The sequence below is a fragment of the Blennius ocellaris genome (genome assembly GCF_963422515.1).
Source record: "Blennius ocellaris genome assembly, chromosome: 16".
NCBI lineage: Eukaryota > Metazoa > Chordata > Actinopteri > Blenniiformes > Blenniidae > Blennius > Blennius ocellaris.
In genome coordinates, this window is record NC_137665.1 from 12,351,610 (window position 1) to 12,483,654 (window position 132,045).

The window sequence follows — 132,045 nt, forward strand, 5'->3', positions numbered from 1 at the left end:
CGTCTACGGGAGGAGGTGAGGAATCTGTCCTTGGTGCTCATGGCTATCCAAGAGGAGATGGGGGCCTACGATTACGAGGAGCTGCGCCAGAGAGTTCTGCTACTGGAGACCAGGCTCCACTCCTGCATGCAAAAACTAGGTATACACAATATATGCTAATTCATTTGGGCGGTTGGATGTGTGGTTATCCATTTATTTATATCTCAAATGTATCTCATCATGTTTAAACAACTGGAAGTTTTGGCATCCGCACTGCAGAAAGGACTTAATGAGTACCTTAAGATCACCAATGTTCAAAGTTGCATCTCATGACTTTAATCATCTGCATGAATTAGGAAACAATAGCTCAAGAATTCTAAATTAATAATTTATTTAATTTCTTTTATTCAATATGTTAAAATTGATGATTTTACAAACATGTAAGCTGGTGACCGAAGAGGAAAAACAGCACTTCGCTCATTACTTGCTCAACTTACCAGGATTAAAACAAGTCTTCAGAAACGTTTATGCATTTCTGAGCACCACGTGTATTTTAAAGAATTATTTCAATTTCTATCAGAAAACATAAAGCCAAGTCTGGTACAAAATCCATACGTGTGTGTGTGTGTGTGTGTGTGTGTGTGTGTGTGTGTGTGTGTGTGTGTGTGTGTGTGTGTGTGTGTGTGTGTGTGTGTGTGTGTGTCCTCTTGAGTAAATAGGTAAACATTTCTTTTTACCTCTTTGACTTTGCCCTCCAGGATGTGGGAAGCTCACCGGCGTCAGTAATCCCATCACTGTGCGTGCGTCAGGCTCGAGGTTTGGCTCCTGGATGACAGACACAATGATACCCAGCTCAGACAACAGAGTGAGTTTCTCAAGCTCTCGTCAACATGTTGTTTTGCAACAAATGGGATATTTTGTTACCAACTAATACTGAAGTCTATCAGCTACTCATTAAAAAAGGCAACACCCCCCCACAGCAGAGTTATCACAGTGTTCCAGTGACGGATCGACTGTTTTGCCTGAGCAGGACTTGTCATGAGCCCTCGAGAAGCAGAGACTGGGAGAGAAAGAGGAATGCAAAGCTGAGTCACTGATGAATAGCATCTTTTCACTCCACCCTGTCGTCCTCTGTCACTACAACTGCTGCTGATTGATCACTTTATCATCACTGGAGGAATGAATGACCTGTTTGGGCTAAACTTTTCTAAATCACCTGGGTAATTACAAAGAGGCTGCCGAAATGCTTTGGACCCGGCTGACGTAGTAATGGCTGAAACTGATTAGGCTTGACGTGCAGTTTCATATGGGCAGCCACAGTGGAAGTGGGCAAAGAAAATCCACACAAGAGGGGAATGAAGTGATGAAAATGTGTGATGTATAGTGAATGGGAACATGGTGTTGTTGGAGAGGTTGAAGAATGGATGATTAGTCATCTGGAGGGAAGAAATGAAACGGGTGAAGATGAAGAGGAGAGATGAGGTTGGTCTTTGGCCTCTTCGCAATGACTCATAACAGGCTAAATAGGTATTGCTGACAGGAAAGGTCAGCTTCTGTGATTGAATGGCCTGATCTTTGTCTTTAATCACTTGACATGCTGCAATCATGTTAGACTGCGTGGCTCAATCTCTCATCGCATTAATAGAGAGATACATCAGCCGCGTCACATCACCATCCACAGCAATCATTATAATCATATTTGGGAAATGCCAATGTCGCTCATGAGCCAAACAGATGAGAGAAGAAACTTGGTCTGGAGCTTCAGCTTGGCTCGGTTCCCACTCAGCTCCAGGGACTTATTTAGCAAGCGCAGGAGAAACAATGCCTAATGCTCCATAATCTCCCCTCGTCCATAATTCAACTGCTGTACCTCTCAACACCCTCAACTCCTCCCATACCCTTCCCCTCGCCTCTCTGCAATCGGAAAATGCTTATTCCACACCTTAGAGGGAGGCGGGAGTGGGACAAGAGGGAAAACGGGAGAAAAATGATGAGAAGAGATCCAGAAAGAGAGCTGCATCTTAGCAAAGCACTCCTTGATATGTTAAGGGCATAATAAATATCTAAGCCAACTGTGGCTTAATTGAATGAATTAAAAGCTGAACTGGGCCTCAGCGGAAGTACTGAGGGAATGAGAAGGAGACACAGCCAGTGAGGGGCCATGTCAGTGGAGAGATCCGCTGAGAGTGCTTGAGGAAAAAGATAGAGTTGCTAAATGGATTGATTTTCTGTAAATGTGGACTGGAAAGGGCAGGGAGCACAAGCAGTGGTTGACTGCAAAGCGCAGGCAACATCTTCACCCCCACATACAGGAGAGATCAATAGTCCTACACACACGTACGCGCGCGATCGAGCATGCACAATTTCATGAGGGCGTACATGCACGAACACACAAACAAGTACAGATTTACCACAGCGGCGTGGACACGTGCACGCGCACATCTTTAGCTTGCCCTGGTCCTTACCAGTCGCAATAATGAAGCATCACTTAAAGTGTTTTTGAAGAAAGACATGCTAGATGGGACACAACAACTTCCCCTATGACCTTCAGATCATCTCATTATATCCTTCAGTTTGACCTTTCTTCCGAGTGGGATTTATTTTTCTTCTTTTTTTTTTTCTCCCCCACAGGTGTGGTCCATGGATGGTTACTTCAAGGGGCGGCGTGTCCTGGAATACCGCACAATGAATGATTTCATGAAGGGCCAGAACTTTGTGCAGCACCTGCTGCCACACCCCTGGGCTGGTACCGGTCACGTCGTCTTCAACGGCTCATTGTACTACAACAAGTACCAGAGCAACATTATCATCAAGTACCACTTCCGTTCTCGAAGTGTGCTGGTGCAGCGCAGCCTGAGTGGGGCTGGCTATAATAACACCTTTCCGTACTCCTGGGGAGGCTCCTCTGACATCGATCTGATGGCAGATGAGAACGGCCTCTGGGCTGTTTACACCACCATCCCCAATGCTGGGAACATTGTCATCAGTCGCCTGGAGCCCCAGAGTCTGGAGGTGCTGCAGACTTGGGACACAGGCTTTCCCAAGCGCAGTGCAGGAGAATCTTTTATGATCTGTGGCACACTATATGTCACCAACTCCCACCTGGCTGGTGCCAAGATCTATTTTGCCTACTACACCAACACATCAAGCTACGAGTACACAGACATCCCATTCCACAATCAATATTCTCACATCTCCATGATGGACTACAACCCCAGGGAGAGGGTCCTGTACACCTGGAATAATGGACACCAGGTGTTGTACAATGTCACACTGTTCCAGGTCATCAAGACTTCTGGGGACTGAGGCTGAACCTTCAGACTGATCCACTGAAAAAAATGCTGTGATTATTGTTGGGGGGGGGGGGGCATAAAGAGCTGGGTGGAGGTGGGTACATATTGTGGGAGGTGTGGGCTGGGAACTTCGGTGTTTGGGGCATAGGATTCGATTTTTTAAGACAATTTCAATCTTCATAGAGTGCTATTCACATTCTCGAAAAACACTGACAGTCGAGTCAGTTAAGATACAAAGACTGAGAGCTTCTCTTTTTTTTTCCTTCTGTAATGAGTAAGCATGGTTCTTTTTATTTGTGATGAAAAATAAATATCCTCTTTACCATTTATCACCTCGTATGGCATCACTTTGAAAACCAAGCTTTTCTGTATGAAAACCTATGTAAAGTCATGGCTTCGAACTCTGAAAGCATCAACAGATAAAGCCTTTCTTTTGGAGGTGGAATTATGTCACATCACAGCAGAAGATTTCCTGGTTCAAACGTGCTGGAATGCTCGACCGGAGTGGGTTTCATCCTGGTGCTCAAACTCAATCGCTCAATCCAAAATCCTGCTGGTTGAGTTATTTAATCACTCAGAATTATCCAAAGGTGTGAAAATGTGTGTGAGTGATTCTCGCCTCGTGATGGACGGGCAACCTGTCAAGCGTGCCTTGACGGTACTTTGTCTTTCACTCAATGTCAGCTGGGATAGGCTCTAACTCAACAACCTGAGACTGAATGAATTATAGAAGCTGATGTGTGGAGAAGAAATGACAATACAGAAATAAAGTCTCATTTTACTGAAATCTCACTGAGCTAAGATGAAATTAATGTTGTCACCAATCTACAACAATTCATATACTAGAATAACTATTTCCAGTAGTTAGTAGCTATTAGTTCTACAACCAAAGGCTTGACATGATGTCGTGACAACATACGTAAACTGAAAAGGCAATTTCGAGGTCTAAAATAAACCTTAAAGTTTAAAGCTTTCTATTCATTTCTTCCCCATCTTGAAAAGCCAGGCATATGGTTCTGAGCATTCCGGGTTATGCTGTCATATACCGAGACAGTGCTGTATTTAACTGCAACAGGCCTCACTTACATTTGATTTGGCCAAGGTAAATCTAAAGTGAAAGCAAAATATCAGGTGTAAAGAAGAGGTGGTGGCACCAGGAGTCGGAAACAGCATGGCGGTAATGCGAGACACAATGTAAAAGGTGTTTACATCTGAGCAAAGACATGACGCTTTGCAGTTATTGTTGCTTGTCAAGCTCCAATTTGCTTTAATTGTGTTAGTCACACAGTTTCTCTCAAGTGCTTCTGCAGAGGACTCAAACAAAAAGCACACAGCAGGGACACCGCTCACGAGCAATTCTTAAACTGCAAACTTTTTATTGCATCTTTTTTGCATCTTTTTTCTTTTCAATATTTACTATTGAAAATATTTATGTGGCCATATTGGCATTTTCTGTTTTATAGAGGATTTTTTTTTTTTTTTTTCTGGCCAGGGAGACAACAACATTGTTCCTGCTGTGCTGTTATTTCAGTTCTTTTGCAGAGAAAAGATTTGTAAGGTCCGGTGCATTCATTCTTTGCAGAGGGACACAGCAGAAAAATAAAATAGGAGGCTCCTCTTTACTTGTCCTTCGTAACCATGGTGATCCTATTCATCCTGGATAACCTTTCTATCAATAAGTATTGTGCTGAAGAGAACCCTGATGAGTTCATACACAGGAGTGGCTGGCATTTAGTTCACAATACAGTGCATAGCGTGGGACAACATCAAACAGGGACTAACTGTCTAAAAAATTCAAAGTGTACAAGAAAGATTATAATTATGTTTTAGAATTTTACGTAAGATCCGGATATTGGTGTAATTTGTTGCCAAAGAAACAGATAAACAGGTAATATGACTCAATGTGTTCTTAAAATCGAGTCATTCACTTTTTGCTCATATACTGCCTACACGTAGAATAATAAATGATGATTTACTGCCCTGTTACCTGCAGAGAGAGAGAAAAATACAAACAAACATCCAACACATCCTAATATCAGCTGCTAATCTGTAGACTTCAAAACAGGCTTAAATGATTCACTTTCTAAAAACACATATTTCACAGTTTCTTGTCCAGTAAAGTTCGGAGCTTCTGCTTTCCACCAAAGGTATTTACTAATAGGCTGATTGGTTACAGCCACGACTGCGTAAGCTTATACTTTCCAGCCAACAAACTGTTTTCCTTAAGAGAGACCAGGAAAGGAAATAATTGCACAGAGATACCCGTATCTCTGCAATGAGACAAACCCACTACAACCCAAACCCAATACATTCCTCAAAAAACATGTAAACCAAATCATCAAACATGTAAACCGCAATCATCTTTCAAAATGGCTTTAGTTGTGATTTTAGAAAAATAAAATACTGTGTATGATCAGCATAAAGATCAGGGAGTTGATCAACAACACCACAACAAATTGAGAATTGCTTCAGGACAGATTTACTCAAATACATTTTGTCTTCAAAGTGTGAGCAAGGTACAGTTTGTTACAGTACATGCATTTCATTTGGAGGGTGGCTTCGTGTGACGCAGAACTTCAGTGTTCAGAAATCATTGTGAGGGTCAGAAATGACTTTGCCAGAATGTATTCTTAATAGAACGACGGCACAAGTCTCCCGTCAAACCAAAAGAAGCAACTTTAAAATTAAGTCAGCCTTAATAACAAGCAAGCGATACAGACGTCTTATTTGCACTAAAGTGCAGGAACCTGCATTATTCCAGAGTGGAAACCCAAGAGGAACAATAGACCACATACTGACTTTCCATCTCGATTTACCTCAAAGTGACTATGAATGTGCTTTGTCAGGTGAGGTGAATGAGTGCAGGTGGCAGCAATGCCACTGGATTGATACAGACTCTTACACAGGATGAGTGAGTCAAGAATTAAGAATCAAAGCCAGTTCATGCAGCCAATCACAATGAAAGGAGATTATTTTCAGGGGAACACAATCGTTGTGGTGAAAGGTCCTGAGATACGCACCTTCGATTAAACTGTCGCAAACAAACAGTTGATTCACTCTCCATCCTGTCTGTTCATTGAGTATCGACAGCAACTTTTGCCCTGTGAACTATAGAGACTCACTAATAGATGCTTGTTTCAGAAGTCTGCTAATTTCACTCTTTACTTTGTTGTTCCCGTTTGCATCACCTTCCTCATTACCCACGCCCTCTCCCACCCAGGAGGAAGAGCACCACCTCTCCCTCAGATCCACAATAAACAAACTTTCCCTCAACTCTGTGCCCCTCGAGGTGGCAGAGAAGTACCAGCAACAGAGCTTTGAACGTTTGTTTCCTCATGATTAAACATAACTCTGTTACCTCGTTTTCCCCCAAATTTCATATCCACATTTAAACTCCAAGGGGATGCAGAAGTGTCACGGTGTGCAGATGTAATCCCGGTTTAGCATGCGAGAAGCTAAATTCACGTCCGTTACCTCCTAAGAGATCAACCCTCATTAATTGGCTCTTTAATTGTGTTTTGAACTTTTATCGATTCGGCATCCGTGTCCCTAATCTCATTAGGAGGTGTTTTGTGAAGGACAGTAGAATGATTCTGGGCTGAATCCACGGGTGATTCAGTTTTATAACTTTAATGTGCGGAGAGTGCACACCTCGCTGAGGCAGTTAAGGTTTACCGTCAAGCACTAAAATGAATGCTCTCGTGGATCCCTCTTCTGTCTGTAATTACTTCCACATGCAGTCATTGAGAAAAGACACAAAGGTTTTGCTTGGGTGGGCCAAAAAAGAGAAGAAAAACGGAATGAATAAAAAAAACAAAAATTAGGACCAAGTGCAATATTTTAGGAAAAAAAATGGTTTTATCAAAAAAAAAAAAGTGATACTGGATTAAAAAAAAATATATTTTTGTCTTGGGATTGACATCACAGCTATAAGATAGAAAACAGATGTTCTCATATAAACACTGTTTATTGTTGCAGCTGTGTGGCTAAATGCAAGGTGAATCGCCATTAACCGTTCTATTACGTGCCCAATTTTTGTGAGTTATTTCTCCTTCTTGATCGAGGTAAAATCGTAAACGTAATGACTTTCCATCAGTCATCATAGTCACATCAATGTGGTGAACATGCTGCTGCATAATAAACCATCTGTCCCTCTGTTTAGGAACACACTAGCGTTTCATCCGGCCATGTTTGACATCAATGATAATGCTGTATTGTTTTGTTAAGACAAATGACTTGTGCCATTTGCCATGTGGAGACATGGGAGTTTTAGTCAGAGATGCTTTTTGACTCTGAATGCAAACACGAAAATGAGTTTGAAATGTGCAACAATGATGAAAACATGCGGGGTAACAAAACAGACTAATTAATACTAGCAAAGCAACATGCAGTAGAAACTTGCTTCCAACTGGTGCATAGAATTTTTAGTAAATAGTCTTTGGAAAGCGGAGTCTGTGAGCTGTGAAACATTTTTGTTCTGTTTCTAAGACAGGTAAAGTCCGTCACAGATTCAAGATGTATAGAGTTTGAAGGTAGGTCACAAAATCAGTCAGGGAAAGTTTCACACATACACACACACATACATATATATATATATATACACCCCGTTTCAACAGATTTGCATTCCTCTCTGCAAAGTTTCCGTCATTGCAGCGATACAAACTAACACAATGAAACTAACCTTGAAACTCTGAAAGGAAGGTATACAGTATATAATGATGGACATACAGATGTAGAGAGTAACTTGTAGTTCACTCTGTGGGTGGTGACACATTTGGCCTCCAGAGTTTCTCAAGTTTTGTCACCAAACAACCTCCTGATACAGTGTTTGATGAGACTCGGAGCAGAACTGTTGCACTTCCAGGTTATTAATAGGTGAATGCAGAGAAAATACAGGGTATATATTTGACATCTTGGCTCGAGCTGTTCTCAAGCGCCACACTCTTGAGGAGTGATTTTGATGTCAACATAACAGAAGTAAACTCCCAAGAGCTCCGTGGTGATACTGATAAGGAGGGATGGTTCGCTAAAGTAAATCTGCTCCATACTCGATACAAACATGGCGGCGACATGTTTCTGAAAACGTTGGCGTGCCTGCCGTGGTCAATAAAGCTGTAGAATGAGCTGCTCTGCACCCAGATTAACAAAAGAAGCATCATATTAGGACACCAGGAGGAAGCAAGGGTTTTTATAGATGACTCAGTATTGCGAACAAATGAATCACTTGATATTTTCTCCCTTTTCAACACAGGTTAAGCAGTGCTTAACCTACTTAAATCGAGAAGCCTCTCTGAATGGCTTAGCACTTCAAAGTAAGATAATGATTTAAATAAGTACTTTTCGGCGCCGAGGTAGTCTTCGTAATTACATTCCTGTAAAAGTACACTTCATTGTTTGCCAGAAGAGAGCGGACATAACTCTATGATGTCAGTCCATGTCCTGCTTCATTTGTACATATTGCTCAGTTATTAGAGGCTGAAACTTTGCAGAAAACGTTAATAAAAGGAGCTTGTTTTCAGGGCATGCTGTGGGCATATCAACAGTCTCGTTGCTACAAATGTATGGCATATCATGAGCAGCAATCAGACAGGAATGACTTCAATTGCAGCACTCAAGATATGAAAGTTAAAGGCAAGTGGAGTGACAGACAAAGTGAAATCCAGGTTAGGTGAGGAGACTGTCAGATCACAGGCCCTCTATACTGTATGTCATTGAGACAGGATGCCGTTCTTCCCCCGAGCAGATCAAAAGCGATGGTTGGAGCACTCGGATGAGACAGAACCTTTCCCTCTTCCTCTGTGACAAATGAGAAAGTTTTCAGAAGAAGAAAAAAAAAAACCTCTCTATCAGAAAACACCAGGTGGTAGTGGCCAAGTAATAGAGGAGAAGCTATTTTACAACCTGTAGTGTATGGGCCGAAAACAAAGAAGACTATTGAGAATAAAATTCAAGTTCAAATTCAAAGCACCGAACTTCATATTTCCTGAGTCTCGATCCAGACGACGGATCTTCAGGTTTATTACTGGTGCATCAGAAGCATATGCATGTATAAAAACATAAATGGTACATAAACTATACATGCATAAATAAATGCACAAAAATCATGGGATGGGATGTGGGATCTCTCACTTCATAGGTGAAATGTCCCTCGTTCAACTATGAATTGCTAATAGATGTGAATGCAAGTGTGTGTCTGTCTCTCTGTCTTTATGGGCCATTATTTAGTTGGTAAAAAAAAAAAATGGTTTTGCTTACTTTGCTCTGTTATTTTTCTTTGGTTGTTTGTATTTATTTTTTTTTTTTTCCTGTTTTGGTGAGTTGTTCCCACATGTCTAAAATAAACTTTCAAATTTAGATTCAAATTAGCAGGATGGACAAAATAAATGCCTTTTAAAACACAAATAAACATGACCTGTTGATGGTAAAGTCACCCAAATTAACTCTAATTTCACATGCCACACATACTTTGCTTCAAGTTAAGTAGTGGAAGTCATTTTTGGCATCATGTATTTTTCCAACAGGCTACTGGCTTCTATAAATCATAAACATGATGGCACAAGCTACTAAAATTTTCAAAGGTCTCGTTACTCATTTTACTTCAGGAGCCACATACAGCGTAATTTGAGATAAAATGGGCTGGACCAGTAAACAATAGTGTTATAATACATACAAATAACAGATTGCAGTGAATTTTTAGTTAAACATCTTCAAAGGCATAAAGCATCTGGTCACATTTAGCTGGATATTTAAAATACAGTAGACTAGTTCTTATTATGATCTGAATTATTATCAATGTAGACACATTTCTACATCTGTGTAGTAACCCTGGTCACCTCGAGTGACTCACCAAACAATATTGACTAAAGTGCGCCCCTGGTGGTCAAATACATTTCTCACAGCGGGCAAATTTTATCTCATAAACCAGATTGGACCCTGGCGAGCTGGTTGTGGCCCACGGGCTGTACGTTTGATATTTCCGCTTTATGTTTATATAAAGCTCCGCTACTGTTGGAACTGCTATGTATCTACACTTCTACACTTAATGTCTTATGCTTGAGTTTGATAAGTATTTATAATTTGTCTTCATTACATTAGCATTACATTCAATTGAAAATGTTTCTTTTTAAATAAAACGTATACTATCAAAATCTACATTTTCCCTGTTTAATATCATGATCTCTTCACTCACAACAAAACTGCACCATACACACACACTTCTACACTGTAATGGTTTTATCACTAATATCACACTGCATACAAAGATGCATACAAATGTTATCTCAGCATATACATTATATATCATAAGTCTTGTTGGAGACTGAATTTACTCTTCATAGAGAATACATTCTGTGCAGCCATACCAACTTACAACTGAACCTGTTGTTTCTCATTCACACCAACCTCACCAAATGATTAAAGATGACTTCAGCTTAGAGAAGCCGTCCTTCTTCAACATCACACCACAAGTTCGCACAGAACAGCTACTGTATATAGTATAACACCAATATTTAATCACAGCCTGGTTTTTGTATCCAGGAGTCAGGAGATGTGTGTATATATACAGTATACTGCACACGCACAGCTTCAATGTCTTAAAATAATCCATGTATTAGTAACACTGTACTGTAAACAACTGATGGAATAAATAGAAAAATAGGCGACACACCCTGCCTATGAAAGTGAGTGCTTGCATTGTCACCTTGGCCCCTCCCTCTCGTTTCCAGTCTGTTCACGTTTCAGGAATATACCAAAAAACTACTGATGATCCCTATGTCCCAAAATGTTATCAATTTAAATAAAAACATTTAAAAATTACAATAAAATGTTTTCAATTGGCAAATCAGTTCCTTCATATATTTGATCATTGTTCACTCGCAATCGGGAAGCTCATGGTATTTTGATGTTGTAAAGATCTGAAGGATATGTGATCTTTTCATGTGGTTCAATTTGTGCACTTATCATTCATGAAATCTTTATTTTACATTCACTTTTGTTGCCTTTTTATCTATGAACACATTGAATTGTTAGTAGCCTGTATTGTCAGAATCTTTACTTCACAGCTTTTTTTTTTGTAAATCACAGTTTAATTTTCTGTTGAAACGGATACAAGAGGAAAGAATATGCCATGCATACTCCACAATTACATCTCGGTAAGTTGAATAGCAGTTATACCATTATCTGTACAGTCCATGTAGGTACCTCAGACGGATATTTGGATGACAACATAATTACTATGTAGCTACTTCTGTAATTACTACCAAATAAGTATAGTGTATGTCTTCTGTATCCTGGAACATCAACTCCTTATGTCCTTCCCAAAATAAGTCTGAGTATATATTTTTTTTAATTGTAATTAAAAACACATTCCGTTTAAAATTGTAACTTTTTATAATATTCTCAATTTGAATAAGAATTTGAATAAGAATTATTAAAATGAGATAGAAAGAGTATTTAGTTTGGTTTTATTCAGATAGTGGTCATTACAACCCTATCATTGCACAGTATATAGAATGGGAAAGTTACAGTAGTAGTATAGTTTGTGGCTCCCAAGTAAATTTCCAAAAATCAATAAATTAATGGCTGTTTGGGTAATGATATGATGACAGTGATTTCACGCACATTAGAACCAGGTAGCAGTTAACATTGCACCAAATGAATATATAACAATGTATTATTTAGTTAATATCAAGGTGGGTATATGTCAAATGCATGCAACCTGATTAACCTATAGTCATACATATAGTCCTTTTCATCAAATTAGCTGCCATAATTGTCAGAAATACTTGTCATCTGCACAGTATGACATTCTGGTGGTTAGAATGACATTTTTCAAGTCTTGCAATGTAAGAAGTTGTTAATGTCAGTCATGTAGTAAAATCACCAAAGAATGCACAAAGAATTTTCTGTTTCAAGTTAATTATTGTCATGGCGGCAATAGGCAGACAATTTTAATTCTGAAATGTACACTATAATCTAAAAAAATGATGTCATCAGCACTTAAACTCAGATGTTCTTTGATGCAAATTCCTAAAGCAGTCTTTATGAAGCCTTCTTTGGTTTTTCTATGCCTTTCTTTCTCTTCTTTCAGTGTGTGTGCTGAATTTTGCTCTGCGTAAAGACAGGTGAGTTCACACTGCTTCCATAAAACTGTTGTATAATTCATGTCCATAGAATATAAATTCCATTTTAAACAATGCATAAATCTTCATCATGCCAACACATTCATAAGATGATTTCACTATATCGCACACATATTTAATGAGGCTTTAGGTATTCATTTATGGAGGAAAGCACAGGGGTCTGAGAGTGAAATCATTGAAGAATGAAATACAAGCGTGTGGATTTATACAAGTTCGATTATATTCCTTCTACCTGTATTCCAAAGAAATACCACCAATATACCTTTTTTTCAATAAATATGCAGAAGCAGTCGGAAGTTTCCACCAGGGAAATGCTGCCTTCTGCATCCTCTACTGCGACGCGATAGGACTCCACCCTTGACACCTCCAGAGCAGCACAAAGTAAAGGTAATTAAAAAACAGTTGCCTCAGCCCCACCCGTCCATAAACATTGCAGACAGCACACACTGTGCTGCATTAATATGTAAATTGGGGCGAGGGCTGTGATCAGGGTGTTTTTACTGATCCAGTTATTAAATTAATTTCCCCAAAACAAGCGTCTGAGCTGCTGAGGTAGTCAATGGGTTTTCCCCTCTATCTGCGCATATTAATGACCCTTTATCTGTTTTACATTCATCACAACGGGGAAGATGGGAGGGGAGGTGTGCGATGGCGCCATCTCCCTTATGGCAGGCCACCCTGTTCTGCAGTCATTCACAGGGTCGTCCATCACAGAGGCAAACCCCGGACACACAGGGGTCCAGGCTCTTAATATCATTTTGCTGGCCTCCCCAGAGCAGTCTGTCAGGAGATGCTTGCACAGCTACATGCACATATCGAGTTTTGCAGTGACATCAACAGGTGATGTCAGGCAGCAGCCAAAATGCTGCAGTCTCTGAGGAGTAGTTCTGTCAAACTACTACATTCACTGGTGATTGTAGCAGACTGCAGGCCAGCGTGAATTACTCACAAACGCACTGCGTGCAGTTTCACACAGGATGTGATTGGACAACAACAAGCACAAGAAGAAAAGAGGTCCCATTGGTAGGGCAGTGACACTTTGCAAAAGGAGAATGAAAACGACAGGTGCTCATTGTAGCTTGTTGTTTCTTTGTGAGAGAATGTACACAATGAGGCACACACAAAATCGAACCAGTCAAACTGGCTTTCCGCAGTATGAAAGCAACTTACATCCAATCTATCAAATCAGTGATGAGGAGAATGAAGCACTCCTCCTGGGTGATATGTGGGGACAATGGATTGTTTGTTTCACTTGCCCTCTTTCATTTGGATCCGGAATGACCTTGAGCAAAGACGTTAGGAGGGACATTAGCAAATCAGAAACATTGCAATAGCAATTACTACAAAATAACAGGGCCACAGGGAGCAATTATGTACTTTCTGTTTACAATCCCTCCATAAGAGAATGATGGGAGGGTAAAATAAAGATGAGCGAGCATTGAAAAAATTGAGCTGAAGGCAAGCGGGAGACAGTGGAACGATGAGGAGGGGAGACAATGAAAGGGCAGTGTGGAATATCAGCAAGAGGCAAAAGCTGAAGAGGCAGGGTGAGGATGAGAGGAGAAAGAGGAGGAATCTGAATGAGGGAGTGGACTCACAAGTCTAATCAAGTGAACAATAGGAAAAGAAAAAGTGAAGGGGAGAAAAAAAAATCAGTCGCTCGTCTCAAGTCTCTAAAACAAGTGATGACTTGGATTTTTAAGACAGCAACTTTGCCCTCGAAGGCATACAGTACGTTTCAAATGTCTCTCTCTCCCCACGGTTGCTGCCAACACTGCCAGATGTGAGCGGTGAGGAGCTGGCCCGGTGACACGGCCGGGCTGAGTCTGGGGCTCAGCAGATAAGAATGAGGTGAGAGGAGGTCAGTAAGCTCACTGTATTGAGACGTAACCGCCGGTCAATTCAATTTCCTTAAGGACGCAGGAGTCCGAAGCACCATGAGAACATTTCATATCAGGGCCGGGCTCCTCTTGCCCTTTTCTCAATCTCAGTGGAGGAAAAACAGACGGAGGTGGCGGAACGGGGGAAAGACGGAATGGAAAAACAGCGAACGTGTCAGGAGATAGTTGTCAGGAGAGGTGGGAACTTTAGAGGTTACTGCACTGGCCCAGAAAATCTTAATTTCCTCGCAGTGTTTTTGTAACCAGTGATTAAGCTGTAGCAGATCTCATGAGGGAACAAGGCGAAGAACATCAGAGAACACATCCACAAACAGATTCAGTAAGGCTTTAGAGCTCAGACAAACAGGCTAACACTGTCGGGATGTCGGGGCCTGTAAAAGAGAAGATTCAGCTTCTCCCTCACGCTTCAATTATTCATATGAGTGTGTGCTTGACTTTCCGAGGAGAGGAGGAGCCGTATACATGCAGGCCACCCAGTGGATCAAACACCATGCCGACTGCAACAGAGGATCCAGCAACAAAGACGCCAAGACACTCTCTGATGCAGAAAAAGAAAGAGTGGAGGATGAATGGGAAGAGAAAAGAAAATAGAAATCTAAATTTGTCTTGAAGCTTTTGGATGCATATGGACACCCACAGACCTGGAGCTCAATAAAAGATTTAAAGTTTGCCTCCTCCAGCGAAACACAGCCAAGATCTTGTAGTGTTTTTGTGAGTCTTGATTTCAGATCAAATCCTTTAAATTATGAATGGTGTCAATTGCTCAGCACAAGTTCCCACACTTTGCATCCAGTAATGGTACTTTTCATGAGACGGCTGCCATTATGACTCCATTAAGCCAACACTTGAGCAGCAGTGGAACAATGAGATGGTGACATGATTACTCTGAAGAAAACATAAGATGTTCATTCTCTGGTTTCACACAGGTGCTGAATGAAAACGCAACGGAAGTCCAGGTTTCTCCAATTGACGCAAGCGTCGCTCCCCAGGAAACAATCATTTACCGCATTTAAGGATTTAGAGTCAACAGAGCGAGAGTTAGTAGCAAAGAAATCGGTTCAGCTTTCAGACGTTTCCTCCGGGTGACACTGACATAATGTTAGAGTCACCTAGACAAAAACACATCATTATGGACAAGGCGATTTCTTTTCACTGCGTCAAACCGTATATAAATATGATATGGAGGTGCGTATATGCAGACATAGCCTGCTGAGCCTGTGAGTTTTTGTGTAACATACAATAAAAGCAGCTTGGCTTCAGTTGGAGCACAATTTATCCACTTTGTTGCTGTACTCCACACATTTACATAAAAAAAAGTTATCCACCTGGTAAACAGTCCAACAGCAGCCGTCAACTTTAAAGCTCACAGCGGAGGGATTTCATTTTAAATGCAACATTGGCTGAGTCATAAATCATGCGGCAATGGCTAATTCTGTGGTTTGAAAATCAATAGTTTGTGGGACTTATTCAGACAGCACTGAGACGAGGTTCACACACAAGTGGGTGGATGAAATTAAAGTTGCAATAAAGAAACCAGATGCTGTTAGAGGTGCAAACAAGTCTTTTGTTACAGCCGTGAATTCATCAGCACTACAAATGCAGAGCCAAAGACGAGAGGGGATGAAAAGGTTGTGATGAGCAGCTGACAAACAGAAGAGCCGCTGATGAAATGATTCAAGTGTTTAGGATCAGGAAAAAGCAAGATAAGGACTCATTATCCAGGGCCATGGAGCCAACAGCAATCATACTGCATGTCTGTTTTTCCCCAAACCACCTCCAGTGTTGGAAACCTGCAAAAGTATTAGTTAAAGAAGTTTTCCGTGAGAGGTTTTTAATAGTATGGGTCCATTTAACGCAAACAAAGTATTACAGGAGACAAGCAGAGGGAAATTGTTAGGCAGACAGTTACTATAGAAAGACATTTCAAGGGTACAGAAAATGTGTCAAAGAGGACAAAGAGGTTAAAACTCCTGTTTGCATTCTCTTTGAACTACTTCACAGTTTGTAAAATAGTAAATGATTACGATTGAGTTGTGTGGCATGATATTCTCATTTACTGGATGAAAATAAAAAAATAAAATAAAAAAAAGACAAGAAAGATGTTGCAAAGTCAGCAAACTCCTGATAGTGTTACTGATCAAAGCATCTCTGGAGCTTTGTTACCACACCTCAATAACAACATCTCAGCTGTGTGGAAGCAAACCTGTTATGCAGTTTTTTTTCTCATCTGTCTTCTCTTCATCCCGTACTTCATCCCGCCTGCTCCCTCTGTCATTTTGTTCTTCCCCATAAATGTGACTCCCAATATACCTTTTCATGCACGCTCAGAAAACCCTCTGACCGACTGCCTTATTTGTTCTTTAATGTTGTTGGGAATGCAGCAACCCTTTCTTTGGGTCATTGCGTTGAGGTTGAACTTGTATCTCCCTGGCTGACAGGGGAAAAGAGCAGGCCAGAGAGGAGGGTAGAAAAAGAAACGGGTCTCGTTTCATGCTCAACAGGAGGGACAGATAGAGACAGAAGGAACAAGTGCAGACTTGGGGAAGAGAATTCTCCCAGTAGACCTGCCATTCTGAGGTCTTTACAAAAAGAAAAGAGAGACAGCCAGTCAAAGAATTCTCACACACCACCACAGCAGGTTCCCCACTCCCTTACAACCTTCCATCACACTTAAATGCAGCTGCTGACAGCAGCTGACAGGTCCTACAGCGGGAGGCTATGCACCCAGCACATGTTCTCTATGCACATGCATGACACGTGCACATCCATGCATGAAATGAAGTGTAGAGCTGCTGACGTGAATAACGCAGTCAGCAAGCGTGGTGTATAATTAAAATACCTCCGCCATTAGGGCTTAGCCTAATTTGATTGAAGTTTGTCTTTGTGTAATTTCAAACAGGCACCCCATGACAGCTGGTTTTAAAAGTTGTCTGTTTGAATGTCTGGGAAACTTCAGAATATGCCTTCACAGTACTGTACAACAGCAAAAAGGTTTATACCATTTACAAATTCAGTATTTTTTGTTAAAGCGCAAATATGCTCAATGTTAAATACGTATTACATTATGCACACGATTCAGTACATATGCGGGGAGTTAACGCAGGCATATCAAATAACAGTACCACTGATTGCCTATGGGGGCAGTGTCATGCAGTCTAGCCAGTATGCATGTAGCGAATGCGTGCCTGGACATAGTCATATCTAAGTGCAAGTTGGAAACTCCATGAATCTAACTTTCTAGTGCATCCTACAAATATTTGATTGAAATTGAATCTAGTGAAGTTCAGTTAAGTTGTTACACGAGCTTAACAATTTAAAGTTATGGTAATGGTTTCGACCATCCAGCTGTCCAATCTATATATAGTGATTATATCATGTCACCAAATGTGATTACATCATAAAATGCATGATGATCTATCACAGAAAAATGATGAGCGTATATCTGTGTGATGTGGATAATGAGTGAGAGATTGAGGTCATCCTACATCCATCCCCACTTCGATCTTTGTTATAGACGACAGAGGTTTGTCCAAGAGCTGCCACTTCAAAAAACTGAACCTGGCTATTTCATCTCTCCATCCCCTGCACATATTTAAAAGATTGGGACATTATTGGGACAGACATGACAGAGACAAGAGGTGAGAAAATAATAATCCTCTTTTATTCAGTTCTGAACATCATTCATGATTGACTGAGGAGGCTCACTAATACGATAGGTTGCTTGTGTAAGTTAAGTTCCTTTTCTTAATTCCATATATGTTAGTGGCAAACTACATGTAGTGTTAAGGTACTTAAGCAGATTGTTGAGGTATTTTTACTTTAATTGATTCTGACAACTTTCTTCTTAACGCTCTTACTTGTTTCAACTTCTTTAAGGACCATTTTTTTTTTTTTTTTTTTTTGTTTAATTATTTTTAAATACTTTACAGTCATTCCAATTTGCTGTTATAGAGAAAATAGAAAAGCCCAACATATCCACATGAGCAAGCAGGTGTGTTTGCGACTGTGGAAAGGAAAAACTCCCTCAACAAGGAGAAACCTTTGCAGAAACCAGACTCAGAGGTGGCGGCATTCTGCGGACCGGTTGGGGTGAGAGGATAGAGGAGAAGAGAGGAGAGGAGAGACAGAGAAAGGCTTGGTGAAACAAAATAAATACAAAAAATACAAAATACAAAATACATACAATACCCTTGTTAGTGCTACATACTATTTTTTTTTTGTTTTTTTTTGATAATACATTAACCACAGTGATCTAAATATTTTCCAACTGCCATGAGATTAAGACCAGCCTGAGCAACAACAGAGCAAAAGACCTAAATAATGACAGCAATTATAACAAAAGCAAAAACAAAAAGGACATAGAACAAAAGTAAATAAATAAAACAAACAAACAAACACAACAACAACAAAAGCAAACAACAACTTGGTTTTGATAATTAACAGAACAATCTCGTCAATGAGGAGTGGAAGTGTGTGTGTGTGTGTGTGTGTGTGTGTGTGTGTGTGTGTGTGTGTGTGTGTGTGTGTGTGTGTGTGTGTGTGTGTGTGTGTGTGTGTGTGTGTGTGTGTGGTTGTCCTCTGGATGTGAATGGAACTGTTGTGGGGGGGGGGGCCGCAGCACCACCCCGGAGCCCAAGGCCACCAGGGCCGGACGCCACCACTCCGGCACCCAGCGACCCGCCGGATCCAGGGAGGCCCCGACAAACCCCCCCGGAGAGCCACGCCCCAACCCGGAAGGCACCAGATGGAGCGCGCAGAGAGGACCCCCCCCAGGCCAGAGGGGCCCACAGGAGAAGGATAAAGGGTGCAGAGCCCCGGGCCCCGACCGAGCCGCCAAGCCGGGACCGGCCAGTGCAGCGCCCCCAGGCCACGCGGGCAGGGAGCCCCCCCGGTCCTTTAAGGACCATTTAAGTTACAGTGAAAGAATGCAAGTCGATGATGGTGTGTGTGTGTGTGTGTGTGTGTGTGTGTGTGTGTGTGTGTGTGTGTGTGTGTGTGTGTGTGTGTGTGTGTGTGTGTGTGTGTGTGTGTGTATTTGACCTAGTTTTGAACATTTACATTGAACAGTTCAGAATCTGTTCTTATTCTCTTTAAAAAAAAAAAAAAAAACTTTTAATGAGGTAAAGAAGTTCAGTCCATACTTTTACCAAAATACGTATCTGTACTTTCAAGTGAAGAATGTGAGTATTTCTCTAGTTACAATCCCCAAACTGTCAGAGTCCTTTAATGTTTAATTGTTTGATAATTTATTCATTTTTACAAAACAACAGCGACATGATTTATTCAGTCCAGTTTTCCTTTGCATTTTGTGGAGGAATCTATTTAGATTATGATTTCCAAGCAGTAATGGAAGCTGCACTCCACCAATCACAACATAACTTACCATAAATACCATTCCGGAGAAACTTGGTGAGTACAGCACCATAATCTTGGATTGCTAATTATAGACTGTGCTTTTGATTAACATGGTATCTTTAAATAGGTTTTGGCCTAGTTTCTGTCCATATAATGCTGCATCTTATGTAAGCGTGCCGCAACACGCACTTTCAGACAAAGCAAGGTACCACCAAACACAGAATTACATCATTGGCACTCCTACTAATATGATCTGTGCCTTAACGGACTCCATAGATTTAATTAATCTCACAGCTGTCCTGCAGTCCAATGGATGCATGGATACATGTCACTGAACACATTGTTTCAGGAGTAATCAAGTGGCTTGTGAGGGTTATAATCGTTTATAATGATTATCAGATATTTAGAAAGTAGTTTTTTTTATTTTTATCCAAAAGGTATCACACAATAAAAGAACAAATAATAATAGATCAAAAAACACTGAAGAAAAAAGAACGGTCAGTAACTGCAAACAATATCACACTTTCAAAATCTAGAAGAGAAACTTCTAAATGGTGTTTCATGAAGCACTTGATGAAGATGAAGTGAAGACAAATGGAGAAATTTGAGAGAAGGTCCTTCCCTCCTGACAACACTGAACTCGGTGTATTTCATGCAATATTGGCAAATAAACCCAGACCAGTAGGATAAAACAGACATAAAAGTGTCTTGTCTAGGCGAATGTACAAGAGCTACAGAGAATATACTCGCCAATGAACCACAGCAAAGACCACTTACCAAGTTTCAAGCTATATTGTTAAGAAAATAAATCCAGACATCTACAGTGTATCTATAATTGGTCCGTGTCCGTTCCTCTCTCGGCTCCACAGAACTGCACTGCCAGATTCTCACTGAGGCAATTTGTGCCGGCATCAGCTGGGAAGTCAGGGACAAAGAATGATAATGAAGGAATAAATTTCATCTAACTGTTCAACCAGGAACCTTCAGCAACTAATATAGATACAGTGGGTGTTAAATTTTCATTGATCTCACCTTTTGCTTTTAGAATGTTTGCATTGAACCCGCCTACAACATGATTTGGCAAAAAAAAAAAAAAAATGTTTGCTGCAGAGTCACCAAGGCTCATTTGAATTTCAATTTGGCGTGCAGGAAAGCAATAAGAAGAACGGAGAGAGGGAGAAATGTGAGGTTGCACAGGGCACGGCAGCAACAAGTCCAATCACTCATAGATTAGAGTCATTTGTCTCAGTCTGAGGGATATTCGCTCTCTTGTTCTTTAACGGTTTGCTTTAGAGCAGAGCAAGTATCGATTCATTTCTATTCACTCCGCATCAGGAAAACAGACTGGGGAAATAAATAAAAGGTTTTCTCTGAAGCCTCAGCACAAATTAACAACAAAATATTATATATTGTACCAATCTCTCAATTTTTTTTCAGCAGTTTATATACTTTGTCACAATGGATGAACTCTCTTGCAGAAAGGTTTTATTGGGGGGGTGAAAGGCAGCCAAGAAAGACACTGAGCTGTGATCTTTATCAAAGCCCGGAACGCTTCAGCGCTGTTGAGAAGACCCAAATTGCATCACTGACCCCGTCATACTGAAATGACAGCATGTGACAAACTGTCCCGTCAAAAATACCAACCACTTGGATTTCATGTTGGAACTGTCAAAGGTATCTAACGTCCAGAACGAACCAGCCTTCATCCTTTCACTCTGCGGTGAACATAATGCGAACAAATAACAGGTAAACACTGGATGGAAAAAGCAACAAAAAGGATTTGAGCTGCTCTGAGCTGGCAAAGCTCTGCTGCTACAAGGTTTGTCTTACAGGATGTGGAGGAAAAAGGAGGGTTCATTTATTTATTTCTCTACACAAGTGAGTCATGCCATTATAGATGCTGACTGCTGGAGGAACAGTATAAATGTGCAGCTTCCAAGAGGATCTCTTTATAACTGTGTAATCAAGTGTACACTGAGCTCATGTGTGTGTGTGTGCACGGCAAACATGCATGTGTCAGTGGTTGCAATTAGGATGTGGATATATACGAGGAGAGTGAGCAGCTGGAGTGGAGGGGGGGGGTGAAGAAGACTGAGAGCCAGCGGAGAAGAATGGCTGTAAATTGTTAGTGCCAAGAGCCAGCTAAAGTGCTGACTCATGTGTGGTGCCCAATTACACCCAAGGAATACCTGGCAGCCCCATTATGATGGAGCAGGAGTTTGGGGTTTTCATTAAAATCTGTTTTCATGAAGATTCTATATTTGATATTCATGGAACAAATGGCTGCCAATGAGTTTGATATATCGCATCTGCTTTGTTCCAAACATAGTTGTCCTTAATGGCGTGTAATATCTCTCCTCGATATATTCTTGGATGTTTGCCCACACAAAGTGTTTCTGCCAGTTTCTATCCATTAAAAAATAAAACAATAGAGGAAAAACTTTCTTGGCCCGGATTTAAAGCAATCAATTTATAGATCAACATTTTAATGGTAAAATATTTAATTTGTTGCCAGAAAGAAAAAGTCTGACATGTTTCCCAAAAAAATTAAACCGTTCTAAAAGCACTTATTTAGACCTGGAGGATATTCAAGCATTTTGGGTTTCCAATAACAAATCCTAAAACTGCAGAGGGAACAATACTGTGCATGTATTTATGAATATATAAATTGCCGGTTTGTTAGAAATAGCACTTAAAAACCTCAATTAGCCGCAGCTCCAAGCAACACATAACTAGCTTCCGGAATAGACCACAGAGAGAAAATAGGAGGATTAAGTTGATCAAAAATAATAGATTGTCCTGAGGCACAGCAATGCCATTTTAAAGTTTCAGGTTGAGTGGATAAGAATGTTGGTATAATATGAAGCCACTTTGGCCCAGGCAACACAATAACCCCAAGTGAAAACTCAAAGTTTTAGCAAATTGCCACTGTAACAACTCTGCATTATAAGGCAGGCTGTAAAATTGAACAACAGTCTCCTCATATTGTCGTCGCAGCGAGATAACCGGGCGGGGTTCAGTCACCGAAGATGGAGAGGAACGTCATCTGTTGAATGAAACAAAGCTTTAAAATAAAACTCATTTCTTTCTCCCTTGGCATTTTGCTTTGTTGGCAAAAATGAGGATTTGCAGTGACTTCTCAGACATTCAGGGCCACTGGTGAATGAAAAGAGTTATTATTCACATTACAGTATAGTACACATGCACATGCGCACGTGTGCTCGTGTGCACGCGTACACACACACACACACACACACACACACACACACACACTTGGAGATTTCCCCTTGCTGTAGCTGCTCATCTATCGCCAAGCCTCTGCCTGGTCCTTTATGACTCCCAGTAGCTCTCAGACGGAGGTTACAAGCAGTACAACTCTGCTCAACAGCTCTCACATATTCAGGACGCCTCTAATAAAAAAGGGAAAAAAGAGGAGGGGAGCAGCGACACACTGAGAGGGCCAACCTGATAGCACATGTGTGAGCTGAACTCCAGGCGTACGAGAAGAGGGGGGCAATTCTAACACAAAATGTCTTAATTAGGTCCATTCAGGATGGTAGAATTCACTGTCCAGAAAATTACTATGTCTATGTCTAAATTATGCTGCTGTCTATGTGAGAATATGTAAAAAAAAAAAAAAAAGAAAAGAAAAGAAAAATCCTAATACACGATACTGAACAGAACTGTCAGCCAGTTTTTAAGGCAAATGAGGTTTTCAGATTTATTTTTTTACTTTTGTATGCATAATTAGGCTTCGAGGCAACCACTGCGTTACAGGTATTTATATTTTTCCCACTTATTCTCTAACTAGTAAACCAAAGATAAAAGCCAAAGATAAAAAGATAATAAAAAGATAAAATGCTCTGTTTGAAATGTTTATACAAACAGTAATCCCAGCGGACCCCGTTTGAAAAGGGAGAAGAAAGAAGTAAACACTTTTCTTAATTCTTCTTTTTTTAACTCAAGCTACAACTACAGCTGATTTTTAAACTGAAATTCCATCACAATTATATATTGTTATATATACATTTTGTACACACACACACACGCACGCACGCACGCACGCACACGCACACACACACACACACACACACACACACACACACACACACACTTCAATTTCAACTCTGTTCTCTTACATTGTTGATTGTCCATTTTGTCTGTGCTTTTTTTTTATATATTTCTCCTGACTTCCACACTTGTAGGAATTGTGAGCAGAATAGAGTGTGTAATGGTTCTAAAATCAATATACATCTCTAAAATTACAGCCGGTTTTACCAGTTTTGCTCTAATGCCTCATATGTGTGCCGCCTATTGAATCTCTCCAAAAATGTTATTTTCATAAACAAATTTGATGTGTCTAATGTTTATCATAAATATTTATGCTGTGGTTTCCAAAATGATCTTGTTTTGTTTGTTGTATATTTAGAGATAATTTGCTTTTGTCAAACCACATTTTAATTCTTTTAATTTCTGCAGTGATTGTATCCTAAATCTGATGCAGATTGTCCCAAGAACAAACAATATTTGCATAATCTAAAAACAAGTCAAATGTATACTTTTTTTTTTTTATATATATAAGTTGCAAAGAATGTCAACAATTAGAGCCCTCATACTGGCCCTTCTTTCAACCCACAACTAATATCTACATAATTTGATCGAAGCACGTATGTGTACAAAGTGTTTCCCATTTAAGTTCTCAGCGAGTTCGAGCCAATTCCCTTCATCAGGTCATTTTCTCACTTGTCTTACATTATGTGGTCAATGTTTGTTTGTTTTTTATCAATAAATATTCCATTAGCCTCGTGGTGACTTCTTCTCTTAATGCCATAAGTGTAAAATAAACTGGGCAATCTGCTCTGAATCAGTATTGACTGTTGGCAAGATGTGTTTCTTGATTTAAAAAAAAAAAGAAGAAGAAATCCAGCTTATTTTTAAGACAATTTCAAGTATGTTTAAGGCAAGAACAAAGTAGAAGAACAGGGATTTATATTATGAAATGGTGTCTATCTCCTCTTCCAGAATGGAATCACTTTTGCAATTTTACCAAATGCACTATGCAGATGTGGGTTAGCAGATTAGCAATTTCTTCAATAACGGTTTTGTCATTCCAGCCACTGCGGAAGCTTTATTTTCTACCATTTCTTATTGCCCCTGTGATTTAGTGTTCATTATCTGCCGCAGGAAAGTCTGTGCTTGGATTTTTTTCTACGGGCTCATCTAATGTTGTCTCTGGTGCCATTTCTGGTCCCATGCTTACATTACATTTAAAGCCGTTTCAAACCTTCAGATTATCTATGCTTTTGTCTTTCTCAACTGAATATTGAAGAGAATTAGTATTTTTTTTTTGTCTTTTCTTATAATACCATTATTATTCTGTGATGTTCTATAGTCTATATTTGTAGAAATTTAATATAGTTAACATATTTCTCTAGTCCTTTTTCTCTGGCTCCATATTTTTTGTTTTGGTTCATTATTGTTATTTTTTGCATGTGTTTCTTAGTCATTTAATGATGTAAATAGTTTGCATTTATGCAAATTACTCAAAATTAATGTACTAAATTATTGTGTTGAATTTTTGTCATGATCAATTCAGATTTTGAAAATCATTGTGTTTCATCAACATCTTTTTCCTTATATGTTTGCATCCAGTTATGTGCTTTTCGTGATTCCCATTTTAACAGAAGCAATTGGTTTTTCTGTTTTCACTCTTTTACATCTATATTTTTAATACATTTCCACCGGGCAGTCGATGACTGATGTCCATCACTCGCTCTGTGTTGATTTCAATAGTGTTTGTGAAAATGTAATTAATTATTACAGTGATAAGTCTCTCTTCTTGATCTGTTGAAGGTGCAAACTTAGCCGATACGGTATAGTGAACTGGTAAAACTTTGTCATTTTGTGTTTCTGATGGTATACTGTAATCATCACTGAGTCCTGAACAGCTGCTGTTGATGTTATAAAATAAATTGTTTTCCAGGTCAATGTTATTTTCTATATTTTCTGTGTGCATAAAAGTTTATAGTTTTGGTTTTTTTTCTCCCAAAATCATCTGTCCATTATGTTTGTTGTTGTTGTTGTTCACCATCTCCAGATGGCGAGGAATGAAAAAATACTGTCAGGTGCTGTCACAATTGACTTGTGTGTTCATTACCTTTCTTCATTTGTATTTGTCCAGTTCATTGGTTTCTTGAACGACATCCTTGCCTCATTTGGGATTTATTTAAAGTTCACGAATATTTGGCAGTTTTGAGTCTGCATACGTCGGATTTTCTTTGCTGTAATCAAGCAGTTTTGCTGAAATGCTGACAGTTTTGCAATGTCAGCATTTCTTTAGTTCTATGTGCATTCAGATAGACGTCTGACCTTGGTTTGGTCTCCAGGCCGGTAAATGTACTGCTTCAGATCAGCCACTCTGTTTTCCACCATTCTCTCATGTTCTACAGCCTCAACCATTTAACCTCCTCAAGCAGCGACAGGATGTTTTTCTGCCACAACTATACAGTCGAAACTTTCTCCACCCAGAAGTATGGGGATTTATTGGAATATGTCCTCCACCTCCTTGTCTTTCTTCATGCCACTGATGATTCCAGCAACACTGGCTGATAACTAGAGGGTCAATGGCAGGACAGTTCTAAAACTATAACAATGACATTTCAAAAAATTTTACTTTTAGATTTTGATATAGATGATCAGCATTCCTATAGTGTGTCAATGTTTTGTTTTAAAATCAAGATTAGTGCATAATAACACATTTTAGGATCCATTCCTGTGGTAACTTTTCTGATGCTTCTTTTTGGGGTTTTCTTTTTTTTTGGCGGGGGGGGGGGGGGTTTGAGGATAGAACATTCATCAGAAACAGAACTATAGACAAATACAAAGATAACCTTACTAATATTTTCCATCAAGCTAAACAGGAATCCGACAGTATTGACTTTACAGGATTATAAGTTATTTTGGCATTTGGAGAATTTTCAACGATTGAATTAGAGGAAGTACCAGACGAATTAATCAATTAAATCAATTAAACTACTCAAATAAAAAGTGTAGACATGAGCAAATTCAAACAAATGTTTTGTAAACATTGAGATAAAACTGGCAGAAAATAATAGTTTAGATAGGAGATCAGCAGTTGCTGATTCAACAGAGCCAATCAGCATTTTAAAACAAATACGGTTACACTTTGGGTCAATCAATGATGGTGTGATGAGTTTTCTACAATTACCAAAACATTACTCTTGCCATTTCTTGCGGAGCCTCTCAGGGATCATCAGTATTGAGGCCGAAACCGTTCATTTTATACATATGTGGCTTATGGAAAGTTTTGAAGATACGTTCAGGTGAGAACCTAACGCGACACTTGGATTTGTGTGGTTTGGAAATTGTAATGCAAATACTGATGTCCAGTTAAAATAAATGGTGTCGATGTTTGACAGAGGGAATTCAATTATATTACTGGATGTGATGACAGACCAGAGGATCTGCTGACAATGTCAAATAAAACATGCACAAACTAAACCTCACAGAAGGATTTCAGTCCTCAGTAAAGTTATACATTGTCTGACTCATGAAGGATGACATATCCTGTAATGTTCTATGAGTTTACTGTGTATAACCTCGTGTGTGATAGACTATTTGTTTTGACTAGAGTGTTTCCTGCCTCTCTTCTTCGTTAGGTGGGTAGCAGAAGTAAAAACGAGTTGTGCTTCTCCCTTTTCTTTTCCAGACATAAGCTTTTTCGATGATAGCTGGAGGTATATGTGTATATTTATACATGCATCCATCTTGATAATGATCATTAACATCATACATTTTGATACAATTTTGAAAAGATACACGTGTGGATGTGAACTGAACTTAATGTAAATGTGACAAAAATAAATTGAAATCATAAAATAGCCAGAAGTACCACAATATATACTCTATATATATAAAGACCAATGTTCCTGACTTCCACTTTCGAAGGTAAAGTCTATAATATGCATGCCTTTGTTGCTGGGGGATCAACAACCAGTAAAAACTAAATCTTTCGTTAATTTTTGTCAACAATAAAATGTCAACGTGAAAATACTTAAGAAGTCCAACAGCAACCAAAATCTGGCACTCAGTGTTCAGCCGTCAGCGTCTCAGACTTTAATAGCGCAATTTTTCGCCACTCAATAAGTGACAGTTGGCAGCTCTGCTTTCCTTTGGATTTTAAAATGCAATTATTTGATGTCTTTTGTCCAGTCTGTTGGTGAAGTAGCTTTAATCATTGTGAGAAGCAGATCAATTTCATCTTCTCTGCCACAAAAATAATTCAGTGTAAAAGGGGATGCGTTGACCATTCCTCATTTAGATGAAGGTCAGGTCAGCAATAAAATTCACTGGCAGCAGACAGGAATTTTGAACGTACATTTTCACAGTCCTCGCAAGTAATCTAAATGATCTACAGCTATATTTTTTTTAATATATAGATATATTTCAGGTCAATAAGTTTGCTATAATACCCTGAACTCCCTCTTGGGGGACCTCTATGGTTTCTATGTTTGAACTATGAGGTTTTCTGGAGTCTGTGCTGAATTCAATACCAGAGCATGTCCTACAGAAACTAGACAGACCTATAAACACATTTGTGGTATATAATCTATCTTAAGGACAACGGGTGTGTGTATATGTGTGCATGTGTGGGTCGGTGAGTGAATGTGTCAATTTCTTTAAGGAAAGGGGCATGAAAATAGGAATTTTGATAACCAAATGATATGCATTATGAATGATGTTGAGGAGGATGGCTGGCTCTTCAAACCATCTATAAACGTAGCTTCAGCTAAGAAATTGAAGATATAAGAGCATATAAGATATATGAATTTGCGTTTGGGTTTATGGATTAATTTATTGTATAAACTAGAGTTACTTTCAGTGGAGGGTTGTTTAATTAATGTCAAGAGGTTTTTACGATGTGCTACAATAATTCACATAATTTCAAGCTGGACCATTTAGACAGCAGTTCCAACCCCCAGGGCTTCATTCCTGCCCCACCCCCCCCCCCCCCAAAAAAAAACTCAATACTATCATGTATATTTCTGAGGAAGCACAGGCCAGAACAGCATCACCACGGAAACCACAGTCAGCTTTAAGAAAAAAATATTGTCTTGGGAGTAGAAAAGTAAGTAATTATGCAAAACTGCAGTAGATTGAATATACAGGAATTTGCAAGAAGTAAAGTGTCATTCTGATGCAAATCACTGGCGTGCATTAAGGTATTAGGTTGTTTTGATTTTTCTTTCATCTTCCTATACTAACATTAGTGTTTTCCCTTGCTGACCTGCACAAACACCAGAATTGTCTATGAAAAAATGATGCATGTGGTAACAAACAGCAGAGAGAGAGAGAGAGAGAGAGAGAGAGAGAGAGAGAGAGAGAGAGAGAGAGAGAGAGAGAGAGAGAGAGAGAGAGAGAGAGAGAGACAGAGACAGAGACAGAGACAGAGACAGAGACAGAGACAGAGACAGAGAGAGAGAGAGAGAGAGAGAGAGAGAGAGAGAGAGAGAGAGAGAGAGAGAGAGAGGAAACTGTTCCACTTGGTTTGTCATAGCATGATGGACCTCATTGGAAACACAAACTGACGGGCGTGTTTAATTTCCTCGCAATAACTGAGAATTGAACATCGTAGATAAACACTGACAAGGCTTTTCATCAAGTGTAAGTGCTTATGATTAACCATTAAATACAGCAAAACCTGCACGTGGCACAGAAAGAAAAAGCAACATTTTGAAAATATATTCTGGATAAAATGTGCAAACTCAAATTTACCGAGTCATTGTAAGACATTGGTTTGTTTACATTCATGAACTTCTCATTATATAGAATATATATGAATATATTAATCATTATATTGTGAATCTGGAAAGATTCGGTAGCGAAACTGATAAAAAAAATACTTGAATAATTTGGTACCTTTTTTTTATTGTCGTTGGTATAAACAGCGCTTTGCATTCAAAATAACCTGTTTACATTTATTATAATCATGGTCTTATTGTCACGCTCAATCCTGTGAGACTTTAAAATATCCCCCCACGATTCACAACACAGTGTACTTTAAATTCAAATGTTATCATTTTTATTGAAGTGAGAGGCTGCATATTCACTGATAAAATGTAAGCGATGGACGACCATAAAGATTAGTCAATGAGAGCTAAATGAGACTAAAGCTTATTCATATCTTTTTGAAATCATAAAGCAACACAAATCTACAATAAAAGTCAAACAATGTTCATTAATTCTGTATAACTCCCTGGATTGTCCTCCATTTAACAGCTGTGTGTGTTCAACACTGGAAATAATGATCACTTCAGAGCAGGTCCTAACAAAGTTAATCCGCCTGTTAATGCTGAGCTGACGTTCACAACCCGAGAGTGATCTATTTTCTGAAACTGCAAATGTGGATAGATGAAAGTGTATCAGCTGTTGATGCAGAAGACTCAGGGAGATGAATATTTATACAGAGGTACACATGGGAACACTTGAGTATTGCAGCTGAAAGCCAAAAATGCAACCGAGCCATCCTCCTCCCTTTCTCTGCCAGCCCAAACAGCTCGTATAAAAAGAACCCAAACACACACACACGTTTTTTTTCGTCTTCTGTGAGTATGCTGCGTGTCCAACTCGTGCATCAGAAGTAAAGAATCCCCTCGTATTCACTCTGCCTCAAAAACAATCTTTTCAAGAGGCCAAAAAGCCCAATCCAATGAGTGTGTGTGTGAGGAACCCATGTGATCAGAGGAAATTCACAGCTTGCCGTTTATCCTCAGACAAAAGCGGAGGGCAGAATGAAAGCGAAATTGGAGTGCTTACTGAAGCTGCTGAGAGGGCCCCTAGCCGAGCCACAAATTGCTTTCCTTCTCTCCATACAGCTCTGACATGGCTGAAGCCATACATCAATTACCAGCCACCTCAATGGAACATCTCTGCCACCACCGTACCTTTTTCTGGTTTAATGCCAGCTGAGTGCTGCGAGTGCTTAACATCGTGGGAGTCAAACAGGTTGTACCGAGAAAGCGGGTGTATTATAAATCCGCTGCCCATCCAAAGGAACTAAGTAGCCCTTGACAGGCGCGGGTTGCATCTCCAGAGAAAGCCGACAAAGGTCTATGAACTGAAGTGTAAGGTAGCTTTCCGCCTTCACATGCTCCCTTTCTAACAGTAACGATAGGGTTTTGAGGCATTTCTCGCATCCTGCTTTGCCAAGCACTTTATGTTTTTGATTGCTTCTGTGTTCATTAGAATGAAGAAATATCCTTGCACAAGCTTTTACTTTGCACAAACGTCTTTACTCCAAACTCCCTATTCCCAGTAACAACTTAGTTCTGGGCAGTCTTCCATCAGAGTCCAAACACGGATAGAGAAAGGGGGTCGGTGGAAGGAAGAGGGGAGCTCAACAACAGTCACTCGAGCAGTAGTGTGCCACATCCCAGCCACTCATCTCTGGCCTGGTCGCCTGCCAGGCAAACCAGCGATTCCAAGACATGTGCTGGTCAATCCTCTACAGCTATTTAATGAGTCAGGTACGTGTTCCCTGTTTCAAGTGGAAGGTGTGTCTGCGCTGAGAGATTTTAGCACCATCACAACCTTGGATTAAGTCTAATCTGTGCAAAAAAAAAAGCATAGGCTAAACATTAAAATCTGTAATGTATGGGGCATTTGGAGCCATGTCGGGAGGTAAATGATTGATGGCTCGCTCCACACAGTTTTACGCTAAGTTGGTTTCAGTGTTTCTCTCTCTCTCTCTCTCTTTTGAAAGAGCAGTAATGGGCCTTTGAGCCCCCGAGCAACTACACATCTTGCGCTTGTATACATCATGCATCCCTGCATGGCCATGCAAGAGCATGATAATGGAACAGCAGCATGTCTGGAGGTTTGACCAGAGGTGGAGAAGCGTAGTATATGCTAACACAGGAGCCAATTAGCAATTTCAGTGGCTGCTCATTGAACCTGCACGGTTCAGAGGTCTCTGTTATATTAAAATATGAATGCAAAGCTGCCAAAAGGGGGAATGAGTACTTATAAATCAGATCACAGCCACTTCGAGCACAAAGCCAGAAGACAAGGCACAAAGCAACAGTTTTTAAAAAGTTTTGAGAGAGGAAAGCGAAGACCAAATCGTTCTCAAGAGACACCTACAGTGGCTGCCTAAGGTTATAAAAACACAGCACAATTTAGGTTCTTGCGTTGCGTGGTTTGATCCGATTCCTACACCAGAGACATTTCTTTAATTGCTGTTCGCATGGGAAATCACTCAGCCCTTGGGCGAATGAGCAGCGCTCTCAAAATTCTGCACACACATGCAGGCACACACAAAATCCCATCCTTACACTCGTACTACTGAGCTATCCAGTTCTCCTTCAGCGTACTGATTTGGCTGAAGCAGAGCTCGAGAGGAAACAAATTGTTGTCATCCAAGCACCGTGATATAATTGCACTTTATTTTCTGAATAGGACTATGACACATCCATTCAGTGTGTGGACATGATTAGGAAATAAGACTGGATTGGATCAAACGATTTAAGCTTCAGCATCAGCATATAAAGTGGAAAACTTGACCCAGGTTAAGGGGAAACAAGCGGTAGACAACTGCAGTTTAAAGTAGTTTTATAATGATGTGCTCGTATTGAGATTGTTACATGAAGTTAACTGCATTATCATCTCTCTTTATGCTGTAAGATTACATTTTCCAGTTGGAGCTGTGATGGCAGGCATCATAGGTTTTGTAACATTTCAAAGACTGTGGGCTTTGACTTGAAGCGCCTCTGTGTGTCTTCTATTCTGTTAAACTGTAAAACTATGCACATTATGCTATGTTGAGGATGAAGCCTGCACTAATTTGTCTGACCTGTTTTCATATGAAGACATTACCTGTTGCTCCACTGAGGGTGCAGTGTTGACATTTAATCCATGCCAATTTATCACTACTGCAGCCCACCACAGCAGATACTACTTGGTGGTATATTGCTGCAGAGTGATCCGCTGGCACAGATAGCACAAATGACAGGTGTTTTTCTTTTTATTCCATTCTGTGCCTATGTGCACAGCGGCTGAATGCATTGCACAGAGGCATGTGAGGTGTGCTTGATGCATACATGAATAAAAGGATATAAGGTGATCATAAATTAAACCATTGTTTGCACCTGTTTATGGCTGCATGGAAGCTGGCCAAGTTTACTGTCGTGAAGAGATACAATAATGAATCTTCTCAATAGCCAAGGGAGTAAAAGAGCATTAGAAAGTTTCTTGGAGAAAAAAAATGCTCTATTACAATATTTGCTGCATTGAAGGAACAGTTGATGATCACGTGCTTAACAGCAATGTAGTATTCACTGCTGGTTTATGAAAGAAGATCGCATCTCAAGAAGTCAAGCTTAACGGAGGCGGTATGTGTTCACGGGGCTCAACCTGTCAGATAGTATTCTTTCCTGAAAATCATTACGAGCATTAAGGAACATCTTCTGCATCTCCTGTGATAACAAAAACACAGATTATATTATTTCTTGTCAGTTTCTCGAGGCTCACTGTGCATCACAGTGATTGATTCTCAGTTAATTCACTCTGGTGGGTTGATCAAATATGTGTGTCCCACAAAGGTGGCGCACCAGCAGATTATAGGAGCAGCAGTCTGTCTTCCATACAAAACCTTATTTAGTTTGATGCTTCCGTTCAAGCTGTTGCAAATTGACAGAGGACACAGCATTCAAAACACTGTGTGCACAAAACGAGATATATTTGTAATATAAATTTGCATGTACGAAAATTGAAACTTCATTTTCTGTTATTCATGTATTTGACTTGAAATTGAGCCTAAACTCAATATTTCCTCCTCTCAGGCTACTGCATCCCCAGATCTCCAACCAATCAGGATTGTAAATGATTACAGCTGAATCTTTGGGTTATGTTGAGCTAATCCTCACATGAGGGGAAGATCTGTGTGTAGATTTGTGACTGGGTTCAGAAAAATTACTTTAACCACGCATAAAAAGCTGCATTATTCTTCGACGCTGCAACTGTATGTGGGGCAAAGCAAACACCTGATGGATTGTCAGTGAATCTCACAGCGAATATTAAGGTTGGGGAGGGATGTTTATATTGCTGTATTTGCAGAACAACAATACATACTGTACGATTTGTCAAGCATTTTTTGCTGTTTTCTCCTACTCCCACCTTTGTCTCTCCACCCCGATCTGTCTTACACTCCCACTCGCAGTGCTGGGCTTCCTGAGGCCCATGACCCATCAGTTCTGCTCAGACCTCCAAGGGGCCATCCATCACAAGAGCAGTGTTGTAACCTGGGGATAGATTTCCTCTCTCCTTGCCCACTCATCAATCACCAGGGGCTACTGTGCATACCCAAGCAGGCTGCAAAAGGTGGGAAAGGCCAAGCAATGTCATTCACTAGGCCAAGAAGCCACTTGGAGATTGGAAAAAGTAACAACTTTAAACCACTCAGTAAAATGACTGTACAACCATTTGGGTTTGTTCTTCAACTCCGAATTTCAGATGGAGAAAGAAAAAATTCTATTACATCAACTTCAAAGTTATTGTTTTTTCTTTTTATGAGGCCAACAACACATCATCGTCCACAAACACCCACAAAAGATAACTTAATTAAAATTGCATGATTGATATTGCTCTATTCAATTCAATAAGAACCCGAAGCAGCTGGAACAAGGCGAACAGAAGGGCTCGGTGTTGGAAAGAGTATGCTGGCAAAGGTGGTGATGTGCAGCTTAGTGTTGCCTGCGAGCCTTGGCTGAAACCACCAGTGCCCTCACAGACGCAAATTGTCTTCACTTACAGTTCACTAGAAGGTCGAACAAATATACAAGCAAGTTGCACGTGTTATATCAGCAACTTGAAGCTATTATGACATAGTAAACAATAAATCATTGATACATTTCATGACTGGGGGTACTGCTAGGAGGATCCATGGTGATGCAAAACAACGAGGGAACAATGAAAGAGACCCAAGAGAGGTGAGAATTCAGGGGGGGCGCTAATCATTCACACTACAGAGGAAAGGGGACGTGATGCAACCGAGCCGAAAGAGCAAAGGAGAGAAAATAACAGACGGTGGAAAAGCTAGTGTTTCACTCAGTCACCGAGAGGAAACCATGCTCCCCGTCGGTGACACCGACACAGAAAGGATGCAGCAGTGGTTAAGGCTCTTGTCGAGTCGATATCGCCGAAGCTGAGCACACTGGCTGATGGTGTAGACTCAGACAGTGCCAGGTGTCCCTTTGACAAGGGGCACCACTCTCTTAAATAGCTGAGAGAGCGAGAGAGCGAGAGAGAGCGAGGGAGAGAGGGAGGGAGAGAGAGAGAGAGAGAGAGAGAGAGAGAGAGCCACCAACACCCTTCCAATTAAAACCTCTCATTAATCAGAGCTATTTAAAGAAGCCTATTCATGCCCGATGGCGGGAAGCACGCTGACGAGAGAAAAGATATTAACCAAGCATCTTTGCTCTGGTTTACCTTTACTTTAAATTGGCCTTTGGCATTACTGCTCTCTTTCCACAGCTATGGTATGCAGCTGTCACATTAGAAAGACAATTATAACATAAAGAATAATGTCACTTAGCTAGCAAAAAATATGAATTCTACTTGACATACACATATACATATTTTGTTTTGTACATCTTATCAGAGCAATAATTATATATTTTATGACTCAAGTAGATGTGAAATACTGCAAGCAGTAAAGCATACAGAAAAGCTCATCCACCCTTGCTCTAATATCATGTTTTGAAATTCATCCAAGTTGCTTTTTCCAGTATGCCGTCCATTTTCTATACCAAGGAGTGTCAAGCATAAGGCCCGCGGGCAAAAACCAGCCCACAAGAGGTTACAATCTGGCCCGCCAAACCAGCAAGCAAATTGTAAGACTTTCAAAGGAAACACAGAATTTTTAACAAAAGAGGAGCGGGCACAACACAACACTGAGACCCGGGCTGAGATATCAGTGATGCTGCTATGAATGCTCACAATGAAAATGCAAACTAGCATTAATCTCAAAGCCACATCATGAGGGGGAGTTTGCAAAAACCTGCAAAACGCAGAAGCTTGAGGAGGTTTTGTTTGCATGTCACTGTAATTTGCAGCAGAATGTTTCATTTAAATTGGTTTCATGTTGAGATTGTTCTAATTTTAGCCACTATTTAATGTTGTTGCACTGGTGACAATGACAATAAAGTTTTCTGTTCTATTTTATTCTATGAAAAGCCCCATGGTGCTACTTTCTTGTTAGACAAATGCCATCTGCCGTGTGTCTGGTCCGTGATTTGAGTGAGTCTTAATTAGTTGACTGAATGAAAAATGAGAGGTCAGAGAAGAAACCACTATTCTAGAGGCCATAGACAAATGCAGTCTTTTGTTCCCAAATTTGGCGCTTCAAGCAAACTACACAAGAGGAAACACAGGTGAAACAACCTGTGCCAGAGTAAATCTTCAATGACAAAGACATCACAGGATGTTAAAGCCCGCTCTGTACAGAACTGGCTGGTGTCTCCGGTTGTTTGGTTGTTTTTTTCCCCCCCACCTTTCCCAGAATTTCCTCGAGCACCCAGCACTTCATCACAGTCCAAACTTTCTGAAATATAGAGGAGGGAACACATTTTGGCAGCCTGCTTTTTCTCATTGGGAAAAAAAAAAAAAGAGCTCATTAGCTTCGTTTGCCCTCAGTTGGGCTTTGCAGACAGAACCCCCTCCCATGCTGAATACAAATCCCTCTTCCTCCTTTCATATTGAGACACCAAAACCCCAACCATTGCCGTGGCCATGACAGTTTTTCAAACGTTGTTCTAGAAAACATCAACACTTAATTAAAAGAAACTCTCAGTGCACGTGCATAGTCGGGACATGCGACACCGGAGAGGATCAAATGAGGACAAATGAATTGACTTGGGCTAAAAATGTTGGTTTTTTTTGGTCTTCTATACTTTTTTATTGATCGATTCATTCCAGAAATAAAATATGAATCCCCTTCAAACCTTTATTCAAACGTCCCAGCAGCCAAATTGCTTCCCTGAGGTAATCGTCGGCATTTGCATATGAAATCTGAACTCTGTACATACTTATCCATTAACCACCTGGCAATTTGACTGAGGACCTTTTAACCTAAATCCTTCCCATTACACAAATACGACCTCTTTTGTATGTTCTGTAATTCAATTAAAACCTGTAATTATTTCAAAATGTCTTCAATCTGAATAAAGCCACATTTTTGCAGGCCAAAGCTGCACTGAGGGATTGAATGTACAACTACTGACGCCTGCTATAAGATTGGCTCATATGTTTAATAAAGCATTTTGATAAATGTAAAATGGGACGTTGGCTTGTATTTCACATCGCTCATTGAAAACGGACATCATTTGAAATGCAATGAATACAGCAAACGGACCGCTTCCGACAAGCTAGTTAAGGTTTTGGCTGCACAGGGGTGCTCTTCCCGTCTTACAGCAAGAATATTGCCGGTTCAATGCCAGCTGGGGGCCTCGCTGTGAGGAGTTTGTATCGTTTGTCTGGGTGCATTCCAAAAAATGTGTCTGTCTGAAGGTGTGGATATGGAGTCGTCTGCCTCTCTGTGTTTAACCTGCGGTGGACTGGTGACCTGTCCAGTGTGTACCTTGCTTTCACCCGCAGTAAGCTGGTTTCTACTTCAGCACCCAGAGCTGAATGAAGCTGGAGAAAAAGATGGAGGGATAGGTATAATATAATGAATGTCACCGCAGTGTGCAAGTCTTTGGAAATAGATATTAACTTTAGTACTTTGGTCTTTTCTGAAGCTAAATGTGAAGTTAAAACTTAAAACAATTCGAATTAAAAAAAAAAAAAAAAAAAAAAAAAGAGGAAGAATGAAAATTAGGGTTCAACTATTTATCATTTTGTTAAAGCCCAAATTTCTACAGGTAAATTTAATGGAAGTGGATAACGGATGGATCTTAATTACTGCAAAACTCAAAGTGTAACAGTACAGATCATTGCATACTGTATCTCAACAGATATTTTAACATTTAAACCATCTTGGTAGTACAAAAAGAGTTGCTTTTTATTGCCTTTATATCTCAACCACCATTAACAATAATGTCTTCTGATGTGTGGCCTTCAATAAAAGAATATTATACTTATACAAATCGCTGATTAAATCATCTGTGAATACTTATTCTAAATTCTATCAACATGACAATTACAGGTGGTAGCCTGCCAGATTTTAAACTTAAAATTTATTGCATAACTTTATTGCGAACTAAGTTATTGAAATGTATAAACTTAGAAACTGCAACTCCTGATGTACAGGCCAGCTAAGCATTTATTTAAATGGAATGCATGAACAAAAAGGATAACAATCGGATAACATTCTGTTTATATGTGACAATATAGGAATAGTCTTGATTAAATTTCTCTCAGAGAATTAAATGGTTCAATATATTGCTGGTTATTATTTACTGGTTCTAATGGATTCACTCTTGCATTAATAATTCATGTCTTAGCAATGAAGCTGACAGTTGAGTGGTGGCAGTTTTGTGTTACCCCTGGCTCCGTCTGATCTGAATACAGGCCTGATGGAAGTATGAAGATACTTTTGATTAGCTGAGCTCAAGGCTCTTTGGATCCACGTCGGCAGAGTGCCACCACTGAATGTGGCAGCAGAACGCTTCAGCAGAATGACTGCGGGAGGACAGAAGTTGTAAACAGACCAAGAACTGGCCTCCAGCAGCACTGCAGGACTGAACATGAGGCTGTGATTAATCGAGGAGACGTTTTCTCATGTAGCGACTGGAGAGCAACAATTAAAGACTCAAGCAAATCCTGATTATCTATTCCACATTTCACTGAAGAACTGAAGTAGTTCAAAACTCTGAACTTCAAACATTATTGCGAGATTTCATTAGTAATCTTCTGAAGTGCCTTTTCTTAAGAGTCCATTCATACAAGTATTGGACCACATGAAGCTGCTGAAACCCTTAAAGGTTTCCTTCAATCTTTGCCTTTTTCTTTCTGGAGCCACTCGTGGAAGATTGATTTCGTAAATCTTTAATCACCTGTGGTGCTGCAGGGTGGGAAATAATTGCTTATTTTGTAACAGCAAGGGCCATATAAAAGGGGAAAGGAATGTCGCTTACAGTTAGATGGAGACTGACACAGAGTACAGTTATAAAAATCCTGTCAGAAAACAATCACTCACAATCCAGATTTTGTATCAATACCATTCAGCCTACCTTATACAACAGCTAATGGCAATCGAGATGTTGTGGATGATGTCTGGGGTGGAAGGTGATCCAGATGACTTTTCTGCAAAAATAAAAAGATAAATAAAAGAGAGAGTTATTTCATCCTCAGCTTAACATCCTAAATTCCTCCAACTGTGCTCTGGTGAGTGATGCCACCTTCCTATAGGGCTTGGATTTGATTTTCTATGATAGAAATGATCTGACCACATATTAAACATAGCTTTTGTGAGTTAATTGAATAATTCCTCATCACATTTCTGAAAATGTGTGGGTTTTTTTTTTGCCAAATAGCACAGAAAATATGCAGTCGAAATGACTGGAGCTTGCTGAATATAATGCTGAGTGATCATAGTAAAGAAGTAACAATCTATTTGGAATTTTGTGACTATGCTGCAAAGTCTTACAACTTCTAGCTAAAACACCGGCAATGATTTTTTGTTTTGTTTCGCATCAAGGATGTTTAAAAACACTGGAAGAATGTGTAAATGAGACCAGGTTTAGCATTGTGTGAAAGGATGTGGATTAGATTTACAGATTCAAATAGAAAAAATTCCCCATTTCGTTTCATGAAAAGCAGATCACTCAGGGATCGTAAAGTGATATGAAAAGAATCGGCCATCCCACCTGCGAAAGAGAAACCTAATAAGCACTTTGTCTGGACAAATTGAAAATGTGTGCACTCACTTGTCTTGGTGGCTGCCACACATCTTCATTTGATAGGCTTCCCTAAATGATTCTATCATTGAGGAAACTGAATGTGCATCAAATACATTTATCATGTCGATGTGTCATAGTGACAGTTTTATGATGGAGAAATGTTTTTCTAATGAAACCAACTTGACACTCTTTTAAATTCAGTCCCATGGTGCCATGTGCGGGCCAAATGATCAGTTTAAGTACTCCTGGAACAAACCATTGTAAATTAGTAGGGGTAGCTGAGTCAGGCACACGGCTGCTATATCAAATAGTTTAAGATTTAAAAGTGTCTTGGGGTGGGGGGGGGGGGGGGGGGGTTGATGTTGTTTAAAATAATTTACTGTGTTTAAATGGTTTATAGTGTTGTTTTAAGTAAATATTTCTATCTTTATTTGGTTTGGATCTTCCCTGTCTTCCCTGCAGCTGATGCAGTTACTAATTAGGATCCCTGCTCCTGTTTGTGTTTCCTCTGCTGTGCTGTTATCAAAATGCAAGTCTTTGTGCCCTCATTGTGTTTATGTAACTGGTCTGTCTGTGAAAAACTTTAAAGCCACTGACTGTCAAACTGACACCCTCCAGTCATTGGGTGTGAGATGGAGTAAAAAGCTTGTTGAAACAGGGAAATGGGGTCATCGCTGTTATCAGTATTTAAAGGTAAGACTTTAATTATATTTAAAGGGCACAATGAGCCACTGGATCATGCTCCAAGTCTGCTTGGGTTTGTTTTTTCTTTAGTATGGCTATATATAGTGTTTTGTTGTTCTGAAAACAAAAACAATTGAGCCCACAACGTACAATACAGGATCTGTGTAATCCCCACTGTGTATTTCTTATAAAATGTCCCCAAAAGGGTGAGCTGAAGTGTTCACTGCCAGCTGATGGCTGGGTCCACTGGTCTTATTGAAAAACTGACCTTTAACGCATCTTGAGAATAGAGGCTTTGCATACAAATGACGATCTGATTCCACTGTCATCTCACCAGTCAGTCAATGCCACGGTATGCTGCTGCTCCCTTTGCTTCGCAGAGCTCATCGCACTTTAACAGCTCTTCTCCTCACTTGCCTGCTGTTGTGAAAAAGGTGACGTGAAAGTGGAGCGCATGCCAGTTTCAGGTTATTTAATTAGCCATTATAAACAGAAGTGTCTTCGAAGCCAGTGCAATTTAATCAGGTATGCAAATGTATGTCCTATATTGAAAACATTATTATGCCGCGCAGAGAGTTGATGGCAAATATGTTGCACTCTCCTGAAGTGATTCAACGATGCCACCTACTGGAATTAACATGTATGTGCTATTTTAAGTACAATTATGCATAATTATGAATCCATGAAAACAATATCTGTGTGTGTGTGTGTGTGTGTGTGTGTGTGTGTGTGTGTGTGTGTGTGTGTGTGTGTGTGTGTGTGTGTCCTTGCTTGCTGCATTGTAGTTGGGATTTTTTGTTCTTCCTTTAAGTATTATTGTTGCCTCTCAGATAAAGGGAAAAAAAGAGGTTGCAGCGTTGTAAACAAATCCATATGTGAAGTGTCTCAGGAGATTGCAGGAAGTATAGATTGAATTTCATGCTTCATTTGAAAATCTGAAATCGGTCTTGTGGCTTCCTGTTTACTTTATTTATGGTGCATGACAACACATGCAAATCCCCTACCTTTAATCAAAAGTAATGCATGTCTATAAGTACCAACATGCTGTAGAGCAAAAACTTATATAGCTTAACTTAGGCACTCATGTAGAATGACTTTATAGATCTCCAAGTAATAAAAACATCAAGGAAACTCAACCAACCATTTGCTCAAGTTATTTATTTAGCCAGGTCTAAACATAACTGAACCACTTTGAAAAGTGCTTGACATTTATTAAGTAATGGGGGAAAAAAAGAATATCTTGAATGCAAAAATGGTATATATATACACAATGCTTTTAACCAGAAAGGCACCAAAGACACACAAGCACTTACTTTAAAAGTAATGCTTTTTGCTGGCTCCATAACAATGTAAAAAAATAAAAATAAAAAAAAATAAAATACATGAATGAGCTTCAGAACATGTGAAGTAAAACCCAATAAAATATTATTAGTGACTAAATTAGGTACTTCACACAGCATGACAATCTTTATTCAAATGGTTAAAAGGCTAATAAGACAATAGTGGTGTTGTGGTAGCTAAAATATATATTATTTCTTACATAAATACAACTGCCCTAACGGAGCACATTTATGGTGCATTAACTCCCTTTTGTGGGCTACAAACTGTCCTATGTTTACAAGGACATAAGAGAAACACGATAACCTTAAAACAAGGTACAACTTGTGTCCAACCAGGAAAATGTTTATAAACATTTATAATAAATTATTTTAGTACAATTTTCAGGTTGTAACTGTTAGAAAACAACAGCCACCGCATAGCCTTGCTTCTGCTAAATGTCTGAAATTACCTTAAATGGTGATATGGCAGCAACTGTCTAAAGAATAGAATGTTTTCAATCATCTTACTTGTGTGAATGTGATTTCTCTCTGGCCACACCTTTGGCTTCACAAATGGCTGAAAACCAAAAGCAAAGTGTTTTTCGTGTAACGTGCCCATCCCCCAGGGAAAGAAGTGGCACAGTTGAGTGAAATGAAAACTAAAACAGGTCATATATTCTGGTTTCACCGATGGTTGGGGCTGCGATGGGTCGCAGCAGGTCAGTTTTTAACTGAAAGGGTAAACAAGTGAGGCAACTTCCTCCTCGATATTACTGGTGGTTTTACTCATTGTACAGATTGCAGCAGCACTCATCACACTCCTCCTCGCCCTCCCCTGCTTATTACTCTCACATCGAGAAGCAAATGTCTCAGTAGGCTGTGAAACACGCCAAGCACTTGTACCTTAATAGTGCCTCACATGTGAGCAGGATTGCTTCATAAAAACAAAAAGTAAAAAAAAAAAAGAGAGAACATGATATCAGAAAGTAAATATGATACACCTCACTCCAGACATCAGAGCACCTTAATAGGATTTTCCTGGGTGCACACGTGGTCCTGCCAATGTTTGTGCCTCTTTGTGATTGGTCCGATGGGGGAGAATTGTCCACAACTGATCCGTTTTCCTCTTGTTCAGCGTCTCATTTATTCAGATTGATGGTGACATAGGATGTGGGGATGTAGCCTTCGTCCCCATTGCTCCTACGGACGCGGGTCCAGCCGTCGCCTTTGTCTTCCTCCACCACAGCCAGCACCTCCCCTTCCTGCATTGAAATGGTCCCTTCACTGGCACCTGAAGAGGAGCGGCGGATTAGATGACACCGTGCCGTTCTGCTTGTTTACGAGCACAAACCTAAACGAGCCTCGTGCAGTCAGTTTCAGCTGTAAACCTCGTAACTTGTGATTTACTGCCTGTAATTGGCTGCCATTTCTGCTTCTCTGTAGGTTTGATAAATGTTTTCCTTCCTACCAAAATCAGATTAAATACTGCTTACACTCATGGTAACTCAATGTAGTATTTACTCATTACATAGCAAGCTATAATGGTTTGCATATAAACTTCGCTTTTGTTACCACCAAACAGCTCAACTTAAATCTCCAAATGTCCAGCTGTGCAGTCTGAATATATTTTAGCCACACAACACAACCAACAGAATGAGAGTGGCTGTGGGGAATAGCACTTCACAAGTCTACTTAGAAAGAAAGTGACCGGGAAAGCTAAATTTTTTTAGCACAGTCGTCGTCTCTTATTGCCAAGAGTATCGTACACTTCCAATGTTGCTCATCTTGCAAGCACACGCCTCAACAAAAGTGAGAGAGGCAAAGCAAGCTGCGACATACCCGGGAAATTGTACATGGCTGTGCAATTCCCAATCGGAGCAGTGAGTTCTTCGTCCTCAAAGTCATCGTCAAACTCGGCATAGATGGCCTGCGAGGGATCGGGAGTGCTTTCGTCCGAGTGAGCGCCGTCAGGGCTGGAAAGACAAGACACGTTTCCTATACAGACGTGTTGGACGCCACGTTTGTCTCTGATCAGGTCATGCAATTACCTGTGTACATCATGAGCGCCATTGTTGTTAAATGTGTGTGGTTTATAACGTAAAGTCTCTCCACGACCTCCCGCTTCAGCCAGCCAAGTCTGCATGATGGAGGAGAATCAGAATGAAAAGAACTGGGGGCAGAACATATTACTGCACCCATAGCTATACAGAGACATATGTTTGGTCTGTACTGATAAAGAGGAAAACAAGGCAGTATTTAGCAAATCTGTCCAAGAACAAACATCAGCTTTAAAACAGGATTTTAATTTTTTTAAGCATTCCTCCAGTTCAAACTGGCCTTCAAAAGATCCTGTCAGGCCAAAATTACCTCATATTTGTTCAGCTCGCCTCTGAGCCGCTCTATATTCTGGGATGTCTGGTTGATTTGGGATGCCAGACTCGCTGGGTCTCCCATTTGAGGATTTTTCTCATAAACATCTTTCATTTTTCCTAGAGCTTCACTGGAAAGACAAAGATAGAGGGGAGAAGACAGAAAAAGAGTGAAATAAAATATATTTTTTTTAAAGTGACTTTCAGTACATTTTAGTTGACTGTAAAGCTCAGGGGAAGGCAAACAGTTAAAACAGACACCACGGTGGTAAGGCAGACATGTCTAACCGAGGTGGTTATTAATACACACACACACATACATACACACCTCTGATCCACTTCCTTCTGCAAATCTTTGTAAATTTCCTCTAATTTTTGTTGCAACCTCTTCCTGCGCTGCTCTGGAGGGAGATGGGCGAAATCTTCAGTCACCGTGGGCTGAAAGAGGTCACAGGAAGGGTGGGTAAGCAGTGCATGGAGACTCAACATTTTACCAATTTCACAATCACCGTGGCAAATGAGACACGCAAGTCTGGAGGAACAGCAAACCTGCGGTCTGTGTTCAGCTCAGGGGACAATGTTTGACTAAAATATAGTGGTTTAAAATTTCCCCTATGTCACATTTTGTCAGGTTCCAAATGAATGTATAGCCAGTGATGGAAACAGCAAATCCATGAGCTGAGCACAAAACCACCACCCATGAACCAAAACACAGCACGGTCCCATTTATCAACAGAAACCTTCAAGAAATGTGACTGGAAGAAAATTGGAAACTCAAAACAGTTGACAAATCAAGTTTCAGATTGTTTATTGGCGCTCCCAAGCGTCCTGCCCTTCCTTCACCACCAGGGGGCCACCTCTTCAATCCAAACCCAACTAATAACGCTGTCTGCATGACAGTGAGGTGTTTGGTGCATGTTAAGTCCACCACACAGCAGAAGCTCCAGTTGAGAAAATCTCCAGGAGATGAGTTTTTGTAAAGAAAAGGTGGCCATCTTTCAGTTTCACACAATGGAGACCCCCACACCAGCTGTGTTGAGCTTATTACCATGTTCTTCTCTGGAGTAAATTTCTGAGGGGGGGAAGAAAAAATTGTGTGTGTACAGAAAAATCTCAATATATCTTGCTTCTCATCTTCTGATGATTTTTTGTTTGTTTTAAACGCTCAGAAACAGTGTCTGAAAGTGTAAAGCGATCACAGATGAAGTGCTGGCCCGTGTGAATGGAGGTCTCATAGCACCTGATCCAAGTTGTCTGGTCACTCACCGATCTCCTGAGCGTCCGGAAGGAAGAGATTCTGGGTTTGACTGTCTTATTGATCTCCTTCAAACAGTACGACAGGGGGTCCCGGCCAAACTTGGGGGAAGGGGGTCCATTAGCGGGTGAAGGGGTGGGGGGTGAGGAGGAAGGAGTGAGTGTGGAGGAAGAGAGCTTGGGTTGGGCCAGAGCAAAGTAACCAGCACCCAAAAAAAATTAGGTATGCAGGCATAGATAAAGTGGTGTATAGGGGAGAAGGGGGGGGGGGGGGGGGGGGGTAAAGAAATTGGGAGGACAGGGAAAGACAAAAACAAAACAACACAGGAAAGAAAAAGACAATGTCAACACCTTAGAGCACACCACAAAGCCAGGAAGACAACACTGGAGCAAACCCGGCACATGAGGCCAAAGAGCATGAAAGCACAAATGCACATCTGTGACTTTGGCCCTAATTAACATGAAAAAATTTAATAAAGTCCAGGCGACGAAAACTACACAGCAAGCAACCAACTACAGTTTCACACTGGTGCACATCTGCAGCAGAAATAGAGCAGAAATGAATCCCAGTGAGGACCAGCCAGAATAAAGCACCCACAGTTATAGAATTGGAAATGACACTCATAAGACATGACTTCCCAACTAAAAACCAATTATGTTTTCATATATATATTTAGTTTATAATAGTTTTTTGGAAGGTTACATAAAATTATCTGATTTCGCATTAGTAATTAGAAAAGAAATACAAGTCCCAGAACTGTAAATAACTGTGAATAAGACCAATGTTGTTAAGAAATAAATTCCAACTGATACTGGCAGACTATATTTTGAAGATGGAGTTTTATAAATTACTTTGCACCGTTATGATCCCAAGTCTGATCCAGATAAACCATCAGCTCATATAGCAGTGGATTCGTTTAAAAATACCCTGCATAATTACAACAGCGAAGCTGCGCCTATAGATTTTTTTAGGCTTGATGAATGCCCAGAGTGACCCATTAGAAAGAAGTTATTCTGAAAACATGCCTACAGTTAACTATGTGAACGTCTCCCAGTGTGAGCAGCACTTCTAAGGGTGGGGGTGGGATCTATTAGCTAAATTACACAGGAGGCTGATGGCTTCTAGTCTTCAATACTGAATGTCTGAAATAGTCCTATGACAAGGTCCCTTGTGTAAATGCTAAGCTCTCGGAGTACAACACGGTTATTATGTGAACATCTACCCAGTAGGTGTTACTTTTCTTGAGAGTTATAGGGCTCTAAGTACAGGAGAGCAGCTGAGGATGGTAATGTTTAGGGGCCAGACATAAACCAAGAGCTCACTCAAGCCAGTATAGCCAGCCTCCTATCCAAACGGCTCAGGCCTAATTGGGAGAGCATGACTGATGACACAGAGCACTGTGCCACACACATACACAGAACAGAAAGAGTGCACAGCAGAGCCCAGCCAGTAAGACATGCAGCAAGAAGAGAGGTGCTGAACAAGCAAACACCACGGGGAGGGAAGAAGGGATCATTTAGAGCTGGGACTGGAGGAGGGGACCATTAGCTGGTTAGTGGTCTGCCACTCATATCGCTGCTTTAATTCTGAGCCTCAGCAGAAGTGCCCCGGTTGAGGGAGGAGTAGTGATTTGCAACGTAATGCAGCGGTAATGCCCTGAATCGCACTGAAGTACACGTACAAAAATGTCAATGTTCAACAATGATCCAGTTTTTCTGACCTGGCAAACCTGGTCTCATTCTGATGTTGATACAAAGATTTTATTGTGATGCGACACATAATGCCAGGTTCTGGGCAGTATAATGAAAGCAGTGTGTTTGTGAATGCCTGTAGAGGAAAATCCAATGTTGTTTGGGTCCCGTGCTGATGAAAGCACAAGCACAGCAGAATGCTGGCTGCCAGTTGACCTATTGGAAACCATACTGCAGAGATAGGGTATGGAGGGAGGGGGGCAAGGTTTATTCACTTACAGCCAGGGACAGACTCATGCAAAAGGTCTTTTCTAGAAGTTTCGGTAGGTGTGAGAGTTCGTGTGTAATACAATGAAAGAGGTCCATGCATTCTCATGCCAAGATGAGAAGTGTGTGTGTGCATGCGTTGCGTGTGTGCAAACGCAACTGCAGGTTATTCATAACTGCTCTGTGTTGGGGATTTCCTGCCTCTGCCATGCAAGAAGTTGAGCACTAATCTAACCGACTGCCTACCGGGATCTTTCAGATTATTAATGCAAAGTCATACACAGCCCCATTTCCAAAACATAAAACAACACATTTGTTCCTGTGAGGCTCTGTCAGAATGCTAACCTAAAGAACTGTGATATGTCAGAGTGAAATGTCATACCTTACTTCTCTTGCTGAAAAGCCAAAAGTTCTTGCCCTTGTTCTTCCCCAGAAGGTCCATGGGACCTTTCGGCGTCCCGAGGCTACTGTCAGAGGAGGCTCGGTTGATGCCTTGACTGTAGTCCTCAAACTCCACATCTCCCGGACGCTCAAAGCCTGACTTATTCTGCTCTATTATAACCATGGAGTCCTGTGTTCGAATGCAGTTATGAATGAGATCGGTCAGGGGTGCTTCACAAGCAGACATACATGGCGCGAAGCCATGTTCCAGATTAAAATCAATTTAGTAATTTTTTATTTTCCGAAGCAACTCACATTCTTCTCATTAACGTTAGTGCCGGCTTTAGTGATGCCCTCCAGGCACTTGCCGATGATGGGCATCACATGCTTCTCTGTGTCTGAGAACAAAATGTAGCCATGCGCCAACTTCCGTACTCGCCTCTCATCCAGATCCTGCAATTTCTGGTAAATATAAAACAAGAGGAAAATATTATATCATCAGAATATTTTCATGATGGAAAATACAATTTGCCGTTCAGTATTTCACAAGACCCAGGAGACTTCCCCAAAGACAAAACCCATCAGCATATTTTATTCAATAACATGTATGTTTATTCATGACACAATTTTGGTTTTCAGCAACACAAAGCATTATCAGAAGACTTTGCTTCTGGCTTTAGATCAATGTGATTCTTACTGGGAAGAAAGCCTGAGTGCCAGATATGAAAGAAATTTAGAAATGGTTGACCTTTATTGTCCTTGCATGTCCATATTCAAGCACAACACAATGAAATGCTTTGAGCATCCAGCCAGAGTGCCGCCTAGTAAACCGAACAAAATGGCGCCAGTTACCACAACATGATAACTCTCGTGAATCGCTCTGGACTTACATTGAAAATGAGAGGCATCTCATTGAAGTAGAACTGGTTCTGTTCTTTGTTGTACTTCTGGAGCTGAGCAGCGTAGTCGTTCTTACACTCGTCTGCTACATGTGCTCTCATATGAGCTTGTTGTTTGGCCTAGAAAGCACATGGAAGGAAAAGGTTACCACAGCGCATTTGCTTTTTTTAAAAAATATATATGTTGGTTGTTTATAACCCCCCCCCCGTCTTTTTTTAAGTACTTTTTCAACATCAGCTTTTGTGGCATTGATGTCTTGATCCGTCTTCTCGGCATACTGTGCAGCACGCTCTGCTTCTCTCCATTCCCTCTCAAAACGCTTTTTACTCTAATGGAGAGGGAGGGAAGGGAGAGTCAGAAAAAGAGATAAACTCACTGCTAAATGAGGCAAGTGCTTGAATGAAATATGAAGGGGTTCTACTATTTTAGGCGAAGAGCATTAGTCATTGTCTGAGAGGAGGGATCGGGGAGATTTCTGGCTTTGGGAGCATGACATCTCCACTCATCACTAAATTGGCTATCGTCCGATGATCCAAGAGGAGTTTAAAATGAGACTGTGTTCCACTCTTTTCATGTGTTTTGACTATAGACAAATGAGCCTGACCACACTCGGTGTGCCCTCATTCATTTACAGAGCACTTCATGTCCTTTCATTGAGGTGAATACAGACAAGAACACCAAACTATTACATTTGAGCTGATGCTTAAATAACATACTGTTGTCGTGTGGCAAGCATTTTGGTGGTTAAAATATATTTTGGAACATGTTTTGATTGATTTTTTTAAACAACAAATGTAGACTCACACTGTCGAGCTGTTTGTAGGTGCTCTCCAAATTCTGCTGGGCCCTCTTAGCCTCCATCAGATACTGCAGGCATTCATAAAAATAGACGGAGTGAGAGGAGGGTCAGATGACAGCATGAGGGAGAGAAAGCCATGTGCAGGGGCAGACAGAATAAACAATGACCTCCAAAAGCCACACAACACAGCAGACATGAAAACAAACGCCAGTGTGTCTTGTGTGAGGCACCATGTCTTGAGTGGAGCTTGTACGCGACTGTGCTGCAATCCAACTGCCAAAGCATTCCTCGCACAGAAATGGCGCACCGCAAACTCAGGCCATGCTTCTCCGAGGACAAACCCAGCGAGGATTCTTTTTATTCACAAATAAAAAATTCATTTGGAATATTGTCAGCCTGCTGTTAGATATTGTGCTTGTGGGCAAACGTCATAACACTAGTGAACACACAATCCCCGGTGTTTGCATTTATGTCACTCAGCGCGCCATCGGGCATGATTTGAATCACAAAGTAAGAAGAAAAGAAATTGTGTAATCCAGACAACCACTTCATCTTTCGAGCGACGAGATTTGTTTTGATCTTATAGCTGTAAAATTGTCAAAAAATTGGCAGTGAGTAAGTGCTTTCGCCCCCAATTTCTAACATAATTTCATCGCTCAATCTGGCAGTTTTTCAATATAACCATTTTTCTGGTAATGGATTGGAGAGTCGCAGTGAGGAAGTCCCGGGGGTCACTGTAAGGACCAATATCGCCATGCTAGTTATATTTCTATACTCTCTGGTAGTCTTTGATTTAACTGGATATCATGAACGTTCTCGGAGGAATGTGCACGCTTAATCCTCTCAGCAGTGACGGGATAGGAGTGACAGGCTTAATGACATTTGTGGTGGGGAGGAATAAAGCAAAAGCATCTGTGGAGAACACAAAAAAAAAAGAACTGGATCCTTGGTGCACTGGTTGTGGAAAAGATGAACCTCTCGGGTTACAGCTTCATTCTCACCGCCTTGCGTTCCTGCTTGAGCTCCTGGAGGTACTTTGTGAGGTCAATGCAAATATTCATCATCAAGTTCTCCGCAATCAGCTCTCTCTGGCCCGCGTAGTCGTTCATCTCATTCAGGATGTCCAAAAATGACTGGTAGCTGGACAGCCTATCATGTACCAGAAGGAGAGAGGAAAGGGTGGAGACATGAGGACACACTGATTGGGCCGCCGATATGATGATAAACACACAGGCTTAAAGAGATGGGAACAGTGAGCCAACTCATGATAAGTTCATGACTTCCTTAGTCCTACTTCCTTTTAGGGCATTTACATCAAGCAAACAAAAGGCCTGTACTTCTACATGGACAACACTGATAACAGGGAAGGTTAATCAAAGACTGAAGTTTGAGATTTGCAGCTCAGTTATTTTATTTATTTATTTATTTATTTTAGAGGCAGGGGCCTTCATGGAACTCACTCAAGAAGAAGTGATTTGCAAAAAAAAAAATGTAAAGAGACTTTACAGCAAACTACACAATAACTCACCTGCATTCTGGCTCATCTTTGCTGCTCCGTTTTTGGTTATATTTTTTTGAAAGGTTCCTGTTGACAAAGAACAGTAAGACAACAATGTAATAAACTGTCAGAGGTGAGAGGCTTAAGATGACAAAGGTATCTAATGTGAGCTCACTCAGCCTATTTTTATGTTACGAGGTTTCTTTGCACAAGAAGATTAAAGCCAGCAGTCCACAATGAACATATTTGAATGGCTGTTCTTCCTCCTTTCAGTCTCCCTCTGACCACATCCTGTCTATCATGTGCCAGTCTGCTCCCACTTCCTTTCCTCTCCAGCAAAGCTCAGCACTACAACAGATGTGGCCCTGAAGCCAGGGGACAGCGGCAGGAGAAAGGAGAGAAATGAAGGGAAAACACACGGAACACGCTGGAGAATCAGGCCAGTGTTTCAGGGACAAGTTGGATTCTGTTCCCAAAGTAGTCATAAGACCGAGCAACATTTCATAAACAAGCCTTCAAACATGCACGTGAATGCAAACGCCGGCACAAAAGCAGGCACTTATGCAAGCTGCATTTCGCATCACACACACACACGCGCGCGCACGCACGCACGCACGCGCGCACACACACATACACACACACACACACGACGGTTATCATATATGGATGAACGAGGCTCACCTCAACTGTTTGGCATAGTTCTGCTCAATCTCCGTCCTCTCCTTCACAAATTTGACGTATTTCTCCACCAGCTCCAGGCCGGACTGTGTGTGCTTCTCAATGCTGTCGTACTGGTCCTGGTGGTAGGAGCACGAGAGACAATTAAGAAAAAGCAAAGACGACACTGAACGTGTGTCATCCGATCGGTAATGAACAAGATGTTTCTCCAATTCAGTTCAAGGTCATCTCGGATTACAGGAAATTAAATAAACGCATCAGGGTTTGTTTCCTTTGCGTTCGATTCCTGGAGTGCTCTCGCCATAAGCGCAAATACGGAGGTGTGCAAGCATCCAGCTAGTTTTAAAATTCTTTATTATCCCAAATTATGTGAAATGAATAATGGTGAGTGATGCAGCATGACACTTATTATGTTTCAATGAAAAGTCCCTTTTAACCCAGTTATCCAAAAATCCTTTGTATTGTTCGTGTAGTATTTCTGATATTGGAACTGGAGGTTTGTGATCTGTGCCTCCTGCAGTCTCTCCATTAAGACTGCAGCGAAAGTATTTCAACTTGTTTGTGAGTTGCTCTTGGCTTGCTCATGTGAAATTATCTGGTTCTTATCTGTAAAAGTGCAAAACAATGTCTATGTTGTAATTGGCAATATAAGAAAATTGTGTAAAACACATTTGAATTGAATTTTACAAACAACAGGACAATAGGCAATATACCAGATATGGGAATGAGACACTCCGTCTCCAGGTAAAAGAGAGATATTATTAAAAATAAATGGCTTGGATCAAATAATAGCATTGGCGGAATCCATTTCACATGGAATAATTATACCATATTTGAAGTTGCTTGAAGTAGCATAAACCAAATATGTAGTTAAAACACCAATGAGTATGCTTATCACACATCAGGGCCCACAAGAGTGCCGATATCTTTGACCATATAAAGTTACATTTAGTTTTAAACCATGAGCCTCACACCTATGTCGTTGATTTCCCCTTTTTCACATAATACAGCATAAAGGAATGATTGTCGAGAAACATCTTGACACCTTCAAGCTCAGACAAGTTTGTTAAGAGTGAGAGATGAAACCGAAGCCAATTCTTCTCTCACTCTTCTCCACAAAGCACTTCTCTCTGTGGCCAACTTTAACACAGAGGTGGGGGGGTATTTTAAAAAAAGGAGGGGGGATTCCTGACGTGTTGGGCCCTGTTCTTCTGCTCCCATCCTGCCCTTCAGGTAAAACAAAAGAGATAAAGCCCGCAATGAAAGAGACGGCGTTTAACCCAATTACAGAAGGCAAGTTAAAGCAGAGACGGGGCCTGCAATCCATCACCACAAAACGCCCGAACCAATAGGCACTGCTGGGGTTTTAATTTAGGGCCATGAATTGTGGAACCGTTGATGCAGCCAACTCTTCAGTTTCCCAGGGTGCATGTGTTCACACCACACTTTCTTTGAAGAGCTGAAACAAACAAGCAGCAACGTTTTAATGCATCATTTAAAATATTGTTCACTTAAAGTAAAATAGAATTGACAGCTTCTTAATTAATCATTTAAAATTGAACACCCGTCTGCATCCAGCACACCCTCTCCACATCAAGAAAAACACTAAAGCAGCTATTTTCTCTGGAAGTGACTAAAAAAAACCAGCGAATCTCAGATTGGATTTTAAACTTTATGTTGCCACGAACCCAAATCCTACTTAGTCTTACCCAGTAACTCCAAACACACAAAAACAATAACCACAAACAAATATGAGGAGCAATCGAAACACCAAAGCAACACAATTAAATACCATGGAATGAGTGAGACTGTAAAAAATAAAAAGGAGCACCACTAGTCACTCACAGTTTCTGTTAGCGCTGTGCTAATGGAGCCGTCACAGTCTCAGATAAGTTTCCACAAGCCTCTCACATCTTGGCACGTGGTGATGGATGAGATACGTCAGTGGGAAGGCGAGACGTAATAAAATAGGGACCAGGGCTGCCTTACGTGTAATAAGGAAGTGCAGTGTCATCAACTTGTAGCTATAATTGCACTCTGTTATTAGAGGTAAAGATGCATGGGTTAGCTTTATTTAGGGTACTGAAATAGAATACTTTTATACATTTTTAGACTTTAATTATACTCTTCATTTCAATCGTGCGTGTTGCACATCAACCGTGAACAGAAGAATAAAAATGCATATAGTGTGCCTTTGGTTTTTGTTACAGGGATTTTGAAGATATACTGTATATATATAAATATATACATATATATATATATATATATATATATCCATCCTTTTTTGATATATAATTTGTGGGATCACAATCATTCTATGGCTTTGGGTGCAAAAAAGGTGAATTAGGAAAATGTGCCAAGAGTAGCATTGGTGTTCAGATGGTTTCTCCTCCAGATCAGCATGTTGCCCCCCCCCCTTTCAGACTTATGGGGACCAAAGTCCCTTCCCAATGTTTACACACTTGTGTATACAAAATATGACCAGTGAGAATGTGTTCATATTGCCAATGTTTATCACACCGGAGAATGTAAGATAAATATTCTTTGCATTAGCAGCTGTGGCTGAACTGGCAGGGAGCCATCTTTCTTATCAATAGTAATATCCAGTAACTGCCATAAAAAGAGGTTGGTTTTTTTTTTAGGTAACATTCTAATAGTAACTGGTTTTAAAAACAACTTTAAATCGCTAGACAGATGTGCTGTCTGAGCATTTATGTTATGTCAACGTGTTTAAAACACACACACACACACTTTGACTTTGCAACCTTTCAGATTCCCACAACAAGATTGAATCTTTAAACACTTATTGGACTATAAATTAACATAATTTAAGATGCTTACTTTATGCCTCGCAGTAAGAGAAATAGTTTAGTCTGTCGCTGAAAGTGAGAGTACACACACTACTACATCTATTACTCCTTATCTTACCAAAACAGTCAGCATCAGTTCACCAAACAAAAACCAAGAAACAGGTCTGTACTACATGATTTCTCCAAATAAAAACATGTTAGATTAAAGAAGTTAAAAGACATTCCCCCTAATTTAGTGAGCCAGATTTTTAGTTTGTTTAATCTTTTTTTCATTATAACGACCTGTTGATCACGTCTTATCTTTCCATGGTGTGTAGCATCGGAGGCAGAAATGGAGCCTTATGTAAGCTTCATTTATTTATTTTTGTTAAAAATGCTTGAAAAACAACTTTTTTTTTAAATTTTATAATTTAATAATAAATACCTAACTCAAAAAGAAGTAAAAAAAAAAAACAACCTCATTCACAGTCTTCTCAAACCCTCATTGGCTGTGAGGCGACTGAAATGAATCCACCCAGAGCCACAGTCAGCTTGTCGTTTCAGTATCTGTAAACTGTTTTTTTTTTTAATGGATTTTCAAACAATATAAACCAAAATGCTACTTTTCAATCTTCATGTTTTGGTTTGAAAAACATGTTTAAAAAAAGGAGCCTGTCATTTCATTACAGTTCATTAGGACATCCTCCTTGTTTACCTACCATCACAACCATATTTACATAGATCATTTCAATTCAACATACTCATCAATCCTTATCAACACTTTGAGGCATGTGAATAGCATATTTTTCTCCTCGTTTCACAAGTTCTAATAGACTAAATATCTTAGCTCTGCTCTGGTAATTATAGAACTTCCAAATAAGGAAAGCCCTAACCTATTTTCTATTGCACAGATTGAGGCAAGAGGTTGGCAACAAATTAATGATGGTCTCCACTGTGCTTCACAACACACAGCTCCCATCTTCATACACAACAACCATGGGAAGCCTTCAGCACCTCGACCTTCAACGCTTCCAGCAGCCGACTGACAGGAAATAGCAGAGCTTTTACTTTAGTCACTCTGAAAGTCACCCAGACTGGCTTTAGATAAATGTTTTAACCCTGAGTCAGCCTTTCTTCTGAAAAAAAAAATAAGGACAGCTTCTGTGCAGTTCTCAGGAGTGGCCTGGGAGCACTCACGATCACGGCTAATGCCAAAACACTGATCTTTTACACTGTGCAAACGGGTGCCTTAAAATAGCCGATGGATTAACGACAATCAGGAGACAGATGCCACAGAGCTGACTTGGCTCCGGGGATGACTCTCCAGTCAAACACTGTCAGGACTAGTTATCCCTGAAGGGCTTTGTCTTACCGGACAGGTAACAACAAACAAAAACACACAAATGGAACATTACAATTACTTTTACTCTGACTGAACACGTGGTAAAATGTCCTCTAAAGCTTGTGATCCAACTTCATGTGAAGGAGCAGGAGAGACTGAGGGGTGGGCACAGAGCTTCTGATTAACACTGGGGTACTGACGCTTCTGTGAATCAAAGTAGGGCAAAACTAATTAGGCAGTTGCACCAGCACACAGAATGGAAAAGGACAGGGGAAGAGGCCTAGGGGGAGATTTTCTAATGAGGTCACAACCTCACAATCCTCATCTATGCAATGCTCCATTTTACATATTCAGGTTCGGAGAACGTGAGCGTGTGACACTGAGGGTTGTTTTGTCCTGGATACTCTCACCGTTACACGGTGCAGACGGAGTTACTTTTAAATACCATATAAGTCCACAGACTCTACCTCGCGGCGAAATCAATGCGAAAATCATAGAAGGTTGCCTTGTACGTGTGCCACTCAGGTGGACACACATCCAGCTGGTGATGGTGAAGCTTGTTGTCAAAGCAAATCACAGCATCTGATCTTCATCGCTATGGGAGCAAGGTGTGCCAGACTGTAAACACAGCAGCATCCCGCAGGGTGCAACCCACCGCAGCACACGGAAACCTCAACTTTGTGTTTCGAGTACAATTGTAACTTTTTTTGTTTTACATGCAAGGCCCCGTGTGAACTAAGACTTGTTGGCCAAGCTGAGCTCGACGCATCAGACCCCACTTTACATTTGATTTCGTGAAAATGCAACAATGTAACAATGAAACTGTGCGCGGGGAGAGAAGAAGAAGAAAAAAAGAAAAGAGGCTGCAAAAACAAAACGTGCAAACAAAAGCCAAGCAACACGTTTCAAACGTGGGTCTGGAATTAACTCTTGACAGAAGATCCACTTCCCAGCAGAGCAACCTGTTGTTCGTGGAGTTTCTGCAACTTCGCTCTTCGTTTCTCGGGTTTAAAAAAATGAGATGTGGTGTGAAGGGTCGTGCAGACTGTGTGGAGTTCTGCTGCTGCTGCTGGTGGTGGTGGCCGAGCCGCCGCTCCTTCATCTAATCCCGAAGCTTCTCCTCTTCCTTAACCCCACACTGTCAGCAAACTGCTTGATTCTCCATGCTGACGGCAATAATGCAACACGGCATGCAGATGATATACTCACCCAAAGCTCCGTGCCCCAATCCATGTTCAGCCTGGCGGCCAAAGCCGTCTGGGACAATCCCGAATACAAAGAACTTCTCCAAAGTTTATCCCGACAGGACGCAGGACGGCAGGCGGCCTCCCTCCACAAGTATAATCCCGGCGGGTCAAAACAAGCCGCCGACACGGTCCGCTCCGCTCTCAGTGGCTCCGACAAATCACGTAATTCTGCTCCATTATTGGCTAATTAATATAGGCTGAGGGTCGTCAGATCCAGTTTGTCCAAATATTTTTACATTGCGGAGGAAACAGGGACAAACTGGGCTGCGTATCCGCGTCACTCCCAAATCTTAAATCTTAAAGGGGCAGTACACTGCAGGACGCACGACCCTGGACACACACACAGACCCTGGACACGCAGACAGACCCTGGACAGAAAGACAGACAAACAGGCCATTAAAGTCACTGCCCACCGGTGGCAAGCACACTTCAGTTCGGGGGGCCACATCCAGCACAATGTCATCTTGAAATGTTCCCCTCATAACCTTTCTTCGTTATGGTGCAGAGTATGTGGTGTACATGTCTATCACAAAAACAAACAATTACTACAGAAAACTACTACAATCTACAACAAAGCCAATTTTAATGATACATTCTGGTGCAAAATACAGTAAAATGCCCCTCAAAAGACGTATAGCTATTGCTACTTATAAACCTAGAACTGTTCGATTATAGATGTTTTCAGAAATTCGTTTTGACAACATTGCTTTGAGGTGAGTTTTATAGCAACGAGGTAACTATCTTTCATTGTGTTGTGTCCGTTTCTCTTAAGAAATTAATTTTGAAAGTCAATTCTAGCTTTAAAATTTGTACCATTTACTTGGTTGACAGTCAGATGAGAGCCTCTTGCAGGTTTTGGCCCTCAGGCCTTATGTTTAATACTCCTGGTTTAATGTTTGGTTCAGAGATAGGCAAGTCCTTTTAACAAGGAGCCACATGAAAAGGCAGCACTACTACAGAGGGTTGAGACATTAGTGAACTTTAGTTTTACTTCCATATTTACCAGTCTTTGTCTTTTAATTGCAATTTATCTAAATTGTTCAGCAAACAAGTTAAAAAAAAGACATTCTTTCATTATAAATTACCAAATGTGCGAGGAAACAGTTATTTGTTCTGCAGACCATGTTGTTAAGCGCCATGTAGAAACTAATAATGCATCATAGCCAATAATGTGAAACATAAATTGACCATTTAAAAAGTATTATATGCATCATGGAAACAAACTTTCATTAGATACACAATTTCTCAGTAACACACTGAGGGCTGGTCAAACACATCCAATGGGCCACGTATGGCCCCCCAGGCCTTAAGTCTCGTCGAGTTTGTTGCTTTATTGGCCAAATGTGTGTGGAAAAATGTAATCTGTTAAGATGCCCCAAATATTTGTGGCTGCCCATTCATAAATCCGAGGCTCCAATAGTTATACTATTTACTTTAGAGAACTTTGATAATTGGGACCAAATGTGGAGGCTGCTGCAACATCCATCCCTGTTCTATATCACCATTTTCAGCACCGTTTTTCAAAAGTGTCACACAAAGAAAAAAAATTGGCAGCCACATTGTATCATACACTGCTCTCACGCTCTACTAAAACACAACAACTGTTGGGTTTTACCCTTGATTCAAGTCATGTCAATGAATACAACAAAACTTCACGCTCAAAACCACCCATATTATTTCACTTCTTCGCATTTTTATTGAGGTGGCGCTTCAGTAAACCTTTTGTTATGTTATTTAAATGTAAATATAATACTTATGGAGCTGGCGTTTCTCTAGTTGAAAAATATCTTTTTTTTCCCCACAGGGTGTGAGTCGTCATTCAAATTTAGGAAATAATCAGTGGTAACATGTGATCTTAAAAGTAGTGGGGGGAAAATAATATTCAGAAAAACAAAGACAATACATATACAACACAGTGTATTTGCCGTATTTCTCAAAGAATATGACTTGTCATTTAAAGCCAAGGCTGGTTTTAAACATCCCTGAGCCTCAGAAGATGAACAAAGATGACAACAACAAAAATGTGAACCACTGGGGCAACATATTACATTAATTCAAAAACAAAATGCAATTGATACTGGTTATTTATTTCACTTCAATGGATCAGTAGAAAGTTCAGTGTCTGAAACACAACATTTCTAATTCAAAGAGCTCATGTAAATGAGAAGCCACGGCTGTACACAAGCAGGACAAATGATATGTCAGATGAAGTAATTTGGGGTTCCAGGTAATAAAAGATACCCTAAAGATTTCCTCCTGTAGATCTAGCAGACAGAGGGATGTTCGAAGGAATAAAACTATATTGTCCATGTTTTTTCTGTCGCTTGAGGAAATACACCACAAGCATGATGAAGACTAGGATGATCAATATAATCAGAAACACCCAAATGAATACATAGGAGATTCCTCTGGATTTACCTGAAAGACAAGTAACAGCAAAAAAAAAAGTGTTAAAAGAGTTGTTTTTTGTTTTGTTTTGGCCCGTGTATACATTTGCATGGTGTCAATAACCATACCTTGAATCACCAGCGAGACCGTTCTTGTCACTTTTCCAACTCTATTCGTGGCAATGCAGCTGTAAACACCAGCACTGGTAGACGTGGCTGCTGTGACAGTGATGGTGTTCTGGCGCCACTCGGCGTTCTCATCGGGAGTCACAGTCGACGTGAAGAGCCAGGACACCGCAGGGGGAGGGTTTCCCTCCGCCTCGCAATGAAGGGTCACGTTTTGTCCCTCGATCACTTCCTTTGTCTCGTTTGCCTCATTGATCTCTGGGGCATCTGTTCAACAAAAAGCAATGGGAAGCAATGTAATGCAACGCCAACCTCTAATGTCATATTATTTACTCGTATGCAGAATGTTTAAAAAAAAAAAAAAAAAAAAAAAAAAAACACTAAAAGGAAATATACATCTACTAAAATAAACTTATAATATGCACATTTTCAATCCCATTTGATTGCATTTGTTTTGGAGAAAAAAAACATTAAAGCAGGGGCTTTCTTGTGTAAATTAATAAAATCATTAGCTACAAAAATGCAGGTCAAAGGGTTTGAATTTTAATTGAAGCTATGAGCTCTTATTTCAAGGATCAAGCTAGATCACATGGTATAAATTGACGCTCTGGGACAAATTGTCACTCAGAAAATTGTGAACGTATACGATAATGTAAAGAGATAATGAAATATCCTTCAATCAAAATCAAAATGCATTCATTTGATCACTCCCAGCTTGAAATGCATACACTTTAACAGTTTTTCCAGGGATCATTTTCAAATAGGAATCTTTAACCTTCTTCTTTGCGTAGTTATTTTAGTAAATTGTACTTTAATACACATAAAAGACCAAAAAAGACTATCCGAAAACCTCTTCAATTATAGAAAGTTGAGGCCTGGAAATCAACAGATTACATATGACTTTAGGAAACTATCATTTTAAACGATGTAAGTAAAAATGATATATTATTGTAAAGCTGAAAGAGGATAAAAATCAGGTCGCCAGGACTTTCTTGACGCGATCCAACAATGACATGGATTCTCCGCTGTCGGATTTCATTCATTACCTCCAGAACTACTAACTGAGACCACCCATCTCTTTTTAAAAAATGATAAACTTACACAAAATATCCAGATAAAGAGTGTGGTTCGCTGTTCCATGTGTGTTGGTTGCATTAAGTACGTATTCTCCGCTGTCATTTTTGGTCCATCGATCCCTTTCCTTTCCATCTTTGAACCAGGTGAGTGTGGGAGAGGGTAAACCCTTTGGTTCACATGGAGTCTGGATATGAGTACTCATTTCAATCTCATAGTGGTCATCACAGTCGATAGAAGGACCATCTGAAAAGATTAAATCAAAATGTACTACAGGGTTCTCACAAATGGATTATACGAACTTTTAAAGTTTGGTATAATGCTTTCGCCAAAGGTCTTGCACTCACATTCAACTGTGATATCAACAGAGGTGTTGCTGCTGCCATGTTCGTTTGCGATTCGCATGACATAGTTTCCTGTGTCACTCCTCCTCAGTGTTTTAGATGAATCAGACACTTCACCTTCATAGAACCACTGAACTTTAGGTGGTGGGTTTCCATCGAATTTACACGGGAACTTGTCCAAACTGAACTCATTTTCCAAAATATTGTGACGGCGTGGACAAGATTTAAAGAGAGGCTTATCTGCAAATGAATGCCATAATAGAATCATAAACATTTTTAACAGTTAAAATATATTGAGAAAAGTGTGCAATGAAAACTTACATTGCACCACGGCGGTGTAATTTGCAGACATAGTCTCTGGCCCATTTGGACCCAGATGTAGAACAGCCTCACATCTGAATATTGATCCATCATCATCTCTTGTAGCATTGATGATCAAGGTAGATGACACAGAGACTGGGGTCAGACTGGTCTCAGAGAAATTTGCGATGCGAATCTCTTGATCATCTTTGTACCATGAGACTTTGAGCTTGTTTGCAGGAGCCACATTGTCGATGTCACATGTCAGCTCAAATTCCTTGCCCTCCAGGCCATAATCTGGCCCAGAGACTGACACTTTGTCTGGGGTCTCTGTGGATTAAAAAAAAAAAAAAAAACATACACACAAATATAATAATGACCATTACAACAATGTTCTTTTATCCACAGCTCAGTTGGCTTCCACATAGAAATCATAGTATTCAAATCTTTGCCATTTCAGAATATTGTGCATTGCTGTGTTTTCCTGAGCCCCTAAAATGAGCAATGAAGAGTTCTCCTGAGCGATGGCCATCTTAGGTTGTATTTTATCAAACGTGAAAAACTAAGATACTGCATTGACACAATTATAATGTTTAATACAACCTGAGGATTTGTACCTACTGTAAAGTGTGATGGGCAGTGTTACGTTGCATTGGTAACCATCCTCCAAAGTAATGTAGCAGAAAGGTTGTATCAACCAATAGTCCAATTTTATTGCGCTCCAATGGACGTGAGGAGGAAGTTCTAAACCTGTCCCTTGGACTGGAGACTCCCAGCCCATTCCTAAAGCATCTGTGGCTGATGTGTTGCAGTCGGCCGAAACTGGATCTCCAAATCTTGCCACAATTTCAGGAGGCGTCAACGTCAGGGGGCAAGCTGCAACTCACAATCAAAAACACTCAATAAGCTCAATTTGGTTCACAGTGAGAAGTATCCACAGATAACCAGGGGAGAAGTTACGGGTGAAGTAAATAAAGACATATACCTCTTGGTGTTTGAGGTTTAGGGGTGGTTATGGTTGGAGACTCTGCTCTTCTGATCGTTACTATCTGGTGTTGCTCTGTTCTGTTTCCCAGATGATTGGCAGCCATGCAGGTGCAGGTTGTATCAAGATTTACTGGCACAAAAGTAAGATTGTCTGTCCTCTCCAACATATCCACCCCGTCACAGCTCCAACTGTAGACAGGAGGAGGGTTCCCCTCAGCGTCACAGTGCAGGGTGACATTTTCACCCTCTGACACAATTTTCAAATTCAAATGATTCTTTGGCTTCATCTCAGGTGCATCTGTGAAAGAGCATCAATGATTTTTGTCCATTCGGGTAAAAATTCTGCTTAAGGGGGCAAGCTGCAACTCACAATCAACTGCATTTATGAAGAATTAAAAGTAAAAGTCTGAAAATGTTGTCTGGATCTGGAAACCACAGGTTGCTCACTCACACAGGGCGGATATCGTGTGTGTTGACTCTGTGAACAACGATCTCATTAACTGGTGTCTTGGTTGGGCTGTCGAACCCTTTTGACATTATGGTCTCGTTCTGTCATAATGGTGAGGCCGCCCGTGTGAGGCTGTTTTAAAACCAGTATTGTCACAATATCTGCATAATTTATCTAGAATTGTCTGTTTAGTTTTCCAACCGATAACTTTGTTTCTTGCCAAACTTAGTTTTTCGAAGAACACGTTACAGCGCTGCTAAGCAAAGTCAGTTGTGTTTGTGAAGTGGTTAGAGCATTTTCCTTGCATTTTCATGCATTCTTTTGTTTCTGGTGTAGACATGAATGTACACTAACCCGCTATTGCTCACCCAAGGTGCTAAAACCACCCTGTTAACTTGAGAGGTTACAGTTAGAGCAATTAGCATAGGCTATAGGAGTGTAAGTCACAGGTTCAGCTCTCACCTGTGCATCAGCAGCAACCTATAGAGTTACAGGTGTAACCATCACCCGGGCCTTAACAACATTTTGGCACTTTTCAAAACACACCTTCCGTGTGACTCCGACCATGAGCAGTCAGAGACACTGCGTGCTCAGAGCAGAGACTCCTCTGGAGCCACATGACCCAGCCCTGCAGACTGTGGTCGCTGGTCTCCTATGCCTCTCCACACAGGAGAGAAGAAACCTCAACAGCTACATCTTAGAGACCTGTGAAGCAAAGATCAGGCAGCTGTTAAGCTATATGAGGAACCCGGGTTGGTCAGGTAGAGCTCACCATTCCGGATGTGTTGGGCCACATTGCACTGGTCTACCAGCGCAAGACCGAGCTGCAAGCTCTAGAAGTTCAAGTGCAGCTCTCCCAGCTGCAGCTTTACAGTTCACAGCTGAGGATTAACAATGCCCAGCTAAAGCTGGAGAACTCCCGCCTGCGACAGAAGATCCAGGCCAGGGACGATCAGGCTCCTTATACGGAACCTATTGGGTTACAAACCCGATCTTCTGAGAAAGAAGTTAAAACTGACACGTCATCTGATGATTCATCAGAAGATGAGTCCGGTTTTAGCTCTCAGAGCAATGAGCAAAACCACACTGGGGTGGCAGCACATCGCCGCAGTCTGGAAAATGTCCAATAAGATGGACAAATTACCCCAGATATGTGCATTCTTGAAGCTGTCCAGTCAGGTGGACAGCCTCCTCCAGGTCTCTACAGTCCTGAGGTGGTCCAGTTAGGTGGACCGCCCACCACAGGTGAGTATAGACTTGAAGCTGTCCCGTCAGGGGGACAGATAGCATCAAGCTTCCCCGCAGCCATGGCGAGGGGGGGGGGCTTGACACACAGCTAGGGGGGCGTGGCACAAGACACTTGCCCAGTGTTGTGGGAGTTGACTGCATCCCACTGAACCGACACCCAGTCCCCTCAGCTTTTCACTTTGAGGACCGCAGGGTTCCGGTGTGCTATGACACACATCCATTGGTGCACAGTCGCACCACAATGTGCTCTCACAGCTCTTTCACTCCTTTTCAGGAGAAGGAAAAGAGTTATTTTATAGCACCTCACAGTGCTATCAGCTTTGGTCCTCCACTCAGTGGAGACAGTCTTGGTCATCATGACCCTCACTCTCTCCGCCGGAGAGAACCAGGGGGGTCCAGCTCAGATGACTCAGACCATTCCGGTCCTCCAATGGAACGCGGTCTTCGGACGCGCCAATTTGAGTCCCTTGCAGAGGACATAGAGCAGTTCGACTCGAACAACCCAGAGGGTAGTATAGAGGACTACCTCCAGGAGGTTGAACGCTGCCCTCTCGACCTGCCTCATCCCTCGTCACGAGAGAAGCTGAAGCTTCTCTAGAAGACGACGTCCAGGAGCGTCCATGTTTACATGGAATCCCTCCGACCTGCCATCAGAGACCATTACTCAGCCCTCTGCCATGCACATAGGGAAAAGTATTCTCTGTACAATGATCCTGCCTCTGCAACTTTTGGTGCACTTGCAATCACTCAGAAGGAGGCGGAGGCTCCCAGAGAGTACTATAGGCACCTTAGGGCCGCCTACTTCCAAGGCCGCAGTGCATCTGGGTTGGACGAAGGCCAGACTTTAAAGTCGCTCTTCCTTAACAACCTCCACAACAGTGTGCGGTTCGATGTCGCCCTGTTCTGCAGGACTACAAACCCCACCATGAAAGACCTCCGCAAACATGCGCAGATGGTGTGGGAGCTGCGCCACCATTCAGGTGAAAACTATGATGGTGACGCAGGCATCCTGAGAACGCAGGTGATTTTAAACACGAACCGGGCACCTGCAGCTCACGAGGTCCCCTCCCCCGCACTTGTTGTAGATGGGGGACCCGGTATATGTCCACAACCTCGACCACAAGGTGGACAACCACACAGAGGAAAGAGATCAGGTAGACCGAGACCTCACCACTCCCAGCAGAGAGGTAAGTCTCACAACCAAGGCAGAGGTCAGACCCAAAACCACTTGGACGCAGACGTCCCAGAGTGGGTTAAACCTGCATCAAGGAGGTGATGCAGGACCTGAACCCGCCTGGTCAGAAGGGACCCGGCTCCCCTGAGGAACCGGACTCCCGGCCCCTGACCGCATGACTAGGCCGGATGCCTCTCCCCTCCGCACACAATGTTTGCTTTGTCAGGAGGAGGAGGAGGAGATCCAGGAGGTCAAAGAGGCCCTCAGAAACAACAGAGCGGCCCCCTTTGACATTCTTGGGTGATCTTGTACGCGATGGCAATGCCAGCCGCGTATACACTTCAGTGGTGGTAGCGGGTGTTGACACCCTTGCCCTGCTTGATACTGGGTCAGGAATCACCCTCATGTGTTCAGCCACTTTCACACAGGTTCTTAGAACCATGCATGCCCCAGGAAAGCCACTTCAGGTGGAAGAGTGTAGCAGAACCATCAGAAGCTTCACTCAGGACTCATTACCCATCACTAAACGTGCCTGGGTCGACATAGCTTTCCAGGACATGTCAGTGTCACATCCCATCTATGTCACTGACCTGGACATAGAGAAACGTATTATTGGGCAGGACCTCTTAAACCGATTGGCCGTGCTGATTGACTGCCACCAATGGCGCCTTTGGTCCCAAATCACCAGCCCGACTCCCCTAGACCACCCAGCTTTCAACAGCAGAGTCGCTGCCATCCAATCTAGAGGTCCCCTACCAATACTTGGGTCTCTTTCAAAGTTTGACCCCAGTCGATCCACTTCAAGGCTCCCTGACAGTTAGTATCCACTGCAGGTGACGAGCCGAGACTCAGTTCAAGCACACTAATCTTTACTCTTGTCACTGAAGGACATGAGTTTTTCTTTGTACATGAGTGCTTCGTTGCATGCCTACCACACCGTGGGGGGTGCACACATGAACCTCAGTTCTGGAGGCACCTTTGGCATACTGGTCAGAGAGATGGGCCACCGACACTGGCCTGCTCAAAGTTCCAAGCCACCGCTCACTTCCAGTAGAGTCACTTCAGATCTTAACCAAGGTCCCTGGTTCATGTGTCTCCTCGACTCACCATCTAGATCCCGAGCCGGTAGTTAGAATAACGTGATTTTAATATTGCTGTGTGTTTTTATTATTGTTTGAACTCGGGGACGCCGATCCCGTGTTTTCAAGCAGTCTGTGTCTCACGTTGGATTTACATCCACACGAACCTCCGTACCATGCAACTATCTAAGCTTCCTCCTCTGCTCCTGGAGTCTACTCCTGCCTAACTCGCATATTCGGACTTCCTGGGTAAGCCGGACAGCTGTACAATCGGTAGAGCTCTGTCTCTCTATCTCTCCTTCTCCCCCCCCTCTTCTCTCTTTTCTCCTCTTCACTAACTCGTTGCGCAACTCAGCAACAGCTGTTCCCGTGCGCTCCTCCACCACGCTTCGGGGACCATTTGTAGTTCATGTGGTAGTTCACCCCAGGCGCACTCCAAGCAGGCTCACGAGCCGTGTACGAGTACAGTAATATCACGCTGTCCAGAAAGAGCGCGCCGAGTGCCTCTGGTGGCCGCGTGGGTGACTGCAACCTCTTGAGAGGCCGCCATTTAGTGGACACGTCGGGTCATTACATTCTCCCTCCGTGCGCCGCCACATCCCTCTAGTGTCCGTTTGAGATCATTAAACCCACTCTCACTGACCCTCCAAGGTCATCTGGTGGACACTTGTGGTCATTACATCCCCACTCAGGCTTACACTCACACACGCACACGCACACGCACACGCACACGCACACGCACACACACACAAACACACCATATTTCTTTGTACATAGTGGTTGCTGTTTAGTAGATTAGATCTCCGTGTTTGACGTTTATTACTTGATTGTGTTGTTTTAATAATTCCTGAATTATTTCTGAATAAATGCATTTTTGTTAATAAACGCATATTAGCTGAATTGATTCCTGGTAATTATTGTGTATTTATTGTTGACAATTCACTGGTTTGTAACAGTCTGTTCTCGAATCTCACACCTTCCTTGTTATTTAAGATTGTTATATTTTGCACAGGAATATTAACTTTAATAACCTTTTGACAAATGAGACTGATATTTGGTATTAGCTATTTCCAGTTTAGCTGGTGGTGCCCCAATTCCATTATTATTTGATAAATAATCCATTTATTCCAATTTATAATTTTTCATTAATAAATTATTTTTGATAATTTATTAACTTTTTAGCAATTACTCAATTACTCTAGGATTTGCTAATGAGTAAATGACCGTTTACTTCCATTAGTAATTCCAATTTATCCTAAATTACTTTCAGTAATCTATTACTTTCAGAAACCTATTACTTAGAGTAATTTTTGATGCTAATTACCAACCATAAATCCCAATACACGGGAACTTGTCCAAACTGAACTCATTTTCCAAAATATTGTGACGGCGTGGACAAGATTTAAAGAGAGGCTTACCTGCAAATGAATGCCATAATAGAATCATAAACATTTATAACAGTTAAGATATATTGAGAAAAGTGTGCGATGAAAACTTACATTGCACCACGGCGGTGTGATTTGCAGACATAGTCTCTGGCCCATTTGGACCCAGATGTAGAACAGCCTCACATCTGAATATTGATCCATCATCATCTCTTGTAGCATTGATGATCAAGGTAGATGACACAGAGACTGGGGTCAGACTGGTCTCAGAGAAATTTGCGATGCGAATCTCTTGATCATCTTTGTACCATGAGACTTTGAGCTTGTTTGCAGGAGCCACATTGTCGATGTCACATGTCAGCTCAAATTCCTTGCCCTCCAGGCCATAATCTGGCCCAGAGACTGACACTTTGTCTGGGGTCTCTGTGGATTAAAAAAAAAAAAAAAAACATACACACAAATATAATAATGACCATTACAACAATGTTCTTTTATCCACAGCTCAGTTGGCTTCCACATAGAAATCATAGTATTCAAATCTTTGCCATTTCAGAATATTGTGCATTGCTGTGTTTTCCTGAGCCCCTAAAATGAGCAATGAAGAGTTCTCCTGAGCGATGGACATCTTAGGTTGTATTTTATCAAACGTGAAAAACTAAGATACTGCATTGACACAATTATAATGTTTAATACAACCTGAGGATTTGTACCTACTGTAAAGTGTGATGGGCAGTGTTACGTTGCATTGGTAACCATCCTCCAAAGTAATGTAGCAGAAAGGTTGTATCAACCAATAGTCCAATTTTATTGCGCTCCAATGGACGTGAGGAGGAAGTTCTAAACCTGTCCCTTGGACTGGAGACTCCCAGCCCATTCCTAAAGCATCTGTGGCTGATGTGTTGCAGTCGGCCGAAACTGGATCTCCAAATCTTGCCACAATTTCAGGAGGCGTCAACGTCAGGGGGCAAGCTGCAACTCACAATCAAAAACACTCAATAAGCTCAATTTGGTTCACAGTGAGAAGTATCCACAGATAACCAGGGGAGAAGTTACGGGTGAAGTAAATAAAGACATATACCTCTTGGTGTTTGAGGTTTAGGGGTGGTTATGGTTGGAGACTCTGCTCTTCTGATCGTTACTATCTGGTGTTGCTCTGTTCTGTTTCCCAGATGATTAGCAGCCATGCAGGTGCAGGTTGTATCAAGATTTACTGGCACAAAAGTAAGATTGTCTGTCCTCTCCAACATATCCACCCCGTCACAGCTCCAACTGTAGACAGGAGGAGGGTTCCCCTCAGCGTCACAGTGCAGGGTGACATTTTCACCCTCTGACACAATTTTCAAATTCAAATGATTCTTTGGCTTCATCTCAGGTGCATCTGTGAAAGAGCATCAATGATTTTTGTTCATTCGGGTAAAAATTCTGCTTGCGGTATAAACAACTGTATTTAGAAGAATGAAAAGCGAAAGTCTGAATATGTTGTCTGGATCTGGAAACCACAGGATGCCTACTCACACAGAGCGGATATCGTGTCTGTTTGAGAAACAACAGGAAGTTGCACTTCACGTGGCCCAAAATCCAGCTGAGCCTCACATCTCAACTGAACTTCACGTTCGCTTCTGCTGATGTTGACTCGGTGAATAACGGTCTCATTAACTGGCGTCTTGGTTGGGCTGTCGAACCCTTTTGTCATTATGGTCTCGTTGTCTTTGTACCACTTCACGGTGAGGTTTTGAACCGGGGCAACGTTGAAGACATCACACTGGAGGTCATACTGCGTCTCCTCCACTGTCGCATCCACAAGCTTTATAGAGAAAAGTACCTCTGGATTCTCTGGCAGGACAAAATGAGATCACAGTTAGTTGCGTACCAATGCAAATGTTTTCCTTTCTGCGTCGTATTTATTTGAAATAAACTCTTACTGTATACTGTAATTTCAACGTCACTGCTGCATTCATAAGACTCATTCAGCTTTATTCTGCACTGGGCCATCATGTTGTAGTCTGACAATGACAGGTTGTGGGAGATGAAGTTCCAGTCTTCCTCTATGGGAATGTCTTCATTTCCAACTCTCCAGTAGATTCCTTCATGCTCTTCGGCTGTGCTGGAACAGTTTACGGAGAGTGAATATCCGTATTCTTCTACAACTCCAGCAGGCTCCACAATAAGAGGGTTGATGTCTGACTGGCACGTGCTTTCTGTACCTGTGAACAGACAAACCGCCATGTCACTTTGACGCGCTCTGGTGGCGTAGATCCATAATACAGGTCCTATCAATCCGTCCATCTCTTTAATATGTCATCATGTCCAGCCCTTGTCTGAGCTGATTTGGGGTAAAAGGCACTTCACACCCTGAACTGACCACCAGTCTTGTCACACGATTAATTCAGAGATACAATCATTTAGAATCACACCTACAGATGGCTAATGGGCATTATTAAACAAGCACATCTCTAACTTGTGTGGAAATTCATAGAACAGGAAGAAAAACCCATGTGGGCACAGACAAAAAAAGGAAACGCCTGCCTATGATGTGAAAGCACTACCCACAAGACCATATTGCCGCCATAACTCACCCAACTAGATATCAGCGAGCTCATATATGATTTGTTCAATAAAAACAAATATCTGCACAGATACGCTTTTCAAAAGTTTTTAAAGATGATCTTAAATTGAATAAGTGGAACCTTCTAGTGTACAGTAAAGTGTTAGGACAACGTGTGTGTGTGTGTGTGTGTGTGTGTGTGTGTGTGTGTGTGTGTGTGTGTGTGTGTGTGTGTGTGTGTGTGTGTGTGTGTGTGTGTGTGTGTGTGTGTGTGTGTGTGTGCGTGTGCGTGTGTGTGTGTGATTAGCAGTAATAAGTTAATGATAATGTCAAAACACATACAAAACATTGAGGGAAAAATTGTGGAAATATATTACACTTTCTGAGATTTCCTCAGTTGTTCTAATTGTTTGATATTTTCCAAATCATCACCACACCCGGGGTTTTTTTCTTCTAACATCTACCTCTCTCACTTTTATCTCTCTCTTTTCTAAAAAGAGAAAGATTTTATCCATTACTTTTTTTTTCTTCTTTTGGATCATTTATGACTGAACTAAATGAAAACTTTTCTTCATCATTCTTATTCGCTACCACAAAATATCTTTTTCTTTTAATTACACAAATCTAACCATGGGGATATATAAATACAAGAAAAAAGATTTATTTTTTCATGTCAATGAACAGAACAGTGATAACATATCAAATCTACACAGAGCTCTTTATGGAAATACTCACCACATGGTGAAAACATGAGCCAGAAAACGCCGAGTATCCCGAGAGGTAGCATGCTGGATCAGCATGTAGGCAGAAAGGATGGAATGAAGGAAGAGTGCAGTGTTTTCAGATGGTCAACAAGATGTCAAGTTCTCAAAAACCGGATAGCATCACACCCTGACTGTGTTGGTGCTGACAGTTTACAAGCTAAGATGGAAAAAATACGTATGGGCTTGAGTCAACGCCCCATGAACAGGAAACCACCAGCATGCGGAAATATGAAGCTTGAAAACGCTCATCAAGCTGTATATCACACATGGCAGCACAAAGAGAGCTATTAGCAATGTGGGACTTCTTAGAAGGATAAAATACACCAGATTAGACACAAATATACTCAAGTCAAAAGCATTGCAATTCATTGGTCTGGACCAGACATCATGGACAAATCCTCAAATCATGAAAGAGAGGGTGACAAACAGGATTTCCATCTGTTGAGTGAAAGTGGAACAGATTGATGGGGGAGCTGTGGCAGTTTTGTCACCGGGCACAACAAAGACAAAAAGTGTACCAGGTGCTATTAGGTTCTGTTTATTTACCTCTTTATTCCATTTTATTTTTGTGGTTATTTAAGTTTATTTAATATTAGCTTATATAATATATTTGTGTATAATATTTACGGGTAAAGGAAAACAAACACAGGATGCAAACAGACTGAATGGAGCACAAGTTTATACTTCCTCCAACGTTCTAAGCTTGAATTGAATCATTTTCTTTTAGTTTGTTTATATTTTCAAATTGAAACATTCATTCATTCATTCATCCACTGACTGAATCAAGTCCAAAACTATGTTTATTGAAGACTCAGCTAATTGTGGACATAAATTTGTTCTTTCCACATAAACAAAAGTCATTTGCATGATTTCTTTCATTTTTCACATGTTGACTCTGCAGCGACTTTAAGTGGGCTTGATCATCATGGAAACCTTCTTGAGGGAGTAGGAGCCTCCGTGAAACTCTGCCCAGTAGACTCCATCCTGGTAGCGGCTTCGATAGTGCCCCCCCCGGTACCACACGCCATTCAGATTTGAGTGGGCACACATGTGGTACCACCAGCCTCCTTTCTGGTAGTGAGCACAGTTACCTGATGGAACAAGACAGGAACCAAGTTATGACAGGTTTGGAGAGCTACTAAACAGGACCAGAGGAGGGGGCGGACCATTGTAGCTGTCCTTGTCTCGATCCAGAGTGGTGAAGGCCTTGTTGTTGTGCCACGAGAGGGAGTCTCCAGCGTTGCCCTGGTATTGTCCCAAGCGGAGGCGGTACCAGTCGCTTTCGGGTTCCAGGTGGAAGCTGTCATACTCAGCAAACACCGTACGCCCCTGCCAGTCCTCGAGGGCCACCCGCAACTTGTAGTGGGCCTGTTTGGCCAGCCAGTAGAGGTGTTCCAGGCCAAGCCAGTACTCTCCATCTAAGTTCCCAAAACCTTGCTGGAGAACACAAAAACACTAGCTCAACGTTAAATTGCACAACTTCCTGAAACATTACTTAAACTAGCTTGACAGATTTACCGGATGGTCACCACCCCCCCCTCCTCATACGCACACTCACGCACAGTTCTCCCTCTCAAAAGGGTGAATCATACCAACTCTGACACCATACTTTTCTCCTAAACCAAGAAGAATAAATGTTTTTACTACATTGAAACGAATCAAATCATGAAATCATTAAAAAAAAAAAATTCAATATTAAATTAAGCATCAAAACCTTCAAATATTTCCTTCTACCCAAAAAGGTACTTTCATTATGCACTGTCACCGGGCTGAAAACCAAAAATATTCAAAATATGGGTGTTGATGTGCCAAAGTAAAAATGTCCTCTTTGTGTCACAAAACTCAACGTTGTGTTAAAGACTCATAGATGCATGCAGTGACCTTGTACTGCTCCCAGGTCCGGAAGAAGTTCACCGATCCATCCTGTCTCCGCTGGATGACCGTCCAACCTCCCTGAGCCCGACTCTGCTCACACCAGGCCTGCAGCAGCCGGTTGGCACTCTGCAGGTGCAGGAGGTAGATCCCACTGGTGGTCTCACCTGATTCCAGCACATGCTGACAGTCTCGCCATGGCCCTGCGATGTCAGGAAATATGCAGCCAAGTGACAAACAAAATTGACTCGCATATCAAAACACACTGAGTTTTAGAAGTCTGAACTATTAGGGAACAAGATCAAACATATTGCATTGATTGTTTGCTGTCATGCTCCTTCACTTCTAACGACAGAGCCGTGAACACTCGCTTCCAGGTAGCGTTCTCCATACACACTTTAATTCAATGGTGGCACATTGTATAGCACAGAAGTGTTCCAAGTGGCAGAATCTATAGGAAGCATTGCAAACTGTTTATCTGTTTAGAGGTGAAGAATTCTTGTTTCCAGCGTATGTTCAGCGCCAAATGTCTCAGTGATAAGATGAACACTGGAATCTGCACAGAAAATGTATACAAAGGAAAATCTCCCCTCCCCAAATGACGATGCCGACCAGTGTTTTCACAGAGACAAGATGGGGCAACATGTTCTATTTTGTGAAACATTTAAGGAAGCGTTGAGTCACTTTTGCTGTTCTTTATAATTTCAACCCTTCCAGTTGTGAGCGTTTACTCCTGAAGTGTCATTTCAAGTGTGAGCTCAATGCTCTCGTTTCAAGTAGGCCCTGAGAGAGCGTCTCTGCTCTGATGCCGGCTGCTTTTGACATTGTTTAGGTCTTCCCAAAGAGATAAGACTTTTACCAGCAGGTCATTGACTCCAACAGCATCTGCTGCTTATCCAAGTAGTTAAAGGACTCTAACAGTAGAATGATACATTCATCCTCACAGGCTTGAGCCCGATCACAACACATGGCTTCCTCAGACCAACCTGGAGACTTTGTGACGGGGAAGCTAATGAAGGGATTCTCTGTCGGAGGGCTGGTAGGGGTTGTTTGGAGAGAATTTATCCCCCCTGTTGTTTCTTGCTGTGATGGAAGTGCACTCTGGTCCCTTTGAACATCTTTTGTCATTTTGTTGGCCTCTGAGCTGTAATTATTATGCACATTTGGCTGGATTTTGGGTGGTTCAGTCAGCACCTGTTCATACCGACAGACAAAAACAACACTTCTTTCTCAGTTTGACTGCACAGACTCAGCAAAAAATGTGGAACATGCAGGCCTCAGTTCATTCCGACCAAAGAGGACTGGGTCGAGTCCTTGCACTGGCACTGCTTCTCCAAACGAGCAATTAACTGGTTCTGGGAGCTCATCATCGAAGTGAGCGCAGCATATTTCTTCTCCAGCTCCCTGTAATTACTGGAAGCCTGCAGAGCCTGAAATGTTGCGATAGGTTACGATAAAGCAAGATGTCACATTGGATGTTGCAAAAGTCACACACTGACTACAGAACTCACCTGTGTTGTCGCGTTCAGAAGGAGGTTCTCCACCTTTTGCTGTTCCAAAGCCTGGTCCTTCTTCTGTATGACCTCTTGCAGCAACTCTGCATAGAGCTGGGCAATACGGGAATTCAGGTTGTTGCTTTCTTTGCGCAGGGCTCTTACCTCCATGGCGAGGGCCCCTTCCATCTCCAGGCGGCCACGGATCTTCTCCAACTGATCCTGCTGCTGTTTAAGCTCCGCCCTCAGTGCTGCCACCTCTGACTGGTTGGCAGTTGCAGACTGTGTGTTTAAACACAGTGCCCCTGTCAGTTTCTGCTGTGGCACAATGAAGGTGTAGGAGCAACGACTTGTTTTGGGGTCTGAAGAACGAGACAAGCGCTTGCTGTTGTCGCCCACGGCCTCCTTTTGAGCCCCAGCCTCTGGTAAGCCCAGACAAAGTGTAAGGAACAGAGTCAGACATGTAGTCAGTGTCATCGCCATGGTTTTGGAACACTTCATTCTGGAAGTAGAAGGAGAAGGCATGCTTTAAAATTACCACAGCAATTGCAGAAATATAACACCTAATGCTTCATTACATAAAGTTCAAGGCATGGATTGAGTCAGAATTGTTCACCAGATGTGTTTAAATACACATTTCCCTGCAGGCTGTAACTTAGCAGGTCAACAGTGGAGAAACAACAGTCAACATAAACCAGCCAGAATCAACACAGCTCCATCCCACAGTCAACAGAACAGTAAGGCCCTCATCAAACCGCAATACCAATAGTCAACACCATAAATGAAGCTAAGAGGTCAACACTGGTCACAAACGCAAAAATTTACAATTTTCTCACGAAAATGCTTGACTGGTACCATCCTGAAACTATGTCTTTTTACATAAATAAACTACCTTTCCTCTTGGTCGAATACATTTGCAGTGTACGTTTTCATAGACGATTAAAACATGAATTACAATGATGTAACCAGCCTAATAAAAGTGATTTTTCTAAAAACATCTCATGTGCATTTAAGACAAATTCAGAGAATAAGTGTGACATCAGGAGTAACTTACTGTTCTGTGGCAGCAAAAAACAGATTTGAATGTTGCTCTTCTCAGATGTGCATCAGCAGCTCCCAAAAAAAAAATGCAAGAAAATTTTTTTTTACTAACTATTTATTCAAATTCCATGCTCAGAATAATGATAAATGAACGGAAACTAGATGTCTTCTAAAGATTCATTGAAGTCACACGAAGATGGTGAATTGAAGCTAAACGCATAAGATTTATAATGGAGCAAACAGAATGAGGCTTTGTCTGGAGCTGCATTGCTTCTTCATCTCTTGAGCTGCTGTCTTGGGGTCTCAGAAGAAGAAGACGACTAATTACAAACTGTCCCAGTGACACCGCCTCCCAGTACTTGTCAAGCAGAGTGCAAACCCCAGGAATCTGGGATTGCTCCTCCCTCTGCAATCCCTACCACCCTCCTACAGTCCTTTCCTCGTAGACAGATTTTCTTTTTCTGCCTTCTTAAGATTGCTGGGATTTTTTATTTCATATTTGATTATATTTCAATTTGTTGAAGAGAGCAACTCAGTTCAGTCAAGCCATTTCACTTGCAGCAGCACTGCATGATTTATTCTTGTGGGCATTGCTGCATTTATGGTAAAAAAAAAATTTAATAAAAAAAAAACTATCTGTGATATCAAAGTCTGAGGTGGGACTTGAGAGTTTAACTATATAATGGCAATAAAGATCAACGTAGGCTTATTGTTAAAGGTTAGAGTGGTCTTATGTTGATGCTGTTCATATGAAAGCGTTGTTAAACCTGTTAGTCATATTAGCACTGGCTTATTTTCTTCATAGAATCAGGTTGAGCTGTTCAGTTGAAGAGGCGATACAATAACATGAGAAACATATCTGAATTTCGAAAAAACACTTTTTTGTATCCACTGAATTGAAATAATATCTCTGACTACCAAACATAGAAAACTGCCAAAGTTCCCCCAGCGATGATTCACAATTGTCCAAATTATATTTGGAAATTAAGTAAATTAATTTTATTTGTTTAATTTTGCTAAGGATCCAAGACAACTACTGTAAGTTCTGCCCAGAGAAGTCCATTTAACATCACATCCATGGCTTTGGACTAATACTTTTATTGGTATAAATAATGCATAGGGTGAACATGCAAACTCCAGCCATCCATCCATCTTCTATACAACTTTAACCTGTGCAGGGACATGGTCCTTGGAACCAATCCCTTTCTTTCTTTCTTTCTTTCTTTCTTTCTGATGATGATGATGATGATGATGATGATAACCAGCAGATGGCAGCAATACGTCAGTGTTGCGTTTCGTCTGCCTAATCCAAAGAAGAAGAAGAACCAGGAGCCCACGTCGGACATATTACTGTGTGACACTCAGGCGGGACCATGTGGAATACCTCACCCTGACTTCGTGGTTGAGGTTGTTCTCATAGATCTGTTCATTTTGTCGATATCATGCCCGGTACTTGTCGTGGTAGTCAAAACACAGTGTAACCAGGCTGCTGTCGGTGTGTTGATTCGGTTCAGCGGCTCCACGTTTTGTGAAAATGGGGAAATCAAAGGTAAGATCCGGCCTGAGCTAGCATGTTAGCACAACCGAGCTACCATGCCGAAATCTAAACTTTTTACATTTTGTTCGCTGGTGACAAGATGGATTTTGAGATCAGAGCAGCTTCTCCCGAGATGTTGGGGGCACTTGAACAAGATTACTGTACCGAATTGTCATTCGTGTCTTTGCTCGTCAGACCAAGAACCAGAAGAAGGCTCGGGCTGTAGCCAACCATGTGGCCGAGGAGACGTACGGATCTGTGCCCCACTCCTTCGTCTTTCATCGGGGGCAAGTGGGAAAGAACGTGGCCCAGCTTATCCTGGACGTGCGGAGAACCATGGAGCCCTACACTGCAGAGACTCTCAAGGTTCGCTAACACGTGTTTCTCCCGAGGTGTGGCCGTGTCCGTCTGAGGCGTATCAATAACGCATCCAGGTTTTTTTTGGTGGTTTTTTTCATACATTGTTGTTTATATGTCCTACTCTGTCCGTTTACCTTAAACCAGGTGAGAAAGAAGAACGTGCTAAAAGACTTTGTGGCCATAGCAGGGCCACTGGGAGTGACGCACTTCATGATATTCAGCAAAACGGACAACACTATCAGTATGGTGAGATCACATTGGACATCGCAGGATTGGATTGGATGTTTTCAGCTTCTGGTTATCAATCCATCAACTTTTTTTTTGTTATTGCAGAGGCTTGCTCGTCTTCCCAAAGGCCCGATGCTTCATTTCAAAGTACTCAAGGTAACTGAACTCCAGAGCATCTCAAGACGAGTGTAGTTGGTAAATGATGGGATCAGATGATGACATTTTAATGTGTGATTGTTCAATGATCCATTTCAAAGTAAACGCACTGATGTTCCCAGGTGTGCCGACTTATATTGACCTCTTTAGTGCCTCCTATTGTTTAAAACACTCACTCCTCTTTCAGTATTGTCTCGTCAAAGATGTCGTCTCGTCTCTGAAGAAGCACCGGATGCACGAGCAGCAGTTCACTCATCACCCACTCCTCATCCTCAATAACTTCGGAGCCGATGGCATGCATGTGAAGCTCATGGCGACCATGTTTCAGAACATGTTTCCTTCCATCAATGTGCACAAGGTCAGTGTTGCCGACGGCGCTGGTGTCGCATTGGTGGGCCGGCTCGAGGTTAAAATGATGAAAGTATAGTCTTCTGAATTTGTGTGAAGATTGTTAAAAGTAAACGCTTTCTGATTCCTACGTCAAGTCAATTTAGTCGTTCAGTTTGCGGAACTTTTATTCGATTTTTACTTTTGTTTGCATTTATTTTGTTTTCTCAGGTCAACCTCAACAACATCAAGAGGTGTGTGCTGCTTAATTATAACCCGACAACCATGGAAATCGAGTTTCGGCACTAGTAAGTAAAATACATTCAAGTAAGATTTCTTTGATTACAATTCATAAGAATTAAAAAACAAAAAAAACCTTTCCTCTTATAACCCTGAATGGCAAGGTGCAGCTGCTTTATGCTAACAACACACAGATTATTATTCGAATGTATTTACTGGGCTCAAATGATGGTAAACTCTTGACTTGACTGTTCAGTGATGTACACTCAAAGTAAACGCACTGATGAGTTCAATCACCTTCCTATGTGCCTTTAATCTAGTCGAGGATTTTGAGTCAAATTAACCGCGATGTGGTTTTCACCCTGCAGCAGCCTGAAGGTGGTCCCTGTGGGAATGAGCCGTGGAGTCAAGAAACTGATGCAGGAAAAGTTCCCCAACATGAGCAAGTTTGAGGATATCAGTGAGCTGCTGATGAAGTAAGATTCTTGCGCAGGTACAATTTTTACAGCCACGAGGTCGTTGGATGTTTTGAGGCTTGGCCGCAAGGCGTCGCGTCTGATGTTAAGCTGTTGTGCTGCCTTTGTCTTTCCAGGGGAGCAAACCTTTCAGAAAGTGAAGCCGAACAAGATGGAGACCACAACATAACTGAACTCCCGCAGAACTACTCTGGAAGAGGCAACATGGCGTCTCAACAGAGTGCCGTCCGGTTGACTGAAGTACGTGTCCCGAGCTGCTTCGCAACTTCGAATCGGTGTCCGGGGGGGGTTGTGGGTCGCAGCCTAACATTTTGTGTTGTCCTCAGATCGGTCCTCGCATGACTCTGCAGCTCACAAAGATTCAAGAAGGGATGGGCGAGGGAAATGTTCTCTATCACTCGTTCAGTGAGTACACGCACCTTTCTCTTCAACCCCTGCAGGTGTACATGATGACAAAAAGCAGTATGACTTCTGTGATTTCTCTCAAAGTAAACGCTTACTGATGCGCCGGGAGTCGACTTGGTTTTTATGCGGGTCCTGCACAAACGGGCCTTGAATGGGGAATTTGCTTTGTGCGCCGTGTTTACAGTCACCAAGACGGAGGAAGAGATACAGGAGATCCTGAACAGAAAGGAGGCCAAGCTGAAGGAAAAGGAGCAACGTCGGAAAAAACAGGAGCAGAACATTGCTGACAAAAAGGACAAAAGAGATGAACTCAAGTAAGACTTCATTGACATTACTGCTACCCGTCTTGTGTCCATTTTTCACAGCGGTAAAGTATGAAACGTTGATTTCCACCCCTCCCACGCTTTCAGGAAGAAAAGCCTGCAGGGCATCAAGAGGAAGCACGCAGAAGCTGAGGAGGACAGTGAGGTGGAGGATCCAGGGAACCAAGACGGCCAGACGGCTGCTGTTGAATCTGACGATGAGGTGGAGTACTACAGACAGGCTGTAGGAGAGGAGCCAGATGAAGGTGAATATGACTGATCTCCTATTTCATGTTGCCACTCGAGTGATTTTTTAAATGCATTTATTCACCCCAGGATGTTTTATTTTCTTGCAGACATGTTTCCCAGCGCCAAGAGGAGGCGCTTCTCAGAGAAGTCTCACGGCCCTGCTAAGAGAGAGAAGAAGCAGCTCCCCCCTCGTCAGGGCAAAGACGGCAAGTCACCGAATAGAAAAGGTCCAGGAGGGCAACGTGGAGACAAAATGGACAAGAAACAGGGAAAAGGGTGGAACAAACCAAGAGAAGGAGAGAAGTCGTTTGGAAAGAACAAGAAGCCCGGAGGAAAGCCGTTCAAATCAAAGAAGCCCTTCGATAGGGACAATAAATTCAGTGGGAAAAAGAAATTCGATAACAAGAATAAGGACAAAAACTTTAAATCTAAAGGTCAGAAAGGAAAGCCAAGCTTCAAGAAGAGCGGCTCTGGACCAAGGCAAGGCTTCAAACAGAGGAAGGGCAAAGGCTGAGTGTGCCCGTTACTGTGACTGGACTGTGTGCAGTTCCTTGTTGAAGCAGCAGATGGCAGCAAACTCGAGTTTATAGTCTGTTGATGCTGACAGACAATGTATGAAAGAGCATTTGTCATCAACCGACCCAAAAACAAGCTTGTCATTCAAATTCATCTGAGCAGTTCTGGGTTTATTACAGAATTTTGTATGTAAACGTCTTGCTGTTTTATTTAGTTTTTTTTCTAATCCCACTTGTAAATGCTGTCAAACTTGGTTCTGTATTTATAACTATATTGTTGGAAAATAAACCTACTCTTTGCAGATCATTTTGTGCTGCTTTATGATTAAAGTAAAATCTCTATTACTGATTTGCATTGCAAGCATGCTGCTGGGGCTGTCCAAGTTCTGCTTCTTTGAGTTAAGCAACACATCAGCAATGAGGAAGTTTCTTTTGGTTCAGGGCAAGTCATCCACATCTCACTTTATCATGGTTTGAGGTGCACCTCGTTTCTTAAGGCGGTGACACGGGTCATCTGTTTCACGCACAGCCTTTTTGGTGAGTGGAATTTAATGTTTTTCATAGCTGCTTTTCAGTTTGCTTTGCTTTTTTTTGTGTGTGTGGAAGAAACGTGTTGAAATGACTTAAGTATCAAGACAATTTCCTCAAGGATCCCTACTCGGCTGCTTTCTCTTTGCAGGGGTCGCCCCAGGAAGTCACTTGCAATTCCATTCACAGCACGATGAGCAACTTTTCAGAGTGCGAGAAGTTTCAGATGGGCGTGCTGCCTGCTGTGTATGGGATTGAGTTCGTTGTGGCCCTGGTAGGGAACCTGTTTGCCCTGTGGCTGCTGGTGGCCAGGGAGAGGACTCACTGGCACACGGGAGTCGTCCTGTCCTGTAACCTGGCCATCAGTGACCTGCTGTACGTCCTCACCCTCCCGGTGCTCATCGTCTACTACTCGCTGGGGAAAAACTGGATGTTCGGAGACGCCGTGTGTAAGCTGGAGAGGTTTCTTTTCACCTGCAACTTGTACGTGAGCATCTTCTTCATCATGGCCATAAGCGTGAACCGATGTGTGGCCCTGCGCTGCCCCTTCTTCACCCGCTCCCGCGTGGAGCCTGCCCACGCCAAGGTCGTCAGCGTCATCATCTGGGTGGTTGTAGGAGTCATTTCCTGCCCTGTGTTGAGATTTTCCTCCGTTTGCCACAATGAGTACAATAACAAGACTCAGTGTGTGTCCTTCTGTCACAAAGTCCCTCAAGATGAAAGACCTCACTTTACCTACAAACTGTTTCTGGCTGTGTTTGGGTGTCTTGTTCCCTTTCTGGTCACTTTCACTTCTTATTGTGTGGTCATTTCTGTCGTGTGGCACAATGTTAATATAACCATACTTGAAAAGCGCAAAGTGGCCCTGCTGGTTTCATCAGTGCTCGTGCTGTACGCTATTTCCTTTGTGCCTTATCACGTCTCTCAGATCTTTCACTTGTATCTGAGAATCCGGGATCCGAAGAACTCTGTCTGCTGGGTCTATAACTTGTACCAGGTGTCTAAAGGGCTGGCAACTCTCAACATGTGTATCCATCCAATACTCTACATGGCGGTGTTTGACAGCATAAGAGTAGCATGTTGTGGGAGGAGTCCAGAAGATAACATTAGGGAGATGGAGAAGAAGTAGAGCTACTGCTTCATGTATTTTTCACTAAAGTACTTATTAATACTGATACTAACTAATGTTTCCTCATTTTATGCAGTTATACTCAATCTAAATTTAATTCTGACAACATAGTATCTACAAGTCAGACAATGACTCTGCTTTATCTACTTTTGGTATGGTCAGATGTTGCCGTCCTTTATTTTTAACTATGACATTTAACCATTTGTTTAAAAAAAGGAGTGCATTATCATTATTTCTGATTCATATAAGATCAGTATCAACTCTGTTTTTGTTAGTGTGTATCAACATCACAACAAACAATATATTTTTGGTCTCTAACTGCACAAAAATAATAAAAATATTTTCAATTGTGTTTTTTTCTTTTTTGCTTCCAGTTAATGTAAAAATGTTTTTCAATTTCAATATCTTAAAATGAAGAATACCTGGCCACAAAATCTGTGATGTAAAAGATGTAAACCAGGACATATGTGACCCATAGTTAAATATATTATTTTAGTTTGAGTTATTTGTTCCGTTTGCTTGTATGTGATCAGCCCAATGTTTTCCTTCCCGTTGTCCATCTTATCTCTGGATTCCAGCCTTCCTTTTGTTTGTGTGTTGACAGTTGACAGTAATTTATTGTCTGATGTCTTTATAATTTCAAGGATTATTTGCTTGTATGAAGCCTTGTGTACATTGGTGTGATAGTTGTAACAATAAAGTGAACATCAAAACTTGTTAACAGTAAAATTTACTCTGTGATCTTTTTCCTCTAAAGCCATACAAAACGGAGGCAATTGTGCATGGTCTGAAATACATTACAACAAACTCAGCTTCCTCTGGGTATTATTTTTGGTGCAGTGCCACTTTGGGGAACCTTTAAGTATTTTAATCACAATTTGGCATTGAAGTCACATATTGAAAGAATCTTTGGGACTGCCCTGTACTCAGTGTAAAATATTATGAAATTCAAACATTCACCCTCAACTGAAGTTTCTCACATTTTCTGAAATAAGAACTTATTCAACATTTCTTGCACAATCCATGCACATCAGCTTTTTTTCTTCATTTGTTTTCCCGTTTCTATGTAACTTTTTGTCACACCTTTCAAACCAAATATGCATCACATTCAAAACGGATTTATGTTGATTCAGCTCAAATGATAATTAGTTCAGCTTGTGAAATGCAATGCAATGTATATTTATTTAAGTTGCACCCTTCAGACGCAATACAATCCACAGTGCTTTTAAAGGCTATAAATGATATCTATTAAAACAAGGTGATTAAGTGTCTTTATTTTAAGTGGTTGGGTTTATGAAATACAGTAAAACAAAGTGATTAGGAACGGCATAATAATAAAGTAAAAACCTAGGAACAAAAAGCTACTTCTCCTTGTTTCTTCTGACGCTGGGAACACTTAGGAAACCTTTTCCGGGTGATCTCAGGGGTCTTGAGGTTTCAACTAATTTTACTTTATTCTAAACACCTGCTTTTCCCCAAAAGCCTTTGTGAAGATTGTATTACAGAATGTATAAGTGATTTTGTTAATTAACAAAAGAAAAAAAAAGAAGTTTTAAAACCGAGAGGAGACGACGGCGGTGAGGAGTTACGTCGACGGCGTACGTCCGTTGCGTGGTGACGCTTACGGAAGTGCGCGCGGTGGTTTGGCGGCTCGTCCCATCGCTCCTGAAGCCGAGCTCAGCTTGCTGCCGACGGGATGTCTATCGAATACGACGAGTAAGTTCTATTCTTTCCATTTGTACTCTCACAGGATAGGTCTACATTGTTGTAATATCGCACATCTCTGTGTGTGTGTTTCAGCTCCAAGCCCAGCTGGGCGGACCAGGTGGAGGAGGAGGGAGATGAAGGTAACATTAGGATCGTTAGCATTGCTAGCATCGTTCGCTCATGTAGCCCGGTGTTTCGGATTAACTGGTTTTCCTGTTAACTGGTGACTCACTTCGATGGTCGTTGCTGCGTGAAAGAGTAGATATTAAAACAAGACTCACAGAAAGTGCGAAATATTGTTGTATACGCGGTTGAACAATGCACGCCGGGACAGCTACGGATTTATGTCGGGTTTTTGAACATCGAGCAGCGACAATGGACGCTATAGGAAGTCGGTCATTAGTTAACAGGGGAACAAGTTAGCCCGCAACACCAGAGACCGAAGAAAGGCCGGCAAAGCGGCTTCCTATCACACGTGGTTTATGGTCTAAAATAGTCCCTTATAAATACGCTGAAGTCTGACATTTTATATCGGCATACACTTAAAAACGTCAGTTACACTTCATCGTTGGATGTCTTGTAGCAATTATATATTTTTTGACATATGTTATAGCCTTAGGAGCTAGCAAGCTGCGCTAGCAAAGTATACGTTAACGGCATGACTGCGAGACCAACTCTTTTTTCCCCCTCACTTTCTTTGATTTCAATGTACAGATGCTGGAAAACGAACTGTGTAAACACGTGGATCCCAGAAACGTATAGAAATATTTTGTCTTGATTAGCCACGTAAATGGTTGGATGTTGTTATAGGAAGAAATGTGACTTGTTGGCCATACTAAACCCACAGATGAAATAACCTACTTGAGTAACACAGCCTGTAAAGTACTGAAAATCGTCTACACTTTACAAAATAACACTTATCATATGTTTAAAGGGTAAACAAGCTGAACAGTAGCTCATGTGACATATTTTTTTGTGAAGCAGTCTGAGGTGTGTGTTGACATCGCTCCTCCATCAACGCTCTTCAGATGGATGTATTTGTTGTTTCAACAGGAACACTACCATCGCCCAAGGAAACCACCAAAGGAAACATCAAAACCATCACAGACTACAAAATAGATGATGATGGGAAGAAGTTCAAGGTGATTCTGACTATTTTACAGTCCATATTACAGATTGGTTTTGGTAGGTTTTAATTTCTGTTTTAGCCCTTAAACGCTTCATGGAATTTCTAAATCTGAAGAAATGAATATTGGCCGCAATGAAATGAAATACGAGTGTAAAATATGTGAACTTTTCGTCCTGTAGATTGTGCGGACCTTCAAGATCGAGAACAGAAAAGCCTCTAAAGCTGTTGCCAGGCGAAAGGTTTGCTACCATACTGTGTGAAATTCAAGTTATACCGTCCTAAAAATGTACATGACCCCTGTTGGTGTGTAACCAAATGTTCAATTTTTGATTTTAAGAATTGGAAGAAATTCGGCAACTCTGAGTTTGATGCCCCCGGCCCTAATGTGGCCACCACCACTGTCAGTGACGATGTCTTCATGACATTCATCTCCAGCAAAGAGGTGAGATAATGTGAATACTTGCTTGTTTCCAGGCTGATTGATTGTGGTACTGCTCTGTATTCTACTAGTGCTTTATTTCTGAGCATTGGGGTTGTTGTGTTTTTTGTATGTTTTGTTTGCAGGACTTGAATTCCCAAGACCAGGATGAAGATCCAATGAACAAGCTGAAAGGACAGAAGATTGTCTCTTGTCGTATTTGTAAAGGCGACCATTGGACCACCCGCTGTCCGTACAAGGATACCCTGGGCCCCATGCAGAAGGAGCTGGCTGAACAGCTCGGTCTCTCCACTGGAGACAAGGACAAGCCTGCTGGCTCTGGTACCATCTGCTTACCTTTTATCACTCTTGTCACTGTTAATTAATTTGTAAATGATCCTGATACATTGTTTTCGTCCTTCCCCAGCAGAACCAGAGCCTGCACAGCCGGCACAGAGCAAGACTGGGAAGTATGTTCCCCCGAGCCTGCGGGATGGAGGCACCAGGAGAGGAGAGTCCATGCAGCCCAACCGCAGAGGTTGGTCCATTTTAATGAAGTGGCTTCACTATAAAAAAAATTTTTCATAGAACAACAAGCGTATTAACAGTTTGTGCTTGCTCTCTGCAGCTGATGACAATGCTACGATTCGTGTGACCAACTTGTCTGAAGACACCCGTGAGACAGACTTGCAGGAGCTCTTCAGACCATTTGGCTCCATCTCCAGAATCTATCTGGCAAAGGACAAAAACACGGGACAGTCCAAGGTCAGTGGAGGGGTTGTTGAAGCATATGTCCATTTGACGAGTCGGACATAAACCAGTGTCTCCTGTTCTCGCGTTGACCCGGAGGTCCAGATGTTGGTGTGAATGTTTGATTAGTTGGATTGGTTAGCAGTAAATCCCCATTTTTCCACGCACTTCTGAACAGGTCAGTTTCAGTGAGAAAGTGGCTTTAGGGTTCCTTGTCTTACAGTCACTTCCTGTTTTTGCTGCAGGGATTTGCTTTCATCAGTTTCCACCGCCGGGAGGATGCAGCCAGAGCCATTACAGGAGTGTCAGGATTTGGATATGATCATCTTATTCTCAATGTTGAATGGGCCAAGTAAGTTCTTGATGACTTTGATGGACAAACTGATCAACATTGTGAGTGATTGCTAACACAATTTAACTCTTTGCAGGCCATCAAACAACTGAGGGATTCAGCTGAATATTTCCCCGGAAGATGCCAGATTTTATTGATGTGGTAAAATGTGGCTGTTACCAAAATAAAAGGTGCCGTATATTTCCTGGTTGACTTTTTCTTTTCTCGTTAAATTGAACTAGAACTAGAAAAAAAACAACTGAGTCTGACTGTTTCAAAAGAGAAATTCACAAAGGGACCTGCTTGTTTTGAAAACATATTACTTCAAAAGGCTGTATGAACATCCCAGCTAGTAAATACTTGTTTTAGCTTTGCACACTGCATTGTATAGTAGATGTGTGTAAAACCATTTTTTTGTGTTGTGATAAAACAAAACAAAAAATTACAATGAACCATGAAAAGACCATTTCAATGCAAAGTAGAAATACATTTCAAACATGTTCACATTTGTTCCACTCATTACAAAATCTATGATCGCACATGCATTTAAGTGCAGAGGTGTCCTGCTTCAGACCTAAAGGGGTCCTATTCAGCAAAAGTCACTTTCTGATGGTTTTCCAACAGTAATATGCATCCCCATACCTAACACGATGCTCCAGAAGTGGAGAAAGTGTCATCTCTCCCTGGCTTGTTTCAATTAATTTTTGAAAGTGTGCACTCCAACAAGCAGATATCAACCACTATATCGTGTCATCGGGGTTTAGCCAGGCCCTCCCTTTGACCCTCCCACAGCTCTACTTGGCACCGCCAGAGGAAATACTTTCTCCCCAAGATGGACATTAGTGGGCGGAGCCAGTCCAGGCAGACAGACCCAGCACAGTCTGAATGCAGCCCGTATGATCCAATGTTGAAATGGATGAAAATCAAGGAAAAGCTGTATTTGGAGCAATAGATGTTGAATAAGCTTTTTGACCGAGACCCACATGTGTTGAAAAGCTGTATAATAAGACTCAACACGTTTAAGTTGTGCAGCCGGTTGATTCCCAGGCTGAATGATTCCTGCAGCCATCAGTAAAATATCCCCCCCCGTATGGATTCATGTAAAGCAGCTGTGTCCTGCTGGAGTTGGCTCCTGGGCCCATCATTTCTACGAACTACAAGCCCAAATTGTGCAAGTTCAGTAAACAGCATTAACTTTGAAACATACCTTTTTTTCAACAGGGGCTGCATTCGATTCAACTTGGTACCCCAACAGTCAGTTTAAAAAATTGTAGGTTTCACATTAAATTAATTCATTTTCCACACATTTAAACTTACTGAGGTCATCTTCTTTGGGAAGATCAGCAGCATCTCAATAGTGGACAGGAGGTTAGATTAACTAGTTCCACAGATGCCGTCCCTTGGAGCGACAGTGCCTTGCGTGGCTGCAGCCTCCTTTGGTGGGTGAATGTATGAACGTGATGAACTATGTAACGTGCCTTGGTGTGGCTCACACAGCTGAAAGGCACTATACAAGTGAAGTTCAAGTTTTACTTGACCAGGTGGAGGTGAGAGAACGATGGGTAATCAAAATCTACTGACTGTACAGTGAGGTGCTACCGAGTCCATCCAAGTTGAGATTTAATAGCTTTATTTCAAATATTACATATAAAAACTACATACAATTTTAATACACATGAAGTGAACATTTCATTAAAATGATTGAAAGCACATTTAAAACTCAACATGGAACGACACTACAGCGAACGTCCACAGTGGCCAGTTAAAAAACAAAATCACCGAACAACAACAAAAAAAAGAACTATTTCCAAATATCAAGATGCCCAGCAGATTCTTCCTGCTCCAGAAGGACGGAGCGACTAATCGGAAACCTCCATCTCCATTTTGATTTCTGTGGAGAAAAGAACATTTGTTTCTAGCAGGACTTGTCAAAAGTCAATTATCTGCATAAATAAATTGGTTCAGAGATCAAGTTACCGGATGTTTGTTCTTCCTTGATTCGCTCCAGGACGCACCGCCTGACCTCCAGGCCAATGGCTCTGGACAGTGGAGGCGGCACAGCATTTCCAACCTGAGAAGCAGCAGAAGATAAAAACCAGTGTCACAAAGAGGAGACTGAGCAGCGGGTTCATTGTAAAAGCTGCAGGGTTGCCTGTATTGTACCTGTCTGTGTTTGTCCAGGATGTTTCCAAAGAAGCGATAGGTGTCAGGGAATCCCTGAGAGCGCGCACACTCCCTCACACTGACCACTCTGTGCTGCTCAGGATGCAGGACGCGGCCCTGCCAACACACACTCAGGTTAACATCCAGAGGCGGTACATCTGCCACAGCGAAGAGATTTATGCAGTGCAGCCCCGAACAACTTTTATTTTGATATACCAACTCCAGTACCTGTTTGCCCATGGGCTCGGGGTTGGTCACAGTTGTACTGAAGAAGCCGTCCCACTCCAACCTGCCGTAGAGTCCAGCCCAGTGGTTGTGGCGGTTTCCAGTGTGTGGCAGACACCAGGGGATCAGGGTGTTAAACTGTCGGTCTGCAGGGTCACAGGGCTTCCCTAAAGTGACAACAGGAAGATGTGAGCTCCAGCTCCTGGAGGTTTGAGATCCCTCGTGCCCTCACTTGTGCCGTGTCCGACCTGCGTACCTTCTGCGCAAGTACAAACGCCTCTGAGTGAACCGGTGCTGCTGCGGCCGTTCTTTTTATCCGGGTGTGTGTAACGCAGCTTCTTGGTCATGGTGCCGTCCTTCAGACGAACCTCGAGGTTGGGGAGGTCTCTCCAGTCGGAGCCTGGCGCCAGCGGGATGTGACGCATTCGGCCCTCAACCAGCGCACTCATGTCCTGAGCACAGAATTAAAAAAAAAAGATAAACTTCATCCAGCAACATGTAGAAGAGACTTGCTGACGTAAACTCTAGGCGGCCCACCTTGCAGATATGATCCTTGAGGATGGGCTGATACTGTGTGCCTCTGATCTGCCTCTGGAACCAGGACTGAGGTTCCCCGTTGTAGGAAATCTCCAGTGCGGCTGCGCCGTTGCGGATCTCTGGCAGATCGGACATGGTGTCCCTCACCGTGATGGTGCGGTAAATTCCACCGTTCCCCCTGCGAGTCGACATCATTGGATTCAAAACAAAGAGCGACAGAGGTTTCCAATCAGGCGTCACAACAGAGGAGAGACGTTTACCTGGTGACGTTACTGACGTATTTCCTTTCATCCACCACCACACTCAGAGAGCAGGCGCGAGGAGCAAACACGTGGAGCGGTTCAGGGTAGTGAGGCAGCTTCTCTCCCGGTGCAGCAGCCAGGATGATGGCCCTGCGGCGGGTCTGCGCCACGCCGTACTGGCCAGCCTAAACACAGGGGCAGAGGAGAGCATCTTAGCCCCCGTTGACATGACAACTCGAGTAAAAACACACCTTTATATGCATTTTAGTAAATCATGTCCATTCACATGAAAACAGTGAAAATATTGCCTGAAGTGTGGGATTGAAACCCAGACTTCAGGCTGAAATCACTGCCAAGAAGTAATAGATCCTGTATAAAACTCACCTGAAGGACGCCAAAAGTACACTGGTATCCCATTCGCACAAGGCAGCGTAAAGTCAACTTCAGGACCATGGACTTCTTAAACGAGACAAAGTTCCTCACATTCTCAAGCAAGAAGAACTTTGGTCTGTAGTAATCGCAGTAACTGCAAGGAAAAAGCAAAAAAAAAGTGTGTGTGGAGAGTTTAATATTACAACAGTCAACTGAAACAACCGACCTGAGAAATGGCTATATAGTGAAGAAAGTAAAAGCAAATTGAGAACCACCCACTGACCTGAGATAAGACACCACCAGGGAGTTCTTGAACTTGGAATACGTGCGGGAGTTGAAGCGGTTCATCCCACTGAATCCTTGACATGGCGGCCCTCCGCACAGCATCTCCACGTCGCCCTTCTGCGGCAGCTTCTGTCCCAGAGAGTTGGTCTTCTCTCCGGACATGACCAGCTTCAGCAAGACGTTGCAGTCCTCCGTGAACACCGTGGTGCTGGTGTTGTTGAGTCGGAAGGCCTGGGCCGCCGGCTCCCACATCTCGATGGCCCAGAGAGTCTCGGAGATCCCTACACGGGACAAAGTGAACGGCATGTGTGCAATGCAAAGGGAAAAAGAGAAAGCATGTGGTGGATCTCAGGGGTTGGATTTACCAGCCTGGTGGAAGCCTTCAGAGAGACCGCCACACCCGGAGAACACGTCCAGTGTGCGATACTTGGCCACTTTGGGTTCTTGTTGTTCCACATTAGAGTCCTGTGGCTCCTGTGTAGCCGTTTTCCCCTTTCCTTTACCTTGTTGGGATTAAAAAAAAAAGAAGAAATTTGATAGTTTCCAGCAAACCTTCAACAAGTGAGAAAGCATTGTGTTGTACGTCTGCCGCTGTACCTTTTCCTTTGCCCTTTCCTTTTCCCTTATGAACGGCTGAGCGAGCATGATTTGGAGGATCTTCAAAACTTTTAGACTTTGCATTATAAGCCTGTGCAGGAGAAACGTGTCGTCAGTAAATATGCCAGAGTGGACACCTGCTGGTGTCACTATTACAAGTCAACGCTTGATCAGTTGAATGGCTGAAAATGCTGCAGACGTAGTTTTCTGCTTCATCACCTCCAGGAAGTAGAAGCGGTCGGGTCCACCGCTGGAGTAGTCCTGGATTGACTCGTTCAGATCTTCAGCATATTCGACCTGACAGCTGCCGAGCACCTCCGCCATGCTGACTGTCACCTCCTCGTCGCTCCAATACAGCTGATTGATGTCAGTGTGGTAACTGGCTTTGACGCCTTTGTGAGTGTTCTCCGGCCTGGGAGGAGAAACCATCCTCATTAATCGCGTCAACACATTAAATCCCGGATGACTTTGTCATTTAAACTTTACCTGTAGAACTTGTAGAGCCGCAGCTTGACCTCAGCGCTGTCTGGTTTATTGTTGCTCCGCCGGTGACAGAAGATCTCCTTGATGCGAGCCACGCGGAACGGCTCAGGAGCGTCCAGGTTCGATCCTTTAATGTAGTCTGAAGACTTTCTGTAATATTCTGCATACAGGTCCTCGTCCACATCCTCCTTCCTGTGGGAGCGCTTCTGAGGGCTCACTGGTTTCACACTGTCAGGAACAAGGAATGAATCCATAAAGCAACAGTAGTCTTTTTTATTAAAGTTTTAATTGCTTAAATATTTAAAATCCTTTGTCCCACGGTTGCAGACACTTCAAAATAGTATTTAAAAAAAAAATAATATTTCAAAATAAATTATCCACGTCTAATGTAACCACTTAAACAGAGTAGCTTTATGACAAATTAATTCTCATCTATTTTTTAAGAATAAAAATGTTATATACCTTAAAAACAAACACACAAACCAACCAACTAAAACAAGAACACTTTGCCCCATGAATCTGGCTGGGAATCACTGCTTTAGTCGGCACAGCAACTAAATCTCATCACCATTTGACTGTTTATTAGAGTCATGAAGGCTCTTTGGTGATGTAAATTATACAAGGCCATAAATACAAACGTGTCATGCCAACCTGAAACATAACCAAGTGCTACACAACCTGTTAGAAACAAGAAACATCAACTCACCTGAAACTGAAAGCTTCGGGTGGCAGGTAGACCGAGTCTCCCACCTTGAACTGCTTCCCCATAAAGCAAGCCGATGCATACAGAGCTTTATTGTCTTCATCTCTTTGATCCAGGGGTTCAGACACACGAGGAGCTTCCTGCTCCTCCCTCGCTTTTGTCCTGACGCAGCTGCCGCAGAACCTGCAAGCGAGAAGGGTTAAATGCACATCGATAATAAAATACCCAAGGTAAAGAGCAGGACAAACTCGCACAGGACTTACCTGAACTCGTTCTTGTCTGTAGGAGACGTCGTGGGAGGCGTCACAAATCGAGCAAACTCTGTATCGTACCAGAACTGATAGAAGAAACTCTTTCCATCGTCCTCGATCACCTTGATTTCGACATCCATGCCGCCCTAAAAGACACGCAGAGGTGAGCAACCAGGAGATGAAGAGTAAACTAAAGAATTAAAAGCCACTTGACGGCCATCAAGCTAACCAACCTCCATAGACCAGTTGTTTGACGGGGCCTTGTACATGACGTCCACTTTGCCTTGGACGTAGCTGAGTGCCATGTCTTCACACTCGTCGACGATGACGAGCTCGAGCGGGTCAGAAGACTCTCCGAGAACCGTGTGAATCCCACGAAGGAACCAGTGGGCGTGAAACATCTTCCCATTGTTGTCCTCCCAAAGAGATGCAATTCTGAGGAACACATTATGAAACACTGCCATCAGAGGTGGGGGGGGGGGGAAGATCTGCTCGCATTCACGTCCACTTTTCAACGCAATTGAGAAAATTCAATTTAAGCGTCACCTCGCCAGGAAGAGCGGGGTGGATGGATCCTCTGATGAGACAGAGACGCAGTCTCCCACCTCCAGCACTTCATCATTCACAGACACCTTCTTGTAGTACTGCTTCTTGCCCTCAGTCTGGAGAGACACAGTGACAAACAAAAATTAGAGCAAAAAAAACAAAACTGCTGCATTACAGGAAAACAAATCCAATACACAGAAAGAAGAACATACCTGAACAGGTGCTCCAATCCAGGAGAGTTTGCACTGGGTTTGCTTCTTCCTCTTCGCATGAGAAACCTTCTTGCTCTTCTCCACTGGAACATCTTCCTCTTCAATGGTCTCGTCATCCTCGGCCTCCTTCACTGCCAGGTTTGGACATCTGAAGAGGAGGATCATATGCAGGATAAAATAACTATTCTGGCAACAAAATGCCTAAAGACACATTGGAATTTTGTTGTATCATTTCCATAAAACTACAATAAGGACATTCAATTTCAGAATGCTGACACATTCTTACCTTCTCTGCTTACAAGCCTGCTTGTTTTTGCCATTTCCTCCAAATTTGATCATGTCTTTACAAGCTGCACACTTGCCACAGTCCGGAGATTGACAAACCTAAAAAAAAAACAACCCCATTATGGTTACTTGTATTAACATGTGTTCAGTTTCTGGCATTTGCCTTCTGTGTCACCAACTCACCTCACAGACACCACAGCGATGTCGTTTGGCACCGCCTTCTTTGTCATTTTGCTCAATCTGATCAGAGAAGAAGGTATCAAAGATCTGGTAGACCAGTGTGGTGGTGGTCGCCTTCGTCGGCCCCTTACTGTCCTTCTCTATCTTGGTCGGATGGCGAATAGCCTGGCGTCTAGCAGCGCGCCTGCTCCCACAAAAAAAAAGAAGAAAAAAAAGAAAAAGTAAAGTGGTCAGAGTTCTCATTGAGAACTAGAAGAGATACCTGATGATATGTGGAGCGATGGCATTATGAAGCCCCAGGCTGTCAACACACCACAGCATCAGGCCATGCAACAGAAAAAACAAGCAAAGAAAAAAAAACAACAAAACAAAACAAACCCTGTAGAAATGTTAAATGTGGTTTCCACTGGATGAAAAATTGTAGTTTTAGAAAGTATTTAGTCATTTTGGAAATCCGAATACAAACGGGGCCCGTTTCTATTTAGTCATCAAAAACAGAAGAGTTCTAACTTATTCAGAGATAAATGATGCATCATCTGTTGGCTTACCGGGACCTGAGTCCAAATTTCGTATCATTTTTGATATGACAATAAAGAATCCTTGATCCTTGGAGTACAATGACATCGAGAAAATGACAGTCGGAGAAGTCCTCTGTTCAAATGTGGGACTTCTCCGGCGTCTTTTACCAAATTGAGCACAATGGGGAAAGTCCACAGCAGTTTAGCTCCAAGAACAAAGGGCTCTTATTACATTTCCACTAGAAAGACTAGTTTGGGTGACCGTCGGTTCAAGACCAGACGAGAAGAATTCCCTACGACTATAGAAGGCGTAACGTTGACAATATCATGTGATTGGCCACACTCAGATGTTCAATGGTCAGATGTACAACATGGCAGAAAAACTCAAATCAAACACAATGTGAAGCAAAATTATATATTGAAGAAATGAAGGTAAAAATTAAAGTCCAGCGTGACCTTCGGTAAAGTGCTTTCATGTGATTTTTCTCCAGACGGTTTCTGAATGCTTCACACTAAACACACCACCATACAAGCTCAGGATGCATTCACAATAAGGCCCACCTACCAGTACAGCAGCATGCTGCATTAGGAAATGTCAAAGGAGTGTTAGACATTAGCAAAAACACACAAACAGGCAAAAAAATGGGCCATTTTTCCCCCAAACCCAGTAATGTGTGTGACAGAAAAGCTGCTGCGAGAGACTGAGGGATATTACAAAAAAAAAAAAAGAAGAATTAAATATTCCAAAAAGGACACAATCTCCCCTCTTTTAAATGTTAATAAAGTTGATAAACTGCTAAATCCAAGTACGAAAGGAAGTAATACTCCATTTTCAAGCTGTACCTCTTCCCCAGAGTAACTCCAGCGAGCTTGATCAGGTCTCTCATGCAGGGAGTCACAATGATGGGCTGCTCATCAGAGTCGCCGGCCTCGTCGTAGCTCTCCACCTGCTCCACCACAAACTGGGCGTGACGCAGCAGCGTGTCTTCAGTGAAGCAGTTGAAGTTCAGCCCCGCTGGAGGCACGGTGGTCTGAGGATGAAAAAAAAACCAAAACAACAACCACCCCAAAACACCAGCGTGTTAGCATTTGGTGACCGACTTTGTAAAGGGCAACACGGAAAACTCAATACGGCACATTGTATTCCCTTTCATTTCCCCCCAAAAAACGAGTCGTTTTGTTTCTCCTCGTCAAACACCTCACCTCAATTTTGTTGAGAAGGTCTTCATAAGTGGCGTCGGGGTTTTTCTGAAGGAATTCTACTACAATCTTGCTCATATAGATCTTCTCCTGCATCAGTGCGAAGATAGGAGCATACTCCTCACTGGGGTGCATCAGGATGTAATCAGCAAAAGCTGCAAAAGGAAAAATCCAAGTGGGTCAGAGTCGTTTGTTTTCATGGTTTCATGCACAGCAACTGAAAAAGTAAATTCTTACCAGTAGTGAAACCGATCAAAGCCTTTTCTCCACCATCAAAGCCGGTGATCCACCAGGCATTAATGGGGCCAAGCTTTTTGGCAGGAACGCCACCTGACAGAGAAAAATACCCCGTTTTTAAACAAGTCACAGCAAACTTTGACTTTTTATGTGAGAGACTTTTAGTTTTCACACCATCCAAGCAGGGGTTGTCATCATAGATGGGTTTGACCACGCAGCTGAAGTAAAGCTCCACGTTCTTCTCGATCAGTCCAGAGTCAAAAGGACAAAGATGGCCATGTTTGTCATACACACTGAAAGAAAAACGTGAGGTCACATTACATTAAGTTTCTTTGTAAAAAGTCATGAATGGGGGGGGAAGGAAGAAACTCTCACCTGAAGTTTGTGATCTTATGTTGAGGCAGTTCCTCATAGCTCTCAAACCCGTCCTCGTTGGAGTCGAACAAGGAGAGGCGTTCATCCGTCAACATTTCTGGTTCATCCAGCTGAAGATGAAAACAGACGTTTCAAACCCACGGAGTCCCGTCAAACAGCACGGCTGCATCACTTCACTACCACGCGAGAAATTCTCACCGCATTATCAGGATCTCCTTGAAAGAACTTGAGATCTGAATCATCCAAATACTGCCTGCAGTCTGGACATTTAGGAGGTGGCGTCTAAAAAAGAAAAAGGCAAAACAAAAAAATCACATCTGTACTAAACGCTGATGCGTCACACAAGCTGAAGGATTCAATTTGTTACCTTTGCGTCGGGCACTGGTTTAGCGACTTCAGTCTTCATTTCTTCAACAGCAGGTCTGAGCAGAGGGAAACGTTAGTATGACTGCTCGTGTTGCTGTAGTCTGCTACACAGATACGTTTAGTGTGGAAGACTTACTTTTCATCGGCTTCCACTTTGAGACGTTTCTCCTCGCGAGTCTACAACAAATTTCCAGGCACAGTTACTTCAAACTGTCATACACACACACATACATTTTCATTTTAAAAAGTGAGGACACTTCACCTCTTCAATGTCGGGCTCCTCCTTAACGTCACTCGCTCCGTTGACAGCCTCTCCATTCAAGTCTTCAGACTTGCGCTTCTGACTACAGAAGAGAACAACAACAGTTTACACAAGTTTCAGATTTTAAACTTGGCTGGAAGTTAGAAATGGAAAAACGATGTGACGTGAAGCTCCGATACGTACACTTTGGAAAACATCGACATGATCGTTGGTTGTTTCCCACTATTTCTGGTGACTCTGCTGGAGGCAGGAGACTCTATAAAAAAAAAAAAAAAAAGAAAATTTGTCTTTCAGGCACTATTGTTCGTAATTAAATTTGTGGGGGTCAGTCCTATGGTTAAAAACATACTTTTTGTGTCAGAATTAGCTTTGCTCCTGCGACCACCCTTCCCTTTGGCAGCAGTAGGAGACTTGACAGCGGCTTCTTCTTCTTCTTCTTCTTCCTGAACGACCATGGTTGTGTCTTCATGCGAGCCATTAGAAAAGCCATTGGTCTTTCCGTTTTGCTCCACGCCATTCTCAAGAGGAAGTTCTTTTCCCAGCAAAGCTTTCACTTTAGAGATGTAGACCTCCTGGGGGCCGCAAATGAAAACATGACAAGTCAAATTAGAAATAACAACAAACTGGGCGTCTAATGATGGGCTATACCGCTGTAACTGACCATTGTGATCTCTGAACTTTTCATTTTTTCCTCCAGGCTGGTCAGCTGGTCCTGAGCATCAACATGCAGGAAGTCCTGCACCAGCTTGAGCTTCTCTTTCACGTGATGCTGAAACAGGTTGAGAATGCAGGAGGAAAGTCAGCGTGGAGGCACCATCAATTTCATCGCGAAGCCTGGCTACAGCGAAATGCGGCATGTCAGTTTTTAATGCCTGCTGAAGGAGATTTGTTTAAAAACCATAAAATCTGTAAATATTGTCATTAGAAGCAGAAATGGGCCTTGCATGTTGCATAACCCGTCAACTTGTAAATGACGGCACCCCCTCAAATGGACTGGCTGACATTTCCCCCAAACATCTTGAAAGATGTGACAAACCATCAATAACTCTTCTGCCCCCGAGCCATCACAGGAACCAAACTCTAATGCATCCTGACAACACATACTAGTGGCAGTAACATTTCCTTTAATGCCTCCATACATAACTGTATGCAACAAGTATCATATTGGAACAATAATGTTAAATAACCACCATTATTCTGTATTGTTAAGGTTCAAATGGATTCTGATCAAATTTAAAACCAAAGCCCTTATGGAGACTTATTTCTACATCTTTCCATTTGCTATCAACAGTGACTCAATAATAGTTTAATTATCACTCATGACACTGGTTGTACGGGCAACATATGAGGTGAATAACATTCCTATTAAGACATTGATTTATGACTCATCCATCACCTTATCAATGAAATCAAATCTGTTCCGAGCACCTAATCAGTGCGGCAGTGGATCCATCTCAGCTGTTTCATTTAACGAGGCGTTTTCAGGATCACTCAAAACTCACCTCATCCGACGAGCCGTCCTCATCCAGCTTCTGCAGCCTGTAAACAAAGTCAAGAGAGTAAAGTCAAAACGACGTCACGGCTGTGTTACGGACTGCAAAGCGTGTGGAGGAGCACCACTGCTCTCCCGCGGTGGCAAAACAACTGGGATGTGGCGCTAAGAGAAAAAGAGGCAACAAAACTTCCTGAGTGGCGCCAAATCTCACACGCTGCCTGATTCATTGACAGGCTAGCCTGGCTAGCTGGCTAACAGAGCAGTCACTGCATGCTGCAGCAAGCCTACTGCTAAAGCTAGCTGCAGCGACACACAACAGGTAATGTGGCGGAGACGCTCGGTGCAGGTGAAGCACCGGGCTGCAGGCTTTTGTCTCACAGGTGTCACCGCCTCTTGTTGTTGCTTCTCCACACAAACAACAAGCTGCTCGTTAGCCACAACATCCGCACGGATACGGTACCTTTTCCTGACATCTTCCGGCAAAGACAGGGACGTCCTGGCAGGCATCGTAAACAGCGACCTAATGTGTAAAACACCGACGGTAAAATCGCTTTAAAAACAGTTAAAACAACGTTTAAAACCACTGTCGACGTTCACGGTGCGCTCCACTGTGGTTATCTGACGCGTACCGCCTCTCGCAATGGACGCTATATGCAATTCGGGCGCGCGGGCTGTCTTTTCGCGGGGAAACCCGGGTGTTGTGGATCGTACCACTTTAGCAATCTGCGGGTAAAACTGTTTCTTTTGGCGTTATATTATGTTTCCATTAAATGTCATTTCAATGCCATAAAATAATTTAAGAATTCCTAGAAATTATACACAAACAAAATAGTAGCTACAAGGTGTTTTCTTTTGAATACATTTGGTAATATTGTAAATAATAACGAACTTGAACTACCCCTACACTTTGACAGATGTGGAAGTCAGTTGACCAGGCGGAAGCAATCTGAGTGATTGTATCTTTCGTCAGAACAATGCAGTCAAATGATTTAAAACATTGTTTGCTTTTCGTGGACGGGTTACAAAAACTGCACACAGATACCGTGTAGGATTAGTTTGTGTATCGATGTGTTGGCTTGGCACACTTTACCAGCGTTTTGTGGTGATTGATCTATTTAGGTTGTTATTGTGTTTTACGCAAGTGCTCAATTTGAATACATTATACATGTTTTTGTATGTCTTGTTGCAATATGTGTTCCATTTTGTTTATTTTTTTGTATTTTGTCCCCAACGTTTTTGTCATTTCAATTTGTTTAATATCCACTTAATTTTGTGTCGACTTTGATATATTTATAATCTATGTATTTATCATGTTGTTCCGTTTGACTTCCTTCTACTCCGTTTCGGACATGTTAAACTAGACATGTATAGTGTATTTCTAGTTTCTATGTATATGATTATTTCTATGTGTATGAATATGCACAATGAGTATAGAGTCATTCATATGGGGTTATAATTAAGAGGTTATGTTGAGAGGGTTATATTTAAGATGGTATAAGATCAGACTTTATTAATCCCACATGGAGGCACTCAGTCATCACAGCAGCTCCACATTGCACAAATACAGTTAGGATAGTTGCTCAGAAGAGAATAGACAAAATAGATAAATATGAATATATACAAATATACACATGGAAATCCACTTAAATGTATATATGTATGCCTATAAATTCACAATGATATGGAATATTTGGGTTTCGGACTGTCACCACCGTCAGAAGGGTCAGATATTTGATTACCCTATAAACTCTGATTAGTTGAGGTCCTCAGACATGTCATGGGGGCTGTTGCTTTCTATATAAGCTGAATAAAAACCGTAAATGGCAGCGTTAGGTAGAGTTCTACTCAGACTTGCTGCCTTGCTCTCAATCAGCTGACACGTGTTTGTATGCTCTGCAATTCTAAATAAATTCTGGAGGTCGAAACCCTGACTTCCTCATCTTTGGCTGGGTCTCAAAAAGTTCCCGCAAAAGTAGTGTGAATAGATGTGTTTTTCTCTCTCTTTTTTTTGTATGTTCACATTTTGTTTCATGCCATGGGTTTGACATGTCTGGAACATGTGATTAAATACAAACAAACAAGTTCAGTTATAGTTTACATTTTCTCTTTTGTGCCATTTTTTTTTTCTTTAGCAATTTGCACCTTTGTACCCAATGTTTGTTCTGTTGATTGTGGACAGTTGGGTGTGGCTCTAACTGTCTCCCTTGCTGTCATATTTGGTTTGATTTGTGTCTGTTTAATATCTCAGTTTTTCAGCAGTACCTGGAACGTGTCCCAAACGTTGGGTACACCCTGGATGTGTCCAGGACTATATCATATGGCAAACAAGAAACAAACACTCACACACATTCACAACTACAATTATTCATTCACCAATTATCATCACAAAAATTTCCTTTTGATGGAGAAAGTCAGACAGAGTGAACATGGACATGCGCCAGGCAGGGACTCAGAATCTGAAATTGAACCTTTAATATTCTCTCTCTAATGCACGAGTGCTCACCACTACAACCAATCGTACTAACTACTGAAGAACTCTCTTCTTGATGTTGCTATTCTCTTGAATAAACCATATCTTCTAAAGCACTTCACAACCAGGCTCCACTATATCCCAGAGAGCTGTCCCACATCAGCTTTAAAAAATCTGTGTTAAAAAAACATGTTTTCCAGTGTGGCTGTAAGGCCCATGGAACATATAGATGTTATCTGTGAATTGATAGCTTATGTGCAGATATGTTCTTCACACACTATGACAAAGTTGATCATTTACAAACTGACTTCTTGTGGAGAAAATTCTCTTCAATCGTGAAAGATATGTGCGTGTTTTACCACTTGGTGGCACTATATTATCAGTAATATCAAAATAGAAGTCTGACTTTTTCATGGGATAAAAAGGACTACAATTCTTTCATCTACTCGTCATAATTTTTAGTTTTACATTTTTTTTCTTCAGCTTTATATAGTTCAGGGTGGCAGGGGGCTGGAGCACATCTCAGCTGACAACAGGGGACCCTGGATAGGTCAGCTGTCAAATAAAGAGTAAACACGGTGAAATACGGGCACACACATTGACTTTTCCGCCAACATCAATGTAAAGTCACACACACACACACACACACACACCATGCATAATCCACAGTGGAAGCCATCGGCAGGACTCAAACCCACAACAATACCTTCATAAGGCGACACAGCAAGGTGCTACACCTCACCTCAAAACTTAATGTTCAAAGTAGTAATAATATTCCATAATCTAAAGATGCAAATTACAGCAAGTATTGTTTTTTGTTGTCTGGGGTAAGTTATTTTCATTCTGATTTGGAAAGTATTTCTCAATGTCCTATTTTGCAGAAAGACACTTTTCAGCAGGTCTTCAGCGATGACATGAAAGTATTTATATACACAACTTCACCTACAGGTTTCTGAGCCTGACGTAATATCCTGCAGGGCAATGGAAACACTTGGCAGGCATCCCAGCAGAACAGCCTCCTGGGGCTGATTCAGCCCGTGTTCCCACCCAGGAATCCTGGACGACTGACAGGAAACAGGCCCAAATCTCCCAAGGCCTCTATAAGTTAGCCTCTCCCTTCACCCCAAGTCTCCCCCCCAACCCGGAAACCTCTCTTGGGGCCTTTCTTCATCCTTCTCTCAGACACAGTATCTTTCAAATAGATGGCCTTCTTCACCACACCCCATTCTCAGCCTTTTCCCCTCTGCTCAGCCTTTAAGCACCAGTAGTTTTATTAGGTAAAAGAGCCGTGATTAATGACCAAGCAGCATTTGTATGAGCAATATTGGGCTTTCATGTTGAAGCTAGTGTTTTTCTCACCTTGTCAGAGCATGTTTGGATTTAATGCTACAATTTGAATGCCTCTCAGAAAAAGGCACAATTAGGAGACATCCCAGGGCCTGCAGAGAAGCAGCTGTTGTTGATTTTACGTTCAGCCTCCACTCCCAAACCCCCCCCCACCCCCCCAAAAAAAATACAAAATACAAAATCAACTGGAACACACGTTTATTTATTTTTTTTAGGATTTCATTTATTTTATAAAACTGGAATGCATTTAACAAAAAAGTTTATGTACCTACATTAGTGTTTCAGATTGTACCAATTTAACACAGGCAGCGTGCTACTGGACACACAAGGCTATTGCACACGAGACATTCCATACAAACACAATCATACATACTGTACAGAGATACATACATACTTACAAACAGTTATTCATATACTTATAACAAAAAGAAATCACAGACATACAATGAAGTCATAAGCACATACAATTGAAACATCTCTCCATCTGGGAAAAAAAAAAAAAAACAACTGTGGGAAAGCAAACATCACTGAAGCTGCCAAAGTGCTTTTCACCAATTTTACTCAGCCATCTAAAAAGAGTCAATCTAAGAAACACTGACGGAGAGAAGAGTTTTAATTGTGTGTCTACAGGAAGAAGGTTAGTGTAACCCTGAACAACAGGAACAGGACAATGAAAAACAGGACTTCCCATAGATGTAGGAAGTTGTGTGTTGTAGGGTGTCATCGGAGGAGGATGAAGCTGACATCTCAGGAGGACAGATCCCTTCTGTGCATTTGAAACCGGATCTTCTCCTATTATGAAGGGGGGTTGATGGGGCCTTCGGAAAGAGGAGATGCGGTATCGTCGCTCGCTGCAGATGGCATATGGCCAGCAAATTAAACCAATATGTTCACTACTAATTCTTGTTCATGGTGCTATTTAGGACTTCACAGTGAGAGTGACCGACCCTGTTCATTCCACTCTCTGCTTGCCAATAACTTGGTAATTCAAACTGATGATCAATAATACTGTCAACAATGGAGCACGTGCCCCGAACACTTCATACATACATTCAGCCTTGTTCCCCTCCGAGAGGAAGGCACAAACAGAGACAGCACATTGCTGCTACAACACTGTCAGGACATCAGTCCCATTGGTCAAAGCTGCTGGACAGCCATCATTGAATACAAAAAAAAAAATCATCAGTGCCTACTCACATAAAGAAATGTGCTTTCTAATTAGGCCTTCCTCAACGGAAACTGTTAAAATACAAAAGACAACAGTAAAGCAAGAGGGACAGATTAGGACAAGTGACGGGAGGGGTGTTAGTGATGGAAGCTGGAGCTGGGATATATGATATACACTAGAGCTTACAAATGAGTTAGAATTTCATGCAATAAATGTAAGTGGATTATGCAAGTTTGTTTTAGTTTATCAAATGGTTTAAAGCAAGGTTATATAGACTATATAGCCCTGATTTTGATGAGGAACCCTATAGCAATTTGGCTCCTAAGGAGTGGAGTGTTCACTAACGTTGATCATTGCTTCTGGATCTGTATAGATGTCTAATGCATTCATATAGCTGTAATGGAAAGTTCTGTGGTTAAACCTCACAAAGAACAAAAGTCTCTAGTAAGCTACAAAGTGCAACTCTGCAAGCTTTGCATTGATACAGTTCAACAAAAGGTCAAAACAAATCTTCAATACAACTATGATATTAAGTATGTTATATTTTAGTTTCTGGATTTTATAGGGGTTTATATCTTTAGAAAGAACAAGATGATAGGCATATAAATGAAAATGTTTGCTCCCTATCAAAAACATCATAGTACCCATGAAAAAGCTTTGTTTTTTCACATTTCTGTTCACATGTAAAAGTTGATTACCCATTGAAACATTGAATGTTCACACCCTCTGCATGTGTGGTTTATTTGAATGCTGATTGTGATTTCACACAATTTGGATTATTATATATATATATATATATATATATATATATATATATACACAAATCTAATTGTGAAATCTGTCTCAGCAGACAGCTCTGTCCCAGCCTCACCACAGTTCTACGTCCCAATGCTGTCTTTGCTTCTCTTTTAACATCTGGGTTTTCCATCACAGCCTCTCCATGTGACTTTTTTGTTATGCACACTTGCTGTCTCTCACACACATATTCACATACACACAACCCATCTGGAGTGTTTGCACCAGATCAGACGCAGGTGGTACAGTCTGTCATGATGGGCGTCATTTGGTGTTCGTGTTTGTTGGTACAGTGTTCCAAAGAGCTGGAGCTCTTTAAAGGGACCAAACAACGGTCAGAGGGCCGCCCGCTTTGCAACACCCCCCAGCAGCACAACACACGCAGGAATTCCTTTCTCATGTCCTTGCTGCGCAGCGTGTAGATCACAGGGTTCAGCGCCGAGTTCAGAGTGGCAAACCCAAAAAAGATGTGTCCCTTGGAGAGGATGGAGCAGGACTGTATCTTGCAGGATGTATCCAGGAGTAAGATGGTAAAAGCTGGCAGCCAGCAAATGATGAATACGCCTAACACTATCGTGACTGTTTTCAAAAGGGAATAGGCTTGCGAGTTGGTTGCTTCCTGGTGGCTGGAGCGTACAATCAGGTAGATCCTCACGTACAGGATGACAATGGAGAGCAGTATGAGGCTGAAGATGGTGACAACGAAGAGGATGTACTTCTTGGAGTAAAGTGGCAAAACAGTTGAGCATTCAGGGAGGTTGTAGATGCAATTCCAGCCAATGATGGGTAGCCCCCCGAGCAGAATCGAGGTCACCCAACAAGCCCCTATCAGAAGAAACATGCGGCATGTTTTGGTGGAGCCGTACACCTTTACTTTGGTGATGGCAATGTATCGTTCAATAGCTATTGCCAACAAGCTGAAGACTGAAGCTGCCAGCGCAATGAACACCGTGCCCTCTCTGATAAACCATTGCACAGGCACGAGTTTAAATGTCCTAGAGCCTGACAGGAAGATGTTGGCTATGTAGGCAGAGCCTGCCAGCAGGTCAGAGAATGCCAGGTTGCCAATGAAGAAAAACATGGCAGAGTGGAACTTCTTGTTGCGCCAGACAGCAATCAGGACCAGCAAGTTCTCAAGGATGATGATGGTGCAGAGGACCACGATGGCAATGTTGAGCGAGGTGAGTTGTTTTTTCCCCTCGATGTATTTGTCCATGTCCTGCGGGGTCATGTTCTTCGCATAGGCGTAGTATGCGTGGATCAGAGTCTGATTGTAGTACTCGGAATATTTGCTCTTCATCTTGACGGGGTGGCAGAGCACAGTGGCTTCACGGTGAAGATTCATTCACACGGAGGGGTGCCCATGCCAATAACGACTGCTTCAAAGGTGAGGACAGGAAGAGGGCCGGGAGGGAGACTGCCTGTCCCACAGTCACGTCTCAAGAGCTCTTTGTGGGTCACCTGCAGACACAGAGAAAAAGAGGTGGACTGTGTTACTGTCAGAAAACATTGTTGTGATGAAATAAACCATTACAAAGAAAACATACAATTTGAGCTAAATGATGTACTTGCACTTGTACTTGTACAGCATATGCAACAAAGTATGCATGGAACAAATCATTTCTTGAAGTTAACTGTATAATTGGAACAGCATTTGTCAAATCAATTGAAACAAATGCTACTGCAAAGCCTGAAAGCTGTTATTATTAAAGTGTTTGACTTGATTACACGGATGATCAGGTGAGGGATGACAAAGTACAACTGAAGACCAACATTGTGCAACAAAAATGAATGTCTGAAGGAAACCTTTGCAGTCCGCTGCAGTGTCAGAGGTTTTGAAGGCCAAGTTCAGGATGCTATCATGTGATTAAGACTTATGTGCTCAGAGAAATAATACCAGGTAAAGTTAATCCCTTTTTTTCAGAAGGTGAACCTGTGCTCTCAAAAAATCACCTTCAGGTAGAAGAATAAATGCTCTGTCAGGCCCTGCGAATGGCGGCGCCCAGACAAAAAGCCGCCCTCACTTTCTGAAGGGGACATTCCACTAACCTCGTCCGTGCACTCGGCTGTCAACACACAGCATTGTTGTGGGGAGCGAACCTTTCCACTCCAATGAACTACCTCTTGAAACTACAACATAGCTTGTGGATCAGCTAGGCCCCTTCATCCTGACCTGCCATACCACCTGCTCCCAACCAGTTCAGCAAATCAATCAGTTAGCTATGAGGAAGACATGGGGGTGGGGATTCCTTTCTTTAAGAATATACCCCTTGCAAGATCTGAGTGAGTATCAATACTTGACACTCAATCATTCTAATTCCCAATGCATTACAAAAGAGGCTCCCAATATTATGAAGAGTTTGTCTACGGGATCAGTGGTGGTTCTTGTTAACCTGGGCCCCGATCGATCCGGTATGGGTTTCATATTTGTGCTATACTGGTGTGTCTCATCGAAAGCTTTCTGTTTGAATCTTAAGTCACAATTAATATGCAATGGAATAACCTTACAAGTAAGATTTCAATGCGCCTTGTTGTATGACCAAGTCTCTTCAATATGAAAACAATTTTACTGTTCCATTGTTAGTATTTTTTTTTCTATTACAAGTAAAGCTCATCTAATAGTTCAGGGTTTAACTTATTGTTGAAGGTGCATGCCTTCTTTTGTGGAAAAAGTTTAAATTGATCGAATGTATGAGATGTGAATCTGGTTTTAAATGACTAATTTCAAGGAGAGGCTTAAAAACAAACAAAAGCAAAATAAAGTTAGCCACAGCCACAGGAGTGGAGACAAAGGAAAGTTGGAGAGTCTGGAAATCTAATTAAAGGTGGAGCTAGTGGAGCTTAAACCTGTCAAAAGTAACAGGATCGCTCTGCACACCGGCTCCCTCGGTAATTCAACACTGATGCTTCTACCGCTCGTCTTCCAGAGCCCTGGCTAGCTGCAGAGGTTCTTGGCGAAATAAATCAGTGGAAACTGGGCCTGCAGCTCGACTCCGTGCTGCTGGACTTTTACTCAAAACTCGAGGAGAGAGAAGGGAAAAGACAAAGCCAGAGCGGGAGCATGCATGTGGAACGGCATCTGGACACAAAGGCAGGAATCTGAGACATCTTTGTGACGTGCATACACACTTATACAAAATCATCAATGTGATATGTTGCACCACATGTCTTTTTTGTTTGTTTTTGTTTTACACGTGCACAGGCATTTTTCTTCACGCACGCCACTAATTGTGACAGACACAAAGTACTGTAGCGAAGAATTCCCCACTATATTAGGCAGGTTGAGCCCACAGCTGCCATTGGCCGCCAGCAATAACCAGCACGCTGCTTCCTCAAGCAGGAACAAAGAACAATAGTTTTGTTTAGTGTGGACAGCATTGGCCTTCAGCCTCAATGATGGCACAGCACACTTCCATTTGGCTGAAGCGACGGTATCATAGCAGAAATGTATTTAGAGTTGAGCACTCACTTGTCTTCTCCCCATCCTCTTTAGCTCAATTATTAGACACAGATAGGAGGCTTGAGCCTGAGCATATGTGCCAGCCGCACTGGGGTAATTACATTAGCTTACATTAGTGCAGCCTATAATGGTTTTATTCATGGAAAAAGACCACCTCTGTATCTCCACAGACTCCAGTCTGCTCGAAAAAACACACACTGGTTTTTACTTTGTTTCGTCCCAGTGTTTTCACTCTGCTCTGCCAGGTTTTTTCAGGACAGTTCTCCTTCCATCTGTTCTGCAGACAACTCAAGGTCTTTCTGTCACCAGGGAGTCTTTGGCGTCTGTCATCAAGGGATTGCACTGAATATAGCAAAACCTGACAGGCTGGTTTGCCCACAGTGCTGCTATAGCAGCCCTGCCCTGCTCTTCTACCTGCAGTGTGCCATTCAGGTTTCCACAGTGATTGGTCACATGGAGTGCAGACTTCCTGCAATGCAGCCTTTCACACCGCCCCTTTGTCAATAGTTTGCCCTCCATTCGACCTACACATCACTGTCACACTTCCACAATAGACACAACACATTGTCAAAAATGTGGTCATGACATGACTACCCAAGACTCAATTTCTCATTAAAACAACAAAGGCAATAAAAGCAAACTCTGGATGCAAGAACCCACTGATCTAGACCCAACTACAAGGGATTTAACATTTTATAATAATAATAATAAAAAGGCAACCTTTTAATGGACACTTTGATAATTAGTCTGTGAGTTCTCCTAAGTGAGACTCACCTATCTGCTTTTTGTAATAATGCCCTGGCTCGTTTATCCACGTTGTTTGTTTTAACTGATATCACAGTTTAGTTAGCACATATTGGTTGTGTGTGCAGTGAATTTATACCATAAAAACCGCAACCTTACCTTATGGAACAATTGGGCTACCTGGGAAGCTGGAAATGTTTGTTTATTTTGAGGGAAAGGGTATTTTTGCAGTACGTGTCATTTGATAAAAAATTGGTTTTCCCTTATTGAAAAAGCATATAGTTTCCAAAACCCCAAAATAACAATAGATACTGTTTTTAAATTATGAAGCAGAAAAGAGCACAGCAATAGATTGTAGTTAAAATAAATAAATAAATAAATAAATAAACACTAATTTTCAAAGCTACTATGTCTTAAACTAATGTTAGGTTTGAATGCATTTCTTAAGTGGCTGATGATAAATCAACAACATTTACATTGTTTTCAACATTATAAAAGTTCTAACTGAATACCTTTTGAACAATTATAAGTTGTTTCAGACAGCAGTGCCACATTAGCATGTTTATGTTGCAATAATAGTCTTATACCTACAAAGTAGCAAAGTATTTGATAGCGATGCTCAAACTGTTCACAGGTGAATTATTTTAAAGGGCAACATAATACACACTGCATGCATAAACAATTTGGACAGCATACCAAGTAGATAGAAAGTGTCGAGTTCCTTTTTTCTCGTATGTACGGTAGGTGAAGGTGCAGCGAAGCAACAACAAATATGATCATATCCTGTCTGGATTCTCAAAGCGAAACTCAAACAAGATCAGAGCAGGTGATGGAAACAGCAACTGCGATTAGGACAATAAAAAAAACCTAAAAAAATGTAACTGAGGGAGGAAGTTAAACTAATGACAGATATCTGAGACAGGATATCATCAGAAAAGCTGTTGTGAAGCTTGTAATGTTTCACTCGGCCATGCATTTTAAACACACACTTACATCTTCACCTACTTATTTCACAACCACACATGCAAAGGCGAACACTGACAACAGGTCACTGCACACATTTCTGCATCAAACAAAAATATCGGTTTATCGAGTTTGATGCTTTCTACTGAAACCTTCCTTTCCCGCTCTCGTAATCTTAACAAAAGACAGAGTACCGCTGACGTCTGCACAAAGGCCTCAGGTGCCCCCCCCGCCTTTTTTTCTTCTTCACAGAAACACCTGATAAGCCCCAATTAGCCAAGTGTGTGCTCACCAAAAACCAAGGCAACACCACCTGCTACCTGTCACACTCCACTTAAACCTGACTCAACTTTCTCTGCTAGAAAGCACCAAAAACATCAACAGAGTCCCTCACGCGCATCCTGTCCACGATAGCTCAATCGTGCAATCTCTGAAATCCTTTCAGATAAGAGTAGTGACTAACCTTGAGTTTGGACAGTTTATGTAACTTTTTATCGTCTTTGCATCTGGTGGTATTTGCGGATTGTATATTTTGAGGACTCGTGTGGTTTGTAGTTGGGCTTTTTGTGGACAACATCCTGGACCTCACCTGGCTCCGGTCACACTGCTCACTGGCCACACAGCTAAAATACAGCCATCTTCTGTGCTTCTTCACAGTGCCCAAATATAGAAATAGTGTGGGGCTAATAACAGAGAGGTCGTCATGGTACAGATAATATGAAAACGGTCATGTGTAATTTTTCCATTTTAAGCTGATTTTATGGCTTCCTGTGACCTCGGCAAGACACTGGGCTTTTCGTCTGTACTAACTTAAGTTTTATGAACAGATACAAAGAAATCCGTCATGAGTGCAGGGAACCCTTCTCCTGCTGTGATTTGTTCTTTCCTGTTCGGTTTCTGTGCCATTAATATAGCTGTTTATCTTCTCAGTGACAGTGGCGTAATTGTGCGTGAGATCAGTCTAGAGCCGTCTTCCTCCTGCTACTCGTGATCCTGTAACAGACCCAGAAACTCAGTCGGTTAAACTTTGTATCCCTTTCTGTTCATATCAACAACAATTGAGTTAAAACAAGTCAACATGACTGCATAAAGTACAAGGTACGGCTGAGGCTCAGAGGAGGAAAATAACAAAGACCGTTTCCTCAGTCAAGTGTTGACATGCCAGAAAAAAAGAAAGCACAACTAATGCTGCCACAAACGTTTCACCACTGCTACCACAGAAGCTTGAAGGAACTGACGAAAGCCAAAGATGTACACTCAGAGTGCAGTTTTTCTGTGCACTTCAGGGTTTTGTAAGGGACATATAGATCCCTATGATTCTGTACAGTGAGAGCTCAGTGCTCCTCATGGTTGATTCATCAAGGGAGGCCTTTTCTTGCATTGAGCAACTTCATGCAATCACGCTGCGCAACCAGAAAACACAAAGATGAACTGTCTGCTGGCAGATGGCTGCATCGTCTGCATCGTTCTATCCATCACTGGCTCGCCGGCCTCTGGGGGTGAAACATTTTTACATCAGCACAACATTATTGACTGTTCTCTGGACGTTTCCAAGAAAAGGGAGTTGTGTTGCCAGTATCAATGCAACATTGACAATGCGGATACATGCAACTGCTGTGACATAACTGAACTGTGTCCGAGTCCTTCAAATGACCTTGGCCACAACACGCCATGAAGTTTCACTCTTACACACACACACACACACACACACATAGTGACTTACTTGGCAGTCTTTTCTATAAGGCTAAAGAACAGAGCGGACCAGTTCTTACTCCGTCCTGCCTTAGCTTATCTTAAGCCGGTGCTCTTATCTCAGTCGCATGCCACACTGCAGACAAGCTGACTGATAAAAATGATGCTAAAAACACTAACGATAGAGCAGCCCAGCTGACATAAAGACAACATTAAAAACACGCATGCTTGAGGTCAAACAAAGCACCAAAGCACCAACAAACACCAAATTCCAAGGTGCAAGGAAAATCCAATTTAAGGCCTCGTCATGAGGCCTGATTGTTTATTGAAGTATGCAGACACTTGTTTGTTCATATCAATTTTACCAAGCTTTTTACTGAAACCTAAAAGAGTATAAATTAGTTTCAGAGATGAGACAAATCCCAGCAGTAATTTCTCGAGGTGGAAATGACAAATACTAACATTACTGTAATTAATGACATCTTTCTATTGTACTACTATGCCATTTTTTTAAATTTCCAAACATGTAATTGGACATACCTATGTACAATTCACACCATATAATATACTTTGCTACTTTTAAACATATAAGTCACTTGTGAGTACACCCACAATTCAAATTAACAATTATTTCTTTCCCATTTTAGTGGCCAAATGTATTCTTTTAACAGAGTAAATTGTAGTTGTTTATATATATATATATATATATATATATATATATATATAGTTGTTTAGAATTGGGTGATTTCTTTGAGACTTTGTTTGGATGAAAAATATTCTTTAGATGTATGTTTGTTAAATAGGTAAATAGAAGTGAATACATGCTATTAGTAATGTAACCTGTTGCTTCAGAAGAGGCGCAGTTAAAACAATCGCTACACAAATAACTAAAACAGCCATGCAAACAAAAAAATGAAGAGTGTGCTCTTTAGTTTGTATCCTCAGGGGACAAAACAGACTGCAGCATCAGAAATGGAGGTCTGCAACATCTCAAAGTTTATGCTTCAGAGAGGAAGCACAAACCAGACACGCATGATAAAAAAAAAATTAAAAAAATACAGAAGTATTTATCATAAGTTTGTATTGGTGCCACACTTCAATCCTGGCATTTGTTGAGAGGCAACAAACAGAACAGTTCCTCTTTAGTACCGGATTAAACGGTTCCTTGTTGTGTGGTCATGCTGTGTTCAATGTTTAACTTTAGCTCCAAAGCAAACCTCTCTCTTTGTCTGCTATTATGCTAACACAATCATACTTCGTTAAAAGTGCATATAAGCTGCTGAATGCTGAGGGAGTGGGTGTCCCCAATATAGAAGCCTTCTACATATAATTAGGGATTACCCTTTCGCTCGTCAAACTCTGACAGTTTGGGTACAGCCTAGTCGGAGGGCTCCAATCTGTCAACATCACTGTGTCTGTAATCTGATTTTTTTTCTTTCTTTCGCATTTTTAATAACAACTTGTGTTATTTTCTGTTCTTCCCCAGAGTCACTGCATCTCTGCAACTTTGCATTGCGTTATTTATTGCAGTTGTTTGTAGGCTGAGGGGTTTTTAGAGCAGCGGTGAGAGGAGCTGGAAACAAAGAGCAGCGTAAAGAAGGGCATCGCACAGCCTGAGGAGCCATAGACCCCCATACGCCCACCCCCACTTCACTCCACTCTGACACACTGGGGGGGTGGGGGATCTCCAAAGGTGGCGCCTGAGAGGCAATTACTGGAATACGTTCACCCTCAGACTATTCCTGTCGACTTAAATCTACTCGGCAAATTATTCACGTTTTCATATTAGTCTGTTTTGCATATTTCCCTTTTACGCAGTTCCCCGATTTGTACAGCCACATGCTCACTCTCAACCCCCCACCCACCAACACCACCACCACCCCCAACGCCTTGTGTATTTTAAACTTCACCACACACATCAAAAGACAAGGCCACAAAGAGGTGATTAAATGTACATCAAGAAGGATTTATTTAGCGCACATCTGGAGCAGACATGCTCTTACAGCTCCCTATTAAAGAGTTCATTACAGCACAGACCGTGCAATCACTTCTCCGTTCAGAAAGCTCCGAGAGCTCTTCACTAAGACACTATGTTCTCAGTCAGTTAGCAAATGTGGGCGGGTTTTCTCTACCAATGATTAACATATGAAATGATAGGTGTCATTCATTTTTGCTTCACTGCAGCGTGCTGAAAAAGGACCTGATGTGCAAAATGTGATGAGACAGGAAAAGTCATTGCAAAACTCCAGCTTCACAGGTAAAAGCATTCAAAGAAACAAACAGAAAAAAAAAAAACCTCACAAAAATAGAACCTCAGCAGTAGCTTTGTCACGCTTGCCTGTTCGCAGATTGACTAGTGTTAACCACATGGTGTCGATAGGAACGATGTTACACTTGTGCATCACGTGCACATCTCTTCTCTGCAGTGTGCAAGGTTGCTTTTTTTCTCCCCGAATCACACAATTTACATCTGCAGCACAAAATATGTTTCTAGAAACCAGGATAGACAAACTAGATCAGATACTTTTGGTCTACATCAAAACCTCAGGTTTCAGCCACTCTGCCCTCTCACACCTGCCAGTGTTCTTATCTTCGCAGTGAGCTCTCTGCTAATGAATGGTTTTCAGCCCTCTTTAGGTATCTTTTGTCCTGGCTCCCCGCTCCTATTCTACTCTGGTGCTAGACCTTGAACTCCACCCCTTCTCATGTTGCCCCGTTTCGATGTGAAACTTTGAGGATGTCGTGAGAACACTCGTGACAAGATTACACGCTGTTGTGTGCATTAGTCATGTTCTGACCATGGCGCTCACATTTTGTCCACTGCCCGCTGCAGAGAGCTTTGATGCACTGGATCACTCGACAGACTTGTATGCCAAAGCTCAGAGATGCACAGGAGGAAAGTCGGGAAGATGCCGGCGACAAGCAAAGCACTGCACAATGGAAAATGATGGGGTCTGCACACAGGGACACAAAGCCACCGTGATTGCGCCTGCGTGCTGATAAGATGATGAATTGATGGAGGCCCTCCATCTCTCCTCATGCTCCACATGTGAAAACAACTCCAGACTGTTCTGGCAAACACAGATCCATTAAAGTCAACCCTGTTTTTGGAGAAAAACACTGTTGCCTAGAGAGGGAACACTGTTGTGTCCACACAGCCCTCAGCTGTATCCCAGTATTTTAGACAATTAAAAAATACAAAATTCTTTCTTTGAAGAGAACTTATTTTTGGGGGGAAAAAATCCTTGGCATGAGCATGTCGTATGTTCAAATTTGAGGAAATATTTGTGGAAGGCTAGTACAGTTCCAATCTGTATTTAAAGACCTGTGAATGTGTGCATGGAAAGAGACCCAAGGGCTTTAGGATTCAGGCAGTTCTGGAGGGATAGTATGTCTGTTTTATTTCCTGGAAACACTACACAAGTACATTTTCTATAAACAAAGGACTCGGCAATAAATAACCGAGCTTTTTTATACAGTTTTAAAGAGCTTTATGCAGGGCTCAGGGTTGTTCGCCAAGGGATGTTGTGCAAAAATAGCACACGTCAGAAATTGACTGTGGCTGTGGTGAAGCTGTTTAGGGGGTACAACTACTCACAACTGCTTGACTTTGTGTTAACATGAAGCCCATCAAAAATGACTGTGTGTGTGAGCAGTTGTCAGTTAAGTAAACAGCATCCACTTCCACTCAATGTGTTCCAGCAAAGCTGTCTGGCCTCTATCATGACCCTGTCACGTATTCGAGCTGGGAAAGACTTGAGTTGAGGTTTTTACAAGATAAATGATCTAAACTGTTATTTTTGACAAAACATACGATCACAGTTTACAAGTTTGATTTTTTTTTTTTTATTCTGCCAGTATTTAGAGAAATTAATGACCCACAGAGCTTGTTGGGATAAGAGATCCAGCTATTGTTGAGCTCCAAGCAAAATGAATAGCTGCAATGAGTTCAGATTGGCTGCACGGGGCAATTCAAAATCCAAGAAAACTGTCTCCAGCTTACTTCTGGATCTCGGTTGGTGGAGTGTTGTAGTAATCCCGTTGAGTTTTCCAGCTGCACAAACAAAGCCGAGTGTATAACAAAGGCTTCCAAGAGGGAGAAAGAAAGAGGAGGAGGTGGTCTCCAAAGCCACAGCATCTTCATATGTACCTGCACTACGGTCAGTCCAGCGTGAACTTGGAAAGTGACCAGAAATTAGGAAACCACAACATGACCACACTGATTACGCCCACTGCTAGAACTGACAGGATGGAGTCGTTGGCATTCAGTTCATAAATCACCCTTGCACGGCCTAGAGAGAAGCTGCAAAGTTCTGTCAATCCCATTCAAAGCCATAGCAGTAACCAGAAACGCTGTACTCAATCTACTTGTCATTGTCACTGAGAGATGTACGATGGTCCTGTCTCGAGAGCAACGCTGCAAATGAAAAATGCCAGTCAGAGTTCATAAAACCAATTGCTGCACTACTTCCAACTGGCAGTGTTTTGCAGCACGGGCTGGTCCTTACTTGAAATGTGGAGGAAAAAAAAAAAAAAAAACCCCAGACTTATCCCCACACCAGGAAGCGTTGGGAAATCCTGGCATGCTGCTACAAGCATCAGTGCCTGGTCATGGGGGGTCTAGTAGTTTGTCCAAGTCCCTCAAGTGGAAAAGGAATGTAACTGGAGATGTAACAGCTAATGGGTTCTTTCACTGGGTAAAGCACCTTTCTAAACTATTCAGAGCCACAAACTGTCAGTTTATGTAAATGTTTACGTAATAATCAGCATGGCACTAATGGTATGTTTTGTTTTTTGTTTTTTACAAATCAGAAAGGTCATGTTGAAGAGGAGTGGCAGGGTAAGTATGCGTGCACATGTGGATTTGTCCACCTGTCAAGCACATCCGAGTTTCAGTTATGTTTATAGAATAGGTAAAGAGCATGAGACGCCATATTCATTTCTCTGATCTGAGACACTCCCAGCTCTTGGCTGTGAATCAGAAAGCTCCATGCTGTCAGCTGTGTGTTGTGACTTGCGCTTCAGCAGCTTGCGAACAGAAGGCATTTATTTTGCTCCAGCTGCCACACCCAGGGAAAGTGTTTTTCTCCAAAGGGGAGCACCAGCTACAACTATGAGCCCATGGAACCCAGACGGCTGTCCACAAGCCACTATAACGCCACAAAGGAAGAACCAGCAGATATGTAAAGTCTGAGGCATCCTCCCCAGTGCCTCGAGTATTGTTTCTACTTGCGTGTAAGCAATGAGCCCTGACTGCGGTCATTTAACCAGGTAAAAGGCAAAGTGCCCCCGAGCCGGTCACTTCACTGATCTGTTACCTGTCTGATCTGCTTGAATAATACAGAGAGCATCGACGACAAAAGAGAAGTTAGTTTCCCCAAGGAAAAGCCTTCTCGCTGCTTCCTATTAGCGGACCGCTCCCAGGCCTGAATTGAAACCTGAGCATCCTTCAGGGATCGACACCACCCACCCACCACCCATCTCCGCCTTCAGCCCCCCCCCCCCGGGTGACCCTTTCCAATAATAAAAAAAAAAAAAAGACCCACAATTGCAGTTCCCATCGCTGCATGACCATTAATTTATTTATCCATTCCTCCACTTATACATCTATTTATTTATCCGGATCTTCTGTTTGTCTTCATTTCTCACGCTCTCACTGACAGTCCCCATTGAGAAGGGTCCAATTACAGCAGTCATCTTCTGGAGGAAAACGGGGCCACTGAGCACAGTGAGCTGGGTCAGCAACACACAGATCCTGAACCCATGATGTAATGGGCTGCTGTTCTGAGGCAATATCCCCACAGTCTAATATAAAAGTTTTAGAGCTGCTTTATATAGACTTTAAGGTTAATATAACACATGCTCCATTTCTGTTAAAGGTAGCATATGCCATTAGCTGTGGAGTATCTGGCCAAAAGGTTGCTGCTGCTCTCTGCCCTCTCTGGTTACGTCTGCCAGGACCGAGAACACTGGAGAGGAGAGAGAAGGGCGGCAGCCATCAGGTCCACAGTGGGGTGGCGAGTGTTGTATGGCTGCAATGAGCCATGAGATCACACTAGCTATTACAGATGGATGGGTGGCTGCATCATGCCTCGTCTGCAGCCGCACCAAGAGACGTGGAAAGAGTCACCCAAGTCCAAACGTGGCCTAAGCATGCCCTAAACAAACTGAGCAGCTCTTGCACAACACAAGCATCAATGAACCTGTTGACAAGACCTTCAACACTTCATATTGTTGCTGACTCTGCTTCCTCTTACCCCTGTAGTCTTGATGTCATCACAGAAAGGTCTTTGCTGGTCCTACTATTCAAGCTTTTTGGCATCTTTGTGGATTCCAGATGTCTGAGCTGAGTTAATAGCATCGCCACCATGTCCAGTCGCAGTCCCAATACCATTTTTTCTTACTTTTTACGCCTTACTTTAAAAGTGTTAATAATCCCATGCTTCTTACAGACTGTGTGGCACAAAATAAACTTTAGCCAGTAACTTACTAATGAGCAGCAGACTCCACACAGGGGAGAGGGTGATGGATTGAGGCTTTTATCAGAGCAATAAACATTAGTTCCTTTACCTTATCATCTTATCTCTCTGTGACTTGAGGATTCTCCCCGCTCACACCTATGCATCCTTCACAACGAGATATATTCTCCCTGGTAGAATTGACTGATCTTTATTTTCCCACTTGTCCTTAATATGACTCTTTAAACATTTAATTATATTCTAATGTTAATTCTAGTCGGCTCATTTCCAATCTGTGACAACAATATTCTGCTAAGACCCTCCTTGTTGAAACCCAGAGCTGGCTTCCTCTCTGGAGCCCATCTCCAAGCCCCTGAGATTAACTCCGGTACACGGGGATAATGGAGGCTTTTGTCTTATTAATACATCCTTTCAATACAATGCCTTCTTTAGAGTGACGGATGAACAAGCCTAAACAACATCGAAGGGGTCAGAGCAGGAGGAGGAAGGGGGGGGGGGGGGGGGGGGGGGGGCACAGCAGGCTGCGCAACGGCTTCAGGAGCTCACTGCGAGTGTGTGAACACACACACACACACACACACACACACACACACACACACACACACACACACACACACACTTCAGCGTGGTCCACATACTGTATAATGCAACAGACTGCACCCCCCCCACCACCACCACCACCACCACCAAACCCTAACACCACAACCCCCTTTGAATGATTGACAGCTGTAGCCGTGCGTGTTAATAGTTAACACTGAGCAGTGTTATTCATTAAAAAGCAGAGATGTTTCACAAACGCAGCTGTCATACACACACGCGCGCGCGCGCGCGCACACACACACACACACACACAGGATGCGCCAGCACCGTTTCTGCCGGTAGCAAGAAGAAGTAAGAGTTGCGTGTGATGTGGTCGATCATGTTGTCATGGGTGTTGATGAGTCAATGGGACATTTCGTGAGTTTGAGCTGCAATAAAGATTTTCCGTTTGTGATTGACACACAACAGGCTGACCGTGCAATAAGGGAAACCTCCACACCTTTACCAGCAAACCTTACGGTTTCAGCACCGAAGCGCAAGAAAATAGCGTGGTGGATTGTAAAGTTGCACAACTCTTTTGTTAAGACTCCTGCAGCACATGCTGTTACACTTAATGTTTTGAGGAGGTGCCAGGACTTACCCCATGAGAGATATCGACAGAGAGCAGCGAAAAACACGCTCCGATATTTGCCTCCAAACGTCCTCACATGTGGTGACCAGTCCCCGAAACTTACAGCTTCTTTTTTCCCCCCCCCTTCTCTGCTCCGGGACCGTGAAACACCGATGACAATCAAAACTTTGCCGGACGACCAGACGGCGTGTCTTGTCTAGTCAGTGTTAAATCCATAGTCTGTGCGCCACCGCGGAAACGACACACACTCACACACAAAAAAAAAGAAGAAAAAAAAAATCTCCACAAGCCGCGCAAACGGAACCAAAAAAAAAAAAAAAACTGAAAGAAATGCTTCAGTGAAACGTGTTTGAAGCACCAGAGATGGCACTTTCTCTTTTGTGGTTCTAATCCAGCTGCCCGTTGTGATTGTCCTCCTGCTCTGTGGGAACAACAGCTCCACGGGGCTGTGGAGCGTCTGGGGAGGCGCGCGCACAAAACACGCTCACACACGCACACAATAACACACCCACACGCGCCACAGGACAGTATGGGGTGTATGGAAACGTCATGTGCTCCATAAAGACTCGCCCGTCTCGCCGCGACCGAAGCAAAAACGCAGGTTTGTGGCCAACAAATGATACGCAAACGACTTTTTTTTCCCCTTTAAAAAAAAAAAAAAAGCTGATTTCTGAAGCTTTTCGTCACTCCGGAGCACATAAATGAAGTCCAGATGTTCCACCTCCTCACTTCCTCTCTCCAAACAGATCCCGGCATGAACCGGAGTCCACACGTTTCAACTCAACCTGGATCAGTTCCCTTGAGAAAAGTGACCAGCTAAAAATGCACGTCTATAAACTAATCTAGGTATGACTAAGACAGTGAAGTAGTCATGCCAAATTAATTGTCTGACAATTCCCCCCCTTGTCTTTAGCCCCCCCCCCCCCCCCCCCCCCCTCTCTATTCTACATCAAATTAATGTGTTGTTTCTGATGAATCAGCCTAATTTGGGATATTTATCCCTCAGGTGTGGGTATAGGGCCAATAAAAAGGGTGAGGTGAAGGTAAGTCAGGACTTGTTAGTCATCAGCCATGCTGCGACTTACAGCTGCAGGTGCTGCAGGCTCCACTGAAAGAGCCTCTACCCAACCCCAGAGGAGGTAATAATGTCTTTACAGCCATTATGTTGAAAGCCAAAGTCATCCCAAGTGGCTATGATGTCATTTCTCTGTTAAAAAAAAAGTAGCTGCATAATGTTATCATGTTTATTTCTTATCTTTTCAAACATCTGAGGCCTTGCAGGCTTCTGTACTACCAATGTGAGTGAGAAATAGAGTATTTATGAGTCAAAAAAGAATATATAAAAGAAAAGTGAAGACTGAAACGATCTGTTTCATAAGAGGGACTTGTTTCCCTAAAACGACCACAATTCAGGAAGCACCTTCAGACTTCTTTGGATTCACTGATGTAAGATGTTTTCTGTGAGTCATACCAGCCTGAATGACACTGCGAGCACCTCATGCAGGTAAACTACATCACTTTTCTTCATGGAGTCCACCTTTAAGAGGTAAGGAGACACCCGAAGCAGAAGTTCAGTAGTTTCCAGATGAGTCTTTGAGTGTCTCTTCTCTTACTCTTTCAACAACTTTGACTCATGCTGTGTCTGCTGATGTATGCTGGAAGAGAGAGATTGTGCAATCCACTCTCATTGCACTCATCCATGCCGCCCCCACAGTCGCAACTCGAAAGAAGAATAACAAATTCACGCAAAAGAAAAAAAATGTAAAACTTGCAATAGGTCTGTAAAAGTTGGAAAAATCTTTCACCCTGCCATGTCAGACAGATGGAGCCAACTTTAAGTGTTTAACGGGGCTTCCTTAAAAGCTTTTGTTCACACTTTCTGTATTCTCAGCTCGAGTGCTTGCAAGTTGAAAGAGAAGTCCGTAATGGTTGCGCACCAGGCAGACTTTATGGACTGACCGCTCACTGTCAGCAAGTTTATGATGGGACACTTTCAGGAGCTCGTCCACTGAGCTGCCCACTGCTGTGTCTCTCACTGAGCCTTTGGGGGAGGGGTCAAGAGCCCTGACCTCACTTCCTGCTGGGGCTACTCACAAGCATTCTTTTGTCTGTGAGAATGTGCACAGGCTCTGGGGACGCTGCACATCTGGCAGCTGTTATTAGCAACCTCCTGTACCCAGCCCTCCACCCCTGAGGAAGATTACTACATATGCTGGTGGACGTACACCCCCCCCCAAAATAACAATGAACTTTGCTATGGCATTGTTTCATTAGTCTGGTCCAGCTGGACTACTTTAAAAAAAAAAAAGAAGAAAGAATAGCAAGGTAAAACTAAAAAATTCTTTTTGTCAATTTATATTTCTTGCTGTGAAAAATCATGGCCGTGCACCGTGACTGGCATAAGCAGCAAATCGCCTTTCATGTTCAAGTGAAAGTACCAATACATGTAAAAATACATGCACTCTTGTAAACTTCTTTACCAGAAGTAAGGGTAAAGTTAAAGTGCTGAAAAGTGGTTTCTAACCACAAAATAAATATGTGTTTGATGGACACCAGCTGACTTCAAATGCTTCTCATAAATAGGGAAATCGATGCTGAATGTGCTGCTGCTCTGAATCTGCTCAACTATCAATACTATGAACTGGTTTACTGTCAGTCAGACTAAACTGATGCAGAGAAGCAATAATGGCTAATCAAACAACTTCCTACTTATGAAAATATATACTTATATTGAGTAGAACTGAGTTGAACTCATGGCTCAGTCCTTTGCAAAAATCCTATTTTTGCACTTCAACTCAATCCTTCATTGAAAATGTAATGTGTAAAATGTATTTGTGATAATGATGACAAATTCCAAAAGTAGTTAGATAAATAAAAATAAATGTTCTGGATAAAGGTCCATTACCCGAAACCAAAACATTTGACAAAGTAATGTTGTCTGTGCCTTCTTACCTCCTAAACATATTAGAACATTTATGTTTCTAGGCTTTAGAGGGTTTTGTAGGTGGAGTTTTTTTTATTTTTTCTATACACCACCGGTTAAAGCCCGGCGAGCTCTTTCCAGCTGTTGTGTTTGGGCAGAGCTAAGCTAACACGCCGCTGACTCCACCATCATTTGTATCGCACAGACACAACAGTGATCTCAATCTTGCCATCTTGCCCTCAAACAAAACTGCTGAACCGTTGCTTTGAAGATATGATCTTTCACATTTACTGTCCATCGACTTCATGTTCATGAAACTATCAGACACCCAGACTGTGGTTACCTGAATAACAATTAAACTTTCCACCAGAAAGACAGTAAGAAGGCATGAAGAGGCATAACTCCCCCCCCCTAAAAAAAATGCTGGTGCATTATTCATTATTTGCACCAATCATCTTGGTGGCTTTTTGTTCAAAGAGCGAAACACCGAAAAAGGCGAAGGGGTCTGAACATCCTTCGCTCCTACTTTTAGAAGCAGGATTACACAGGGGAAGTCATTACCAGTGTTCTCAGGCTCTGTTTTGTGTGAGACGGCAAAACTTTCCCTCTCTTGTTTATGCACATTTCTATAGTATATAAAGCTCAACCACAAATCCATATGTCAATGTGTAAAGTCTAAAATAAAGCGTGGATCTGCAACACAGTCTTTGTCGGAGACTTTAGTCTTGAGCTATCTTGACAAGAAGCAAGCTGTTTCAGATGTACATAGAAAATACCATCAGGAAAGTGAACCACAAGGGAAAGATCTCACAGCACTTCCTCTTCCTAATAAAAGGAAAAGTCTCCCAGACATTAAAAAACCCCCAAAAAAACAACCAACGTCTCTGTGGAAACCTGCCTCTTCCCCGCACAGATTCTCTGACCACTGCGAGAAGTGTATTTTTAGCACTGCTTATGCTCTTCAGATCATGTGCAGCAAAGTTCATTCGCGCGGGCTGATGTGATCTGGATGACACGGTGGCAGCTTGCAGAAGCACAATAGGAAATGTGGCCAGCTTGGGATATTGATGTCACCACCATTTTGCTGTCATCACACCTAAATTAGATCTTGAGTTGTCCAATGCGGGGGACAATAGACAATGGACATTTATGTTTAGGTGTCACAGAGGTTCTATAGTGAGAACAAAAGCAACAATTCATATGTAATATCTGGAGCTTTGTGTGCAATTTATTGGCAGTGAATGTAAACTAGTGGCGGTGGAGATTTGGTTTCTTCTCTCAGTACCTAAGAGCAAAAGAGTGCAGCCTGGAGTCAGGGTGGCTTATCTCACCGTGCACTTTAAACACTGGGCTTAAGTGCTGCCTGTGCCACATGTCTCTGCTGTTCACAGGTTTAGATGAAATCCGTCCACCCCTGCATTCTCTATCCCAAAACCTGCAGTGTTATCTTACTGCTTATCTCTGGAGCATCAAGAAGTTTTTTTTTTTGCACAAAAGAACTTGATCCGCTCACCGTGTGTGAATCAAGACGTCTGTATTTCTGGCTGAATTCAGGTCACTTTATCTACTTACAAAAAAATGTTGGCCTCATGTGTCATTAAAAAAAAAAGTTTTGGAAGAAAACTTGCACTTTTTTTTTTTTTTTTTAAATTCCTGTGGTACATTTTAAACCTGTGTGGCAGCAATACATTGTTCCATGTAGATTTCTTTGGAATCTTTCTGTCTAATTAAATGCTTCTCTGTTGCTTTGTTGTTCCACCCATCTGCTGAAGTGTCTGTCACAGGAGTATAAGGTTACCTCATTTTTACAGTATGGCCTGTAATGGCTGGTCCAGTTTTTGTGCTGGTCTGTGTAGTTGTTACCATGCTTGAGTATTGGATGTCTGCTGTCTTCACAGTCCTCTGGTTTACCCAGGGAAAGAGTGTTAGTGGATAGTAAACTGTGGGGGCCCACATGGTTGTGAAAGAAGAGGAGGGGGGGGGGGCAAGTCATGACTTTTGTGGCTTCCTGCAGATTAGACTAGTGTTTATAAAGCCTTGCTGAAATACCCTTAGCATAACATGCTCAAATCCATGCATTCATTATTGGAGTCTTTTCCATTAACATTAGAACTCAAAGCTTGTGTTTTTACACTGTCAAAGAAGTGGCGAAACTCCTGCGTGATCTGTGGTCAAACAGTCACTTGGCAGTTGAGGGCTTTTTCTTTTTTTCTGAGGTGTGGAAACCGCTCAAAGGTTTAGCATCGAGCCGATCCACAGATACGATGCCTGTCATTTAATCTGAGGAGACATCGCAAAGGGCACCGCTACAAATCTGTTGTTTTGACCTGAAACCATATGGCAGCCATCAGTGGCTCCTTGAGCTCTGACTGAGAAACCCAACCCTGACATTTCTTGCTAATTCACCGACTACAAGTTCAAAAGGTTACTCATAACCTGCATGGATGGGTTTGCTTCGGCGAGCAAGATCTGAACCCCCCCCCCCAAAAAAAAAACCCACAACAAAGACATACTCACACGACCAGCGCGTTTCTCAGTTTGAATCTATGTGCAGTAAGATGGTTTTGCAATTAGAGGGTGAGCGGTTTCTGCACGTCTGACCTCATACTGTACTGGATTTAGATTCCGAAGTGATATTGTGTCGCGGTGAAAAAGTGGTATGAGGCCTGCTCTTACTCTCTGTTGAAGCAGGGTTTCAAAAAACGCGACGCAGCTCGTCGAGTTATGAGAAAAAAAAGCGCAGGTGTTTCACAGCATTTGCTCCAGTGCAATGAATAAAACTAAAAACAAAGCTGCCCCAAACAAAGTTACAGAAGATTTTACAACAAGTGTACGGAGCAGTGTGGTGAGGTTAAAGGAGTTCCAAAAGGAAAAAAAGAAAGAAGACGGATGTGTATAGGCAGAGGAGGAAAGGAGGTGAAGGGAAGTTGGTCAATGGAGGGTAAAATAAGCTTTTAGTAACCAGGTCAAGCGTGCACCTAGGGGATTCTTGCCTGCAGAATTTGGAATGCTTTTCGACTGAGACAAAGAAGCCAGACTCAACAGACTCAGTGAGTTGATCTTTGTGCATGTTTGCTTGAGGCAATATGTTTGCTGTTTGTTTGTAAAAGTGTGTTTACAAAAGAACGTTTGTCCTGATGCATGCATCAAAGATGCTCATTTATCCCCCTGGACAAGAATCAATTTCCTCCCCCCCCCCCCCCCCCCCCCCCCCCCCCCCCCAAAAGGAAGCTGGCACTTGGCTGCCGGGGTCAATGTTGGGGGTCATCAGATAAGAAGGATCAGGGTCAGGCCATTACATTAATCCAACCCTCCTCTCACGTGACCCCCGTGACCCCAGTTAAATGTGATCTCTCACAGATCTGAGGTACATTGTTGTAAAATGTATGATTAAAAAAAAAAAAAAAAGGGAGTGTGACAGCGTGGCATAAGGGGGCATTCTAAATGTCACACTCTGCTTGTACAGCCTGAAGCAATCCTTTATGTAAAGCTAATCATAGTCATATATAGAGCGTGACCCAGATCTGACTAGAAAATCATAGGACCGTAAAGACACAGACATAAATTTGTCATTTTATCTGACCAGACTGCAAATGACTTTAAACGGCTTTAAAATGTGCCTGAATAAAATTTCCAGACATGAAAAATAACTTTGTCAACTCTTCATTACATCATACCTAAAAGGATTATTTTCGAGCCATCCACACTCCTGGGTGGAGTATTATAAGGGACGGAGTTCTGCCATAATCACTGAATAGCTTTTCACAGTGTTTTCTCAACACTCTAAATCACCTCTCAGCCGTAGAAAATCCCTCCCAGGTTTATTGACTGCACACGGCTGCCTCCCCTGTGGTCAAGCCCCACACGCCACCCGGGAAGTCGCGCTTTGATCAGCACACTGCACACATTCTTCCCATCATCATCTCACTTCCCTCCCCGGTGTTTATTATTGGCTGCAGCTGGAACACCTCCAGTCGCTCAGAGCTCACCCCACCAAGGTCACACTGACAAAAAAACCCACTCCCCAGAGCTGAAACAGCCCACCTCTGTTTGCCTTTTGTTTACATGTGCAATCTCGATGGAGCTGGGGAAACCATACAGTCCTTTGCTTCCCTCTTTCAGCCGAACAATGATCATCACAAAAGAACTGCACGAGTTCCTGTAGTATTTTTAAAATCAGATCACATGTTGAGCTCGTCTATTTGGCTTCTCCAGATGATCCAGCCACCTTGTTGTTTTTATCCTGACCTCTGACCCCTGTGTGTGCAAGGTGACACTGATAAGACGCCACAATGAACCAGTAATCAAGTACTCATGCTGTTCATAAACACACAACGTAATCCTTTAATAATAGATGCTTATATGATTAGTACAAAAGGAAAGGAGCAATCAACCCAGCAATCATTCACTATTGCAGGTCCTTTGCCAAAACAAAAGCACAGAAATAGCACGCCAGATGCTTGCAATGTGGTAATCACTATACAGAGCACATCTAATGCATGTGATTGTTGACAGCGGAAGTGCTTCTCTTTTGTCATATTGTCTGAGTCATGTCATATCGCTACCATGCTTTAATGCTCCCAGTGAGCCTCTGCTGTTGAGCGTGTGTGATTGTCAGTCATTTACATAGGGAAGGTTCAAGCAGAAATGTGCTTCACTTTGTGTGTCCTGTCCATCCTATGTGTTAATGTGTCAAACTGAGCTTGTTCAAACTGACAGTCACAAGGTTTTGCTACTTTCAAAACAAGAGGAACCGTCCTGATTCTTTCTGTAAATACAGAAGTTACACTGAAGGCAAAAGTGGGTGGTTACCAGTCACATGACCTCACTGGCTAGTCAAGGTTAAAATCCCCAAGACACCAAAGCTGTACTGAAGCTAGCAGAGATTTACCAGATATAGAAAAGGAGTACAAAGCAACGAAATACCTTTAAACACATTAAAAGCACCACCATAGAAGCACAATCAATGTTCAAAATGGATCAAGAAGCTTAAACTTTTCCCACTTTTAATGACACCCAGGAGTCACTTTTTCCTTGCCTGAGTTCATGATGAGCCATGATGACTACAGTACGATGCCTTCTGTTTGACTTCACACTGAGCTGATTGCAAGGAGCTTTAACGTCACTCGATCTGTCGGGATACACACATCTGTGAGCGAGGTTTTCACAGGATGATGATTGTTAGCTCATGCTGCTGCATGCCAGCTGGTCTGGTTCTGCTGGGAGATTTGTGAGTCATTGCCATTAAGGAGCTTCAAGTCTCCCCAGACTGCTGCACTGGTATCTCATCAGACGGCTTCTCTGATTAGCAACAGCATCCAATACAAAAAAAAAACATATAAACAATCACCCCTTTGGGCAGTGGAGGTGGATGATGGGAAGTGCCAAGTGGGAAAGAGTAAAGTATTCAACCATAAAATGCAGAATCTGGCAACAGCTGCTGCCACAGAGAATGCTCCATAAAACTGACAACTATAACACTGCTGGATAACAATAAAGAAATGTGGCTTTAATTAACAGCTCCCACAAATTCCTGTCTGAATGCACTGTTAACAAAAAAAACAACAAAAAACACATGCCTTAAAAATTCCAATAATCAACTGGCAGTAACTGAGAAGTAACTTATGCTGTAAAACTGCTTTAGAACCACTCACAGTGAAATGCTTTGGCAAACTTTAAAATAATTTTACAGAAATAAAATATTCTACAAGTTACTTTGAAATAGTTTTACAGTTAGAGTTTTGATATCAGCTACTCTAAGCATGCTCCACAGGAACGTGCATTACAACACTTTTACAATAAGCTGTCAATTACTTAGTGTGAAAGTATTCTACAGCACGTTCTGTGCTATGGTTGCTGTGTTTTTAAGTTGCAAACCATGAAATCAGTATTCAAAATAATTTCTACAATTTCTTTATTAGCACTGTGGTCCAAACAATGATAAAACTAAAAATTACTCTCCTGTTACAATTGCAATTAGTTTCAACTAATTACAGAGAAAGTGCACAACATCTTTTTAATTGTTTATGTTGAGTTGTTTAAAGGTGTAACTATTTTTGCATCTAAAAGTGGACTACATTCTTTTTCTTCTTCTTCTTCTTCTTCTTCTTCTTCTTCTTATTGAAAACAAATGTGATTTTGTTTTACATTGGTATACTGTTTATTTAGATTTTTACATAACTATGATTTTGACTTTGTTCATTGTTGATGACATAAGATTTATAGTGATTTTTTTTGACCATGTGTGTCTTGCTGTACATTTCACAGTTAATGGTTGATTACACTATTTCTAGAATTATTTAAAAAAATTATATAAAATGACTCACAATTATAACTGTAGAAATCACAGGAAATTATTGTTGATCCCACTAATGTTATTTAATTCAAAACACATTTAATCACACAATTGCTTCATTGAAATGCAGCGAAAAGACTGCAGTTGACACTGAAATTCAAATGGTGTAACCAATCCAGATGCTGCACACAAACACATATGACATTAAAAAAAAAAAAAGAAAGAAAGAAAGAAAAGAAATCTTGAAAAACCCACTAATTGAGTATGAAATTTGGAAACTGAGACGCTCAGTTATTTATAATGCAGTAATGTGTTTTCATTTTGTGGAACTGAATATTTGGCTCGTGAAGGTGTCACTTTTTAAATGATGATTTTCTCATTTTTCTCTGACTCGGCAGCAGTAAATTCACACTGTGGAAAAGAGGGGAAGGGCTATACGAGTAACTGTGAGGCTTTCATTAATGTTTTTAGGAGATCCGAGCTTTCTTCTTAAAACATGTTCACTGTGTGAAGTCACGTAATGTGTTGCACGGCTTCCAATAACATGACAAATCTTCAAGGCATCCAAGTTGGAGAAATACCCCTGAAACCTCCCGGGACCCGAGCAGGCTCTGTGTCAAAGCCAGTTGCATAAGGCCAAGACAGAATGTTCTTAAGCTCTGTAGTCCGACTCCATCAGAGGTGGACTGATTTAATGGCCTGAGTGAAATACTGCACAGCTTTGGACCAATCTTGCCCCCTAACCCCATCTTCAGTCGACAACCCCCCCCTTCCATCTCCTTCTGAACGGCCCTCCATTCCAGGAAAAGTTGCAGCAAAGTTCTGGTTTTCATAAATCACAGTTTCCCTCCGAAGCCGCTCCCTGTAGAGCACCAAGGGAGAAACATCATCCCATTCCCTTTTCATGACCCCCCCCCCCCAGCTCCACCTACTCTTCTCTGACTCTTTTAATGCAGTCAGAATTAGCCGATGAGAACTTCCTCACCGTTTTACCACGGCCTCAGTGGGTCTCTTGTTTCACTTGAAGTTGCCCGCTGTGCGCTCAGATCTTTATGGCCCCGTCTGTCACACCACTGTGGCGTCACAGTCATGCTGCTTCAATCAGTCTCATTGCTTTATTTACCTGTTAGTGTTTTGGCATGTGGTCGTGTTGTTGTTTGGCTTTTTATTATCCGCAATCAACTTAGCTGGTGCCAGTCATGTCTGACTAACTGTTGTCTTCAAGCAACGATAGTACAGCAGCAAAAAGAAAAAAAAGGGAAAAAAAAGACTAAACAAACAAGACAAAAACCTTCTGAACTTCTTTTATTAACCATTATATAAAACACTGGAAAAACAGACATGCAAAGTATTTGCAAGGAAAATAATGCTTGATACAACACAACCCTGGTAGAAAAACGTGTTACACAATCATTGTTTTACAGTACTAACAGAAAAGATTACTATTGATTGGCCTGTGTTTATGCCCTAAAAGGATCTTGTGCCTGTAGTGCTGTGACCCAACCCATATGAGTTATAAGGCCTGTCTCTGCATGCCCATTAGATGTAGGTGAGCGTAATAATCCACAGGGTTAGGTTCACATCTGAATAACATATCCATCACATGGCACGGTTTCTGGGGCAGCATGGCCAAAGGCTGTGACAGGAACACACTACGCAGCTCTCATGAATAGCACATAAACAGAGAACATCCGTAAACACTTTGGAGGACTCGTTTGGACTTGGTTCCAAGAGGGTGGGTGGAAAGGAGGGATGTAGTAAGGGAACCGAGGCAGAAGGGCAAGACAGTGAAGCAGCGCAGCTGATGTTCCTTCCATGGCGGCCCGGTTGGGGAGGAGCAACATCAGCTTGCCTCAGTTCTCCTCTGGGACGTTCTGCCTGTACAAACAAACCGACCCCGGGCCTCTGGTCTAATGGGAACCAGACCTGCTCAAAGGACCAAGTCCCCTCTTTCTCCATCCCTCCTCTTCTTCTCTCCCTTCCCTCCTCCTCCGTATGACCAACGCTCCATCGACACGCTCTCCAGCTGAAGGACGCACTTCAATTATCCCAAACAGACCTGAAAATATTTCCCTTTCCTTTCCCGGGTTTTCCCACACAGCGGCAGTTCATGACGTTCCATGAGTCCACATCTGCACTGACCTTTTTAACCCTGAATCAACCAGACTCCAGTGATGTGAACTTATCTCCACCACCACACTTTCTCTCACTTTGACATGCTTTCTATCTCACTCCTGCTCTTTCCCACTAGCGTTCCACTCTCTCCTCTGAATACAAGAATGGCACCCACTTGATGACGACTTCATCTCCAGTCAAGTCCATATATCTCCACATACTTCTAACCAGTATTTTGCTTTCAAGTAAGTGCGTCACGAGCTTTCAACTGAACGACAAAATCATGGGCTTCAGGACCAGAGGCACCGGGGTGATTCGTTGGGTGCTGAGTGATTGCAGGCCATCCATACAAAGTCTGAATGTTCTCATTGTGAGGGTTCAGAGTTTATCAGTGAATGTCCTCCCCTGTCTCACTGCTGTCTCTATCTGAATGTTCTGTTTCATTAAAGTATGAATATTGGCACAGAGTCAGACAAAGAGCAGAAATGGCCCTCAAAAACACATAGAGCCTCCACATTGAGGGTCCATCTGATGCAGAGAGGGCTGATTGTGATATAGCCTGGTGACACTGGGCCTCACAGACATGTGGTGTTGCTTAAATTGCATCACATTATCACCACATTCTTCTTCCTGAAGGATAAGCCCGAGATAAAAAGTACATGTTAACACTTCCTTCTGTTACTTTTTCTCATTTTGGCACATATAAATGCCTTGAAGTACACACACAAACGTGGTTTCCAATGCCAGAACTGTTTATTGTTTGCTAAAAATCATCAATTGGGTCACTAATGCCAAGTGTCTGGAAGCAGATTTATTGATGAGAATGGACTGTGTCTGAAGGGCTGGGAGGAATTCACAAACACTGGATATGACTGTTCAACTCTGTCTCCCTCCCACACATGTGGGTACAAACCCATCAATGTTCCCCAAGGCACAGTGTGATGAGCTGCTCCCCGATTCATAGTCGACACCCCCCCCCCCCCCCCCCCCCACACACACACACACACACACACACACACACACACATGAATGCAAGCACGCACACATGCACTGTTTCGGCCTAAACTTGTGAACTGCCCAGGGGTTCTTCCTATGTCTCTTTCTCCACGCGATCACTCCAACAAATCTGGCAGTGCTTCCCTCTCTGTGCCGTGTGAGCCAGGATTGGCCAAGCCCAGACTCTTTATCTGACGCTGAAATGTGTTTGTGCACAGTCAGCACAAAAGCAGTGACGAACGTGTTGCAACTGACTCACTTTTGGCTCCATGAAAGGGTGTTAGGACAAGGAGTCCTGTGGAGGATGGGAAACAAATATACTTTAAAATGATATTTTCCACATTTGCATTTGAAAGCATTGATTTGTAAGTGTGCATGCTTACATGACATAGCTTCAGGGCATATTTAATTGGTGCTCCATTGATTTGTTGGAAACATGGACTTGTATGCCACTCACTTTTGATGAATGTAGATCGATTGATCAATACAGGAAGCCCATAACGAAACATTAAAAATCAATTAACAAAACAGTCAAATTCAAACGGAAAACTATTTTAATTTGTTTTGTGACCTTCTACATATTCAAACTGTTATGCCGTAATTAAATAGTGTTGAACAATATGTCCCTAATTTGTGCCACTGAACCACAAATTGTTCTGTGGGTGAGACGACTGGTTGGGTGTTTCCAACAACGGATTATCCCTCTGTCCGTTTATATTTTATATTCCCATTGATGTCATTTGTTGAGGCAACAGAAGCATGACAGGAAGGGAATGATAAACACTCAAGGTCACTGACCCACTTCAGGGAAAAAGCTACCAATCAGTTCATGTGTCCCTGATGTTTCAAATTAATGATTATTTCCCTGATGTAGGGCACCAGATGCAGGAACAGAGCTGTCTTTGTCCATCGGTGGTCCCACACCACATCGCTGACCATTAATGGTTAAACATCTATGTGCTCCGTCACTCATTGAAAGCTTTTCCTCTTCTCTCCTTTCTAAATCTGGTCTCTTCCTCCATATTGTTCTTGAGTCACATCGCAGCCACTTGGAGCTGAGGAAGTACAAACACCTGGATTGGGCTTCTTCTTCCTTCTTTTTTTTAAACTCACACTTTTCATCTTCCAGGGTAAGTTACGTTGAGCCTGAGTGATGATGTGGCAAGGGCTGATAGTGAGAAACTTTTGAGTGTGGGGACTCCACACCCCCGTAGCCCCGCAATGCTCCCCCTATCCTGAATCAAATACGCAGAGTTGTGTGGGATTACTCTCACAGGAGGAACTTGAACCCTTTGACTTCCTGCCCGCTGATGAGGTCACTGGTCTCAGTGGGAGTGTCTGTGAAATGCCTGGTCAATAACAGCAGACTGACGGCAGTGCATGGAGGGAGAATGAGGAGGGACGAAAAGGAGGAATGGGACACGTAGTGGGGAGAAGGAGTAGATGACAGGTTGATGTGGGGGAGGAGGAGGAGGAGTGGGATAGGGTAAAGGAAGCCATCCAGGGTCTATCTCTGGTGAGCCCGAGGCTGTTGGCAGCTCTCAGCATGTGTTCACGTTATGGAGAGGACTCACCGTCCTTTTAGAAAATTAGACAACGGGGGTGGGGGGCGTGAACGCTCAACCGCCAGGAAAATCTCGCAAAATGACTAAAGAATGCTCCTCAGCTGCCTGACAGAATCGTCTGTTTTTCATTAATCATATGTGACCCACTTAGTAATTGCTATACAAGGTTGTGCGTGCACCTAAAATGTGACTTTACGAATCTGTTGGTTCAGATAAAGATCTTGACTCTGTTAGTCCAGATAATCTGCGTCAGCCTGAGGCAGACCTCAATCATGGCCGGCAAATATGAGGCCCTCAGCAGACCACATGATTGTCTGTTGAACTGTTACAGCTGTCACACTTTCAAAGTTATATATGTACGCAGCAGAACTAACAGCTAACATGTGGCATCACATGCTGCTGCCTGACAGCTCGCTTGCCTCTCGCTGGCTCCCAGCTGATGTTTGAGCGCTCGTGATTAAAGAGCGGGCG

The 132,045-nt window shown here is 42.1% G+C and overlaps 9 protein-coding genes across 12 annotated transcripts in view; 4 read left to right on the forward strand and 5 right to left on the reverse strand.

Annotated features, from left to right (window-relative positions):
• olfm2a (olfactomedin 2a) overlaps positions 1 to 3,285 on the forward strand; it is a gene marked incomplete at both ends in the record, with an annotated part of 18,929 nt that extends 15,644 nt beyond the window's left edge. For both annotated transcript variants that reach the window (XM_080512192.1, XM_080512193.1), the window contains 3 exons: positions 1 to 139; positions 738 to 844; positions 2,611 to 3,285. The exon at positions 1 to 139 is cut by the window's left edge and continues 81 nt beyond it. In XM_080512192.1, the coding sequence (XP_080368318.1) occupies positions 1 to 139; positions 738 to 844; positions 2,611 to 3,285 (921 nt within the window). The remainder of the gene's footprint in view (positions 140 to 737; positions 845 to 2,610) is intronic.
• A 38,153-nt stretch (positions 3,286 to 41,438) lies between these two features.
• On the reverse strand, positions 41,439 to 57,000 carry trip10a (thyroid hormone receptor interactor 10a). The gene is made up of 15 exons (XM_080512009.1): positions 56,766 to 57,000; positions 51,429 to 51,544; positions 50,778 to 50,834; positions 50,251 to 50,398; positions 49,255 to 49,317; positions 48,674 to 48,778; positions 48,441 to 48,569; positions 47,866 to 48,012; positions 47,552 to 47,740; positions 45,223 to 45,387; positions 44,285 to 44,394; positions 43,955 to 44,087; positions 43,636 to 43,724; positions 43,427 to 43,560; positions 41,439 to 42,878 (listed from the first exon to the last, which is right to left on the reverse strand). Exons 1-15 carry the CDS (start codon positions 56,787 to 56,789, stop codon positions 42,727 to 42,729), a joined length of 1,761 nt encoding a protein of 586 aa, XP_080368135.1. The 5' UTR covers positions 56,790 to 57,000; the 3' UTR covers positions 41,439 to 42,726.
• A 1,644-nt stretch (positions 57,001 to 58,644) lies between these two features.
• LOC308141752 (vascular cell adhesion protein 1) lies at positions 58,645 to 69,641 on the reverse strand (the record flags this gene model as incomplete). Its single annotated transcript, XM_080511965.1, has 12 exons — positions 58,645 to 59,221; positions 59,320 to 59,583; positions 60,418 to 60,636; positions 60,738 to 60,974; positions 61,056 to 61,364; positions 61,656 to 61,916; positions 62,020 to 62,319; positions 67,470 to 67,778; positions 68,070 to 68,324; positions 68,434 to 68,733; positions 68,871 to 69,188; positions 69,278 to 69,641. 12 exons carry the CDS (start codon positions 69,639 to 69,641, stop codon positions 59,046 to 59,048), a joined length of 3,312 nt encoding a protein of 1,103 aa, XP_080368091.1. The 3' UTR covers positions 58,645 to 59,045.
• A 1,929-nt stretch (positions 69,642 to 71,570) lies between these two features.
• Positions 71,571 to 74,512, reverse strand: angptl6 (angiopoietin-like 6; the record flags this gene model as incomplete). The annotated part of the gene is made up of 6 exons (XM_080511592.1): positions 71,571 to 71,755; positions 71,831 to 72,101; positions 72,546 to 72,739; positions 73,523 to 73,730; positions 73,829 to 73,966; positions 74,048 to 74,512. The coding sequence occupies 6 exons, from the start codon at positions 74,510 to 74,512 to the stop codon at positions 71,571 to 71,573; spliced, it is 1,461 nt and encodes a 486-aa protein (XP_080367718.1).
• A 1,925-nt stretch (positions 74,513 to 76,437) lies between these two features.
• On the forward strand, positions 76,438 to 80,161 carry ppan (peter pan homolog). Its single transcript, XM_080510883.1, has 12 exons — positions 76,438 to 76,619; positions 76,803 to 76,973; positions 77,112 to 77,213; positions 77,301 to 77,351; positions 77,539 to 77,709; positions 77,910 to 77,986; positions 78,287 to 78,394; positions 78,511 to 78,634; positions 78,721 to 78,799; positions 78,984 to 79,113; positions 79,210 to 79,367; positions 79,458 to 80,161. Exons 1-12 carry the CDS (start codon positions 76,605 to 76,607, stop codon positions 79,862 to 79,864), a joined length of 1,593 nt encoding a protein of 530 aa, XP_080367009.1. The 5' UTR covers positions 76,438 to 76,604; the 3' UTR covers positions 79,865 to 80,161.
• Positions 80,162 to 80,586: 425 nt separating this feature from the next.
• Positions 80,587 to 81,522, forward strand: p2ry11 (purinergic receptor P2Y11; the record flags this gene model as incomplete). The annotated part of the gene is made up of 1 exon (XM_080511966.1): positions 80,587 to 81,522. One exon carries the CDS (start codon positions 80,587 to 80,589, stop codon positions 81,520 to 81,522), a length of 936 nt encoding a protein of 311 aa, XP_080368092.1.
• Positions 81,523 to 83,148: 1,626 nt separating this feature from the next.
• Positions 83,149 to 86,058, forward strand: eif3g (eukaryotic translation initiation factor 3, subunit G; the record flags this gene model as incomplete). 3 transcript variants are annotated; one of them, XM_080511198.1, is made up of 10 exons in its annotated part: positions 83,149 to 83,238; positions 83,323 to 83,369; positions 84,283 to 84,371; positions 84,538 to 84,597; positions 84,696 to 84,800; positions 84,923 to 85,118; positions 85,204 to 85,314; positions 85,405 to 85,541; positions 85,772 to 85,878; positions 85,955 to 86,058. In XM_080511198.1, exons 1-10 carry the CDS (start codon positions 83,219 to 83,221, stop codon positions 85,968 to 85,970), a joined length of 888 nt encoding a protein of 295 aa, XP_080367324.1. In that variant the 5' UTR covers positions 83,149 to 83,218. The 3 variants fall into 3 exon arrangements, with proteins under 3 accessions (XP_080367324.1, XP_080367325.1, XP_080367326.1); XM_080511199.1 differs by having other exon boundaries at positions 85,207 to 85,314; XM_080511200.1 differs by lacking the exon at positions 85,955 to 86,058 and having other exon boundaries at positions 85,207 to 85,314; positions 85,772 to 85,882.
• A 1,482-nt stretch (positions 86,059 to 87,540) lies between these two features.
• dnmt1 (DNA (cytosine-5-)-methyltransferase 1) lies at positions 87,541 to 97,972 on the reverse strand. The gene is made up of 34 exons (XM_080511139.1): positions 97,852 to 97,972; positions 97,399 to 97,435; positions 96,558 to 96,665; positions 96,246 to 96,468; positions 96,080 to 96,152; positions 95,897 to 95,978; positions 95,771 to 95,811; positions 95,636 to 95,690; positions 95,467 to 95,550; positions 95,269 to 95,378; positions 95,068 to 95,186; positions 94,894 to 94,986; positions 94,660 to 94,811; positions 94,300 to 94,487; positions 92,942 to 93,122; positions 92,760 to 92,857; positions 92,474 to 92,621; positions 92,262 to 92,377; positions 91,949 to 92,150; positions 91,728 to 91,861; positions 91,468 to 91,647; positions 90,765 to 90,989; positions 90,498 to 90,690; positions 90,279 to 90,369; positions 90,047 to 90,184; positions 89,680 to 89,962; positions 89,409 to 89,550; positions 89,043 to 89,209; positions 88,783 to 88,960; positions 88,502 to 88,697; positions 88,249 to 88,412; positions 88,021 to 88,137; positions 87,835 to 87,928; positions 87,541 to 87,748 (listed from the first exon to the last, which is right to left on the reverse strand). Exons 1-34 carry the CDS (start codon positions 97,896 to 97,898, stop codon positions 87,717 to 87,719), a joined length of 4,491 nt encoding a protein of 1,496 aa, XP_080367265.1. The 5' UTR covers positions 97,899 to 97,972; the 3' UTR covers positions 87,541 to 87,716.
• A 3,433-nt stretch (positions 97,973 to 101,405) lies between these two features.
• s1pr2 (sphingosine-1-phosphate receptor 2) lies at positions 101,406 to 118,092 on the reverse strand. Its single transcript, XM_080510878.1, has 2 exons — positions 117,690 to 118,092; positions 101,406 to 104,632 (listed from the first exon to the last, which is right to left on the reverse strand). The coding sequence occupies exon 2, from the start codon at positions 104,514 to 104,516 to the stop codon at positions 103,401 to 103,403; it is 1,116 nt and encodes a 371-aa protein (XP_080367004.1). The 5' UTR covers positions 104,517 to 104,632; positions 117,690 to 118,092; the 3' UTR covers positions 101,406 to 103,400.
• Between the last annotated feature and the right edge of the window lie 13,953 nt (positions 118,093 to 132,045).

Excerpts from the sequence above, each read along its gene's own strand:
- ppan (XM_080510883.1), top strand. Across the intron at positions 78,800-78,983 it reads TGTTCTCTATCACTCGTTCA|TCACCAAGACGGAGGAAGAG; the intron begins GTGAGTACACGC and ends CCGTGTTTACAG. Across the intron at positions 79,114-79,209 it reads GACAAAAGAGATGAACTCAA|GAAGAAAAGCCTGCAGGGCA; the intron begins GTAAGACTTCAT and ends CCACGCTTTCAG.
- s1pr2 (XM_080510878.1), bottom strand. The coding sequence starts at position 104,516 with ATGAATCTTCACCGTGAAGCCACTGTGCTCTGCCACCCCGTCAAGATG.
- dnmt1 (XM_080511139.1), bottom strand. The coding sequence starts at position 97,898 with ATGCCTGCCAGGACGTCCCTGTCTTTGCCGGAAGATGTCAGGAAAAG. Across the intron at positions 90,990-91,467 it reads CCCGAAGCTTTCAGTTTCAG|TGTGAAACCAGTGAGCCCTC; the intron begins GTGAGTTGATGT and ends TGTTCCTGACAG. Across the intron at positions 90,691-90,764 it reads CGGCTCTACAAGTTCTACAG|GCCGGAGAACACTCACAAAG; the intron begins GTAAAGTTTAAA and ends TTCTCCTCCCAG.
- trip10a (XM_080512009.1), bottom strand. The coding sequence starts at position 56,789 with ATGGATTGGGGCACGGAGCTTTGG. Across the intron at positions 50,835-51,428 it reads AACTATGCCAAACAGTTGAG|GAACCTTTCAAAAAAATATA; the intron begins GTGAGCCTCGTT and ends CTTTGTCAACAG. Across the intron at positions 47,741-47,865 it reads CTAACGTTAATGAGAAGAAT|GACTCCATGGTTATAATAGA; the intron begins GTGAGTTGCTTC and ends ATTCGAACACAG.